The sequence below is a fragment of the Anas platyrhynchos genome, chromosome 3 (genome assembly GCF_047663525.1).
Source record: "Anas platyrhynchos isolate ZD024472 breed Pekin duck chromosome 3, IASCAAS_PekinDuck_T2T, whole genome shotgun sequence".
Lineage (NCBI taxonomy): Eukaryota > Metazoa > Chordata > Aves > Anseriformes > Anatidae > Anas > Anas platyrhynchos.
In genome coordinates, this window is record NC_092589.1 from 50,575,980 (window position 1) to 50,717,335 (window position 141,356).

Sequence of the window (141,356 nt, forward strand, 5' to 3'; positions counted from 1 at the left end):
AGGCTCTGGAGGATAACCACAGGGAGAATCCACCCACACGCACAAACCAGAAAGACATGTTCCAAAGCATGGACCACAGAAACCGAGCATGGTGCCCAGCAGGAGGGTGGGAAGGAAGGGGAGCAGCAGGACAGAAGCACTGCTCCTTGCTGCTGGCCGCCAGCTCCTCTCCCAGACTGCACCAGCCCTCTTGCCTGTATCTGCTGGAAGGGCTGGGTGGGCTTTGTGCTGCTGGGTGTTGTTAGCCTGAAGCAAATTGGAGGGTGAACTTGCAAAAGCTGGAGAAGCGGTGACCTTCAACGAGGAGGAAGTGATGTGTAGGTGAGGCCACCCAGTTTCACCCCAAAGGTCAGCAGTAGCTAACCCCTTCACATCACCTCAGGTTGCTGCCTTCCTCTCCAAATCCTGCTTCTTCTCCCTGCCCCTCTCCACTGCTGAGAAGAGGCAAAGCCAATCTCTCTCCTGCACGCACTGACCCTGGCAGCTGGTGGGAGCCAACAACTGGGAGGAAAGGATGGGACCAGGGTCCTCCTGTATACTTGCTTTTGCCTGCAGTGAGGCATGTGCCCTGGCATGTGTGCCTCCAATTTGTGACCATTGCTGTAGCACAAATACTATTAATAAAAATAGCCCATGGGCAAGCTTGTCCTGCCTGGGAACTGCCTGCAGCAAGGGGATGGAGCAGTGCCTCATGCTGCAGCAGCCCTGCCTCCTGCTCCATGTGGTGTCCCTCATCACAGTGACCCAGCAGCCACCGACAGAAGAGATTTGTTCCTCCAGGTGCCTCTTCCAGAGTGACAGCACTGGAAGCACAAAGGTAAAGAAGACTGGTGACAGGTGCCTATGGGATTAGGGAAGAGCTCCAGCTGCCTCTCTGTCCCCCATCACCACGCTCTTCTGTCGTGCCAAGTCATGGTACATGCAGGATGTTCATCAATGCAAGCTGAGAAGCATGAACATCCCCCCTTCATGGGGATGCCTCCGGCTGCAGACAGCCCCCAGGCACCCCTGGCTCAGCCGCCAGCCCCAGCCCAGCCCCTGGAGCCCAGCACGTCTCCTGTGGCACCAGTTCCCATGACCCAGCAGCCCTATGGAACAATTACATCAAGCTGCTCCGCTACCGCATCCCAGGGGAGGGGGCAAATTTCGAGCACTGCAGGCGGCTGTGGGAGCTTGTGGGTTTGCAAATCCTCTTCTTTGTGTAGGAACAGCCACGCCTGCTGTGTGTGTTATGCACAGGACAGATCAGTTCCGGTGGGTGAGTGAACATAGCCTGTTTGGCTATGCTGGCTGCAAGCAGTTTGTTAAATAACGAGAAATTTTATAGCCAGCACGACCTTTGGTAAGAGAAAACTGGAGGCAAAGCAGAAGTTTCTAGCAGCATCTTTTAGAGAGAACATGCCACAGATGCGTCTAGTATCAGTAGTATCACTTTGTTCCAAGTCTTAGGGAACAAATAAAATATTCTGTATCAGTTCAAAGTACAGAATGAGAGTTGCTGATCATTCTTCCACAGTTTTCACTGCTTAGAAACCCAGACGAACCTCAAGAGTGTTAGTAGGTGGGACCAGGTCCAGACTTAGAATTACTTCAGGATTTCTTCAATTTGTGTACGTCTCGGGTGGTATTAAACAACTTATTTTCATGTTTTAAATAGCCTGTTTGTTTTTTTTTGTTTGTTTGTTTGTTTTTTGTTTTGTTTTGTTTTGTTTTTTTTGTAACCTGGATGTGTTTTGCAGGACATCATGCATTTCTCCTGTATAGTAACCATCACCCATTGTAGATTTTAACCCCATAGATGTTTTAAAAGCAAGCCTTATAACACTGGAATTGATTTGTTTGTTTGTTTGTTTTTACCAACTGAGTTGCTGCTGCTATTTTCTTTTAAAATCTGCCTAGAGAGGACCTTATACAGGTCTCTTTATGATACCTGTATATATACACTCTGGAAATAGCAAGTCCACCATCAAACACTGGTGCTTGAATGGCAGCCAGGGGCATTCCTGCATGTGGTGCTCCTGCCTGAAGGCCAGCAGCTTCTGCCCAGATATCCCTTGGGGTTGGGACTGCTCCACGCTCTGTACCCGAAGGTGAGCCTGAAAGTGCTCACACAGCACTTGGAGTACTGGTTTTGTTAAAACCAGTTTAAACCACAAATCAGAGCAAGGCAGGTTTTGCATCAAGAGAAAACATGCATGAGCTCTGCGAGACACTCAGCATAAGCTCTCCCTCCTCCCCCAGGCATCTCTGCAGTACGATTCTTCACCGCTTTTCGTGGCCTCCTGCCTTGAAACAAAGTCACAGCCCCCACAGAAGAAAATCTTTCTTTCTGTCACCCCTGCCTGCCTGTGCTCTCCTTCCAGGCTTCATCCTTGCTGAGGCCCCTTTCTGCCTGCCTTGGCGTGTGTCCCACAGCCACCCTCATTCACCTTCTGCCCCACCGATCCCCATGTCTCTGGGGCAGCAGGCAGCAGCCTCCCTCCCTCCTCACTGCTCACTCACAGGCATTTTAACTGAATACATAGGGCTCAGACACCCTCACCAGGACAACTCTCTACCAGCACTCACTGGGGACATGTGGCCTAGCCCCGGTTATGGCTCTGACGGCAGCCACCTCTGCTGCCAGATGCTGGAACCCGCCTCAGGACACCTCCAGCTGGCTCAGCGTGACTCAGGAGTAATTACTGTTATTGCAAGGAAAACCAAGAGACACAGAGAGTTGTGCTCTCCCCAGAGTGGCTGGTCTGCTTTCTCCTTCAGACACTTGCCTTACAGGGGACCTGACCTACACATTTCCCTTCCAAGAAGGGAGCGCTCCCTTCTGTCAAGCCCTTTAGTTAAGCAGAACGGATGTTGGAACAAGTATGTCCACAGCATTTGATCCACTGCCCCCTCAATGAGTCTTCTGGAGAATGGAGACTACAGGAGATGGTGGATTATCAGGAAAAAGGAAGATCAAATGAGAAAATCAGAGTCAGACCTAGCACTCCACATGGAGAACACAAACATGTTAACAGAACAGTTGCACAGAATGGTTTTCTCATGTTGTCTGACAAGCCCAAAGGCATACAGAAATTTCCTCAGTTGCTTGATCAGCATACAAAGTTCAGACTCAGCTGTGATGCTGCAGCACAGCCAGAGCACCCCTGACTTGTTGGGCTACGTAGCATCAAGAAGGTGAGTGACACTGGCGCTTAGTATGGTGCTGTTCCTCTTGATTCTTTCAGCAAGGTATCCGTAACCTTGCTCTTCCAATATGCAGCAAGGTTTTCAGCTACGGCGCATTTTGATTGAATGCATAACATTACTGAGAAATATTAATTCACACCACTATGAAACAGAGGGATATATAAAGCTTTCTTCTATATGAGAACTATACATTGACTTTAACCAAGAAGTAAATTCTGCTCTCCTCCAATGCCAGTAACTGGAGTATCACCACTGAAGCCATGAGCAGATTGTTGTTTAAAAAAAAAAATAGTGATAGTTTGGACTCTTACATTTATGGCACCATAGACTTTTTGCATAATTGAACAGTGTTTTGGTGTTTGTTTCTTTTTTTTTCAAAGCTAATGGCAATGATAAAATTCCTCAACAAAGGTCTGGCAGGATGGTATTTCTTTTAATGTGAGGCAGTGCTGTGCTCCTCTGCTGCAGGACTTCTGCTCTGGGTGTTCTGCAGCAGGAGATACCTTGAGAGGTTACCTGGCAGGGGCAGAGAGGTTAACTCAGAAAATAGGCATCTAATCATGAAGATTTAAAAAAAAAAAAGAAAAAAATCAGAAATCAAATTGTTCTTAGAAGTAGATACATTCTGACCTGCAATTCTACACTGCAGGGTAAGATATTTAAGAGGGACCTTTACCGTTGTTTCAGTGAGGGTTGGAATTACTCTTTCCAACCTTACAGGCTGAAGTGCAACTTCCTAACAGTGTTGAGAAGCAGGTGTACAACTGCCGCTGGGGACTTAGCCGTGGTTTTGTCACTGACTTCAGGAGGCAGGTTTGACTTCTGAGCTGCCAGCCCTCAGAGCCACCCAGCAACTTTGGCGCGCACCTCCTCAAGGCTGGAGTTACAAGGCAGGTTGCACCACCTTGAGCTGGTTTCACAAGACTCTGAAGTTCCTCCCCCTCCTTGCAGAAGGCATGTAGGAGTGGGTGTAACCAGAACTACTTTTGATACTTCCAACTTGGATTAGTAACAGTTCCCTAGTCTGGAGCAAAATCAACAGCTGAGGTCAGAATGGCCGCATTGGCATGTTCAGGGAGATGTCGTCTTGATCTAAAGCTGCTCAGAACTTGTAAACCTGTTCCCACAGATAAGAGCTGCTCTGATTTGTCAGACTAGCCCCCAGCTAACCCATTTCACGAGAGCACACATGATTGTTATCTTTAAAATGCTCTCAGAAGCGAGTGACCCTAGGTTATTACACACTGGCAACTTGTGATTGCAAATTCTCCCGAGGAAATCAGAAACCTGCTCATATTTCTTCTTGTATACAATCTGAATGAAAACTTAACTGACTTAAAGGAATATCTAGTAGATCTAGAGCAATTTTACTTATAAGTTCTTTCTCCCAGCATTAATGCAGTAAACCCAAGTCTTGGTTCAGCACAGTATTTGGCTTTGTGAAGTGTGTCTGTGCCTTGGACAAGGAGAAGGCATGGTCAGAGCTACGGGCTGTTCCCAAAAAACGGGTGAAAGGACCTCTGCTTTCTTCCAAAGAGAAGCATATTTCTTTAGAGGATAAACTACTACCATAGTACTGCCATGAGCCAATTCAGTATTTGTCTGTCATTTGGAAAAGAAAATAGAAAGGGAGCAAAAGTTTAAAGGCAGAACAATTCACTTCTTTTTTCCTGAAATCAAAGTGCATGCTCCCTTAAAAACAGCAGTGTTCCTCAAAGGTAACAGCACCTATAATCTCGTGATCCCTAGTTTGTAAAGATTAGATGCAAGGGAGGCTGCATCTCCCCATATTTAGATAGCTGGCCAAATAGGGGGGCCCACAGAACAAGGGTATCATTTCCTAGCTCACATCCCAAGATGTGTTTTTATAGGGAAATGAATGGCACTGCATGTAATTCTTAGTGTAAACTTTCCCCATTCTACACAACACAGACCATCTGCACGTGAGATCTATAGGGATGAAGACAAAAAGAACCTTGCTTACACTGGCGTTTAAAGGAACATTGTGACAGGAAACAAAACCCCATCACTGAAGGGGTTACAAAAAAAACCTCTGCTCCTACACAGACAAATAACTGACTTATCTTATGAAACGAGAGGCACAAACCACAAGCTGTGCAGAACTCACGAACCACATCTGAAGACACAGTGCCCTACAGAGCAGCAACGCAGCTAACTGTTAGCAGCAGGGAGCACGTGATCTTCACGCACACTGCAATCCTGTGCTGTTGCTTTAAGGTCCTCTGCAGCAATTCCCATTTTAGAGTAAAATAAAGGCAGATTCTACATATTATATGACCATGAGCTCCTTTAAATCATATGGTGACTGATGAAATCTACGGACCATGATTTGGAAATCATGGATGGGCAGATTGCTTTTAAGAAGGACATTTGTAAGAAAGATTGCTGAAGACGGTAGTCCCTGGACTGACAAATACTCTAGCTATATTGTAGAAACTGATCTCAGTTTCTCAGAGTGCACGGCTCATCATATTTTCGGATAAAGGAGCCCTCACGTGCTGTGCACTAGAAGCAAACAAATAACATGCCAACTCACCTGACCTGTGCATATTCTACAAACTGCAAGCTGACAAATTCCACTTATCAGCGCCTATCTTCAGCTCCACTACCACTGAACTTCACAACACTCACAGCACTGCAAATTATTTTCCATTCCCCACAATCCTTCATGAGCTTCAAGAGTGGTTTCTCCATCAGCTCTGCCCATTTTTGTTTGGTAAACGGTGACATTTCCCCTGCTTTACAATTGAAGTTAAAAATAATCTCTTTCATTTCATAACTTCCAGAACTTCAGCACAAATGTGTTTTATGCAGCAAGATAAGCACTGAGAACAAACTGAGGTTATGAATAGCTGTGAAGAACCACTAGAACATCAAAGTAAATTAGTCATCAAAAGAACCACCTCTACCTCTTCAGGAGGGGGCTATGCTTTGAACAGATCACAAAATAATACAAACCAGAAACCAACACATCCTCTTCAATAGCTCATTTCCAAGAAATAAATTTAAAACACTTTTTATATATATACTTTATTGAATGAAGGGAAAATGAAACAAAACAGAACAAGCATTCAAAAAAAAAAAAAAATCGGTGTTCCTCATGTCTCAGCTGAAAGAGAGTCGTTTATGATGAACAGCAAGGACGTCCCCCGAGTACAAAGGCCAAGAGAGACCACAGTGCCACAATACCAGACACTCTAAAGGACAAGAATGATAAAACATTGTTAAGGCTACTTATATTCAGGTCTGAATTTTGTTCTTATTAAAAACTGAGATTTTTTTTCTAACTGTGTCAGGCCAGAAATTTACTATTCATTAGCACTGCTGCCTCTCCTTCCAGAGGGATGCATTTTGAATCTGGAATTCTCCCCTGCTACTGAGCTTTCAACTCTGCTCCAGAAAACCCACAGCCCTCCCACACCTGGGAGACTCTGCCCCTCTCTCCTCGAGCTTATTGGAGCTAGCACTGCAGCTCATTAAGGTAATCCTCTGTCTGTTATGATAGCACATGGTTTTGTGCTCCGTGGGGAAATGTTCTTGGGTTAACTTAGATCTGGTTAATCGAGATCTCATTTGAAGTCCTACTGCCCAGGGATGGAAGATCACAAGCAGCAATCCAGCAGTCAGCATGGGAACCTCCTTCTCAACTCCCTGATCTCTAGGACACAGAAAGAGCAGCACTGCTTCTGTGACAGGGCCCCGGCACTATGAACAGGATGCCCTTCCCTCCCTCCTCCCCATTCATGTGATTTTCGTAACTCACTGCAACAAGCAGTTCACACGTGGAGAGTGCCTCCAGTGGCGATAGACAGAGATCTGCAGATGAGGGTGGTGTTTATAATTGCGGAGAACACGCCTGACACTGTAATAAAAGCAGATATCATTAACCATGACTTGCAGGCTGCTTACAGCATCCCACAGATCAGAACAGAAATCTCTTTATCTAAGAGCTGTCATAACAGAGAGAGGAGAATGAAAACTTGGATCAAAGAGGATCAAGGGACAGAAAGGTAGGATTTTCCAGTCACTTACTGCTTAAATTTATTGGAGAGCAAAATGAACTGGTTCTCTGATAGCCTTCTGACATCAAAGCGACAAAGAGCTTTTAACTCCTGGTAAATCTGCCTTTCATTCATCTGTGGCCAGCCTCGGACACGGACAACCAAGGGAGGGGGATGTTGGCTGGGAACATCTTCCCCAGAAAAATTCTGAAAAATATGCAATGTTGAGACATATCTGAGTTCAGGAATAGTACAGAACTATAGAACTACAACAGAATCAGAAAACATGACAAAAATAGGACAGCATACTGCACAACTGTTGGTGCAAAGTTACTTTTCTTTTGTCCCAGTATTTTTCTAAACTGGAGTCATAAAGGCAAACTATTGCCACATAGAAAAACAGAGAAACAGCAAGCTCTTCTACAGAGCACAGCGTTAGGACAGTGTAAAGTGACTAATGCCATCCTGTAAGGTAACAATATTAATACACTAAGGCGGCAAAACTGCTTGTCGGGAAGGGACCTGGGGGTATTGGTTGACAGCCATCTGAACACGAGCCAGCAGTGTGCTCAGGTAGCCAAGAAAGCCAACAGCATCCTGGCTTGTAGCTAGCGTGGGCAGCAGGACTAGGAAAGTGATTGTCCCCCTGTACTCGGCTCTGGTGAGGCCATACCTTGAGTACTGTGTTCAGTTTTGGGTCCCTCGCTACAAGAAGGACATCAAGGAGCACATCCAAAGAAGCACAACAAAGCTGATGTAGGATCCAGAGAACAAAGCTCACAAGGAGCAGCTGATGGAGTTGGGCTTATTTAGCCTACAGAAAAGGAGGCTCAGGGAAACATCACACTCTACAGCTACCTCAAAGTAGCTGTAGCAACATGGGGGTTAGTCTCTTCTCCCAGGCAACAAGTGATAGAATGAGAGGAAGTGGCCTCAAGTTGCACCAGGGAAGGTTTAGGTTTGATATTAGGAAAAATTTCTTCACTGAAAGCATTGTGAGGCACTGGGACAGGCTGCCCAGGGAAGCGGTTGAGTCAGCATCCCTGGAAGTATTTAAAAGACATATAGATGTGGTACTTAGGGACATGGTCCAGTGGCAGACTTGGCAATGCTAGGTTAATGGTTGGACTTGATGATCTTGGAAGTCTTTTCCAACCTAAACAGTTCTATGATTCACTTCAAGAGGCAGAATTTCAACTCATTTGCCATTTTGAAAGGTCATTTGTGTCACTTGCACGGAGACAACTTCTGCCAAGGTGGGCCCAGGCACTGGTGGATTTTTGTCCTCTAATGAAGCCATCAGCTAGGCTACGGACCTACGTACCCCACAGAGTGGTTACAGACCTGCAATTCATACGCACAATGCTTGAGGCACCACCTCGGATGAAATTCACCTTGTTCAGGTACTCAGCTAACGCAGTGAGATACTGAGAGAAAGAAGGATCAGCCTCCACTGTATCACTACATCTGAAAACAAAAAGGAACAATGTTTTGTCTCTCCAGCACTGCAGCGCCACACAAGGTTTCTGGAACACAGAGCCCCCAGACTAGTGAGGGAATAGGTATTCCAAGGCTTGACTTCTGCAGAAGATACCAAAAAGCTGCAAGCAGGGGAAAGGGATTTGAACAGGAACTTAGCTGGCTGAAGTCACTGAATCACACAGTTTTCAAAAATGGAAAGTAATGGAAAATGATTTGACCCTTACCCAAGTGAACTGAACTTGAGAGAGCTTGTTCGAGGATAAAGGATTCACTATGCCATTTCCCAACCTCTGAGCCATCTCATGGCCCCTGATTACATTTTCAAAATGTCAGCTTTGACATAAATCTACTACTTTCAGATTTATAAAATAACAATCTAATTAGAACAATGACATTTTCAATAACACTTTCTCTTATCCAAAAGGAAGGTCAGACTGAAAAACAAGAAGTCAGCCAGAGCAAACTCAGGACTGTTTTCTGTAAGACTCTTCTGTGTAACAAGATTTTTGATAAACATGTAAACACCACTCACTTTGTCACTCTGCGTAGTAGCAAATGAGCTGACTTCAGAAGAACTAGAAGGAGAAACAACCATACTTTAGAACAAAGATATAGAAACATAACTAAATAAATAAAACTATGGAAAGTAAAAAACTCAAAGTGCAGGTAAGGTACTAAGAACAAGACTGTGTATAAACAAATATTACTTAGCATGCAGTAAACAGAGCAGGAAATGAATTGCGAAGCCCCAGTAAAATAGTTCAAGAAGTGTTTGAGAAACATTTTACCTGAACCACAGAGAAATGCATCATAGCCTGCCTCATGAGGGGATTTCTTCTCAGCTGTAAGTGTCCAACAAAATTAAAAAGCAGTAAAAGCCTCCAGCATACTGTGGAAACTGCTTGGCCACAGAATCCTATTTCCCCCACCCCCATCCCTCAGCAGTTTCTCTCCTTCCCTTAAAGCCTTTACACCCAATAGCAGGTCTACAATTCTACAAGGCACTTTAAAACAGTCAACAAAAAGGCAGCAGTTATACCAACAGCTGAAGAGCTCAGTAAGATGCACATAAAAAATAAAATGAACATTCATGAAAACCTAAAAGGAATTGTGTTTTATGCTACTGATGGCATGGGAACTGCTTCAAAACACAGAAGGCCATGGGCTGCAGGACACCAGAAGAGGCAGGAAAGGTCTGTGAGCTACCTAGCTCAGCTGTTTTCTGGGACCTACGTGCCACTAGCTCCCTCTTCTAGGATTGCTACTTCCCACCTCCCCCTGCCCAAGGGCTGCTGACTCTTCACCGCACCGAGTTGGGCTCAGTTCAGCCCATCTGAGTGCAAATGCCATTTATGCCAGCAGCGTGGTGTAAACCTTTGTGTCCTGCCCTGCCTTACCCCCAGCAGCTACCAGGGAGGAGAGGAACATGCAACTTTCTGCAAGCCCAGGCCTTGGGCCAGGACTGACACGCATGAGAAGCCCTGTGTGAATTCAGCAGTCCTACCAACATTCACTCGCGCTTTCCATGTGGACATCCACACAATAAAACAAACCCCTTTAGCTACCCAACTTTGAAGATGTGCTTAAAAACATACCGTATCGTGAACAGTCACTTGTGAGAGTAATCACTGGGCCCGTTGGATCTGTGGGGTTTAGGTTGTTGCTGAAGACAAATGGATGTGTGAGATTTTTGTCCTTCCTCAGTATGTTAGACACAAGACAAGTTATATGCCAGGCTTTCCTGTTCTCTAGTGACCTGTGGCTTCATTTCAGAAAAAACTATTGAACAGTTTAAAAGAAACTTTGGTAGTATCCTATTAAAGGGTGAGACTCTTTGCTGAACGCTAACAGTTTTCCTGAAAACTAACTCCTAAAAACTACCTCAATCTCCTCCCACAGCCAAAATTTCTAAGCAGCAGCCTGCTCTAATTGCAAATAAAAATGTGAATTAAACTAAAAAAAAATAAAAAAAAAATCAATGGACAACTTCAAGGAGAGAGGTGGTTTAGATGACTCTGTTTGAGTGCTATTTGAACGGCAAACAGATTAAATAGATACCTATGGAGTGACTGAAATAAAAGAAAAAAAAAGTACCAAAACTGAGAATCTGCAGTCTGAAAATGCTACAAAACAAGGAACAGTACTGTTTTTATAAGCTCTAATTTGGCATCTACTTCTTGGGAGTAGGGGTGAGGAAAGAAGAAATTTTGTGCGTGTGTATCAAACAGTAGGAAAAGCAAACAATTTATCCAAAGAACAAGTGTAGAAAACCACATCATGGTTAAGCTCGTGAAATAGGGTATCTACTGAGGCTCCACTTGATCACTGTGTTTAATTAGAGCTTTGAGCTCAGTACTAACAGCTCTTTCCTGGGAGCTTGCATTTGAAATTAGGGTATGTTTTCACTGAGAATTTAAACTTATTCATTTCATAGCATGCCATAAGCAACACACAAATGTAAAATTGCGTGTAAGGCTACTGCAAGCTAACCCTGAGACAAATAAAATGAAGGTGGAAAGCTCCTACAAAGCTCTAAAGCCCTGCTTGGTATTCAGGAACGTAGGGGTCACTATAACCACATAATGAACATGAAACATTTCAGTTATACAGTATAGACTAGAATACATTTTATGGACTCTAGGCCCATAAAGCTCTGATGTGAGCAGTGACTTTTAGAACAAATACTTCACTCGACAATAATTTTATAAGAAATATGAGAAAATATTTTGCTCTTAAATTTAGAAAGACAAGTAACCAGCTGGAAAATATCTGGGAGAAGGGAAATAATGAATATAAAAAGTATCTTTCCCAAGAAAATGAAGTGATAGCAGAAGCTTCTATAGCCCACCACTGACCTGCACAGAACCTCATACACCTCCAAAAGAGTAGATACTCGAGGAAACCGATGATTCTGTAAAAGAAGAACATGTTAGAAAACCACATGAGCTCCTTTGCTGGTACTGCTGATTCATTAAATGAGACCTCAGGTCAGAGTGTCTCTTGGCAACACTTAGGACTAGTCACAGCGCTGTAACCACTCAGGAAAGGTCTTTCACCCAGCAGAGAAAATACAAGCTCTAATGCCACACAGAAGCACCATCACATCTTACCCTCCAGATGGATTTTGTTACAGTCTTGGTGTCTATGAGGACAGGGAACAGGTTGTGAATATTCCTTTTAAACTCCTCGTAGCTTTCTGAAAGCAAAGCACATGGATAAAAACGTTATGAAACTGAGGAAAAGCCAACGGTATTTCACCTGAGGAATGATGCCCTGCTCCAGCAGTCGGAGTGCAGAAGAGGCAACTAGCACCAAGCACTGCAGGGCTACCTGCTGGGGTGCCGAATGCCCACTGTGCTCAGCACCCCGTCCCTGCTGCAAAGGCAGCTGCCTGGGGCACAAACAGGGACAGCCGACACGTACAGCATTACCTGGAAGGGGTTTGTAGAACTTGTCATGAAGATGACAGAGGTCCATGAACATGTTATGTCCCACCAGTGGCTGTTGGAAGAACATAACAGCCTGTTGGAGCAGCTTTCTGCACAAGGACTCGGATGTAACCCACCTCAGACCTGCTCAACAGCTGTAATTCTTTCCCCCCATGGACAGCATCCACACGCACTCACACAGAAGTCATTCAGGTTGCAAAGGTCACTGCAGGACTAGTGCTTTCAGGAAATCAGACTTGTGGACTTTCTGAAGAGGGTATTTTTGAATAGTATCCTATTTTGTATAGATCTAAGAAACTATGAGCTAGAATCTCAGTTCAGCTGAACAGCGCTAGCATCTTTCAGCGATCACATTTATAGGCATAACCAGAAGGGGAAGGACAGTTTTCAGGCCTAAACTCTTCTGAAGCTGAAATTCATTCAATGACCGGCATACAGAACATGAGAATTGCCACGTACAATCACATTGACAGCCTACGTGGCCCAGTAAACAGGTCTGCCACATGCTGAAAAGCACAGTATCTTGCCCCAGAGGCAAGAATCTGCCCAGCTTTCTTAGACGGTGACTCATGCTGTGTAACGCAAGGATTTTCAGCATTGCAGACTCTGCTTTTTCTCAAATAGTTTAAAAAACACATTGCAGAATGGCTTCTGACTCACTCTCCTCAGCCTCATTTGGTCTGCAGGATTAACAGAAGCGTAACACAGGGAAATCCAACATTGGATCAATAATGCTGAGCATGCTTTGGGAGAGGAACCTGGTCAGTAAGATCACGTTGTGTTTAACACGCATTTTTTCTAACCATGACTGCAATCTAAGAATTCATCTCAGTTTTCCTGACAGCTAAACGGGGCGATCACACTGAATGAGCTGAGTCACTCAACACTAACTACTTCTTTATCTTTTATCTCTACATCCAGTGTAGTAAATTTAAAAAAAGATGAAAAATTAGAGTAGAGACGGGGGTTTTACCTTTTTAGCTTCAACAAGTATCTGGAAAAGGTTGGTGAAGCCCCGGGCAGACGTGAGAATCAGCTCCTTCCGGCAGTAGTCATAAGAAGAGTTTTCCAGAAGCCGGCGTTGTTGCAGACTCACTTTTTTCACCACTACCTGAAAAGAACAGATGTTGGATACCTCAGCCTCCCACTCCACCTGTATGTGCATTGCTTATTGGGGTTCAGTAACGCTGAGGACTCGTGTTCAGCTTCCAGGCTATGAAGAACAGAAAAAAAGCACATTCCTGGGACCTCAAAACAGCCTCACTTCTCTTCCCTACTAAGATCCAGTAATAATAAAAAAAAAAAAAAAAAGAGTCCTGTTCTAATGGTGTCTCATTAATGCTTCTCTTCTTAACAGGATGGTTCCTACCATAGATATCTTGGACCACAAATAAACATAATTCAATTTAACTTTATGCCAATACTGTAAGCTTGTGGCACTGAAAAACAGAAAAAAAAGAGCAATCACACAAACTGAGTCCTCAAAGGCTGTGCTGCAGGTGAGTGGGATGAGTAAATCTGTCACTCTGCTGACACCTGTTATCAAGCCAAAAGAGTACTAGTGTAAAAAAAAAATAAAAAAATAAAAATTACTTTTGTAATCTATGCCTAAGCAACTGACTGTTAAGACTCGTGCCATGTTTTGAGAAGTCCACAGCCTTAAGTTTAATTCAGAAAATACTGCACTAAATATTAAAAAAAAAAAAAGATGAAAAACACCACTAAAAAAGGCTAAAAACTGCACATTCTTGTGAAAGCATTGAAAGAGCAACCTATTAAAGTCTAAGGACAGGAAGAAAGTCCCTGCAGAACCCCTCCAAGGACAAGCACTTCCACAGCTCAATGTATTTTGTGGCTACAGGTGAAACAGAAACCAAAGTTATTCAATTTTGTAATATGCCATGGAAAGGGATCCAAAATCAGCACTGCCCAGTACATTTTTTTGTTGTTGTTTTGTTTTCTCCTACTGGACTCCTATTATGAGAAGTACAAGCAACATTTTGGTGCCTCTGTGAGAACACCAGTTCTATCTATCTAGATGGAAATTCCCTCTTCAAAAGGTCCAAGTTTCCAGCTCACCTCACCATCTTCAAGAGGCTGTGTCCAAACATTCTGGAGAGCTTGTCTCAGAACCAGCTGAACTTCAAGCATGTGAGAGCCTAAGGCAGAAAAGAAATAGTGACAATTTCAGAGGGGCAGAGAAACCTATTTGGAAAACACTTTTTCTAGACAGAAGGACTGACCAGATTTTTCTCCTCCACTGTACAAAAAATAGGCCTGAATGTATGATTTTGGTACATTCCTATTCACGTCATGACAGCAAAAAAAGTCACAGTGAGAATTTCAGTCAAATAAGCCTTTGTGAGGACATAGAGGAAAGCAAAAGACCAACTGAAAACAAGAAGAGGGAGAAAGGTAACTATGAGCACTCTGAGAAAGACTGGCTGTGTTTGTGAAAGGTGTCAGAGCAACACACTCAGAAGCCGAGCACAGATGAGAGGTGTCTGATAACAAATTAACCTGTTGTTTTATGAACAGCATGCTAAAGGGCACTTTAATCAGTCTCATTGCTTAAATAAATTAAGTTTCATTATCATATCTACTACAGCAAGTGTAGTAAATAGGAAACTGAGCACACTCTCTACCCTCCGTATTTCACACTCTTGGACTGGACTGAGGGGAAGAAAAAAAAGTATCAATAGAGTCCTTCCTAACCTTTTCCTGTGTTTCACCCCGACCTGGAGGATTAAGGTTTGGTCTCCACGAACAAACCTACAAATTAGCCCCTGCTATGATTCCATGTACTTCTTCTCCCCCAAAATAGCACAGACACTTCTCAGCTTGCAAACAAGCCCAAAGTTCTCCTGATTCAGATCACCTACAAATTCTCCACTTACTATTCTGAAGAAGCACAAAATAGAAGCCAATTACTACAAAACAAGCTCTCCTCATCCCAGCACCTCCACCACAGGAAGACCCAACTCCACAATAGCACAGAAAAGCAGAGCTCAGAGATGAATTCCTGACAAGAATGAAGGCACAGGCAGAGGGCTTTAAAGGCAAGATGGGCACGTGTGCTTTCATTCTTAAGAGACTTGTTTAAGAGAACAGGCAGCAAAGGACACCAGCAGCCCCAGATGTTCAGCAGTGATGAAGCCACTCAGAGCCTGTTGGTACCCAAGGGAGGCGCCCTGTTCCGTACCACTCAGATCCTTCAGAGTCATGGTCTCCCCTTCCTCTGCTGCTACGATCCACCTGGTCACTTCATCAATAGCCTTCTTCATCACATTCCTGCCCACAGCACTAAAGCAGGATCAGGGAAAAAAGAGGAAGAGAAATTATATTTGTTTGTTCATTTTATAGCTGAGACTCATGCCTTGCTGTAGGAATGCAGAAGTATTTCCCAAATATCCAGCCAACTCTCCAGATTGTACCCTGTGATATTTTGCATCTAAACATCAGGAAGCGTGTTTCTGTACTGCGTAGGTGACTTCCCTTGGAGATCCTCCAAAGCCACCTGGATGTGAGCCTGAGCAAGCAGCTCTGGGTGGCCCTGCTTGAGGAGGGGGTTGGACCAGGTGGCCTCCAGAAGCCCCTGCTGACCTCAGTGAGCCTGCGGTTCTGTGATCTCAGTCCCCCTCTGGGCAGACCACAGCATGCAGGAAGAACTGGCAGCAAGGCATCCAGAACAACATTTTACTGATTTACAAAACGTGATCTAGGTGAAGGAGAACTGTTAACAGCATCAGTACAGGAGCCACCCCTCTGAATAACGCTCACCTGCAGACTCTCCAGCTGCCCTCTGAGAGACGCTGGCTCAGGCTCTCCTCCTGTACCTCGTTCATGTACGGGATTCCATCTTTCAGGAACTGAAGGGAGAAAAATGGTTAGTTACTCTCTCCTGGACTTTCTTGCACCAAATTAAAGAATAGCAGGTTAGTCAGTTCCAAAACTGACATGTATTTAGGAAGTGCTGGTGATTCTTGTTCTCAAAATATCTTCTCCAAAAACACTAACACTAGGTAATCCAAGATGTATTTGTACATAAAGGAAGACACTTTTTTTTTTTTGCTCTGCTTTTACCTTTCCTTTACTGAGATACTTCAAACGTCAAGATACCAACATATGATGCGACCTATCCAAAATTGCTAAACAGTGCTCTTATTTAACAACAGCCTCAGTTTATGGGAAGCATGGAAATACATAAGGTACAGGTACACTGAGACTCCCCCACCTTCATGGCAAGTTAAAAACGCCCACTGGGCTCTGTTTAGCAACTTCTAAGCTCAAAAGAGTTGTGTTTTCATCTTCAGGGATAGGGGAATTTGTCTTAGGCTGACAAAGATGTGGATATTGCCTCTCAGGCCCTTCAGAAAACCAGTGCTCACTCTCCCTGCTAATGAAGCACACAATGGATTCATACATCAGGAAGAAGCTGCCTACCCCAAGAATGTATCATTTAGAGATATTAATCATAGTTTCTCCTAGAATTGCACAGACCTCCTCTGCTCTAGATTCCTGGCATAGAGACTACATACCTTATTAAAGTCAAAGCCATAATGAGACAGGAATTGAATGCTAGATGCAGAGAGGGTGAATTCAACATCCGTAACTCCCAACGTTGACGGAAAGAGAAAAAAGTTGTATGAATGTACCACATACCTAAAATGAAAAGAAAAAATCTCTAGAAGATGACTACAAGAAATGACACAACCCTTCCCAAGAGATTTCTGAATAAAAGCTCAACCACGCTGCCTTTGTTTTAACAGAAAAGCACAAGTCTACGTGGAAAGGATGCTTTTTACTTACTTGTTTGAATTTTCTTTTGTGAATATTGCCAGCCCTGCAAGAAAGAAAGACCTGAACTGAAATAGTGATGTTGGGCTGATGTCTACAATACCATGAAAATGAAATCAGTGATGTGAGATCCCTGAAGGAGTGTGTTTCTCATTTACTAACACCACACTGCAACCTTTACACAAACTGCCAGGTCACTCCTCAGCTCCCTGACAGCCCTAAAAGCTCTTCAGTGCTCAGTTAAGCAAGAAGTCAGGTCTGGTTAAGCAGTAAATAGACTGAGCAAGGGATGAGAAGAGGGGAGTCAGTGACAAAAGTCTCCAACTACACACACGTAGGCCAGTGGGTCCAGCTACACTACAAAAGCACGTGTAAGGAGCTGGGTATTTAGGTCCTCATTTTCCTATTAATCCTTAAAAAGCACATTAAGATCTTACGTAGATTAAGTGTTTGAAGAATATTTAAAACACTTCCAGAGTTTCACTCCTAGCCTTTAACTGGTTCTTAAGAAAATTTTCAGTAGCCCTCCACCAGTGCTCCCTTCTCTTCTTTTTTTTTTCCTCCATTTTAGAAACATCAGAAATACCACCCTTTGTTTTTCTCTCTCACAGTCCTCTTACACATACATCGCATAAACAGTCGACAGCCTTGAATTGGAGCTGCTATCACTTAGTTCTTGCTTGCACCCTTGTTTTTTATAGCTCTGTATTTGTACCTGGGATATTTAAATATGAATAGCTTTAGACCAGTAAGAAGTATATGGCCCACCTGACTTTAAATTATTTACAGTATTAAAGAGCTGCTAGTAGAAACATCAGAAAAGAAACAAACCAACCAACCTACCATTGCCAACAAATGGCTCTGTGAACAGACTCCAAAGATAGGGCTTCAAGGGCTCAGCAGCCAGCAAGGGGCCCTGGTGGGACTGCTCCCCTGGAGCACTTACCAAGCTGGGTGACTGTGAAGCGCTGCACGCTCTGCCTGACCTTCAGGTACCGCTCGGCAGGGGAATCAAACAGGCTGCCAAAACAAAACCCAAAGCGCAGGGTAAGGGAAGGGGAAGGAAAGTGAGAACTGTGGCAATGCACAGGTTGGCTTTCACAGAGCCTGCACAGCAATTCTTCCTCATGATTCAAGTCCAGCAGCTTTACCTGGGCTGGTTATTTTGTGGGACAGCCGAGTGTAAGCCAGTGAACTCCATATCGAGGCCTGTCAGAAAGAATACCAAAACAAAGCAAAATAAACAAAATACGAGGCATGCATTCTGCCAGCACCCGGCCAAGGATCTCTGAAGGATCTCTCTTCACCCCAACCTCTTTGTTAAACCCAACAGCAGATCCAGAAGAAAAAAAGGGATGAACTGCTGCAAGAGCAAACCCTCTCACTCCCTGGCCGGTTTCTCAAGGTGAGCGAAGGGCAGCACCCTCACCGCCTGCCCGTAACACAGCGAGTGCAGCAGCATCCCGCTTTCTCCCCTTCCCTCGGGGGTCATTACAAAGCAAGGGCTGTTTAAGTGCCTCCCTCTGCATGTCCCCGCTTTCCTTCCAACAGCCCCCAAGGCTCCCATTCCGAAAGCACAAAACCACCCCCACATGCCCGGGGGGGCTCGCTCTCAGCCAGCACCAGCAGCTTGCTGCCCCGAGCAGCCTACAGCTGCGACAGGGGGGCGACAGGGGGGCCCCATGGGGGCACTTTGGGGGCACCCAGCCGGGCCCCGGCGCTCACCCAGGAAGGCAGCGCTGCGGACCCGGTCCCGCAGGCCGGGCAGGAGCCGCCCGAAGCCCGCAGCCCCCACGTCCATCGCCCCCAAGACCCAGGGACACAGCCCCGCTCCGCCCCGCTGCCCCCAGCGCCTGCGCGCCTGCCCCGGGACTGAACGGGAAGGGGGAAATGGGCTGCGATATAAGGGGCGGGTCGCGACACCCGACACAGCTGGGGGACGGGCAGCGGGAATCTTGCACCTACATCGTGCACCTCCGCACTGAGGTAAGGGCTGCAAGAAGGCTAAAAAGATGAGTTAAGGGAATGCAAACTTCTGTGGTTTTTTGTTTTTGTGTGTTTACTGAGTTGATCGTGTAACTGTGACCACAGTAAATGCTCACCTGATGGCCATCTGCTAAATTAGACTGCCAGCATACAGGGGTCAAATACCTTTCCAGTGTTCAGGTTGAAACGACACAAATGAAATACTGAAAACTTGTTGAAAAGTTACTGAATTTCAAAATAAAATCTGGTATTTGAGTGACCAGCAGTAAGGCTGAACCATGAGAACAGGTTAGCCTAGCCTTAGAAGAAAGGTGTTGATAGTTTTAGAATCAAGAATACGACACAAATCCATTTAAAAATGTTTTATTAGTAGATACTGCGGTCCAGCTTTTTCCATTCCTGGACCTTCACTGTGCCTGTATACACCAAAAGAAGTGATTTTTTTTTTTCCTTGGAAAGTTTTCCAGATGATCTCCATCTTACACATAAATTCTTCGTGGCTCTTGCAGAACAACACCGCCCTCTTTCATAGCTTTTTCAAACTCTTGAATCTTGTTGAAAAGAGAGAGAGACATGAATAAATACAGAGAAAAGCAGTCAGCATCAAATACCTGTGGTGGGTCAGAGGCTAACAGCCTCACTGAAGCACAATGCCATGAATTAGAGCTCGTCAGGGTTACCATTTTGACTGTTACAAGACGGGACAGTCAAGCCACAAAAGAAAATTAATAATGAGGAGAGTAAATCAATGCTTAAAAAGGTAAAAAAGGCAAAACAAGTATAAGGAGATGGGTACTTGCCGAGTCACAATGACGTTCCCAGGGAATAAGAGCTTTAAAGTTCACAAAGTTGATTCCTGCTTCCAAGCAGCGCTGTGCCATTACACGGCCGAGGTTCTTGCACGCTGTTACCCCCTTGGGGCTGTACAGGTGTCTCTTTATAGCCCACTCTCGAGTAGAGGCAGACACTACAACATCTCCATTACAGCGCTCAACAAAGGCCTCTACGTAATGCTGCGTCCGCTCCAGCCGTAATCTGGGTGAAGGAAAGAAGCGACATGGGAGGTGACGTCCTTTCCAGGTCTACAAAGAGAACACACTGCAATTCTTAAATTACTTGCTTTGTGAAATAAAATCGGATGCAGTGGAACTACTAATATAATAATAATTTCTTAATATCGCTTTTTTATCTATTTGTTTCTTACTTCATTAAGACATAAACCAGGAATCATGTTACCAGCTGAACTGAGGGAAATTCCAAGAGTGACTCCTGAGCAATTACGTGCACAGCCTGACACTCCTTCACACCACCAGCACTCACACCGAAACCAAGCACTGTGTGCCTGCACAAGGTAGCATTGGTGCTTGTGCAGGCAAACTGCTCCAGTCAAAAAATAACGTTAGGTTTGTCATATAGTCTCTTGAAGTCTAATGCTCTGATATTGAATCCCCAGTTGGAAGTGTAGTTATTTTCAACTGATAAACCAAAAAAGTGCATTTCATAGGGATTTCACACGGTACTTTTTAAAATTATTATCTCTTTTGGAGTCTTTGCTCCTAGTAGCGATCTCGGGCCTCACCTGTGCCAGAACTCCCGCCTGGGCCACGTCGTCTTCCAGCCCCGCTCCTTCCTGGCGAGGGCCAGCTGCTCCAGGTTGCGGGGGTTCCTGTTGGTGAAGGCCGGGGCGACAACATCATTGTCGCTCGTGTCCACCGCGGGCTCTGCTTTGAGACTCGCTGTAGTCGCTGCAGAACGAAAACCTTGGGGAAAATTAAAAAATAAAAACAAAAAAAATAAAGTAGGTGTAGCACAAATAGTAGAATATGATACAAAATGATCAGAGCTCATGTTTTCATGATCAGCCTCATTCTCTGACGTGCGAAGTGGGTTGTAAACTACAAGTTAAAGGCACGTGACGTTTCAGCCGTGTTTTAAGACCCACGCATAGCACAAACCCGAGCACACACACAAGGGGCGCAGAGGGGCCGAGCTTACCCGCCCCACGTGCCGGGAGCCTGCCGGCGGCCAGCAGCAGGCAGCAGCGGCCGCTCAGCGCCATGGGGCCGCGCTGCGCTGCGCTGCCCTCCTTTCCCTTCTCTTCCCCTCCGCTCAGCGGCGCCTGGGTGCCGCCATCTTGGGTGAGGCCGGCACCTGCCCCGGAAGCTCACCGGGAGCACTTCCGCCCGCGCTTGGTGACGTCACGCGGGGCTGCTCCTCCCCCCCCCGGCGGCTGTAACCCTGCCCCTGAGGGGAGGCGCTGCGAGCAGCCAGCGCGCATGCGCGAGCGCCGCGCCCCGCCCCTCACCTTCTAGAAGGTCCTGGAAGCCCCCCCCGCCTCGCCCGCCTCCCGCCGCCTTTGTTCCACCGCGCGGCCCAATCGCGGCTCGAGGCTGCGCCGCGCCGCGCCCTGCGATTGGCCAGGCGGGGCTTGGCCCCGCCCCCCCGCCTGGAGTGCCCGCCGCGGGGGGGGGGTCCCGTGGTGCCCCGCGGCCCGGCGGCCATTCCGCGGCTGGGCGCGCCCGGTGCAGGCTGTGCCCGCTGCAGGCGGCACCGCACGGCGCGGACATGGCGGCCATGGACGGGCCCCTGGCGGTCTTCGGCGAGCGCACTAGTGGCGACAGCATCCGCACGCAGAACGGTAACGGCCGCCGCACGCCCGGTGTGGGGAGCAGAGCGGTGGGGAGCCGCGGGGGGGCGGCCTGGCGCGGCCGCCATGTGCTCCGGCGGGCCCGCAGGGCCTCCATCATCGCCATAGTCATTAAACTCTAATGCCGTGCTCAGGACACTCAAAATTACGCTAATCTATAATTGACGATGGCGATTTTGGCGATACAAGGGTGGTTCCTTTCCAAAGCTATTGCTGCCCTAAAAGGAAAGAAATGCCTGCATCGCCTAAAGTTCAGAGTGAGGGTCTGCGTGCGAGCTCTTCCCATTATACTACCGCTTTGTCAATTTCCAGATGAAGTGGCTATGCTTGTGGGATAGAGAAAAAAATGCCACGGTCTGAAGGAAAAGGTTGATTGTATCTTTTTCCTATATGAAGCTGGCAGAACATCGTTTAAACAAGGCACTACGTTAGCAGGTCATACTTTGGCCACTAAAGATCACTCATTTTTAATGTAAAATATTTAGTTAAAGAGTAACGATTTTGTTTTAGTCACGGACCTAACTGAGGTTAAAAGACTTTTTATTAGTTGTTACATGGCGGTACCATTCGTCTGTGTCTGCCTTGATGCACGCTCCTCTATTTGCATTTAGTACTTCTAACGGCAGGAAGCCATTTTGCAGCTTAGCCAGGCCAAAACAATTCTAAATAAGGCCACTGTAGTTTAAAAAAAAAAAGTTTCTGAAACACAGGTTCTTGGCACATCTGTAAACGTGAATCATCAGACAGATTTTTTTGTTTTCTTTCCCTTGCACAGTTACTGCTGCATCTGCTATCGCCAACATTGTGAAAAGTTCTCTTGGGCCAGTTGGTCTGGATAAGATGCTGGTGGATGATATTGGGGTAAGCGAGCTTTCTTGAATTGTGAAGTGCCAGAATGACTTGTATTATTAAGTGCTTCCAGCTAGTGCGTTTTACCCATCTGATTGATAATGCACGTACCTGTTCAGATTTTGTGCAATGCTGAGAGGGAGTGAGAGCAGAATTTGGGGAGGATTGAGCATGCTTGCTCTCAGGTGTTTCATACTGTGTTGCTTTTGTCATAGCACAATTGTCTCCTTTCCCCATGTAAATTTTTGTCACCACTTAAGCATTGGTTGGAATAAGGGAACAAATAGCACCACTAGTCAGGCCTCACAGTAGTCTTGACTTGTTTATCCTGTTCTCTATGTTGTGAGAAACAACATAAAAATAAATTCAAATAATTGTAGCAATTTTAAAATAATAATAATATAATATATAATAATAATAATAACAAATCAAGGAAATTTTAACTACAGACTGCAGTAATCAACTATGATATTAGAAGCTATTCGTTACTCTACTATTTTTTTATAAATTACTTTAAGGATGGTTGCAAAGAATAATGACTCTTCTTCATATTTACAATGAAAGACATGCACTTTGTATTAACGTTTGCTTTCTGAAAACTAGGATGTGACCATTACTAATGATGGTGCAACCATTCTGAAACTGCTGGAAGTGGAACATCCTGCTGCAAAAGTGCTTTGTGAACTGGCTGACCTACAGGACAAAGAAGTTGGTGATGGGACAACCTCAGTGGTATGTAAGGAGTTTTACAGGCATACACCAAAAGGCAGTGTTTCATGGTGACAGTGCAGCTTTTGATTTACCTGTTATGAATCTTGATGCAATGTGGATTAAGTATGCAGAATGAAGAAATCTGCAGATGTCTGAATAAGAGTTTTCTTGCAGTAGGTTACGTAGTAGATAAGGTGGGGGGGGTGTTTGTGTGGAGAGATACCGGTGTCCATACGTGTCTGGGGCTCTGGAATGGAAGTCACTGCAGTTTTTTCATCCTTTTTTTTTTTTTTTTTTTCTCCATTGAAAGCCAGTGATTCTGCTTTCAAATACAATGAGTAGTTGTTTTGTTAATATGGGATATCCATGTTTGATATTTGTATTTTCAAACAGGTAATCATTGCTGCAGAACTTCTAAAAAATGCAGATGAACTAGTCAAACAGAAAATTCATCCTACCTCCATTATTGGTGGATACAGACTTGCTTGCAAGTAAGAAACTGATACAATTGAAGTATTTTGCCTTTTCAAGGTATAATAACTGCATGCTTTTTGTTTATTTCTGTATTTATGACTGCATTAATATAGATTTCTTAGGTGCCAAGTAGATACGTTTATTGTTTTTGTTGTAGTTTTAATTTGGAACTCATATAGCATTACATAAAACTGTCATATTTAATGTCCTAGAAGGCGAATTTACTTAGTTCCTATCTTCACATTTGGAAGGCTGAGAAATGTGAGACTTTTTTCTTTTGTGGGAGTGGCGTTCTTCACCAGTGTTTGTCTTATTTTATAGGGAAGCAGTTCGCTACATCAATGAAAATCTTACTATTAACACGGACGAACTGGGCAGGGAATGCCTAATTAATGCTGCTAAAACATCAATGTCCTCTAAGATTATAGGAATGTATCCTTAACTTGATTAAGTTACTTAAATGAGAGTGTTTTGTTTTTTTCTTCTAGATCTTGGGCAGCTAGGCTGGTTTGCTTTTGCAGCATCTCTGACAAAATGACAGATGGAATAAGTATTCTCCCATTCATAATGAGGGCGTGAAAAGCATTTCAAAGGTGTTGTTACCTGGCATGGGAAATCTGTTCAGACCTTTACAAATTATCTGGACCTGGATAGGAACACCGTAACTGGTTTATCAGTGTACTAGTTGTTTCTTTACTGCTAATGCATGCTAGTGATACAGGTGAAGGAATTGTGTGAATGGAAGAATGTATTACAGACTAGTAGCCAGGGGAGCGAAGCTATAGGAAAGAAGGTTGCATTTTGGTAACCACAGGAAAAAAAAAAAAGTTCTTTTGTGCTTCTAAGCGTAGCACTACCATAGTGTGTTGTGGTTTGTTTTTTCTCCCTCCTTTCCTTAAGCATAATACTAGTTTTCATCTTCAGTTTTAACCTTAACTTAGCACTACAGCGATGGTGATTTCTTTGCCAATATGGTGGTGGATGCTGCAATGGCAGTTAAATACACAGACCAGAAGGGTCAGGCTCGGTATCCAATCAACTCAGTTAACGTTTTGAAGGCACACGGCCGCAGCCAAAAAGAGAGCATTCTCGTGAATGGCTATGCTCTGAACTGCGTGGTGGGCTCACAGGGTAAGAACATGCTATGTTTTATAAAGCTTTTGTGTGAACTCTCGCCTCTTAGTATTTTTGCATGGATCCTGACTGTGTAAGTTCTAAAACTTTGGGTTGCAAAAACGAAAGCATTAAATTTTGTTCTTTAATGCTAAATTGAGGATCTGCTAACCCGGTTTGACATCCTTTTTGTTGTGTACTCCCTTCTCCTCAGGTATGACCAAGAGAATAGTTAATGCAAAGATCGCGTGCCTTGACTTCAGCCTGCAGAAAGCAAAAATGAAGCTCGGTGTGCAGGTTGTTATCTCAGACCCTGAGAAGCTGGACCAGATCAGACAGAGGTTTGTGGAAGCTTGACTGACTGAGCCAGTGGGGTTTTGTAGGCTTGTTTGGTCTCTTCAGTTGGGGTGGCTTGATGTAATTTTCACTGAAGGCAAGAGGCAAAAACGTTTTAAATGTTAACATCTCCCAAATATACTGAATAGTAATTGTAAAAGTCTTTTCTAACTTCGATAACTTCTGTAACTTCTCTCCTTGCAGAGAATCAGATATTACAAAAGAAAGAATCCAGAAGATTTTGGCCACTGGTGCCAATGTTATTCTCACCACTGGAGGTATTGATGACATGTGTCTGAAATACTTCGTTGATGCTGGTGCTATGGCAGTACGAAGAGTTGTAAAAAAGGATCTTAAGCGGATTGCTAAGGCATCAGGGGGTATGTGTATATGGATTTATTTTTACATAAAAACTGCTGTTAAGGTATTAGGAACTGATTTTGAAAATACAGCTTGTTAACATGCAGGCCATGCAAGTAGAGGATAAGTAGAGCTGAGGCACTCTTGTTAGTTTTTAACTTTACTGTTGCTTTTAAGTGAGCACTCTGTCGGACTATTTGAGTACTGCAGGAGTTGACTGCTGAGAATTTACAGTGGGTGGAAAAAATGTTGCCTGGCACTGGAAAAATTTTCTTCTTCAAGTGGAAACCAGAATCAGTTATTATTTAGAGGTCTTTGTTAAGCATACCTGCAAAAGTAAACTCACTGTTTAGACAGTTATGTTTGTGTTACGTACTTAGCATGGGTAGGAATTCTTCATTTGTCTTAAATATTTTAAATACATACTGAAAATCTGTTCCCACGCAGATGTTATCTGTCAAGCTTGAAATTTGCAAGAAAGCATTTTCATTGTGGTAAAGCACAGGAAGTTGTACTAGTTGTGGAAAACTGGTATGAAAATGGAGTAAAACCAGTAATGTTGATTATAAGCTGGAGAATATTGAATTTGCTAACTGAGAATTAATGAATCTGCGTATTCTGCTTTTTTGTTTGATCGTTTTTCTTACTGTATGTCATTTCTGGGAAGCTTGCAAAGAATGTGTTGGAACTAAATGCTAATTTCACCTTTTTGTTTTGTTAAAGCAACTGTATGTTCAACCCTTGCAAACCTTGAAGGCGAGGAGAGTTTTGAGGCATTAATGCTGGGACAGGCGGAAGAGGTGATTCAAGAGCGAATCTGTGATGATGAGCTGATCTTAATCAAGAAGTAAGGACCCCTTTTAAAATAGTTCTGTGTATGTTTGAGATAAAAATCTCCTTTATTTGCTTCCATGCTAAGTCAGGGGTATGAGTAATTATACGCATAGGAAAGAGCATACAAGTCCACTGCAAATTAGAGGTGAAAGTATGAGTATTTGAACACACCTGCTGAGGCTGGACAACCGTCTTATCAATCATAACGTATCAGACAGATTGCTAGATAGGCTTTACTGAAAATTCTGCTGGTAAATTTAAAAAAACAAAAAACCAAAAAAACACTCTAAAATGTATGCTAAAATCTAATGAAATTACTGGGGACATCACAGCATTCACATCATGCTCCTTTAGCTAACTGTTAGCAGCGTAGTCATGCTGGGTTCCCTTTACAGGCAGTGAAGGGCAGTAGGTACTGGCTGAGTCATTTCATCTAATTAAGGAGGTACAAGCTGAATCTCCTCCTTCATAATGGAAAGCGGTGTTTATTTGCACCGGTTTCATTGATTCAGTCATCCAGGTGGTAGTAGCAAATGGAGTACAGTTAAAAGGCTGTTAGTTAAGTTCTATTGGTAGGAGGAGCAAAAGCTGTTAAAAACTTGAGCAAAATCCTGGTCCATGGGGTATTCTCCCTGCAAGTTTTAGCACGCTGCTGCTGTCAGCTACCAGAAGACTTGAGAATTGTAGTTTCTTTCAGAAGAACATACTTGTGTAATAACTTCTCCACTGCTTCTCGTATCCCTTACATGACTTCTCATGCTGTATCACTCCTGTGCTTTTCCTCCCATTCCGCACCTGTCCTGAGACTGAAGACACTAAATTGATGAAGTTTTATATTTTTCCTGGTATTTAAATATATTCTCCCCCAATATGATGTAAAAGCATCTTCTCTGTCATACTTTTCTCAAGTATCTTTCTCTGAAAGGCTAAAACTCTAATTAGGCTCTTATATTTTAGAATTTAAAATAAATACTGACTTCCTCTGTCACGGTGTATGTATCCTCTGAGGAAGTGTAACATTCTTAAGATACTTCTTTCCAATGTTAGAAATGTGTGGCTCCACTGAAGTTCTCTTAAAAGAGTTTTTAGCAAGAAAAGTTTTAATTCATGTTCTGTTCAACAGAACTGACTTCTGACTCCTTTTTTTCTCATAGTACAAAGGCTCGTACTTCAGCATCAATTATTTTACGAGGTGCTAACGACTTCATGTGTGATGAAATGGAACGGTCTATACATGATGCTCTCTGCGTGGTTAAGAGGGTGTTGGAGTCCAAGTCTGTAGTTCCAGGTGGGGGTGCTGTAGAGGCAGCCCTTTCTATATACCTTGAAAATTACGCAACCAGTATGGTAAGTCGTGCACAGAGAAGGAACAATTTCACTGGGACAGTGTGGATTCCCAAGTGTTTTTCTTCTACCAGAAGTCAGTTTCATGATTTGTGGAAATATAATTATCTTACAGAATTGTAAGATGCTCTTTTTAAGGGGGTGGAGGGGTATGAATTACTCTCTGATAATTGAACTACATCTTTTTTTTTGGCCTAAATATGTTTTGCTTCTGAAACCTCATACATACTACTGAAACCAGTTTTTCTTCATCTAGTGGTGCAGCAGTTGGTTTTTAAACTTCTTTCTCTTTATAGGGATCACGTGAACAACTTGCAATAGCAGAATTTGCAAGATCCCTCTTAATAATTCCAAATACGTTGGCAGTAAATGCTGCTCAAGATGCGACAGATCTTGTGGCGAAGTTAAGAGCATTCCATAATGAGGCTCAAGTTAACCCTGATCGCAAAAACCTGAAATGGCAAGTATCAATCAGAAGGTTTCACAGTGAAATGTGTTGGTGACTTGGGTGTAAAAGTGTTGTGCTAGCTTACTGAGGCCGGATTTGCATCTGAAAAAGGTGTGGGTTAACTCTGAAACCTTCCCCCTCTGTCCTTCAGTACTATGTGTCATTAACACTTAGAATTAAATAAGATGCTCCAAACTTATTTTTACCTGTACTACCTTTCCTTCTAACAATAACTTTTCTTTCTAGGATTGGTCTCGACTTGGTCAATGGGAAACCTCGCGATAACAAACAAGCTGGTGTCTTTGAGCCAACCATGGTTAAAACTAAGAGCCTGAAGTTTGCAACAGAAGCTGCAATTACTATTCTTAGAATTGATGATCTTATCAAACTGCACCCTGAAACCAAAGAAGACAGAGGGTGCTACGAGGATGCAGTTCATTCTGGAGCACTTGAAGAATAACTTAGGTTTTATTTATGTTTGTCTAAATTACACTTCCCACTCTTGTACGTACAATGTTAATAAAACAAGTGGTTGAATGCTGCTATTTTTTTGTGAACAAATTAATTTCCAGCAATAAGAGGGATATTGGTCCTTTTGGGCTCTGTGTTTAAAAAAAAACAAGAGCACCTGTAGTTGCCATTAATACTAAGTGTCAAGGCTATGACATTAATGAGCAGCAGAAAGCAGTTGAGTTAAGTTTCTTTAATTTTTCAGGAAAATTAAAAAAGTGAGCTGCAGGACACATTTATTAGTAAATTCTTTGAAAGCCAGTCAGCACACTACAGCTTATATTCATCTCTCAATGCACATAGCTATTCCCATTCCTCCTCCTATACAGAGAGCAGCAATACCACGCTTTCCACCTGTTCTTTCCAGTGCATGTAGAAGAGTAACAAGGATGCGACAACCCGAGGCACCAAGAGGGTGGCCAAGAGCAATGGCTCCACCTTGGATATTGACCTGAGGGGGTAAGAAAAGACAATACAGAAGATCAAGTCATTTAACTTTGCTGAAATCCAGCTACTGGGTATAGTTTCTGCATGTGAATAAGCCTGAATCCTTTACAAACATTTCAAGGAAATCAGGGTCTGTAAAAGCTGTTAAAAGTAAGTCTTTCCCAAAGGGGCCCATCTCATCATCCACCTTTACTCTCTAGAGCAGTTAAAAGCATGGGCTGAGGTGAATTTAGGAACTGGAGAGTAATGTCTGTTTTTTTTTTTTTTTTGCCATCTATAGAAGAAAAGGGCAAATTCCCTTCCAGGAACAAGTTTAAATAGGCTAATAACTACGCTCAAGCAGTAACCTACATTTGCATAAAAATCTGCTGTAGTAAAGCTATGGCTTGTTCTGCTAAGAAACAATTTGCCTGCTAGCAAAGCTAGCCCACAGCTGAGTAGCTTAAGGAAATGCCTGTTGTGGTTCCCATCATTTCTGCCTACTCTGAATGCGCTCCAGCTGCACAGAACTACCTTAAATACAGTCATTACCTTTTCTGGGTTCACTTTCAATTCTTTTGCTATTGCAACAGATAGTGATGCAAAGGCTTCATTGATTTCAAACAAGTCAACTTGGTCCAGAGTCCATCCAGCTTTGTCAATCTGGTAGAACAAAACAGAGGCTTTTACTACCTTTTAGGTTTTCCTCAGCACCCAAGGCAGCTGTTCACAAGACACATCACATGATACAAACCCACCATTTCTAAGAAGTTAATGGAAAAAAGGATTTTTTCCCATAGCCATGGCTGGTAACTTCTGACAACAAACAATTTTGTGGTGTCTGCAAAAGTACAACATGCTAAAATGTGCTGGCTGCTTTTATAATATCATGGTTAATTTTTTACACCTATTGGTACTGCTAAAATTCCAGGGAGTCAAACTGCACGTGGTGCCCTTAACAAAGTTTTCAAAACTAGGTTTTAACTGATTAAAAGCAAGTACAGGAAGTAGTGAAGTGACCAGTAGTCACAGGTGGAGTGGAATTGCTCCAGCCCCTCCTGCATTCATTTGGAAGCTGTCTTCCGTAGTGTTATTTTAGAAGACAATGTGGCTAATGTTTTCACATGAGAAACTTCCACAATTGCCTGCTTAGGTACAGGCTTCAGCATGTTTGAATTCCACTTAGTTTCTGACAACAATATGAAAAAGTATCTAAGATTTATTATGTCGCAACAGTAAAATGCATGGTCTAGTCAATCTCTCTAGAAACTGTTATGAAATTCTGAAGCAATTGACTGAGGAGGGTGTGAAGTATGTGATAACACGCATACAGAGTTCGTATTAAGTGAACTTTTTCAGAGTACCTATAAAATTTTAGGTAGTGCTAGTTACTGCGTGTTTATTCCACAATTTAAACTACAAGTGTGTGTTTTATGTACAAAAATGAACATTTATGGTACTGATTTAGAAGAGCAGTTTGAGGTTAGATTAGGAAAAGCTTCAGCTTTATGATTCCAGTTTTCACATTAGAAGCCACAGGTTGGGTGACCATGTTTGATTTCTACATTGCCGAGACATTTCAGAGATGAACAAAGGATACAAACAAAGTCTACATGGTACAAATTAAACTATGAAGGAATACTAAAGCAAATCGATCCCTGTCACAAAAGATTTCTTTTCACACAGCTTCATAGCAGTTTCAGCAAATCACCTGGAGCTGCCATGGGCTACTTCTGTATTAGCAAGCAATGTGGCACCATAGGAGCTGCTCAAAATAGTTCCACTCCAGGTATTTTAGTTGGAAATCTTGTCATGTGGACTGGATGCAGTAGATCAGTGCATGCAGTAACAGTATGAGCACAGTGGTTGTGGTTCTGGAGTGCTCCTTGTTTCATCTGAAAGGAATTGAGCTTGTATGCGCCAACTGTTTTGCAGGGCAAACCAAAACACACAGGGCACCGCCACAGATGCTCATGCTGACCCTTCTCACTCTTACATTGCAAATACAATTAGGCAATGATATGAAACTTAACCTCGCCAGACACAGAACTGGAATCAGATGGTGGCAGGACCATCTCCAAATTTGGTTAGTACGCACTTCCACTAAGCTTGATCTTTAGGCCCCTATGTTATTTGAGGCCTTCTATAGATTTGACCAGTGTATTTTCTGAACTCTATTCTTACATCTATAAAACGTTTTTCAAAGAGTAGGTACTGGCCTGGTAGCACAAGAAATCTAATATACTCTCCATTACTTTAAGTCTTGTTTTCACTTACTTCCTTTTTTTCTACTAAGTTTTCCCTATAATCTAGAAAAAAAAAAAAAAGAAAGATATGTCCAGAAAACAAAGGAAGACTACAAAAGTTTTTTTTTTTTTTTTTTTTAAATAATGGATACATAGAAAAACAATTACTTACAGCTTTCCTTATTGCTGAAATGGGCCCTACTCCCATTATGGATGGATCTATGCCTGTCTGAGCCCAGGACACGATCCGAGCCAAAGGCATAAGACCTCTCCTAGCAGCTTCTGATTTCTTCATTAGAATTACAACTGCAGCTCCATCGTTTATACCTGTGGAATGACAAACAACTGCTATGCATTTGCTGGGTAACAGCCATCAAATATTACTGTTATTGTCCAAATACTTGTATTGCTTCACAGAAAGCAAGCAAAGACAAGCAAGCTCCTCCACAGCTATATTTTATGAGTTACACCTGTGTAGTCAGACATGCTGTTCCTTCCTTTAAGGTGTACTCAGTGGAAACATCCAGCTTTTCCATTCTGGTTTTAGCCTGACTGACCCACCTGAAGCATTAGCAGCTGTTACCGTCCCAGTTCCATCTGTCAGAAAACAGGGCTTTAACTTTGCCATTGTTTCCAGGTTGCTCCCATGCCGAGGGTGTTCGTCTGTTTTCACTTCTATGGGACCTGCAAAATGGAGCGTTAAACTCACCAAGTGTCTAACCACACGCTTGTCTAGAACAGCAAGCTGCCACAACCAACCAGCTGATAAGGAATTTATGCCACATTCCTTTTACCAACAAACCATTCTGACTGAGCCCAATCAGTGTGAATTAACACTCCCTCCAGCAGCTTCTAGCAGAACAGACAGCAGGGTTTTTGAAACACTAACAAATACAATACTGTCTAGTTGTACTAAAGCAGATCTTGTTCTTGCTCTCCATAAGAAAACAGCTTCTTGTCTAAGCTGAATGCTATCTTCCAAGTGGTAGTTGTAGGAATGTCGTTGGAATTGGTAGCCAAGTGGCATGAAACCTAAACTGATTTCAGGAAAGCCCTCCACTAGTTCAAAGGCCTAATGCCAGAACTTTTCCCACAGGATCTATTCAATGCGAGCACAGAACAACTGATGCGTGACTTCTTGAAAAATTCAGGTTTTGCATCCATGAGGGCTATTTAAAGAAGAACCACTGGAAATTGAAAAAGAGAGCAACAGGCTACAGACTTACAGAACAGCTTACACAACAGGCTGCATAACTGGGAAAGCACTGATTATAGGAGTCGTAGTAGCAAACAAATTTCTATTTAAAATTGGCGCATTATCCATTCACACCTACCTTTTTTAGAAGGTACAAGAACAGGAACAATTTCTTTTGTAAAATAGCCAGCTTTCTGTGCTGCCTCTGCCCTGTTTTGTGACTGCACAGCAAACTGGTCCTGTTCCCCTCTGCTAATTTGCCACTGATTGGCCACATTTTCAGCTGAAAAGAGAACACAACGCAAGTTAACATAAAAATAACTGCTAAAATTGTAAGTACAAAGGTAGTCATCATGCTGTAGCAAGCAGCTAAGCTCACTGAATAGTTTTCATTCTGATTTCTTGTTTTGTTTGCTCATGATCCTCCAGTAGATTTTGGTTTAAGGGTGAACATTTCTGTGTACGATTTCCTTCCAGATGATATATCAAATTCAATACAAACGTCAACAAGCTTTTCTATTTGCTTTTCTGAATTACGATGCTCAGACCTCCCAACATCTATTTCAGAGGAGAGAACAATTCTGAAATTACTGTTTCATAAGCAGGAACTGAAAATGCAGTTGGGTGCCTGTGTCACTGAGGATGCAATAACCTGAGGTCATGGAACCATGTGCATCCACACTACACTTTATGTAACTCCTTCCCATCATAAATCTGTGAGGCTGAATGCTTCAGTTACAGATGGAATTATTTTGGTTACTTTTCCTGAAATTAATTTAAATTGCTTAGATGCAAGAGATGCAGTGAGACGAGGTACAAAGAGGCCCAGGCCAGGGAGTTCAAAAAACTATTTTTCCAGGCCAACACTTTGTTAGCTCAGTTAGAGGAAGAGGGGAAAAAAAAAAAAAGTAGTTTTACACACAAAGCAGAAAATGCCTTCCACACCTTTCAATATTAGGGTTTACTCTCTTTTTCACGACTACAACTTAAGGATGGCTTGAAACACCTTATTTGACAATTCAGATTTCTGAAATTTACTCACAGTGAGTTCTTCCTCCCTTCACAGTTAACCATGTCATTTTCAGGACTGCCACCACTTACCTGTTATACCCATGTGATACTGATAAAATGCATCTGTGAGGCCATCGTGGATTATACTGTCTTGCAATGAAGCCTCTCCCATTTTCACCCCAGCTCGCATATGAATTACATGAGGAGCCTGCAAGAAGTATTTCACAAGGAGTTAAGTCTTTCATATCCGTGGTACACAATACAGCCAAGACAGCTGCACAGCTAGAGACAGGTCCCCACCCTGGGGCTGCAGGTAGCAACCCCAGATCCCAGCTCAGCTTTCTTTCTTGCAGCCCCACTCACACACATACCCCTCCTGCCCCAAACACCCCAATTCCTTTTTTCACACTGCAGTGCAGAATGAGCATCATGGTAAGGGGAAAATTAGGGTCTTTCCCTCCAGGGTCTGACAGCTGGCATGCTCTTTGGCCTCCGCATTTCCCAGGCAGCAGCTCACCAAGCAGCAAACGTTTTCTCTGCATGGATCGAATCAAATGGTTCTGTGGGGCGATGCAGCCTGTGGGTCCCTCCAAACAGTTCCCACTGCACTACCAGGGAACGCCACCATCACCCTCGGCACTGACAGACAGTAAGCCCTGGCAGAAGATCCCACCCTCGCCAGGCATCAGACCATTTGCTCAGTACCAACCCATGACACAGCCTTGGGCTGAAAACCCTGAAATGGAAGCGCTCTGCTTCATTTCCAAGATCTAATTACCGAACAATTAGTCTGCAAGAGAATAACATTTCCAGTTATTAATTCTTTGGGCCTCTTGCAGCACAAAAGCAACCCTTGCTATTGCCAGCTGTCTCAAGCAAATAATTCATCACTAGAGGGCTAGATGGGAATTAAAATGGAATTTTAAATGTGTGTTTGCAATGGCACCTTTTAAGTAGCTACAGTATCACTAAAAAAAAAAAGCTACAAAAGACCATTTTTGGATGTGTAAATTAATTTCCAAGGGCAGAAACTGCCTCCAAAGCACTAGCCTTGAAACACATGGTTTCAACATAACTTGATTGCTGTTTGTTCCCTGTAAGCCAGAAAGTGAGAGTGCAATCTTTTGCTTTACCTTGCTCATACTTTCCATGCCTCCTGCAACCACAATGCTGGACTCCTCCGTCATTATGGACTGCGCACCCAGACATACCGCTTTCAGGCCGGACCCACAGATCATCTGGCAGCTCCATGCAGGCACGGAGTAAGGGATGCCTGCACCAACACTCGCCTGCCGAACAGGGTTCTGTCCAGCACCTGCAAGAACACACAGCAGTTTTCCTTGTCCACTCTCCGAAAGCAAACGCAGGCCTTGTCACTTTCTGTGACAGGTACCCCAATTCCACCAACATTTAGGGCTTGTTCCTGTTTTTAGTTGGTAGGCAAGGAAGTTCCCAGCAGCTCAGTTACCTCTCTCGTTTATACAGATGGAAGGACCAGTGACTTCAGCCACTTGCTACTTGTAATTTTTTTATTTGCAACTCTGCTTTTGACTGCTGGTGAGATGAAACGGCATTTATTCAATTTCAGATTGGCACTAACCTGTTGCACATGTATAAGATATGAGTTCATTTAAACTGTTGCTAGCTGAAGGGTTTATTTTTGATGTCTTCTGCGCACTGTGAATAGACATCTTTCCCCTTTGGTTCCCCTGGAAACCAAAAGCACATCTGTGCAAATGAAAGCTTCCATTCATTCTCGCTCGCAATCTGCTGCAGAGAGAGAATGGGCGCACTATATTCAAAGGCAAAGTTCTTCATCTACACCTCCCCAGGCCAGAGCAAGGCCAGCTCTTTTGTATGTAAAGGCAGAGATAAGGAGAGCACAGAGCCAGATTCACATAAATCCGAATCAGCTTTAAATATGACAGCGCTTCCTTTACTTTCCTCCTCACTGCTTAGCAGAGGGTCTGCCCTGTGGCTCTGATCAAACATGACCCTGGAAGAAGCACACGGCGGTGTCAAAGCAAACAATTCCCTGCACCCACATTTCCACGAAATCCCTCCATCTGCGTGTAGCGAGCAGCAGGCAGCCCCTACAGAGCTCCCCCCCCCGCCCTGCCCCCAGCCCTACCTGCGGCCAGCACCTGGCCCAGGACCACCTCCGACACCTCCTCGGGGGCCAGCCCTGCCCGCCGCAGCGCCTCGCGGATGGCGGCGGCGCCCAGCTCGTGTGCGGGCAGCGCGGACAGGGCGCCGTTGAAGGAGCCTGGAGGAGACACAGAGAGGGACGGGGGGGAGAAAGAAGGGGAGCGGTCACCGCCCGCACGCAGCCCCGGGCACACCGCGCTGGGGGGCTGGGGGCCGGGGGCCGCTCACCCACGGCGGTCCTGACGGCAGACACGAACACCACGGGGTCCGCGCTCATGGCTGAGCCGAGCCGAGCTGAGCTGAGCTGAGCCGAGCGAGGCCGGGAGAGGAGCCGGAGCCGGAGCCTGCACGGCAGCGGGGCCGGGAGAGGGACCGGGAGCGGGGCCGGGTCCGCCCCTCGCGTGGTGCCGGCGCCGCCCCTCGCGTGGTGCTGGCGGGGCCGGGCCGCGGGCGGGGCGGGAGGCGCTGAGGGGAGAAAGGGGCCCTGAGGGACCCCCCCACAGCCCCGTGCAGCCCTACTTTTAGGGCTTTTAGGAAGAAGCGAGGGCGAATTGCGGCCTCGCATGGCAAGTGCTGTGTGCTGATGGGTGTGCGCCACGGGGTGTGCAGCGCCACTGCGCCTCAGCCCGCTGTGTGGAAACACCGAGTGTAAAACCAAGGCAGCGCCCAGGCTGGACCCGCGTCAGCCTCCAATCTTCCCTTGTAATGTAAAAATCTACGTAGGAAAGGAACACAGCTTTGGAAAGCAAGACCATTAACCTAGGTTTCACCATTACAACAACATCACTGGCATAAGTGAAACAGAAAAAAGACATCTCAGGTGTCTTCAGGAGCAGAAATCTCCGGTTAATCCTGTGGGCAGCCAAATCCTTAGGCAGACTAATCTGGCGGTCGCCTCAGGATGCACTGAACAGCAACAGGCGTGCGCCACAGCTTGTCTTTAACAAGGCTGTGCGGCCAGGGCAGCTGGTAATGCCAAGAGGGACCTCACATTAAACCTGGGTGACAAAACCACGTCTGCAGTCTTTCCAAAAGACTCATCAGTAAGCAATTAGTAGATCTACTGTACAAGCAAAACCCACAAATACGTGATTTTGAGCTATAAAAAGCGGTTGTTTTAGAAGAACATCATACAGTTCCTGGGCAACCCTCTGCGACTGGAAGTGCTCTGCACCACCTCAAAACTCAGCAGAGCCTGACTCACACAGATGTACGGAGGCAGCACCAAGTAACCTAGTTTATCAGCTGTCCCGTATACCAACACGTCATTCTTAATGCAATATTTGACCGATTACAATTTGAAGTCATCAATGCAAATACAAAATCAATAATGTAAGAAGAGCCCAGAATAACATTAAATGTCAGCAGGTGCGCAAAGTCCAAAAATGATAATACCTCTAAAGAAGCTCTTACACACAGGCTTCCCTTTTATTTAAAGCTTTACAAATATCAGCATTAATCTGAGGATTCAGTCCCTTTTCTCTCCACACTTGATCTTTAATCTGCTAACAGATGGAAAGAGTTTGAATTTGAAGAGGGCCTTGTGAATTCATGACAGCTCAGGCCAACGAGCTGACTTGCTGCTATTTTGTTCTCAACCACAAGCAGCTCAACTGTTCTCCAGCTCAAGAGGAGTGAGAGACCAGGCTGTAACGTTGGGCCAGCCCGAAATGACAGAATCAAACAAGTTTTATCCAGGTACTTTTGTCTGACTTTTGTTATACTGTTTAACTCTGCTTGGACAGTGTCCAGGAGGAGATCCAAATGCATAGCAGGAACGTGTAAAGGAACAAAACAACAGCAATTGCACAAGACAAATAATGAGGAAACTTGTATGGTACAGATCAAAGTTAAGTTATTTAAACATACCAGAAAATGACTAAACATTAGTAGGCAGCTGTGCTTTGAATTCTGTGCAGTTAATGAGCAGCATAATAACCAATAGCAAACTACTCCCAATGCTGGTACATTTTTCACATTTCTTGGAAATCTCGGCTCTGGGAAATTCAGTCAGTAAAAATTAGGACATCAGTTTGGAACAATGAACTTCACCCACTATCATTCAAAAAGTAAGGCTATGTTGCACAAAGTTTATGCGTTATCTTCCCATGATCACAATGAAATAGGCTTGTGCCTTCTGTAAAATATTCAAAGATTTGTGCATTTTCATTTGGTAATGGTAGCTCGGTTTTATTAGGAACAGCCTAAAACTTAGAGCAGTCCAGTGTTCACTGATTTACTCTTCTGCTAAAAAATGTTTTCTAACTTCAGCCTGTCCAGATATCAGTGTTGTCACCAACATATGAAACCTTTGCTCTTTCTACCATAAATCTGACATTTGGTTGGTGAATATTTATAGCAATACTTTTGTTGGGTATGTGAGTTAAAAAAAAAAAAAAGCCAGATCTTTGACAAAAAAAAAAATAATAATAAATTCATAAATCTTGACAAGAAGATAGGAAAATCTCATCATACTTGGTAATTTTGGGGTCCATAGTTCTCACCTGAATGCTTTTCAGAGACATTTGCCCTTTGGATGCGTGTTTTCCATGCTTAGTCTGTATTTGAAATTACTTTTATTCTTGCTAGGGAATATGAATTGTTCTTTGGTTGATTTAAGCAAAAAGCAAGGGTTTTGTTCGTTGACAAAAGATTAAGTCATATTTTTTACTCCTTAAAAAGTTAACTCAGGTACCAAAACAAGTTAGCTTGATAATTAGCATCATTTCAAGAAAATTAGAACCTTTTTCATTTGGGGGAGATCTGAGGAAGCTTTTTCTTCTCTCCACATTCTTTAACATTGCGCCAGGATAATACAGGGCATTCAGGCTTGCTGAACCCTTCAAGTCTTTCTCAGGTCTAGGAAGAGCATTCATTTTTTTCCCAGGTTTTCTCACTAGGCTACTGATGCTCAGTTGTCTACAGATAGGTTCACCAGACAAAATACACCTCAAAGAACAGGCTGTTTTCCTAATGAAGATGAGTTTTATGTTATCTAACATTCCTAAACCTCAAATTCCCTCCGGATAAATCGGGTCCTTGGAAATCACATTCCTGATAAGTAAAAAAAAAAATGTTTTTGGCTGTGTTAAGAGCCATCTGTGTTTTCCTCACAACTGTGTTTGTCAGGGAAAGCTCGTAATCTAATCAATACTTAATAATAATAACGTTCCCTTCCTCTGAGACAGAAAAAAACTTTGTGATATTAAAACCATTGTGACTTTTATATGGCTTAAACATAGGTATAGTAGATACCTAGCTTTATATCCTTAGTATCTACATAAAAATAGTGCTCTAAATGCAAGCGTGCAGTATTTACCGAGCATCACAAACCCAAATTTAATTTGAGTCACCATTTGGTTGTAATCGTAGCTTAATTGATTCATTGCCTTTTAGGGGATGTCTTCAGAAAACCATCTGCAATTTACTTACCAGTGTGGTCAGCCCTCCCCCAAATTCTGCCCCAAATCCCTGCATTGTATTTAGGATCTCACAGGTGTGCAGTGGCATCACAAGTGCTGCAGTCCTGGAGACTGTTGCTGTAAAATTGGCTCCATGGACAGTAGAGTTTTAAAATCAGCTGTATAATAATGTACATGCTTTCATGAGATCTTATATGTAAATCATAAAAAAAAATAAAAAAATAATTAAAAGGGAAGGCTCTCTAAAGAAATTCTTCTTACCTCTTGCTATAGAAATGGAAGAAAAATACATTGCAATTCCAGTAAGATCCTTAGAAATCTCTTATCAGGGGACATAAAGGAAGTATTAAGGCTGCATTTTAGGATGCAGAAAGTTTTTGCAAAGGAGGGAGAGTTTGTGGAATTGAAATTCGGGGTTTTTAGCATCTAAATCTCTACCTGCTAATTACCTGAAGTACCTCTCCATATCACTTTTTTTTTTTTTTTTTTCACAGTGCAGCAATCCATGCGTTTTATTTTTCCATCATATCTGTAGGCTTCTGCAACATTTTCTAGTGCCCCTTAAGAGCTCATGCTCTGCTCCTGCAGCAGGCATACCACTGTTTTGCCTTCCTCCATCTTATGTCCTTACAAGTCAAGGACAAACCCTTGAGGAGCTGATTAGCATTCCTTTCATTTGTTATTTTAAGGTTGCTTAAAATGCTAAGAAATGTGTGTAACAGCATTCCAAACTATTTTATTTCTTCCTTTTTTCCCCACCTTTTTCCCCCTCCTATTTCTTAGCTTTGTTGACCTGCAGACTATCACTGCCATCTCTTGCAGTTTATTTAATGAGTCTTTTATACTCAGTGGTGCGATGCAGGAATACTGAAGTGCTCTGCCTTGGTCTCAGATGGGCCAGAGTTGCCCTGCATCTATCTATCTGTCCATCCATCCATCAGTCTATCCATGCAGGGTGCAGCACTGAAGAGACACAAGCATGGGAGAGGGTGAGGAAGCCCAGGTGAAGGCATGCAGAGAACAGATGGAAAACGTAGCCATGAATATGCAACAAATAGCTTCCTTCTAAATTTAGAAGTGTCTTAATTGTTGCTTTGTTCCACCTGGTGCCATTGTCAAAGCAAAAGGTGAAAAATTCAGACCTGAGCAGGTAAAAACAATGACAAGCCTCAAGCTTTCTAGCAGGAAAATAATTAAGTGAATGAACTACATGCTGGCATTCAAGGAACCCAGAATGAAACCAGAGGAGCCAATATGAACAGATTTAAAACAAAAATGGGTTCTGCTTTTATTAATATCCACTGAGCAGGCCTGGTAGGTAAGAATGGGCCAGAAAGAAGGCAGCACGTTATGTGCCAATACAAGGGGGTCAGTTTAATGCCAAATGATGTTCTTGTGCAGTCATTTTTCCTCTTATTTTAACCAACTTTTCCACCAAAGCCAAATGTAGGAGAGTCAGCATTAATTTAAAACACAGTTCAGGTGTGTCATAGACCATAGGGAAGAGATGCAAACACAATATGCTTCATGAAATGGTTAATTTCACCTTAAACATATCCTGCATTTAGTTACAGAAAGCTGTACTGTAGACATTGATATTGGTTCCTATTTAATCTTAACATTATCTATATTGTGCTGCTTTATGAGTTTTGCTTTCTCATTGGTATTTTCATCTGAGGACAAATAATGCTGCTAGGAGTTATCTTGGTACCATAAAAAAAAATTACTCCAGTTACCACACCGTAAATGCAAGCCAGTGCAGGTGTTAGTATGTTTATTCCAGCAGCACTGAACAAAGTCCCAATATGCTTTACATGCATTTTTAGCATTGCAGTGTTTAGATTTGTGTATGAGGACAAGTCAATTCGCTATGTTAATGTTCACGTTAAGGACTATTATAGAACTGTAAGACCTCTTCCAGGCTGCCACATCCTGTGATTGCTTTATCTGTGAATCAGTATCTTAAATGTTTAAAGCAAACACCTGCAAGGGATTTGTGGAGGAAACCGGGGGCAGAAGCAGAAAACCCCGAAGAACAATCACGGTTTATATTTCCTCAGTTTAAACAATGAAATAAGGCTTTGAAAGAATTAACTCAAGCCTTCTGTTCTTGTGGTCACTATTCACATGATCTGTACTTTTTTTTTTTTTTTTTTGAGTAGCTATGACAAATCTCTTTATGTGTGCCTTGGTTTTCAAGATGTTTCGGTTGTTCACTGAAAAAAATACATTTCTATAGATGTAAACGTGGGGGATATGAATGCTGGAATCTTTTCTGTGGTGATTATATTGCTTTTGCTACCAGTAGCCCAGCCAAGAGGGCTGATTCTGAGAGCATTTTCACAGAAAATCAGTGAGTTATAACCAGCCACACCTGTGTGACCCAGCTGGCAGCCTCACTTCAGAGTACAGCAGCCGTAACACTTTGCTGGCAGCGAGGGAACGTGTTTACTTGGTGTAAGGGCACTGCGGATCAGAACCATGAATTCCGCTTTAAAGCAGTGGCTCCGTGCTACTAAGGGGAACAAGGTGCCTTTATTATCCCCCTGTAACCCTACAATTTTATTTCTGTGGAGGCAGGGCCGCTCAGTTTGCTGTTTTTTGCAGCACACCGAGGACAGCAGCGAGCTGTGCGAGCAGCGCGGCGCCTCGCCTCCCGCGGCTCCCTCATCCCAGAGGGCGCCGCTCCCGCCGCCCGTATCCTTCCGCCCGGCCCATGCTGCCAGGCGGCCGTTTAACCGTCAGTTTTCAAACCAACGCCCCAACGGGCGAAGAAACGCCAGCAGCGGCCGGGGGTGCGGGGGGCTCCCCGGTGACCGCCCCACAGCACCGAGGCCGCGGGGCCCTGGCCGTGAGGCGCGGTGCGGTGCCGGGTGCGCGCGCAGCCGCCGCGCGGGGCGGTGTGGGGCGGGGCGGGCGGGCGCTCATTTCCTCCGCGGCCGCCATTTTGTAGCGCAGAGCCCCCGCGAAGAAAGAGCGGGCGGGAGCGGCGCGCGGGGCCGCGCGGCCGGCAGGAGCACGGGGAGGGGGGCGCGGGGCGGCGGCGACCACCACAACAACCACAGCCACCACCACCAGTACCGGCAGCAGCAGCAGCAACGGCGGCGGCCACCCCCGGCCTCCGGAGCCCCGCTGGAGCCGGCAGCGCGGCGCGGCGGCGTTTCGCCCTCGATGTGACGGGCGCGGCCCGTGCAGCTGCCGTGCCGGGAGAGCGGCGCCTCCGCACCGCGGGCCGCAGGTGAGTGCCCGGCCCCGCCGCTCTGCTCCCCCCCCGGGGTGGGCTCCGAGCCCTACGGCTCCGTCCCTCGCCTGGCCGGGGGGAGGAGCGGCAGGGCCGTAGAGCCATTTTGTGCCAGGCCCCGCCGCCTCGCCGCGGCCTCCTGCCGCCGGGCCCGGCCGCGGCCTTCCCCGGGGAGAGGGGAGCGGGGGCGGCCCGCGAGGGGCCGGGACCGGGAGTGGGGCTGGGGGCGGCGGGGCCCGGCCGAGGCCTGCGGCTGCGCCTGGCGCGGGGCCGGGGCGCAGAAGGCGAAGGCGGGGCCGGGCCGCAGCGCGGCTGCTGGGGGTGCAGTCAGCACGGGCCGGGGGGTCGGGGCGGGGTGGGGCCGCCCTGTGCGTGTGTTTTTATTTTTTTAGGAGCAGTTGGTTCAGGTGTAACTAGTAAACCAACACTTCGCATACACCTAATATTTAAATACTTAAATTCTTACCTCTTCCTATTTATATCCTGTGTTTCCCAAACACCCTACCGAAAGGCATACCCGCTACCAGAGCTTACAAAACTACAATGCGCTTTCTCTATTTAGTCTCCGTATTTGAATTGCAATAAAAACCCACGACTTGATGAAATTCTGCAAAAGATCTGTTAGTACCCATGACAACGTCAGGCACGGCATACAGTTTCGTGTTGTTCGTTGCTAGGAGCAGATGTAGGAGTGGTGTGTAACAGCTTACATTTCTCAAAAATCAGGTGCTTAATGAGGGTAGTACGGTTAAGCTGTTCATTATATAAATCATGGAAAAGCAGGCTGTGTGGGAACAGTGTTTTCATCGGTTCCTGTTCCTGTAGAAAAGAGCACTTTGTCATGTTCTTGCAAAATCTGAACTGCATAGCAGACGGATCATCGCTCTTTCAGGGGGCAGATGAATGATGAAAAGCATCTCGCTGCACAGCGCTTGAAAAGTTACGATATTAAATTCAAAGAGCGAACACTTTAGTTGTCATGTTATTGTCTGTAGTTTCTAAATGTATCTGCTAAAGAACAGAAAGAACTAAGGCAAATCACTGACAACTGAGTGATATAATCCGCCTGATGCTCGTAATGCTGCCAGAGAACACTGAGTTCAATGGTGGAAACAACCTAGAGCAATAATAGATCCCGAAGCTTTTTGGAAGTTTCTGTATGTCCTCAAACTGTTGCACAGGAGTAGGGATGTGAAATTCACACATACGGAAAGAATACTATTATTTATCCATACACGTGATCAGCCTAAATTTTCTAAAGTAACTTGTTGAATACACGTACTTACAGTAAGCTTTTTAGTGGCGGTATTTTTTTTTTCTAGTTCTATTGCTACAAGGGAAAAGAAATGACAGTAAGACTAACTTCTGTAATACTGTGGCCTGTAACTTCTGTCTTCATCACTTCTGTTAAAGGATCTTATCTGAAAGCAAGAGAGAGCGTTTGTAAAGAGGTTTGTGTAGCCTGGTCTGATGCTGTTGTGGAGGATTAAGTGCTGGAATTGTGTGCTGGGTATGGAGATGCAAGGTAGCCCAGCCTTAGATGGAGCATCAGACTTAATTTTTTTTTAGTCACAATTGTGGCAATGCTCAAGTGTTCATAGTTATATGCTGCAGCAGGGTTCATGAGCCAAGCGATTGGGCAAACTCACCTTTTTTGGTATTTGTGTGCTTCTGTTCCTTTTTGAAGGAACATGCAAATAATGGCATCAGCTATGCATGATTTAATTGATGCTAACTGTAGTTCTGGGAAACGTACAAAAATAATGTTTGTTGCCCTGAAGGACCTGATTCCAACTGAAGTCTTCAAGGCTGCTTCCAAACACTTAAAAAAAATTTTAGAATCTTTACTCCTTAAGAAAAGTATAATGGGTGAGGTAGGCAACCTAAATATAGGGGACTCCAGCATTCTCCTTCTTGAGCTATTCTGTCTTAGTGTGAATGACTGAGTTCAGCACAAGCAAGTTTGTGTTACTAGCCTCTTGTGCGTACAGGAGGTGAAACAGGAGCTGCAGCCAGAAGTTAAAGCAAAATGACTGAGCAACTACTGTGGGAGGAGAGGACTTTTTGCACTGGGGAAGCAATTCAGTGTCTGTGCTGAAGTACAGGAACAGGAAGCTGCCACTCATCAGCGAGATGCTTCTGCTGCATGCTTTTAGAAACTTCCCCACGTATTCTGATGTCAGCTTTTATTTTATGGAGGGCTTGGAATCTGTTTCAGCTGTGTACTGTATGTGGTGTGTTGTTTTTTTTTTAATGATATTCTTACTTGGTGGAATACTGTGTATTTGACAATGGTTAGCATAGGTTGAAGGGAGTATGCTTCATTTGGCATGTATTTGTCTTATGGGCAGTGGCAGGGCTCTTAGCACTTGCACTAAGTATCTTAGGTGCACTAAAAAAGGCACCCAATGAATCGATTTAACTTTTGCAAGTCTTTGAGAAAAGTTTTTTTTGTTTTTTTTTGACTAAATTGTTTGTTCATTTTTTTTTCTTTTGTGAAGCTAAGTGTTGGCTACCAAGGAGTTGGCCATGCCCCTTTTCTGGTACATATCTATTGCAACAATTTTACAAGTCTGTCAAATCCTCAATATTTGCAATTTTTTGTTGGCATATTGCAAAGGTGCATGCCTCTAGTAAGCTTGACTTCACTGTGAAATATGTGCTTGTGATGCTGTGTGTTTATGATCTTTTTGGGCTTAATATTTTATGTTATCAGTGATACAAAGTATGTATCCATTAGAGGTAAGGAAGTATGTCCAGTAAGTCAAGGAAGCGTGAACAGTTAGCATAACACAATACAATCCTGTTATAGTGCATACACACAAGAGGAGTTGAATTTGATGATGTACCCAAGTCATTTATTTGACACACTACCCTTACTGAGAAGGTAAAGGGTTTTAAGTTAACTGCTTAATGCTTCCTATTTGTCAGAATCTTAAAAATGAGTGTTTAAAAAGAACTTGTTACTTTGGTATAGTCCAAATATTAGTGGTAGTGTTCTCAAATCATTAGCTTTATTCCAAAGAAGTATTAAAGTAGCAGCATAATTTGCTTTTATCACTTCTGTGTTATGCTCTGCCTTGTAAAAGGCAATGGCAAATAGTTATGGGCACATAGGAAATGCCAGTTCGTTGATCTAAACAAATATGGGCAAAGTTGGGTAGTTCACCCTTAATTAAATAGGAAAAATTGATTACTGATAGGCTTTTTAGACACTAAAGAAAGTCGTCTTGGTTAACTTTTAGGGAAAAAAATAGTCTGACTTTATGTCTAGATTACAGCGGTATAGTTGTCATAGTACTGTATTGTACGCTGACTGTGCGTTGTGGGGAACCAGTATTTTACTAGTCTGATATCCCAAACAGATGAAATTAAGACTGGAAATGCAAATGTGTTACTTGCTGAGTATTTCACATCCAGTAGTAACTACACTAAATGAAACTCCTTTTCTTTCCCTCCCTTCAGAGTTCACAATGACGAATGAAGAACCTCTCCCGAAGAAGGTATGTTTAAAAATACTTCTGTGACACTCCTTTCCCCCCACCCCCCATTTTTATGACAGCTTGATAAATTGTGCTTCTCCTTTTGCTCCACAGGTTCGCCTTAGTGAAGCAGATTTTAAGGTTTTGCCTAGAGATGAGCTTATCCTAAGGTATAGTGACAGAGTTCTTCTTTTGCAATGCTTTAGCAAACTCTTGAAGATGTCACCTCCCACTGCCATTGTTTTTAACGCTCTTGTTCTGGAGACCCACTTAGCCTTCTTGTGATACATTTTCTGTAAGATTTTCATAGTCTGAAATGTTTTCATTTATAGTTTGGGGGGAAGCACTTTCTGTAGGAAGAAAATTCTGAGCAGTATTTTCTAATCCATGAGTAGGAGTTACTTTTTCTTTATTTGTGACTTTAAAAGACAAGGTTGCTTACATTCCTTGCTAGATAGCAAGTTACTTTTAAACATCACAAAAATGTCAACTGCTTACTCCTACTGTGTTTTCGGTTATCTTGGTGCATTTAGTTGTCTTTTCAGCCTGTTCAGATGCTAACAATAAAACGTTAAAAATGAGATTTTCCCCTAGAGCTTGCTTAAAGAAGAGCCTGGTTATATTTTTCTTTACCTTACAGAAAGTCAAGGGCCACCAGGGAAAATGAAATAGGTGATTCTGTGATAAAGACCGCTTGCTTTTTTAAAAAAAAAAACAAAAAAAAACAGGGAGAGAGACCAAAGTTTGTTTTACAGGATTTATATACCTGAATTTCCTGATTGATAAAGAAGGAACTAAGTAAAGTAGGCATCTGCAGGTCATTTGTTTATCTGCTTACAATAGTTTGTGCATTTGAGTAAACTTTAGATCTTGGCTCTTTGTACATTGTAAATTATTTGCATTTAACAGTCTCTCCAGTTGGTTAAATACTGTCATCTCATAAATGAGTTAGACTTAAACTGTAGAAACGTGAGGATACAAGAAGTATAACACTTTGTTTGATCAGCTAGTCCCTCTTTTGGGGAAACTCCTAGCTACTACTGGAGTGACTTTTTTTTTCCAGTGGGATCAATATAGTCATTCTTCATATGTTTCTAACTGGCCTCAGGCTTCATCTGCTCAAATACCTGCTTTTTGGGTAGTAAAGAATAAGGTTTTCAAATAGTAGGAAAATGCTTCTTTGATGTTAGGTGATTTCGGTCTTAGGAACCTTTTACAGAAGTTTTCATACTTAGTTTTCATACTCAAGATTGTCTTAGGGGAGTAGCAGACTTGAAAGTCTCCAAAGCTATGCTCAAAATTTCTATCAAAGCATAGCTTCTGTGTGGTTTGAATCCTGATTGTATGAAGAAAAAAAAATGTTTTCCAACTGTAACCAGTTTGTGTATTGCAATGGTTACTTTCTGCCCTAGAAGAGATTGATTTCTAGGGTTTAATAAAGGGAGAATGCGGCAGAATCTGCCCGAGGAGGTAAAGTCTGACAGCAGCTAAACTGAGTTAATGAAGAGAAAGGAGGGAATTTGCTGGTGACAGCTGTGTTGCTATTGTCTTCCTCTTAGAGTAAACAAAGCAACTTCTGTTCTTAAAAAGGTCTCCTTATTGGTTTAAGGACAGTAGCTGTCTGTACTTACATGCCACTTTGGCCATGTTTCATTTGTTAGTACTCAGCAGTGTTAAGAACACTTCTTTCTCTTTCATTTGAGTACATAACTAAAGGATGTATACTATGTTTGCTTTTCTTTATGACTTCACGTGAAACTGGTAATTAACTATAACTGCTAACTTCTTGTGTAGGTTGGAATAAGATGTTACATCATAGTGTATATTATTTTAATCAAAAGCACCTCTACTACTTTCAGACATAGAAAGAAAAACCTGTGTTGACCACCAGTATATCATCTTAAAATAAGAGTTGGAATTTGTCTTTGGTCAGTGTGTTGGCAGGACAAATCCTTCTAAGATACTGGTGTATGTCATCCGTGGTTTTGGTATTATATGCATCATCACCCCTGTGCAATTTGCACTGGTAGAATACTTACATGTGCAAGGTGCTGTTTCTGTCAGTTCCTGTGCATTGAGTCAGAACTTAATTGTTCTTTTCCACAAAGCACGTAGCAAAAGTGAACAAACTTCCATTGACAAAGTGAGCAGGACAAACAGGAAACCTTTCAGTCTAGCCTTCTGGGGATTTCTTTGTCTTATTTGTGGCGATGGGCTCATCTGCTCTTTTCTCCTTCTCTTTAATGCAGTAGGTAGCTAGAAGCCACGCTGTCATTTTGTGGAGGAGGAGTTGCCAAGGACCTATAGCTAAAAAACTGTTTCAGTGTTCCCCTGATGGTTTATCCAAGTCGTTAGTATGTAAAATATTGAAGTACTTCTATTTACACAAGCGGTTCTGATGAAATACAGTGCTTTTACTGACTTCCAACCAGCATGGACATAAAGCCAATCACTTCTGGAATGGCTGAGGTGCAATGCTGCCTTCAGAAATGTTCTCAAGAAACTGTCTTGTCAATATATTTTGTAAATATTTTGAGTTAAAAAAAAAAAAAAAAAAATCTTGGTGATTACCGAGATGAATATACATCAGATATTTCTGTAGTCAAAATTACAACTACAAGTTGGGTTGAAAGGGAATCGGTCCCCCTTCACTAAGGGCCTATCTATGTATCTGCTTATGTTTTGGAGCTTAAGTTACTTGTAGGAATGATCTATCTGATTTATATGGATGTTTTTAAAATTCATTTTTTGTTTTGATGCTTTTAGCTTCATAGATTGTTTTAATGGTTTTTAAAAAACGTAGCATGAAACAAGCCTACTTCTGATTTTTGTCTTTGTTGCTAGCTGTTTTGCCTGCAGTGAGTCAAAAACATTGCTAGAAGAGAAAATTATTCCTGAGATCTTTTGTAGTTGTACCAAAATTATTGAGACCATGCTTGTGTATGAATTTGAAGCTGCTGTGATAAGAAAAACTTCAATTTTTAAGATTTGTGGCTTGATTGTTGGAAGACTTCTCAGTGCCAGTATGGTGCTCAGAAGTTTGTTCTGTACAGTTTCTTAAATGTGAAAACTGTAGCAGTTCATTTCCAAGCACAAGGTTTTGTGCATTTTTACAAAACAAGATAAGTAATCTTGTCTGAGGTGTCACCTTTCTAGAGGAGTAGGTAGGCACATGACTTGTAAATCCATGACATGGTCTAATGAGCTCTGTGTTTTCTCTTCCAGGATTTCAGCCCTTGCTTAAATACTAAGGCTCACTGAGAGGTGACCTAGAGTTATTAGAGTTATTACCTCTGACTTACTTGGTCACCACAGGCCACATGTTTTCTTTCTGATGGTGGTCTGTTCCATCTGCATAACTTGTGTTTCAGTTCACTCACTCTTTGTATAGCTTCTGTTACCAATCAAGAGGTCGCAGTTCTCAGAGAACTATTATTTTCAGGCTGGGGGACATAACTCAGAAGTTAATCGTTCAGCTGTATTTGAAGACCAGCTTTTTTACTCTCTTATGTAATTCTTTCAAGACAAATACAGGTTCTTTTCAGATTTGCTATTTAGTAGACTGTTTCAGTTGCACTTTTTGAGGGTTGACATAGTTAATGTTGAACTTTTAGTGGTCAAATTATGAAACCTTTGTTTCTAACTATATTTGTTTTCAGAGCAGAGAGATGCTGAATTTAAGGATTAAGTGGGAACACTGGTGCTCTCCTACAGAGCTTTGAAAGAGTTAATTCATGCTGATTTCTTCTTCAGCTGAAGAGAGAAAATTTTCTTGTTGCCAGAAGGAAGAGACCATGTGCTTGCTTTTGTTTTTCACACTGATGTGATCTCACTTGCTGTTATAGACCAGATGTTTTGCAGGCCCTTTACTGGGCTGCTTGAGTTCACTGTAACATCAAAAATAATGTAGGTATTACAGTTTTGTTTGAGGTGGTATTGTTTTAGGTTAGGGAGGTTAAAGTAGAGTGGTTACGATGGGTCTGGCACAGAATAGGTGTGGAGGGAAAGAGTAAGTTGAGAGGGAGGGAATAGAAACCATTCCTTTCTGTAGTCTCTAATAACTAAATTATTAGATCAATTTATTTCATGTTCTGGTATTGTACTGTAGCGAGGTATACACAATTAGGAGTACTTCTTGTAGAACACCATCTCCAAAATAGGAAAACCCTAATGAATACCAACCACCATCACCACCTCCCCTCTCCCCCCCCCCCCCCCAAAAAAAAAAAACCCACCCACAATCCATCCTGTGAACTTTGTTGGCAAGGCATGTAATGGTTAGCTTTACTCAGGACTTTATTTGCTACTGATTTGATGGTTTGTACTAAATGCAATGCTGTTTTTAAGTGTGAGGTTTTTCTGGATGGATCATTTAAATAGCATGCCTTAAAAGAGTTATTAAACGGATAGCAGGGCAATAAATATTACCAGCGTGGTCTTGGTTTAAATGAGCTGGAGTAACTAACAGACTGCAAGTTACACTGTTGTAATATGCTTCTGCTTGCATTGCTGCTCGCCTGGTAACAGATGTGTTGTCCTTGTGTTATGGTTTCTGTTAGAGTTTTGTTTTGGTCTGCTTTGAGAACGAGAGGCATCTTAGGTACTTAGCACAGATAACTAAGTCTTGGATTCTAATATTAGATATATTACAAGAATTTTTTAAGGTGTAAATTTTAGGTGGTAATGGACAGCTGTATTTTTATCCTTTTGAGTTGCAAAGTGGATTTTTTTCTGTAAAACTTTTTACCAAGTTACGTATCTCTTAATGTTTTCTGATTGTGATACAAATATACTCTGTTTAGGAATGAAATGTCTTGATTTAATAAACTAATCTTCAGGAAAATCTTTTTCTTTCTGCGATAGGTGGAAACAGTATGAAGCATACGTGCAAGCTTTGGAGGGCAAGTACACAGATCTTAATTGTAAGTTTGTAAAGTTTCAAAATGGTATTATTTACCCGAATGATTGTATAAAGCAGAGTGGTCAAGTAGTGTTTATAATTTCTGACAGTTCTAGAAAGATACTCTATTGTCACATTATTATTAAAAATAACAGTAATATTTCCTTAGGAATAGACAGTTGTGGTATTTGTCAGAAAAATCCCTGTTCCTCCTGGTGTAAGCTTTGCAGTTTTCTGAGCCATTTATTTTCTTTGCAGATCTTGCATGGCTTCTAAATTCTTTTACTGAATCTATGGGACCATCTGTACCTGGACTGCTAGGAAAAAAAAAAGACCCAGAACACAACCCCACAAATATATGTATTTTCAGGATTTGTGCAATAGGAAGGAAAAGTTTTTGTCTACCAAAATACTTAGAATGTTTGTCCTTTCAGTATTTCCACAGGATTGTAAATCATGTGGGAGGGGAGATGGTGTTTGTAGAGTTAAAGGTGTAAAATTAATATCCAAGTGATTTTTATCTCATTTGGGAAGTTGAATTAGCTATTTGAATGTCAGTTTTAGGTAGTCTTAAAACTTTGGTCTACTTCAGTATTTCAAAAAGAGAGAATATGAGAAAACATCAGCATACTCTTAAATAAGAGTCTGAATACATTCTGGAAGTGACTGGATCACCAGTCCTAAGTCATGCAAAAGTAGCATCAGCAGCTAGAAGCTCTCCTGATTTCTATTCACCTTGTCAGTCAAAATACCCAGAGTCTTGGTGGCAGTGATAGCGCTGCTTTTGAAGGTTTTTTCTGCCAGTCCAGGCAGATGTTCCTTGTTACCTCTGTTACATCCTTCATCTATTGCCGTCTCTCATCTGAGTTTTGGAGAGACTAAAGTAAAGCAAATGTAAGCAGTTGATTTCATCTCAGGGAAAAATGTCCTAATGTAGATAGATTTTTTTTTTAATGTCCCCAGTTTCTCAATTTTAGAAACTCTAATGCGTAACCAGCATTAGTTATCAGTATTATTGAATTATCTGCAACAAAAAATAGAAGTAATTGTCCTGAAGTGAGTTGTGATGTTCTTAGTTCATACTTGAAGTACATAATTCTTGAGTAGTTGGGGGGGGGGAAAAAACCACACAAACACAACCTCACAACATAATTATTCCAACTTTCTATTTTATTTCTGATAGAGTGAATGTATTGTTTGTACCAGGCTGTTCGCACGTTCCCAGTAGAATAATTTGGCCTTCTCTAATATTTCATATATAAACTTTTATAAATGTTCATGGATCAGAACTCTTATAGCTGTGACGAAACTGCCATTTCTGAAGTTTTCCAGTGTCATTCCTACTGTTTACTCTGAGTGCTGAGATCGCTTTGAGAATTGACTGCTAATAGCACTGTTTTATGCACTGTGAATGTGTTGTAGATAACAAGACATTTCCATCTTACCTCAATTTCAGACTGCAAGTAGTAGTGGTAAAGGACAGAGTGGTTGGTTAAATAAGCACTTTAAAAATTAATTCTTGTATAAGCATAGAAACTTTCAGAAGTTTAGTTTTAAGTCTTAAGGAAGGATTAGAAAGACATATTCAAAATCAAGCTTTGTCAAGCTTTTCTAACACTTGATCTTCTTAATCTGTGCTAATTACAGTCATACTTACTTAGCTCTCCTGTTTTTGAATTTGGTTTTTATATTTTTTTAGCTGTCTTTAGGCTTAAACTGTTCATGGGAGGATGCTATCAAATGTACTTTGTTTTATTAATTCTATTAGCTAATGATGTGACGGGATTGAGAGAATCTGAAGAGAAGTTGAAACAGCAACAGCAAGAATCTGCCCGAAGAGAAAATATTCTGGTCATGAGGCTGGCAACTAAAGAACAGGAGATGCAAGAGTGTACTGTAAGTATTTAGAGAGGATAAGGGTTAGCTTAGACTGTTACAGGAATATCTGCCCTTAAGAGTAACCATGTGCTACATTTTTCATACATCTACAGCATTCCAGTTCCTGTGCTTTAAAAATGGTAGGACACTTAAGCTTTCACTCAATCAGTGAAGATAATTTCTTAAAATTTTTTTTAATATTGGTTATTTTGGTTGATTTTTCAGCAGCAGCTGTCCTTGGAAAGGTATTGCAATGCTTGCTCTATAGCATTTAGGAGCTGTGCTTCTTTACCAGAAATGTTACTTCTAACTATCACCGAGTGCAGGAACATACTGAAACCTTAGGATAAGATGTGGTATACTGAATTTTATTTAAGAGTTTTTATACTGGTCTGTATGCTGTATTTGGATAGCTAGCTTCTGCATCCTTTTGGTTAGGTAGGGGAAAAAAGCTACTGACATGATAGGAAAAGAGTTGCTGACTTTTTTGGAGGGAATCCTTTTGAACTTTGTCAGCCTGCTTTGTAGGGTTTCTGATGTTCTTTGCCCTGAATGTCTTTGTTTCTCTCTCCTTTATTTCCGTGGTTTTCTGAGGCTTTCTGTTCAGTTTTGATTCCTTGAAACAGCCTGTTGCCAATCTGGGGCTTCTAACTTTTTGGATCACCTTTTTAACATCGTTTCCACCTGCTTCTTTAACTGGCAGTTTCTGAGAGAAGATTGTAGTAAGTTTCTTACTGATGGTTTGTGAAACATATTCTTGAGAGCTTCTCTTATGAAGATTATAGGCTCTGTGCAACAGCAGTAATAAGTTTTGTTGCTTTTTGTTATTGTCCTCTTCTAGCTTTTCTTCCTTTTTTGCTGTAGGTGTCCAGAACTGTCAGGTATAGCAGTGTAAGGCTTAAATCTGTACGCATTATTTTCACTGCTCCTAAGACTACCGTAAGATGACATTAGTCCGTAGTAAGTACTGGTATGAAAAGAAAACTTGCTTTGCAGTGGTTTAAAAATAAAAATCACAACCACTGAGGTTGGAAGGGACTTGCAGATATTGTCTAGACCAAGCTACCTGCTCAGAGCAGGGTCAGCTGGAGTAGGTTACAGAGGGCTGCCCAGCCATGTTTGCAGTGTCTCCTAGAATGGAGACTACAGTCTCTCTGGGCAACCTGTGCCATTGTTCAACCACCCTCACAGTATAAAGCGTTTTCTTATGTTTAAATGGAATTTCTTGTATTTCAATTTGTGCCCATTGCCTTCTGTCCTTTCAGTGGGCACCACTGAGAAGAGCCTGGCTCCGCCTTCTTTACCCCCCCCATCAGGTATTTATGCACATTGGTAAGATCCCCCTCAGCCTTTCCTTCTCCAGGTTGAACAGTCCCAGCTCTGTCAGCCTCTGCTGCTTTGTCAGATGCTCTAAACCCTTAATTGCTTTCATGACCCTTCTTCATTGGCCTCACCCTAATATGTCCATGTCTCTCTTGTACTGGGGAGCCCAGAATTGGACCCAGCACTCCAGGTGTGTCTCACCAATGCTGAGTAGAGAGGAAGGATCACCTCCCTCCACCTGCTATCAGCATTCTTAATGCAGCCCAGGGGTGAACATCACCCAGTTCAAAGACATTTTGGAGGACTTCTTGGCTTGTATTGTTCCAATGAAAGAACAGCAGAAAAATAAATCCTATTGTGTGAACTGCAAAGCTAAACTAAAAGTTGTTAAATGATTTCATAAATGAACAAAAACTAGTCACCATATGATAAATCTGATATATCAAATAACATGTCCATAAGATAACGTAATTTTAGCATAGTTAACCATGTTTTAAGATCAGTGTTTACATGTTAGATATACCAGTGACACTGAGTTATTTACATAAGCCTTGTTTTCTATCACATCTTAATTGAAAAGGCAGCTTTTATGGTGTCAAGTTGCTTAAAAATGCATATAATAAAATACATATAATACTTTAAAATACATTTTGCATTATTCTTAATGCATTAGTGGGACACGAATGTGACAAGCTTGTAAGTATAAAACAAGCCTTGTGAATTTTAAATGGATGAAAATGCAAAAATACAATACCATATTCAAATAACAGTAGTTGACAGATGCAAGTGCTTTTGCTGATTACCAGTGTGTAAAACAATTCACTAGTTAAAATATACTAGTCCTGTTTTAAATAGGGTGTAATGGACTGTCTTGGTTGCTGTTCTAATTTGTGCCCTTCTTTTTAAAAGACAAAACACAGCAAAATCCACTTAACTCATAAAAGTTACCAGTCTTCTTGTTCTTAAAGATCTGAAGGTATGTATGTCAGAGTAGTTCTGGTTCTGTTCCATTCTTTTGTAGGAACAAGATGGTAGTTGAGTACATACTTGCATCCTCTATTGGGCTCTGCTCAATCTAGCTGCAGAGTACCTGGGTTTCTTTTGAGCTAGGAGCTTACAGAGTCCGGTGTTGCAAACTTCCTTTGCATAGCTCATGGCTAGCTAAAGGGCTCATTTGCAGTTTGAGTTTAACTCGAGTGCCCCATCGTCAGCAACAGCCTTATTCTACCTTCCCCATAGCAAGAACAACTTCCCCTCTGGTCCTCTCCCCCAAACCCCACCCAAGAGAGGCTGCTGTCCTTAAGGATGCACAGGCAAGGTGTTGACTGCTGTCTCTACATGGAGCTTTACTTCTAGCAGGGGTGGTGGTTGCTACTTCAAGGACAGGCTTTGACCCCCACTCTGAAGCTACTGCTTAGCTACTGTAGTGGACAGGTATTTGGAAATACTTGATCCTCAGAGTTTTTCCATGGAACTGGGACCAATAATGTACGGAAGCTTCCCGTGGATGCATTTGGACTGTGGTACTGAGATAGTAATTACTCTCCATAACTTCTTGTGGTTTAGGTTACAACTCTTGTTTTTCTTCATTATTGAGTTTCTTCCTTTCTACTCCTACTCCTTTCTAATCCTTTCTTATAAGAAGGATTTAAATCTGTGCTTATTTAGATTGCTTGCACTTCTTAAGCATCTGTTTTCTGTTTGAGTTCTTGATATCAGACGGTCTGTTCTGTGTCAATATCTTTGGACAACCTTGGCTGAAAGGCGTCAGCTGTTCTCAAGACCGTGAGAAGCAGAGGTGTTGAAAGCAGTTGCCTGTCTTAACAACAAAAAATCCACCCAAACAAAAACCTGCACAGCGTGCTGTCCTATCTAGAATACTTCATTACTTTCTTGCCTTGGGTTTAGAGCAAACAAAGATAATACAAAGGTTACAGGCTTTTGAAAAGTATAAGGAAGTGTCTGCTTTTATGTTTGGAAACATGAACAGCCGATAGGTGTTTTGAGTGTTAGAACAAGAGTGTCTTGGAGTCTGGCAATGGTCATGACTATGCCTGTGTATGTAGCTCTAGCCCGAGGTTGAGCTGCTGGGCCTGTCTGTATGAGCGCAGATCACTGATAAACCAGGGGTTTCACTCTCTGCTAGTGCTAGCCCTCACAAAGAACAGCAGGCTGTTGAAATACTTCTGTTAGTGCAAACATCAGAAACTTCAGTGGGTATAACAGTAAATTAAATAAATAACTTCTTACTCAATGAGTATCACTTTGTACATTTGTTGAGATGAAAATCCTGTAGGGATAAAATGCTATCCAAGAAATGTTAGGATAATCTTACTTCGGGCTTCTGTTTTTTAAGTAATACTTGTGTGGGTGGGTTCTTGAGTGCTGTATTTCTTGAAAGCATTTTTTACATAGTGCTTTGCTCCCTTTCTGTTTCTTTCTGGACACAGACTACTATGTTTAAAGTTACATTGAAAAAATGCGATGATTGTTTCAAATATATTTCAGTAATACTAAATGAATGTGAAGTAAATTTGAAATATATTAGACATTTCAATAACTTTGAAGATCACATATTTGAAATAAAATTCAAGAATTGTTGCTATTTGTTAAATACATTAACGTGAGCTCTTCCTAAATCATTAAGTGGCTGAGATTGCTACTGCACATTTTTTAAATAAATAAAGATGTTTGTACTTATATTTTCACTATTGCTGTGTGAAAGATTTGATAAACAGTAGCTATATATACAGTGAAATGGTTAAACTGACTGCTTTTGACTGTGCTGCTTGTTTGAAGTAAAGCAAAGTGCTGGGGGAGACTTTTCCCTTAGTTTTGCTGGTGATGGCTTGTACTATTCATCAAATTTGTTGCTGTCAGTCTGGTCACAAGATTTGTTGGCAGCAGAAGGCAAAACCCTTGACCTTGAATTAATGTTTCTTTTTTCATCTTGTGTAACTTTGTTTACTTCTTGGTGACAAATGTGTAATAAAAGGAGCATAATAAATTGAATTTCAGAATGAACACTGTCAGTGCAGGCTGTTGTGATTTTTACTTATTAGCTGGGTTCGAAACATGCACTAGTAGTCTAGTCTGTGCACTGCTGTGTAGTAGTCAGTTTTAAGATTGCCTGTTGTGATGAGATAAAAATTTGAGGTGCTTTCAAAAAAATTAATCCTGTTCAAGTATATTGAAAATTTTACTAATGAATGCTGGTTTTAAAAGACAATCTCGTAGTTACTCCTGAAACTTCTATGACTATTTGCAAGATTTTTCTTATTGCAAGTGAATCAAATCAACTAAAATGTGGTTAATTGATGTATTAATGTTTTTAAGAAAAAAAAAAAAGCAAACTTGCATTATAAGCAATTCCTTTTTTTTTTTTTTTGGAAATGTGGTAAAAACTTTTTTTTTATAGCTGCTTAAAAATGCTATCAACAGTAACTTTAATGTTTCAGAATAAATTTTCATTAAAGTTATATGGGAATTAGTCATCTGTTTTAAGCAGACAATTCTTTGTATATTTTTTCCTCAAAAGACTGCAGGCAGTTTTAAAAGGGAGGGCAAATTACAATGTTCCAGTCATTTTTTGGGTGAAGGTAAACTTACGTGTACAAAACAAGTCAGAAGATTTACTTAAAAAAAAAAAAAAAAAAATAAACTGCCTTGAAAGTAGCCTTGGCAGGGAGGTTGTGCGAACATGCATATTGATAGAGCCCAGATGGGCAAAAGTGATTTTTATCCTCCCCTTTTCAAGTTAGGACATGTTCTTACAACGTTCTTCATGTCACCTTCAGAATAAGTACTTGGAATTGTATCTGAATGACTATAAAATTGTATTGAATGATATACAAATAAATATTTTTTCTTATTTTGTACAGAATCAGATTCAGTACCTCAAGCAAGTCCAGCAGCCTAGTGTTGCCCAACTGCGATCAACAATGGTGGACCCAGCCATCAACTTGTTTTTCCTAAAAATGAAAGGTGAACTGGAACAGACTAAAGACAAACTGGAACAAGCCCAAAATGAACTGAGTGCCTGGAAATTTACGCCTGATAGGTAAACAAAACAAATACTCCCCAGTCAAGACTTCCCTGACAGTCCCACTACGAGAATGCTATGGTGGGACAGCCAAGTACTCGTTTCCACACCAAGACTCAGACGTTTTGAGGCAAAAGCCACATTCTTATACTGTCCAGCTTGTAATGCTTAATGTAAAACTTACCAGATGAACCTTGTGTTTCAGCTTTTTTCTCCCCCTTTGCTTCAGAGGCCTGACGGCGTCGGACTATTCTGAAGAAATGGCCATCTCCGAAAAAAAATCTTTTCTAGAACATGTAGACATTTGCAAAATTGTTCTATTTGAAGAAAATAGAGGGAAAAACAGAAGTCTTAAGTCTGTGGCACACTGTGTCTACAGACAGTTTGGAGGAGAGAGAACCTAGAGATTATAAATCATGAATTGAACATGTAAAATTCCCGTAAAATGTAGAAATGGAATATGCTTCGCTCTTAACCTTGAGCCTAGTGACTTATAGACACTGTAAGTCAGTTTTGCCAATAAGACTGTGGACTTCCTGCTTGTTCACTGAACTGCTGGGTCAAAACTCAATGAGGTGAATTTTGCATTAAAGAGTTTACTTGCTAAACAGCTCTGAATAGCCATGAGCGCTATTTGATATCACGTCAGTGGTAGTGTATACATTTGACTGTTAAGCATCTGGGCTCCGCAGCACTTGACGGAGCCTTAAGTCAATGTTGCTAAACAATAAACTGTTCTCTGGATGGTTGGTAATGCTGTGGACGCCTCAAAATTAGGACTGTACAAGAATGTACGTTCTATCTAATTGCAGGTTTAAAGTTGTTGGAAGCAGTATATATTTGATCACAACTAGCGTGTATAAGAAAAACTAGTTGTGATAAGTATTTCACTGCATGTTTTCATGCAGAAATGAGACTTTTTTCGATCTTATATATTAAGAACTGATCTCAAGTGCTCAATACAGAAGGCACACAATGGCAACTGTTTTCAGTGTTGGTGGGGTGTTTTTATTCCTTTGTACACCTGTTTTTTTTTGTATTGCACTTCTATATAAAATGTGCCTTGAAATAGTTGTAATATATAGTTCAAGGAACACTACTGGTTATACTGTTGTATTGTGAAACTCCTGGGATGAACGAGAATCGAACAGATTGTTATTTCTGCATTGTCTCGTTCTCTGAAGAAAAAAAGACACTATTTTAACAAGCCACAAAAACTTAAATGCATGCATTTTCCTTGGTGGAATCAGTGAAGGAACCTTTGCTACTCTATTGATGCCTCTGTTCTTTTGTCCCAAGTTACTTGTAAGAGTAGCAATTGGGGACAGCTGGGAGTGCATGTCTGAGGTGTGTAAAGTGAAATGCAGATTTGGTATAGCATTTGTGTATTTTTTTTATCTTAGCAAATTGAGTTCTAGTAAACTAAGGTTTTGGTTTTTCTAATCAGTTGGGCAATATTTTATGACTCCGTCTAATTCTAGAAAATTCAGTTTTAAATGAAAAAGATCCAGCTGTCACAGAAGGTGATGTATTCTGTTTGAATGATTTCTACTAAAATGGCACTACATATTTTTAACTTAGAAGTATCTCAACTGTTTGTGCTTTAGATGATTAACATGGGATTGAAGAGTAGTGTACTTATGCAGATTTATTTTTTTGCATGAGTAACGATTTAACAGCAAAAGAAAAGCCTTCAGAAAAACTTTCTTTTAAAAAGTGATACATCTGGAATGATTTTGCTATAGCAGTATCTAAGGTTTTAATGATCTAGCATCAAAACAGAGGTAAGACTTGCATTAATGAATTGTTAATTGTGTTGCCAAGCCATTTGTAAAGCTCACTATAATGTGCGGATAGAGGCATGCCATGCAGATTGCTTGTTTAACTTGGAGTTCAAAAATTATTTAAATATCTCTAGATAGAGGCTGGTTGGTTTCCTCAAGTTCTCAGGCTTTAATCGTGTGTGTGCAACTGAGACACAAGTTACTACCAATTTCCTTCAAGCAAAAGTATTAAAAGGACTTCGTCACTTCCATAGCTACAATATACTTCCATATGCATCATATAATTTGAAGTCACACTGGTGTGAATGTGGAGAATTCATACATGCAGTAGCTGGAGTAGAGAAAATTAAGTTTTATTTCCTGGTAAAGAATTGAGGCTATTTTCATAACTGGTTCTGATTTTTACTTTTTCTGGAAAGGTAAAGATATGATGATGTGAAGTGTTTATAGTATTTTCATTCTTTGCCCTCCTTAGCCCCACGCTTTGTTTTAATTGTCCATCCTTATATGCAACTAGTCTTGTTTCATGTCACCTGGCCTAGTTCTTGAAAGAGCTGATGCTCCTATTCAAATCCCTCACTGATGTTCTTGAGGTAACATGTTGACTGCACCCTTAACCAGTGTTAATTCTGGACCTTACCCATAGGTAAGGGTGTGCAATATAATTGCCAAATGCGTGGAGGGAGAAATAAAAGGGTATATAATCAAAGGAATGGCTGTACCAAGCCATTTTAACCACTTTTATACGTACAATATATGTTTGGATTAAGAATTAGTAGAAATGCCATTTGCAAAAAGTCTAGTTGTCTTCTGAAACCTAACCATTTAATTCTTACAGGTTTTGCTGCATGTATGTTCAAATGGATTTGTGAAAACTATGCCAAACTTAGTTTTAAAGTTAATAGGGATTACTTTAATAGCTACTGGATTTGATATTCTTGCATGTGTTGTATTTTATGTAAATTGCAAGGGGAGTTTATTTGGTGCAACACTAGTTTAGAACATCTGGAAAAGTGATGGAAAGAAACAGCATTATAGGTAACTATGCAAATTTATATACAGGTAATAAATATTTTACATTTTGGCAGGAGCTAACGTGAAGGAATTAATGGGATTTTAAAATCGTCCCATTTCCAAGTACCTGGTACTTCATAATTCTGCAATTGACACTGTTTTTTGAAGGAGAGAAATGTTACGTGTCTTCAGCACTTTGAACTTACTTAACTTGTAGTGATGAATATAGTTACAGGAGTCTGCAAATGCCTGGAAATCATTGCATGTCTGCCTAAAAGCTTTTGGATTATGTCACATTGGTCAGTCTCCAAAGCGGTCCTGTTTTACACAGAATGAACATCTGTCAGAAAACTTGCATCTTAAGTGTGTTACTTGGATTGTATTAGATCAACACAATTTAAACTTCAAGGACCTGGCATTGGACATCACATCAAGAAAGAAAACAGGTTGCTGCCTTTAGCAGAGTTACAGGCTTCCAGGACTTTACACAGCCAGATTCCTTCTGGAGCAGCCCATCTGAAAGATTTGGGAGAGCCAATTGGAAAATGCTTACTGAGGCAGTCTTGGCAGAGCTTAAAAAATTGTTTAAGGCTTGAATGCTTAAAAGGTAGTCAATAAGGGAAATTACGATTTCAAATTCTTTACGTTGCTTGGGTGTATTGGTTGCAGGAGAGAACCATGGCTGTGAATCACAGTAGCAGAAATTTCCTACTCTACGTTCTTAATCCTCAATTTCTGTCTATTTTTTGTCACTTAAAAATTAAATGACTACCTTAAAAAAAAAAAAAAATGCAAGTCCTGCCATTGAATTCACAACAAACCTGTTTAAGTTCTTGTTTTTTTTTTTTTTTTGACAGAGCCTACGCTTCTGTAGAAAGACAGCTTCATTATGTTGCTCAGCCTTATAAAAGAACTGTTTGTGGTTGCTATTCTGACTTTGGCAGACAGTCATGAAGGACTTGAATTCTTAACCATATTATGGAGTCAGCCATATTGCCTATATATTAATTTGCATATTACTTCCTATAATGCTTCAAAATGCAAATTTATTCATGAAGATTAAAGATGTGATGTTACCTATTTAGTAGAAAAATCTTGCCAGTTCAAAACACTTTTTTCAGCCCATTTGTTTCAGGAACTGGATATTCTAAAACATTACCCATGATCTGAATCTGTCATCCTGAATAGAGTATCACGTATTCCTTAATTTCCTGCCAATTTACTTTGTCTCCATGATGCAAGATGTGCTTAGCGAAAGCTGACTAGAGGAATCTTGAAACGAACTCTGTGCACTGCTGTCAAATACATAAATGGAGTTGAAAACTATGCATCTCATTCTTTAAACAAGAGCACCTGGACAACATTCAAATGAATGTCTTAGCCTCACAAAGAAGAAACGGATGTCACTATAAAAAATGAACGTAAGGTTTATATTTTCCCCCAAACAACCTTCTTCTATTAGTAAGTTCTGCTAGTATGATAAAGGAAGAAGGTTTTTGTTCATAATTAGATTTACAAGTTTTTATGCAGTACTTAATCTTTTCAATTACAAGGCACATCTTTAATCAAATATTTAACTCCATTAAGAAATAGCACATGCAAGATTTTGCAACTGATAATCCAGATGTTGGTATCAAAAAAAGAACATATGCTTATTCGTATTTGCAGTAATAAAACTTGCCTTCCACTTTATGGGACAGCGACAGAAGATCAGCTGACATTGGAACAGCATGTGGTAACTATAGGGAGACTTTCTGCTATGACAATTATGTTGAGGCATAATGTTCCTTGAATTGTGACATGCAGAAATTGCATCTCCTTCTTGTCTGTAATTGTGATTGAGGAAGATTACTGAAGGTTTTGTATTCATTTTGTGATAGATGGCTCTTTCCTTTGCAGCCAAACAGGCAAAAAGTTAATGGCGAAGTGTCGAATGCTTATCCAGGAGAATCAAGAGCTTGGAAGGCAGCTGTCCCAAGGACGTATTGCACAGCTTGAGGCAGAGTTGGCTTTACAGAAGAAATATAGTGAGGAACTTAAAAGCAGTCAGGATGGTAAGGGATTTTTTTAAGAAAATGGAAGTTGCCTTGCACTTCTGCTAGCTTAATGTTCTAATGATATGGGTACTGTAAAATTTTTGCCAGAATTAAAGGGCAGTATCAAGTAAAATATGAGCATCGTAAGTCTTCACTGGTAGCCGTAATTTAAAAAAAAAAAAAAAAAAAAAAAGACAATATAAACCTAACTTTGGGGTGCTGGTGGGATTTGCAGCTCCAGTAATTCAGGGTTTGAGTATGGAGCTGCTGGGTTTTGTGCTTTAGGTCTTGCTGTTTAATAGGGAATGTTAAGGTAAGCATGCAATGAAAACAATGCTTCTTTTTAACTCTGACACATTTTGGAATTATGTGAAGAAGGAAAAAAACACTTTAACAAACACTTTAATATGTGAGAATAATAGAAATGCACTTTTTGATGAGGTAACCGGATGAACTAAAATGTCCCATTGTGTTCACTGTCCAAATTCTACAGCATTATGAACTTAAATTGAAATTATCTATAAACTCTGACCTCATGCGTAACTTAAATGGAGGGGAAAATGCAAATTAAAACTTCAGTTGAGAGTTCAGCATAGAATCAGTGTTCTTTGAGGTGCCTGATGGAAATACATGCTTTTTTGGTTGAAGGTTACACAACACGTTATCTGATTATTACACTAAATCTTGAGACAAGCTATTTAGATGTTACAGTGTTAACCTGGAGATATTTGTTTCACGACTGATGCCTCAAATAGCATTGACTTGATTTGGCATTTGTCTGAGTAACATTCTGTATGTTTAAGGATAAATATTTTCCTGTAGATCATATTTTTGTGAGAAAATAACAGGATGAAGTGATACATAGTAAGGAAAATTCTTAAGGTAAATGATTCTGTAATTATGTTGGAGTAGTTAACCTCTTGCTTTTCAACTACTCTTTAGATAATAGTTATTTTAACGCACCAAGATGATCAAATTCATAACTGGAACAAATACAGGCATTCTTTAAGGATTTTTGCTCTTGAGTGTAGCTTAGTAAAGTAAGCTTCAGAATTGAAATATGTTCTTAGCCTCTAGTGCTTCTTCTCTATATGAATGAAGGCTATGGCAATCTTACAGTACAACTTTTCCTAGCTATTTTTTTGCCCATAGCAGTGAGAACACTTCAGGTTTCTAATTTTTTACATTAATCAATTTGCGTGTTATTTGCTCTGTTGTGTCAGTGATGCAATTGAATTCAAGACTCAGTGTTCCTTTTTCAGGACAAATGTGTTCTGCTCCAACATGCACTCCCAATTGTGGAAGATTTTTCTTTGTACATAAGAATTCCACAGGGTGTTTGTGTTTTTGTTGATAGAAGTGTCAACAGAAGTCTACCCTATTTGTGTCCCATTAAATAGAAGTGGTAAGAGTTGAAGATTCTTAGAAATGTGACTACAATCTTTTTTTATTGTATAGGCTTTTGTCATCATTCAGACCTATCAGATAGTGATTTAGTTTGTGGTCACTTTTACAGTATTTCTGCTAAGATTTTACACTTCAGGTAAGTAGGTATGTTAGAATTCAGTTGCAAAGCATTAATTGTTGGAATTGAGCTGCTTTCCAGATATCCTCTTTTCTTGTCCAGAAATCAATTTCTTCTCATACATTCTAAGTTGTAGTATGAAAAGTATGTAGGTGCCAGTTCCGCATTTCCTCCTTCAGAGGCAGAGTATCAAAAATGATGCATATCTGACGGCTGAAAAAGTTGAAAAACTTCAGCATAACGTGTTGTTACTGTGTTGTGATTGTCTTGATGATTCAAGCTGCATAACGGTTATTAAGTATTTGCAACAAATGTGTTTTCTTTATATAGAGTTGAATGACTTCATCATCCAGCTTGATGAGGAGGTAGAGGGTATGCAGAGTACCATTCTAGTTCTTCAGCAGCAGTTGAAGGAGACTCGCCAGCAGTTGGCGCAGTACCAGCAGCAGCAGTCCCAGGCCTCCAACCCAGGTACCAGCAGGACTCCATCTTCTGAGCCTACAGACCAGGGAGAGGCTGTGGGTAAAGACTGCAGCCGCCTGGCTAACGGACCAAGCAATGGTAGCTCCTCCCATCAGCGGACGTCTGGGCCTGGATTTTATAGGGAGGGTAGCAGCACAGAAGATGACTTCCCGGCTTCTCCAGGGAATGGTAATAAGCTGTCCAACCACTCTGAAGATAGAACTGGTAGAGGAGGTGGTAGCTACATAAACCAACTCAGTACTGGGTATGAAAGTGTAGACTCTCCCACTGGCAGTGAAAACTCTCTCACTCACCACTCAAATGACACAGACTCCAATCATGATCCTCAAGAGGAGAAAACGGTGAGCATGAAAGGTAACAGAACTGTGGGTTCTCGTCATGTCCAGAATGGTTTGGACTCCAGTGTAAATGTGCAGGGTTCAGTTTTGTAACATTTTTCTGCAACATTTTTATACAGTGTCATTTAAATTGGGAGAGGATACTGTCCAGAAGCCGTTTAAATTAGTGCATACTTGTCACAAATTTTGCCTTTTTGTGGGTTTCTTTTTGCTTCAATACCTCTGCCACTTTGGAAATTTTAACAGTTAATTACGTTGAATGTTGCTAAAAAGACGTTTGTGTAGCTCAAGTTATTTTTATATGAGTTAATGTGAAGTTGAAATGGAAATTATTTCCATAAAGTATAACATAAATGATGTCTGTACAAATCTGTGTATATCTAGAACCTGTGCTGTGTAAGGGCATTCTTACTCATACTGTTATACTCACACCACCTTCGAGATTTGTCATAATAGCTGTGGGTTTATGACTGCCAAGTTTGCCCAGTACAGTAGTTTTATCACTAAAAGATGGACTTACTGAAGGAGTCCCGTAGTAGTTTCAGTGTTAATTACAGTTTTTCCCACCATACATCTGTGCATTTTCTCCTTAGGTGACCGAATGTTTATGGATTGTGTGCATAGTTACTCAGTTTTTAAGAACTGTTGTATCCTGTTTATGCATATTGCTCTGTGACTCCAATATTATCTTACCTGTACTGACCAAACCTAAATAAAAACTTTTAATAATGTAATTTCCTCATGGTTCTGCATTGGCTTACCTGACTTATTTGTATGGAGTGTGTTTACAGTACTTGCTTCTCATTGACTCTGTTCCTATGCCAACACCAGTTGATACAGTTTATACCAAGTACCTGTGGTTATAGGTGTGTATGCTATAGTGTTTCAGGCCAGCCTTTTAGTGCTTATTCTACAGGTTTTCTTATTTACAGATTTTAAAAAAAAAAAAGTTAATAAAAGCGAATCTTGGAGTTGGAACCTGGCTCTTAAAAAAAAAAAAAAAAAGACTAGGAGGTATCCTACAGGTAAATACACAAATTATGACACTTTAAGAAGGCAGTAATTCAGCATTTTTTAAAAAGACAACTCCTTTTTTTAAATGGCTTATGTGAGGGAAAGTTCAGTGAGCTGACTTAAGTTCAGAAATTTAAATATATACTTTTATTGTTGTTCAGTAGCAGTGAATTATGAAATGCTTGGAACCTGACCTTCAGGTGATTTTTGTCTGCCAGTTTTGTGATGGTAACAATAAGAAGCAAGGGAAAAGTCCTGGCTTTTAGCACTGTTAAAGGGAAAATAGAAGTATTCAGCAGCATACTTTTAGGCAGACTTAACTCAGTTTCAACATTTTCCTACCTGAGAATCTTGCCATTACCAAACGACTAATGCAATCCTTTCACATATAATCACTAGAATAATAGTAAATAGCTTATAGCTTTGCAATTCACTGTGGGAACAGCAAAACTTGACTGAAAGTAGTTTATCTTCAAAGTTATAGGAGATACTTGGAAATGTTATCACTGTAGTTTAAAGTAAAAAAATTCCTAGGTTGTAGAAGGGTTCCCATGCTATATGAGAATTAGCACCAGCGATACTGCGGTCCAAGATAAATGGTTATAATTAAAATACTGTTGTTAGTCGCTGTCACATGTGTTGGAAACAAATTAGTCTAGGTACTGCTGCTACTTTAAATTCATAGGGCTCAGTTAAAGATGCTGAAATAACAGTCTCACTGGAAGCATAAAGTCCATTTGCAATATGAGGTGGTTTTGGGGAACATTACTTCAGCTCTTATTGCCTGAAAAATAGTACTTATTGGGCAGTTGGGCATGTAGAAGAGAAGTGACAACATCTATCCAAAAAAAAAAAAAGAAAACCAAACAAAACCTACTAGCATCTGGTGCCCAAAGTAATTTCTGGTTTAAAAAAAAAAAATCCTATATTTTTAGTTGCTGGTGATTTTAGTGCTTTATCACTTGAGTATCTGTAGTGCATGTGTATATATTCCAGTTACTTGTGGTGGAGTATAATTCTTTTAAAACTTTTTTTAACTTCAAAATGATGGTAATGGACAATAACAATGACTTTATCTGATAATACGAATGGTAAAAAGCCTTATGGTGAAATCAGTGGTGGTGGTTCAAATCTGAAGCGTGAAAGCAACTCATTTTAAGAAGATGGCATCTAGTGTAACAGATTAGAAAGATGCAAAATGCTTGGAGTTGCACTAACTGCTATTAGTTGTGCTGTTAAGGTTTTTATTAAAAGTATGTCTTTCAGGCAAAGACAACTTGCCACTTAATGCTGTCTAAAGAGCATGTCTCAAAACCTCATGAAGATTTGAATTTTCTCAAGGGTGAGTGATTTTTAAATAGTTAAAAATGAAGTTTAGCTAAATAGCTTAAAAACACAAAACGGGTACAGACTAAAAGTTTACTTAACTTTTAGGAAAATAATTTTAAGGTAAGATAAGCTATTTGTCATTCTCTACTTAGAGAGTATCTGCTAAATAAGTAGGCTGGGGTGTTTGAATTTTTTTCTAAATGAAAGCAACCCAGCAATTACTTCAGTTAATAACAAAATGCATCTTATAATTGGCTTGCTTTCTTGCAGTACTCGCTGCAAAGCAGTAGTGAAATACAGTATAATAATGCACATAGAAATGCTAAACCACAGTAATCTTCATGTTCTCGGCTGTCAGTAAATTCATACAGCCTCTATTAAGGCATTTAATCATCTTGGAGGTGATAGTTCATGGATTTACTTCAATATTCAGGAAAGTTTTGTTTACGAATCTGTAGACTTCAAACAATTCATCTTTTATCTGTTGATAGTTATTTTTTCTGCTCAGATATCCAGAGTACAGCTGGCTGATAGGTTAAAAAGAGGAAACTTGCATGGTTTTCTTAAGGTCCTTTAAAAGGGTGTGGAGGGGCAACTACTGTACTTTGCGTCACAATATTTGGATTCACAATATGTATCTCTGTGGATTTACTGGCTAATTCCAAGATGAGGTAAGTTACTTTAACCAAGGTTGTTCACGCTTAACCCCACTGATTTTTTTTTATGCCAGTAAATTTGGGTTCTTTAAGATCTTCGGATACGTGCGCTTTTTTAAAAAGACAAAACTCAAAAGACTGAGGGCTTTGTGGTAGCAAAGATATTTTCCCATATAGTTTACATTTAATCTAGTATTTGTCTTTATCTTGTAGAATGCTTCATAATGAAGAGCTTTCCTCACTGGCCTTATAGGAGAACTAATTTTTCATGTTTCTTTGAACTCTTTAACTATTCAGTACTGATTATTTTATCTGATGGAGTTAAGGTACACAAATGAAGCATTCTGATGTGTGTTAAGAGCCGCTGAACTGACGCTGGGAGAAACAGGTGTTGGGAAACAAGAAACTCAGAAAAGTGAGAAAAAAATGGAACAGATCAAAAAAGTAAGTAGATGAAATAGTTGAAAAGGTGTTTTTAAATGCCCTCCTTGTTCCCAGAGGTTGGGATGGGTAGATCCTAATGGCAACCAGCCTTTCATGGGAGTGTGGTGCTGCTTGCAAACTCTGGTACAGGCTGTTGCCCTGCCTCTGCTTGCAGTACTGAGGCCTGGGGTTTTAAGGTGTTAATGTCCTCCACTGTACGCATAGACATCGCTGGGATCAAGTGACAAATGAAGAAAAATACTTTAAATAAATACTTTGAGGAAATACTTTGTCTCACCTCCATGGGTTTCCTTTAAAAGCACAGAGGGCGTGTCTGTTTAACAGGTACTTCTTTAGCCCGCCTTCGCTGAATTATGCGGCACTAAGAATACCTGACTCTGCATGTGTCAAATTGTCAGAGATTTACGCAGTTTCCAAGGTGGACAAAATGTGATTATAAATGGGGAAAATGCATGTAGACTCCTGAGGTCAGAAGAAACTGCAGTGTAGTCTGATCCCATGTATTCAGTGGGCTTGTTGTGCTGCTGAGCCGTATTCCCAGATGGTTCTTCAAGGCTTAGCTGCCTGTTGGTTTCTCCCAGACAGTACTGCGTGCATCACAGCTCTTCTCCACAAGTAAGGGTTACACACAGTCAGTGTTCAGGCTCTTTTTTTAAAGAGGAGGAGGTCAGCTCTCCAGACTTATTTTATGGAACCTTTTTTCACTCATTTCTAGAACTTCTGCTTCCTAGTGGAGCACTGCGCCGAGTGGTCTCACCAGTGTTGTTTGGGAAGGTGATCTTGCTTTCCTATTCCTGCTTAAAATTAACATTTGAAACTTCTAGTGACTGATCTACTTATTTTACTGTGTTCACATTGACATATTACATAAATGTTTTTTCCCCCTCAAGAATCAGTTTGAAGCACGCTGTGCATAAAAGGTAATATGCGAACAATTTATCTCGATCAGTCTTAATGGTTTTCAACTGATCACCAGTGCAACTGAGAAGTATTGTTTTTAATGTCCTGTTAGTCTTTGTTAACCGCTGACTTCAGAAATAAAAGTCCTAAGGTTACGGCTACCAATTTTTAACTGCAAAAACCACCGGGCGGGTTTGCCTAGGACCAGGTGCTGCTGAGCCCTCAGGCCCAGCCCCTCCGCCGCCTCCCCGGGCGCCTCCCCCGGCCGTGAGGCGGTGCCAGTCGCGCTGCTGCCCGCCCGCCGCCATGTTGTGCCGCCTCGCCTGGCCGGGCCGGTGAGAGCCGTGGGGGGGAGGCAGCGCCGTGCCGGCCGCTGGGCTGCGGCGCTGGGGGCGGCCGGGCAGCCCCCGGCTGCCGTGGCCGAGTCGCGGGAGGGCGGGGAGGAGGCGGCGGAGGGCTCGTCCCCTGCGCTCCGCTCTCCCCCCGCCATTTCGGGGGGCTGCTGGCGGTGGTGCCGCCGTGCCGGGGGCTGCGTCGCCCGGCTCGGGGCTGCCGGCTCGGCATGGCGCTGCCCCTGGCCGCGGCCGCGGGGCTTTGTCCCTTGTGCACGCCAAGGTCAAGGCGGAGGGGCCCCGCGGCCGCCCTGCCTCCCGGCCCTGCGCGCTGCCTGCCGCGGGGGCAGCGCTTCCCCGTGTCTCGTTACAGCGCGGGGTGCTTTAATCTGCAAAACGGGAGCTCAGCTGCTTTATCGAAGGCAGCACCTTGCGTGTTACAGCAGCTGATCACAACGGTCACTTCAGCCTGCTGAAGCGCTAAAACACCGAGTAACGCTGCTTCCTTCTGCCTTTTCTCTTCCAGAAGCGGGGCCAAGCTGGTAGCCCCCCTGGGGTGCCTGGTGCCCAGGCAGAAGCACACCCTCCCGGACCTGCCCTACGACTATGGCGCTCTGGAGCCCCACATCAACGCCGAGATCATGCAGCTGCACCACAGCAAGCACCACGCCGCATATGTCAACAACCTGAACGTGGCGGAGGAGAAGTACAAGGAGGCGCTGGCAAAAGGTTTGTGTATCCACAGCCAGCAGATGAGATGGGAGCTAGCTTAAGTTGATGATATGAGGAAAAAAAAAAAGACAACTTTCTTCTACAGGAAATAGTTTCTTTACATTTTTTTTGGATTGTGTATTTCAACCTTGCCTTTTTCCTTTTATTTTGTAATAAAGTAAAATGTTACTAAGAGCAGGTTTGTGGTAGGCTTCAGTGTTGCTAGGGTTAGCCAAAAGCCCAAGTTCTGCTCTCTGTACTACTGTAAAATATGGGGATTCTGTGATTCTGTAATTGGATTTAGTCCACGTTTACACTAGTAACTGGAACCAAAGCGCCAATAGGAAGTTGCAATCATTTTACTGAATAAATATTTTACAATGAAAGGTTAGCAATAAAATTATATAAAATATATAGAACGTGTGCACTTTGATGGTTCTCACATCAGATGCTTTGCTGATTGTTGTGAAGTAATCTTAGTCCCATACAAATGGATGTAAGGCAAATGTCCATGTGATACCCAGTGAGGAGAGATGGAATTTGTTGTCAGTATGCCACTGGGCCAAATTAAAGGGTCATGTAGCTCATGCCAGTGTGAGGAACTGAAATACATAGCATGATGTAATGAATTTTTGTGTGTTAATGTTTCAAATTGAATCTTGAGATACACCGGGTTTTCTGAAAACTTTACAGTTGTTTTAGCCAAACTACAGTGAAAACGTATGAATTGATTTTTAAAGACTCATTGCAGTCTTTAAGTTGGACTGATGAGAACGTGTGAAATACATGTATATATCTTTTTAAGGAGGCGGAATATATTTTTTTCTGTAGTAATGATCTTTCTAAAAAGCTTCAGTTTATGTCTAAAAGGTGATTAATTTACAGACTCACTTATGCCTTGTTGCTGAGTGGCTCTACAGTGTAATTTTGTTTGGGCTTGGATGAAAATGTGAAAATTGTCCATGTCTGAGTAATCTTGAGCCCTGTACCCCTGAGAAGTACCAATGTGCTTGAATATAGGATGTTAATTACTTGTGAAAGTTTAGAGATTTTCAAGTGGCTACGTAAGACTTGTGCCATTTACATTCTAATGATATTTGATTAAGAATCATGCAATCAAGATTGCTGCTTTGTCCTGCCAGTGATGGATCCAGGAAAATTGTCTAGCAGAGATTAATTAGTGCAACTGAGGAGGGAAACAAAACTACAAGAAATCAGTATATCTACTGCTGATGTTGCTTGTGCTGTATAATGACTAAGGCTTCAGCCACTAGTGAAGGCAGAATTTCTGGTTGGCAGAAACATCTGCAGTGTCCTGGATCCTCTAAGGTATTTAAAAATAAAAATAAAATACTATCAGTTGATAGGCTCTCATCACTTGGTCTTGGTGATAGTGTTTCTAGAGGTAGAATTTAATCTTTCCGTAACAATTTTGCTGCCTGTATTTTGCAATGTATTATGGTTGTCATGCACATCAAAGCCAGACAAATATTTGCTTACACTGTTTGTGTGTGTGTGTTTGGGGTTGGCTTTTTTACTTCAGTGATAGCACAGTATGCAGTGTGTGGGATTTTGACCCTCATTAGAAAGACTAGGAAGACCAGGCTTTAGGAAAGGGCAGAGTCTGAACTGCCACTTATTTCTGTCAGTACTGTCCTTCTTTTCCCATACTTAAAAATTGAGCCTGGCCAAAACTTTCTGCACAGCATTTCACTGTTAGGTTAGACATAACACATTTATTCACTATATCACATCTATTTGCTATCTCTTCTGGATAACGGAACCTTGACAATGGCTTCTGTTCAGCAATAGGAGATGAAATAATCTTTTTAGATCATCTTTAACATGTTGTTAACCTATCTATATCTGTTTAGACAACTCAAAAGCTTTCTTGAGTGGATTCCATTTGCTTGTGTTGTCAGTTCTTCTGAAAATGAGTATGCACCTCTGTGACAGGATCCAGCACGGGAAGTAATAACTTTATTCCAGAAAGCTTTCAGCATAATCTGGTTCTGATTACTGGTCCATCAAAACATGCAGGATTTTGCCAATTGAAGGATATAACCTTGAAACTTATTTTCATTGAAAACTTGTGCCTACCAGAATTTCCCATTCTTTTCTGATGGTTGACCTATGGTGCTTTACTTGGCTTCTGTATGAAGGAAAGGAGTGACTCTTAGCAGACTGAGAAACTGAGCTGACAAGTCTCTTGAGCACCACCTCTGAGCTGTCTTGCTTTACTGAATTGTCCTGTGGTTTACTGAGTTGTCCTCAACAACTTCTGGGTTGAGGAGTGCAATAGGCTGGAGAGGGCCCTGTATACAAGTAGGTTTCAAGATAAGTTGCAGTAACATACAGGCAAGTTACTTTTGTCCATCATCTTTTCCAGTGCCAAGTTCAGCAGGACGGTTTTGACAGCACCCTAAACACTGTGTTTTAGGGGCAGCAATCAAATGCTGTCTCAGCTTCATAGTGGTCATGCTTCTGCTAGGGCATGGTATCATAAACAATAATGGTGTTTAAAATGTCCTCGGTTATTTTTGGATTCCTGGCTTGTGATATTGTGGATATGTTTCTGAATTAACTTAAAGGCATGCAGATTTCAAGGAAAATGTCTTGAAGATGTTGTTTGACTGGATATGAGAGACGCCGCATCCTTCATTTGATACCTGAATGCAGAAATAGTGTTTGTACTGGCTGCGTTGGATACTTTATTCCATTCCTGCCCCTGTCTGGTTTTGTTGCTCTGGGTATGGTTATAACTGGAGATGCAGATGCCATGTGTTAGTTACACTTTTTTTTTTTTTAACTTGCAGATATTTTTCTGAATAAGAGAAAAATCTATATTGCACTTGAAAGTGAATTCCTGCAGGAACAAATTATTCTTAAGAAAAGTTTACAGGAAACTGTTTAGTTTTTTGCATCTTAAGGAAAGTCTTTACAATAACAGTGATCATTTCCAGCAAAAATTAAGCCGAAGGTGTGTGGTTGAGCATTACTGTAATCTATTGTAACAGATTGAATTCTGTATTTTGGGGATATTTGTGAGACATCATGGAACTGAGCAGCTTCATCCAGATACTTTATTTCTATGAGACTTACCAAGGTCATTGTGGTTTCTTAAGGGTATGGAACTTGGAATCCTAAATTCAAACCTTAGTGACAGGTGTGCTGCTGCTTTGTGATTTGCCTTCACGTCTGTCCTAGGATGACTCAGAAGGACTTACACCACTTGTTCTTGAAAGTGAGGGAGGGAAACAGCTGCCTGCACTGGTGCCTGATTTGAGAATGTACTGGAATGGTGGAAAAAGCTTCAAAAACTTTTGCAATGTTTCAGTTATTTTAAAAAGCAAAATAACATTCAAAACACTCACGTTAAAGTGGTGCAACACGATTCTAAAACGTAAGGCACTAGTGAATGCTTTAAGGAATATGACATGTTTTGGAGGGGGAGGAGGGATGGACAAAGTTGTCTGACCTTGGGTGGTATGAGCGTTATGTGCAGGGCTGGAAACGAGGGTTAGCATTACATGGGCACTGCTTAGATGTGCCGTGGATGCTTCTAGATGGACTTCTGGTCTTTGTTTTTCTCTTGAAATTAAAGCCTGGACTGGGGAGTTCACCTATATTAGACAGTGGTATTTGGAGGACAGGTTTCAGATTAACAATTCTTCATGTTGAATAAAATGTCCTGGGTCATCACATCTCTTCCAAAAACAATCAATCAAAACAGCCTCCACCCCCCAAAAAAAAAAGAAATGAAAAATTGGAGGGAGGGGAACATTTTGGTTTATGTGCTGACTGTACTCATCAGCTTTTTCTGGAGCACGAACTGTTCACCCTATTCAAGGTGTTTAAGAAGTTTAAAAATTCACAGTGGGCAAATCAATGACTTAAAGGGTGAATAGTGCTCTTTTCTAGAACTGGTGGTACTGAGCAATTTACAAGTATGAAGTCCTTAACACATTCTGGCTCTACTGGTTGCTTTATTTAGCTGTAGAATGGCAGTAGATACTTCAGTACTGTACGTGTAACATGAGCTGCCTGAGAGGTGCAATATTGGCAGGTCACACATAGTTACAGGACAAGCAAAAGATGAGAAATACTTAATGCAGTTTGTCGGTGGCTATCTAAAATATGAGTAGCAGTCACAACCCCCCTTACTTTTTTTGTAGATGTGCTACAGGCTAGTAAGAGTTGAAAGATGTTGGGTATCAGTGGAGGCCTAGTGGCAATTTAGGGTCTACTGTGGTGGTGATGTTTTTAGTTGTCTACTTACTTACTTTTATCTTCTGCATCCTTAGGTGATGTTACAGCTCAGGTGTCACTTCAGCCTGCACTGAAGTTCAATGGTGGGGGTCATATCAATCACACCATCTTCTGGACAAATCTTTCGCCTAATGGAGGAGGAGAGCCTAAAGGTTAGTGCTTGTTGTGGTGGTTTATTGAGTCAGTTTTAAATGACCAGCAGAACCGATGGTCTTTTGTCTCTTTGGAATAGTCTATATCTTTATTTTTTTCTGAATTTGCCTTTCTATGCGACAATTACCACAGTTCTGAGGAAGTCAGGGCCTTTTCAAAGCAAGGTAAAAATTCAAAAAGCTAGTTCTGTGCTAAGTGTATTTAATTTCTAAAACTGATCACATGTACATTGCAAAATACTTGGCTATTGCTGTATATGTCCTTTCTATCTTCATAAGAGAAAATAGCTATCCAGAGCCGTGGTAATGAAGTTCATGTACATGTACTCAGCTTTCACAGAAAGAGAAGAAATGTGCTACAGACCACCCAGCCTAGTGACTGGATTTATGCTCCATTTTCAAGTAGGGATAGTTTAACAGTTAAAACCTCAGGGAAGAAATCCCTTTGGGAGGATAGAGGAATGATAATCTCCAAGTGACCTGCAATTAAAGGTAATGGCCCTATAATAAAGATCTCACAAAAGCTGTTGTGGTAGACTTGAAAGTTTTTGAATGAAGTGTTTATGCCCGTCTGTAGACGGGTGGGATTCAGGTGCATAAGATTTTGAAGCTGAAATTTCCGCTAGTAGCTCAGCAGTTCTGTCCGTTTCTGATGGAGCTTTTTTCAGGTGGCATTCTCAGGAAAAATGCTTTAAAGCTTTGCCTTTGTCTATTTCTGTCTGCTTGCTCTCTTAAGCAGGTTGGGACAGAATTGTTAACTAACAATGCATCTATTTTGTCTAGACAATTCCTTTCCTCAGAGCCGAACTGCTGCTGCCTCTTTCCTTCTGTTTTCAGGCAATATATGGAAGTTAAGAAGTACCTGACATACTGTGATGTTTCTGTGTTTTTCTTTTTTAAAGGAGAACTGATGGAAGCCATCAAGCGTGACTTTGGTTCCTTTGCAAACTTCAAGGAGAAGCTAACAGCTGTATCAGTTGGTGTTCAAGGATCAGGCTGGGGGTGGCTTGGCTATAACAAAGAGCAAGGGCGCCTGCAGATAGCAGCTTGTGCAAATCAAGACCCTTTGCAAGGAACAACAGGTCAGGTTTTTTTCTTTCCCCTCCACTTTTTGTAGATTTCAGAGGCAAGTGTGTGAGATGGGAGAGGGATTTTTTGGACATGAAGAAAAACAGCTGGATAAATCAATTCACTTCTAGCAGAAGTGAAAAACAGTTGCAGTGTATAAAACAGCATTTGTAAACCAGGACTTAGAAATTCTGTGGAGAGCAATAGGGCTTACAGTCTGTCTAATCAAAAGGGAAATAGATGGCGCATACTGTGAAAGTGCTGTCTCACACAGTAATTTCAGTTCAGGCTCCTTTGGACTGTTTCTGAGTAATTGGAGTCGCTTGCCTGTAAGAGTATTGGGAAAAACAATTCTGTTACGTTTAGATTGTTTTCTCTGACAGGAACTATTTACAGAACCCTGGGTATAGGCCAAGCAACAGGAGAGGGGAAGATGCATGTAACACCTCTTGTCTTGAAACAGGCTACTAGATTTAAGATGGAAGGCTTATAGTGTGCTTCCTTACTATTGGTAGATAGTGATGAATGTCAATTAAATAAGTTGTTATTATAGTAATAATAATTATTATAATAAAATAACACTTAAAATGGTCTGTGCACTGCTTATCAGTGGTAAAAAAAAAAAAAGTATTAGTGTTGAGACAAACAGCGGTAAAGTGGGTAAATATCGCCCCTCCCCTCAATGAAAACTCCCCACTAAAAACCTCAACTAGAAAAATGTTTTAGTACAAAAGCAAGGAAAGTAATGAAACAGTAACTTGTGATTAAAACAGTGGAAACAAATATTGGTATGGCAGGAGATTCTTTTGTGGTGGTGTATTTCAGGAAGATACTTGTGTTCTTATACATGTAACAAAAAACCTGTAAACTTCTTAAAAAAAAAAAAAAATTACCTCAGCTGGTTTCAATTCTGTCTTTATACAGTTGAAGAACTTGGGTAATAGCAAAATAAAACTTTTCATGTGAAGCATTTTTTCGTAGACTTAAAAAAGTTTTTATCTGTCTTTTCTACAGGTCTTATTCCTTTGCTAGGAATCGATGTATGGGAACATGCCTATTACCTTCAGTATAAAAATGTTCGACCTGATTATTTGAAAGCCATCTGGAATGTGATCAACTGGGAGAATGTATCTTCAAGATATGCATCATGCAAAAAGTAGAGTGGAATTCTTGCACAGACTACTGAAATGGCACCACTTCTACTTCAGTATCACTCTGGTAGTAGTATCTGTGGCTTACAAATGAATAGCTCTACTGCAGAAAACACTTAGCTCATCCGACAAAAACATTTCATAATCAAGCAAAGTGTCTGCTTGTCTAATCCTGTGGAAGGTATTCCTTAGATTTTTGAAGCTTTAAATTGTTGTGCAACAAAGGGAGACACTTGAAATAATCTTTTCCATTGCATATAAAAACATAGCTCGCCTTGCTGAAGCTTAATGAAGTAATGGATTTCTTTGTTGCACTTAAATACCTAAGTGGAAGCACACACTTTATGTTACTATGAACAAATAAAAGAATCTTCTGTAATTGTGTGTAGCAGACTCATTTTTGGTAGCAGCTGGTCCAGTTACTTGCTTTGAAAAGGGCTGGGGAAGAGAAGCGCCTTCTGTAATTTATTGTATTAGAGGCTCTGCAACTTTCTGAGAGATCAGGAAGACAGGTGAAACAAAACAGGCATCGCTGTGCCTGCCTGACTTGACGGTCTTCAGTTATCCCTGCCTTTCCTGGATTTCTTGTCTGAGATCTTCATGTGTTGTAGCAATGTATTAGCTTTTGAAGTGTTACCTTGGGCAGAAGATGGCAGTACTGGGACAGAAGAATTGTAGTTCTTACCGGAATGACAGCATGTGGCACTCATTTCATACTGGTTAAGTGTATTCTGTATACTCATCCTTTAGCTTTAGGGTCTGATTATGTGCCTCTGTCAAGTCTAAACTGCCCACAGCTGTGTTCCTGAAGCAGTAGTAACAGGTTGAACTTCAGGCTTGAGACAGGAATGAAGTGCTGCCTGGTATACGGGAGCATGCCCGAGAGGTCCTGAGAGGCACGAGGAAGGGTTAGTGGGTTTTGGTTGCTCTGCTAGTTCTGTTGCACGTCCTTCAGACAGGATGCTGCTGGATGTATGAAGTACCTTGTGCATAAGTTTTCTTTGAGGGTTTCCAGAGAGCTCCTTTAAGTTCAGGATGGATTCTCAGAGAAACAAGGAAGAGGCTTGCATTGGCATGCTGCTAGGCTGCTATTTTGAAGTATCAAGTGGGATTAAGGGGAGAAGTGTTTTTAAAAAAGAAATGCCGTTTATTAGGTGATGGAGGGGGATAAATTACCACTACCATAGGAACAGTCTTTAACCAAAACTATGACTAGTCAGATACTGTGTGTTTTTACAGGATGGCTTATTTTACATTTAAAATATATATTTTTTTCTTTTCATACTTGGGGATCTTCTGTAGACCTAATTATCATCTCAGATATGCAACTTGAGCTGCTGCTGCTTAACTCTGGGTTGCCTTATATCTTGTTTAAAACATACACTGACATAGCTCTTGTTATCTTGCTATCATGGTTTACTTTTGATAATGTGTGAGGAGTGATGAAGAAAAGTACCTCTACTGATAATCAGGCTGGCAGCTTTGACTTCAGTTAAAAGAAAAAAAAAAAAAGACTACCAGAGGGTTCATGCTCTTGCTGTCCCAAATCCGAAAGTCTGGATAGCTGGTGTGGAAGTCTATCATGAGGTACGCTCAGCTTTTCCTATGAAACCTTGGTCTTCAGGAGTAAAGACTAGCATCAAATGCGTTTTTCCTCCAGTAGGCCTTTCTGGCAGAAGGAATTGTACTTCTCAGGGGACACTTCTAATTAAGCAAAGCAAAATCTTTGCTGTAATTATTTACTGGGCTGAGAAGTTTATTTTGAGATCTGTCTTGCTACTTGAATGGTGCAGCTTCTTTGTTTCTGTCTAAGCATTTCAGAATGCTTAAAATCTTGACAAAATGCATCATGTAGCCCATAGTATTCCTGATGTAAGACCACTGAAGCAAATCCTTTTTAAGGACTTAATTAGTTATGGAATTGACTAATATTGCTGACAATTATTAGGGGGAGAAAGGAATGGTATTTACAGTACCTTTTAAGTCCTGTGTAGGCGTAAATCAGTAGCTAGCTACAGATAAAAAGCTTAATTAGGCAAGTTCATTGCTGAATGCATTGGTACATAAAATTTATGCTCATGCTGTTCTATTTGTGGTTGTATTTTTTTTTATTCTGCTGTTGGGTTGGCATCTGGATTAGTAAAGGCTAATACTTTGATTTCAGTTGTTGGGTTCAGTTTATTGAGGCCCAGCTTCACAGAATTTGTCGGGTCAAGCTTATTGATAAGGTGGATTGAGTGGGGTAGAGAGAGAAGCAGAGGCATTTAGATTTCTAGAGGAGGAACAGGGACTTAGATAAGAAGAGAATCCTTTCTTTCTCACTTCCCAGAAGTACCTTCAAAGTATATAGGAGGCATATTGTGTTTGCCATGGAGTCTGCCTGAAGATGGCAGAAACAGCAGATTATTTTATTCTTTCCTTATATGAGACTACACGATGTGCTGAAACACCACGTAGCAAAGAGATCCTCTTTAAAGACAAGTGAATGCTGAGGCAAGGCTTTGTTGAGTGCCGTAGCGCGTGTCTTGGGCATCATCTCAGTACTGCTTGCTCTTAAAAAACAGAGATGGATGCGGTCTGGGAGGGAATGTTTAAGCCGAGGAGGAAGTCTACATTAACTTCAGACCATGAGGAGGCAAACCATGGAGATCTCAAGCAGGCCCAGCTCTTGCTCAAGCTTTGAAGCCCAGCGCAAGGCTTGGTTTCTGCTGTGCAACAAGTGAAGAAGCTTTGCTAGCTTTCAGTCAGCTGGTGAGCTTGTCCTGATGCCTTCAAGTCTGAAAGTAGAAAGTCCAAATGGAAGATGAAAGTTTACAAAACGTTGAGGCAAATGTTAAAAACACTGAAGCAATGAAAAGGATTCAATGCATATTTCACTAGACAGTTAAGAAGTACTTTTTTTTGTTCATTTGGGGTGTGTGTGTCTTTTGAAAGAGGAAAGGGCTTGGTTAAGCTATCTTAACTCCAAGCTTCTGTGAAATCTGGAAGAAATCTTGGTGTTTATGCCACTAGACCTAAAGTACATGCTTGTAATTTCTGAGTCTGCCAGCAAGGCTGGTGACTGTCAGGGCAGTAGAAGTGCAGAAACCTCGTACTGATCTGTCGGTGTTCAGACCCAGCAGTTTGCATTGCAGAAATTGCTTCGGAGGTAGGCAGGTCTGTCTCTCCCCACATGGGCTAAGAAGCAGGTAAACGATTACAGCTGACCTCAAATGCCATGTCTGAGCGGACAAGTCCAAGACACGTTACCCAAAATGTAACCTATCTGCAGTTTGTTCTACCTGGAGCTTTCTGGCCCTAACCATGAAAACAGTGTCTGTGTGTAAAGTTAGCTCTCGCATGAACTCTGCAGGATCTCTCTCACCGGTGAGCATGACATACATTATTTACAGACTTTATCTGTAGTTCAGTTAGCACTGAAATTAGGAGTCTTTACCTGGGCCAGACAGAGGAATTGCAAAACTGTATGCCCACAGTCCCTCTGAGCCTCGCTGTTGTTGGTCCTTGTTTACCTGTGCTCCTTATGAAGGTGCTGTGTATGTATACACGGTGAAATTGTGTTTAGGTCACAGTATGTTAAAAGAAGAACTTGGAAACGTAAAGCAGGAAAAATATTGCAGCACCTAACCCAAACCCTCTTGGAAATGCTTATGTACTATGAGTAGAAGGACAAAGTGCGTCAGGGTGATGTGAAAGAAAGTGCTTATAGGTGGCAAAGCTGCTGCTCTGGAAGCTTGGTTTGCAGACTAGGAATGGATTTCAGTGACTGAACTTTTCAGCAATGGGTGCAATGGGATCTCAAAGGGCAGTACACTGCTGGGACATGCAAGTGAACACTTTATATTTTTCTTAGAAGAAAAAATATATAAAAACTTAATATATATATTTTTCTTTTATTTTTTTTTTCTTGTAAGAAGGCACCTAATGCTGGTTGCAAAGCACGTGCTTATCCCTGAACTAGAAAAGGCTAGGGCAGGTTAAGGCCAGCCGAACCAGGCTCTTGCAGTCCCTTTGCTGCTTCTCCCCGAGGCGGGCAGTGCGCGCTGATGCTGTTGGCAGTCCTGGAGATCCCGGCGGGCGGTGCCTTCATCCTGCCCTTGGGACAAGAGGGATCTGCACATGTCATTGCTGAGCAGTACAGCGTGAAAATAGATAAAAGGTGTTTTATTTTTTTCTCCCCCAGATTCTACTTTCCACCTCACGTTTATTTCACCTTCATCTAGAGCAAGTATTTTTTCAAACAAAGAAAGGTAAATGCCAATCCACTCCTGAAAACGCCACCTGTGACTCAGCCTGCGAGCTGGTAGGCTCCTACAATAGACATAGTAAAAACTACGTACAGAAGACTCAGTTGTCTTTTTGTTTTGCATTCAAGATTTTTTTCTCTATTATAGCAAAACAGGGTTAAAACGCGGCCATGCCTTCCTGCTAACATTTTACATTCCTACTGCCGTGACCTCTCAGAAGTTAATCATTACGCTAGCACAAAGCAGAAGACTTCTGGTTGTATTCATGCCTAATGCTCAGCAGACAAAATACTGGTAAGTTTATAGGCTTAGGCTGCCATTTCCTTGAAATGCTTTCTGCTTAATGTTGAAAAGTAATGCCTTTAGATTTCATCACAGCTTCTATTGCCCCTTTGATTTGAAAAACCAAGCTGCTTTGGGCATCCATGGTAGGTGTGCAGGGCTGGAGCCACTCCTGTCCCGGAGAACCAGAGCTGTGCTTTTCCCACTAGAGGGGGGTATGCATCTGCTCTATTGTCAGTAGGATTTCTGAGCTGAATTTCCAAGAGGCAGGTGAAGAAGCAGTTCTTGTGCTCAGGCTGCGCAGGAAGGTAACTATTTGGGCTGCTGCTTCCACTTTCTAAATAATTGGGGTAACCTCTGTCACTGAAGCTACCTGTCAGCAGTATGTGGGAGGAGACAATGCTGTAGAGAAGACAACTTATTTTGATAAATATAGACAGATATGTGTCTTGCTGTAAGTAAGGCATCCAGAGGCTAGAGGAAGGTACTCCTAGTTAAAATAAAGATGTTCTGGCAGCCTCATCAGGCTCTAGCTATGTCTGTGTAGGGACATGAATTGTCCACAGCATCCCGAATAGTCTAAAACCCAGACATTTAGCAGCAGGTGACAAAGTCTTTTACATTGCTATAATTAAGACGAGGCTGCAAAGGGTACCCCACAGACTACCTGAGGCACTGAGGTTAGAGTTGTGCTACCTTGTAGGGCAATTGCTGGCCTGAAGAAACTCCAGATTTTCACTGGATCATCTTACCTGAAGAGATGGATGAACAAATTAGCACAGGGGCAAGTGAGCACACCTGCTGCCTAGGTGTCTTGGGACCTGCCAGAGCTGCTGGTGTCCCCACGTAGCCTTGCAGTAGCATTGGAGCAGGGCTCGGACAGACCTGTCCTGCTGCAGCATTTTCAAGCATCCCTCTGGATTGGTAGCAAGTCCCTGCCAGGCAGAGCTCCCTGCAGCACAGCACTTGGGAGCCTTGTCACAGGGGCTATGTGAAATTACAGTGAAATGACTTAGTGGTGGACTCCTCTTGCACATAAACTTCCAGAAGAAATGACAGCTTCCTCAGGTTGGATCTGAAGGCTTTAATTTCTCTAAAACACCAGGGAAAACAGCAAAAATTACTGGTTATTGCACTAGGCAATTGCAGACAGGTTGGAGGCTGCCAGGAACTGACTTCCTCTGAGTGGATTAGGAAAAGTGGACACTTTGAAAAGCCCGGGTCTGTTTCTGTTGAACTACAGTTCCTTTTTTTTTTTTTTTTTTTTTTTTAATGTTAATTAATTAATTAATTTGTGGGGAGGAGCCAAGCCTCTACCTTCCTGGCTTCTCCTGACCTCAGCTGAGCCCTTGTTGAGCACTGCCTCCTTTAGGGTGAGCTCTGTGGTGCTTCTGTGCCTCGTAGCTGTGCTCGTTCCCACCTGCTGCTCCATAGCACGTGTGTGTTAAAGGCTTGTCCCTTAAGGCTACTGGAAACAGGCTGTAGCTATAAAGAGTCTGAACTAGAAGCAAGTAGCATGGTAACTGAGTCCACAGAATTCACAGGATTTAACAGAAATCATAGGATTCATAGGATCCTAGAAGCACAGAATGGTTTGGGTTGGAAGGGACCTTAAAGACCGCTTAATTTCAACCCCACTGCCATGGGCAGGGACACCTCCTGCTTGACCAGGTTGCTCAAAGCCCCATCCAGCCTGGCCAGTTACTTTCATCAGTGAGTTTGCAACACTGGCAGTCGTGGAAGACAGTATTGCACAGGAATTCCAGTTTTCTGTTTGTATGTTTGATTGGTTTGTTTGTTTTTAGAGAAAGTTAAAAGTTTTCACATTATGACCACAGAGCTTGTCATTGGGACTGTGGAACGCAGACATGTCTTGGAGGTCTGGAAACCAGAAGGTACGGAGAAGAACCAGCTGTTAATTTCATTGTCGTGGTTCTGAAGGTAATCCCGCAGTTCTGAGAAAGGCTAATTTGTCCCATCCCAGCACTTGGCCTTGGCGGGAACGGGTAACACTGCAACCTCTGCTACGCCTCTAGAAATTCTGACTTGAGGCAGGGAAAAGTAAGGGCTTCCAGTCTGCAGGAATTTTGAGATTTGGCTGTGGTCAGTACTGGCCAGAACCAGAAAGTTGTCAGTGTTTCCAGGAACCCAGGAGCTCCCCAGGCCCCGCAGCTGCAGAGGAAGGCTGCCGTTCCTGCCTGTCGCAGCAGCTGGGGTGGGCTTCGAGCCTCAGCCTTCTCCAAGGGTCATCCAAGCAGAACAAAGTGTCTGGGGCTCACCAAGGTGGCGACTAGGAAAGCTCTCCCTCTCCCACTGTATCTATGTGCATCTGTGTTTGACTAAATGCTTCACTGGGGTATTTCCAGCCACGCTCAGCCCTCATGCAGAATTCTGTCGAGTGAGAGCTGTAGGGAGGAGGGGAAATGCAGCCTTTCAAAGGGTGCATCACTGGGCTTCATCCTCCCATAAGAGAGGCACACAGATGGCCAGCCTGCCCCTATGGTTAAGCAGTGCGTGCTACTTGGGTCCTGTGAGTGTTTTAGTTCATTTCCCAAGCTGCTGAGAGGAACTTGAGGTACATCAGACACAGCATAGTCTTCTTCCATCTGGGTTCCCCTGCCTCTACTTCAGGATTTCAGACTATTCCAAAAGACCTTGGATTTGACTGCAGTAAGTCATGTCGTTGTTTTCAAGGAAGAAATGCTCATCAGTTCATGCCTATTTACTGTTCTGATGAAAGAATAGGGATCACAAAACTGAAACTCTCACCTGGATTGTTTGGGGGGATGGAGGAGTATTATTCTGGAGAGCTAAGTGTGGGCTTGGTGTCTGTTTGCATAACTAAATGAGATAGGAACCGTAAACTGGAATTAGCCTGTCTGAGTGTAAAAAGCTCCAGCAGGAATTTTTCCCTTGTCTTCATGGGATCCAGGTCAGTTAAAAGCAGTTCAAAGCCAGAAGTGCTGCTTTTCTGTATTAGCTAGCTGGGAATTGGAGTTCTTCCTGGATTTTATCTTCAGTGTAAGTTGCAGCAGTTCAGTGATTGTTGTTGTCCATCTGCTGGTACTCGCTGCTGGTCCAACTGCGTTCTCTCCAGCTGTTGTGAGACTGTGGATGTACAGTGTGTGTGGCTGGCGAAGCCATGCTTTTCATGGGACAAAGTACAGATTATTAATTGGAATTAAATGTTTTTGTTCCAAATATGGTTGTCTGGCATAGGCACTGTGGGACAGATAGAGGCGTGGGCTGGTGATGAGGCTTTGGTCCCGAATCTGGTCCATGAAAGTAACATCTGCATCTACTCGTCCTGGGGCTGACTTGTCCCAGTGAGCTGGATTTTGATCCAGTGAGCTCTGATGTCAGCCTTGTTAGAAAGAAGTGTGCTTCCGTGGCCGTGGTGAGGTATCCCAGGAGCTAGCTCGTGTTGGGATGTGGGAGCATCCCATCATAGCCCGCTTTCCTTTGCCTGAGCCCTTTGCATCAGCAGCTGGCGTGTCACAACAGTACAGTGATCTCCCCGGTGTATGTGTTATTCCAAACCACGCGGGGCTCACTGTAGGTTTTGAGAGCAAAGCTCTCCTTGGCCAGCTGGGAATCTGACCCCGAGTCCTTGGAGCCAGCTGCAGGGAGATGCCGTGGGCTGGATCCCAGCGCAGGTCCCAGCGTGGAGGCAACAATGCAGAGAAGTGCTCGTCTGGCTGCTGCTCGCCTGGAACTTCTTCCAGGCTCTGATCTGGACCCGACATCCAAAAATCCCAGCCATCCCGTCCAATTATGGATCCTCGGGGATTACAGATTTGAAGGGGCTGACATGTGTTTGTGCCTAAATATGCAAATGTGATCATGAGCTTATCTCTGTGTGTGCTGTTCTGTTAACCTCTTCTGGGTGTTTGGGGGAAAAATGGCAGAAATATCAGCTGATTACGCTCAGTCAGGGAACCCAACATTTGGCTGCCAGCCTCAGGAGGCTGTGTAATCCCTGCTCATGTGCTTTCCATGCTTTGGTTCCCTGCTGTGACTGAGCGCTGGAGTGGATCTCACCCCTTGCGGCAGAGCGTGAGCTGATGTGTTGGAAGGACAGAAGGTGTCCACCGCTGGGCCTTGTTTACATGTAAGTGCTGCCAGATTAATCCAAATGGCAGTGTGTGTGTACAGTTCTTGTATGGCTTCATCGCTCAAGCCTTGGCCTTAGGAAGCTGTTGCTTGGGTTGGAACTGCTCTGAGAATTACCCATGTGTGTTGTGTATTGCTGGGCCTGCACTGTCAATATCACAAAAAACAAAGGCCAGTGGGTATATTACAGGGCAGGACAAGCAAGATCTCCACCCTTGACTTGAGGCATTTTCAGCTGGTGCTCTGGTTATAAATAATTTTCTGTTAGCCACTAAACTGATTTCAGAAAAAAAAAAAAAAGTGTTTTGTTTTCCTCCTTCCTCAGTGAAATGAGACTTTGTGCCTTCTCCCCATGAGTTATTCCGGGATGAATGAAGAAGGGTGAGATGACAGCACCATTCATGCAAGAAGGGAGGAGGTGGGTGCTCCAGCTTTGTCTCTGTTCTCTGGGTAGGCAGTTAGGATGGTCCTCAAAAAATGCAGGAGAGAAGCACTGAATTCTTCCTCTGCTGAAGTGGGCCTGAACGTCCATCTCCCACCAGAGACTCCTGCCTGGCCATTCCAAGAACATTTTGAAGGTGATGAATTCTTAGTTTCCATGGACAAAATTATTGCAATGTGCATTAACAGAGGCAGTAACACAGATGTGACCCTCTCCAGCCCATGCCTGAGCTACTCACTGAAAAAGGAGGCTCTGGATTTCCAAAAAACATGGCAGGCAGTATCCTGACTGCTTGAGGGGAGCCACCTGCCCACACACACCATGGTTTCATTCCACTATTGTAACTTCGTGTCTCCTTTCTAGCTCCAATCGCTTGGTGACACTGGATGAATTGGCAAGACGTTTTGAATCAGTCAACACCCAGTATTCAGTAAATAAGTTATTTGCTTCCCCAAGTCTTGCCCAGAGCTTTTTCCAGCTCCATGAAACTATTTTCTATTGGCTTGAAAGAGGAGCAGGAATCAAGTTCGTTTGTTGATTCAGTCAGAGAATGTTTAGCAGCAGCTAAACAAGAACTCTGGTTTACTGATTTTCATCATGATCAAATTTAGACTTCATCTACAGATATTTAGGCTTCAGAGTGGATTTTTTTTCTTTCCTCTCTCCCAAATAATTTACAATGAATTAATTCATCTCATGTCAGAATGACCTATATTGGTGGCAGTTGGCAGTGACATTAGGTTTATGCTAACTTGAGCGCAAAGTTATACATAGCACTGAGTAGGAATCAGCAATGTGAAAAATAAGAGAAAAAGAAGAAGAAATTCCCTGTAACACTTCAGATCAAAAAAGAAAGAACTATTGGAAGGTCACAGTATCCGTATTCGGTGTTAATTTTTGCGGGGAAAAACAAGGACTATAGGCCAAAAATTGAAATAAGTTTTTGTTTGTTTGTTCGCTTTTTTTTCTTTAAAGCAACATAAACTCATCTTCTCTTGGAGAAATGACTGAGGTTTGTCCTTCACCTGGACCAGGAAAACAAATGCAGTGGAAGAGGCAGAGAGAGGCGAGATCTTTTTTTTTGGCCTTTTGTACTAATTAGTATGTTATTCTTGACAGCGATGAAAAACTTGTAGAAACTTACTGGAAATAAACAACAACAACAATCCAAGAAATCAGATAAAAAGGATATTACTGGGAAACTACAAAAGAAAATAAGTGCTTGTAGAAAGACAACTGTTTGGTCATCTATTAGTAATAATTTTTGGCGGTAGATTCAAAGCTGCCCACAGAAGTTAGTATCGCCATCATCCACCCAAAACAACCCATCCACCTCCACCACCAACCATCCCATTGATATTGTATCAGTCAACTTTTCAGCTTACAGTCAAGAATTATCCAGAATGCCTCGGCCTTACTACTGGCATTAATCTCCAAAAAAGACACAGCAAATAAAGTCACACCAATGCCTTCCCATAGGAAGGGTGCAGGATGGCTGCAACCATTTTGGTGAAGCCTTGCAGATACAGCAGAGCTGCCCTTCCATGGCAGCTTTCAGGGTTGAAGGGTTGAGTTCATCGCATGGGGTGATTCATCACCATCAATCAGGTGGAGCAAAGCAGCTGGATGATTCTACTAAGCCAATGGCTATTAAGATAATTTCTACATAGGGAGAAGCACTTGCAGCAGAAGATAGTATTTATTTCTATAAGAACAAAATCATCCTTTTTATGTCGATTTCTTGCCCATGTGGCAGAACAGAGAAGGGAACAGACAGTGGTAATCCCTGGGTACTTCTTGCACTCTCTAGAACTGTGTGGATGATGCTGTGCAAGTTCAAAAAGTTTTGAACAAAAATTTTTTTTCATCTTTTTCCCCAGGAACTCATTATTATTGTTCATGGTGTGCTGTCAACTCAAATACATGGAAAAAGCGAGTGCTGTCAACCTTAGGGTTGCCTAGAAAGGTTGTATAATCCTTGGAGATCTTCAGAAGCCATCTGGACATGGTTCTGGGCAGCCTGCTCCAGGTGTCCCTGCTTGAGCACCAGATGACCTCCAGAGGCCCTTGCAACCTCAGCCACTCTGCAATTTCACAATACCATGCTTCATCCATCATTCAAGGTGGCCAAAAATAGAGACAAAGTTGACTGTAAAAGTGTTCTTGTCAGCAGGACAAGGTCTGTCACTGGAAGTATCCCAACCTGGTACAGAACGGAAGTGGTGCCTGATACAGCTGGCAAATAATCACATGGTACAGGTGAAAAAACAGTGTGATGTAGGAAACAATGAGAAGATTGCCCTAAAATGTATATTCTGCTATATGAAACCATTGCTTCATATGTCGTCTTTTCTTTGCAAAATTTTTTGTTTTGCTGAGAGCCATGTGATATTTTTCTTCAAATTTGTCACGTCACCTTTGTTCTCTGAACTTGGTTTTGAGTTTCAAGCTTTGTGTGGATCCCGTTTATAATGAACAATCAATAAACTTTGGTTTCGAACTAATCCGAGCAACACATTTCTAGTTTTGCCTGCTTACAGTTCAAAAATAAGCTGGCCAAGAAAATTTCCTGAAGCAAGAGGAGTTTTTGATGAAACATTCAGGAAACAAGTGAATTTGGGATGTCAGTTTGTAGGGATCTAAATTCTGAATGAGTACTTTTGAAAAATATGTCTGATCTATATATAGTGGAGAAAGCATAAACATCTTGAGAAATGTTTTGTATTTTTGCATTGGGATTTGAAAGAGACCTTGGGGGCCCCAACCAACATGACTCCAGTCCGTGAATGTCTGATGGGTAATGCTGGATTAGAACAGCTATGAGCAGATGGGCTATGTGCTCTTCTTGTACTAGAATTTAACAGATTATCGTTAAGAAAGTTTCTGGAAAAAAAAAAAAAAAAGCCTAAACAATTACTGCTGGGGCTATGGTGGTGTCTAGAAGGTCGCTGCCAGAACCGTTGGCCTAAGATGAAATTTATATCAAAATAAGACTCTGTATAAGTAGGGCCCAGAGACCATTGGCTTTGCGTAGGACAGACAAGTCTGTCTGCTTGCGTTCCCTAAGGCGCAGCCATAAATATCACTGTAGTAATGAGAGCTCACAGAAAAATCTGAGACAGTTCTTGCTCCGAGGGATGTTGCTGCAGAAGAAGTTTGAATAGCACTGTGTTCTCTGTTAATGAGATGTTGTGCATCTTACTCTTTTGAGATTGCCTAGCTAGTATATTGGCTACGTCTGAGATATTTTTGCACATATGGACTAAAATTCAGAGCCAGTGCCTAGAAAGTTGTGTATGGATATATTTCCAAGAGGTGAATGGGTGATGCTGGCAAAATACTGCTATACTGCATGCAAGTAAATACTCTTATTCTGAAGATATCTGTAATTACAGCTGTAGAAAAACTAACCGTGTGTTTGGATGTAATCAATCATGCCATGGCCAGGTTTATGCAGGAATTAATATGAAATGGATGATCACCATGTCTCTTTGTGTTTAAAACCAGTAAATTTCATATATTTTCATTTCCTTTCTTAATTCCCACTTCATTGGCTTTACACTTTTTGTCTTTTTTCCCTGATGAGAATTTTTCTCTCTCCCTTCTGAAGCTGAGGGCTTTGATCCAGTCCTTGCCTCCCTCTTATTAATTTGTGTAATCCCACAGAGCAGTAGGATGCCTGTGGCTCGTCGGAGCCTCTGTGCCGAGGTGGATGGAACAACTAGATTTTGCAAGATCAGCTAATCCCATATGATACACGACCTCCTCAAAGAGTAGACACAAGCTCTGTTCTCAAAACAGCAAAAACTAATCCTCATTTAAATCACACTGATGTAATATATATTTTTTTCCAGTTGGATAAGACATTTGGACATGAAACTCTCATGGGAAAACGAAAGAGCTGTGGTATAATGTGGGCAGGGGATTCAGGTTGCCAAGAAGATGGTGTATATTTGGTGAGCAGTGATTTTTTCTGGGAAAAAAAATAATTCAGGTGTTCCACATGCCAGTTTCATGTTCCCATGCTTTAGTTTATTTAACTGAGCTGCCAAAGGCATGTCCTGTATGGTCTCTTACACATTGCATGGACATGAACACCAACCAAGGATGAGATTTTTCTTGATGCTGATCTATGAACCCACTCCAGTTTTCAGATATGTCTTTGTGGTCATCAGCCCAGTACTTTGGGCTCTCCTTGTCCTGCCTTCCCTGGTACTCTGTGCAGAGGGTGAAAGCATCCACTAGTGTTGCTTCATACTCCCCTGTTTACCTACCACAGCATCCCATCAGCTCTCCAAAGAATCTCAGGCTGTTTTCTGGAGAAAGGAGGTTAAGAATAGGGAGAGAATGGAAGTGGTTCTTTGTGATCATGGCATAACTTCAGAAAAGTCTGCAATGAGAAGCCTGATGTGGAAAGCTGACCGTTTGAAACTACAGACATAACACCTAGGAAAAAAAAAACCCACAGCAGCAGAGGGACGGGTGGCATGTTTTTTCTTCTCTTTGGTGAGTTAAGTGCATTGCTGCTCAGAGAGGAGGCGTATCCCATGAAAACACGGCCCTCCTTTCACTGCAGAGCATGGAGCCTGCTCTGCAAGGAGGCAGGACTGGGCTCTTGTCGTGTGCTGTACAGGTCTTAAGCCAAGCCTTTTCTTTGGGCCTATAGGGAAGTCAGAGGTGCTGCTGTTCCAGCTGATGACTGAATATAAGTCTGTGGAGGAGAAGCATCCTGTTCTTGTGCAAGGTGGGCTCCCTCCTGAGAGACCTTCTGCAGACCTTAGAGGGCGTCCTTGCAGCAGGTGATTTTTCGCACCGGTCCCTGGGAGTAAATCTGCCCTCTTACATGTGGCCATGCCATCCATTTTATAGCCTTTCAGGCTACTTTCTCCCCCATCTTCTGTTGACTTGGTAATCATCAAATCAGGATAGCCCTGGCCAACTATGTCCTTTGAGGACAATACTTGTTGTTAAATTGTCTTTTTGGCCAACATTTTCTCAGGGACTACACATCTTTCCTTTGATAAACAGGAAAAAAATGCAAAAATCAAAGAAATGAATCAAAATGGAAAGCCAGCAAGTGTAAAACTAAATCTCTGCAAAGACATGGTTTTCACTAACAAGCATTGTGTGAAGAGCTGAAATTCCTTTTTTTTTTTTTTTTATAGTAACAAGAAAGTCAACTGATGAATCCAAACTGAAAAGGAAATAAAATCACACTCCCATCCGAATTGCCAAGTGAGCGCACAATAGCTGCATTTATTTTATTAGCCTTCTGACCTTTCCCTTCTCTGGTGAGGTTTCTTTTTCCTATTAGCATTATTAGGATGTCTACTGAGATGGCAACAAAACAAACACTGTTATTGTTGGCTAATTCCCCTCCTCTCGTTGCGCAGGGAGCGCAGACACAGCGGCCGTGAGCAGACACTGGCCTTGCACCTCCCGCTCGCACCCCACGTCCGTGACACCAGGTACCAGCAGGAGCACCACGTGGAGGACACCGCATCTGTTCTCTCAAGGCACCTCAAGTCATGCCTGACTTGGAGCCTGGGGCTCAACTTCTTTGCCTCCAGCAGAGGAGTGTTATTTGGTTTGATACCCTTCATGTATTTTTTGCACAGATAAGGTCTTTTTTTTTGCAGCTGCCCCACAACACCGCTTTCTCTGGAGATGATTAACTCTAGACCTTGTGGGGATGGCTTGATATTTCCTGTTCCCATTATTCCTGGGGAAGGCTGGTCTGCTACAAAGCGCTGCGGCTACTGGAGAGATGGTGTGATGATTGTGGCAGCACTTGCCCAAAGCCCTGTGCGGGTTGCGTGTCCTTAATTTACCGATCAGCGTAACAGACTGCTCGGCATCAGTGGAGCTGGGTGTTTCTAAGCTCTTTACCAAGAAGTAGGGGCCGGCTGTCACACTGCCATGGAGCAGGACTAGGGAATTTTTGGACTTATATGGAAGTCTGAGGAAACTTCAGAAATAATTCTGGAATGTGCCCAGCAGACTGCATGGTAACAGAGGAGCTGGCTGAGGAATTTATAGCTGTGGAGAGAAAATAATCATATTTTTCTAAAGAAATTTTGGTCCAGGGAAGGGAAAAAACAACTCAGAAGGCTAGCAGAGAATCTGTTGATTATTTTTGCCTTGGTGGGTAACTTATCTGAGACCTATGTCCATAAATCACAGTAATAACACAGGCACAGATGAAACTACCAACAGCATTTAAGCTGAATTTGGGGTGAGGATCTCACCAGCTTTCCAGAATGCCAGGGCTGCAGTGCCATGTTGTTCTAGTATCAATTACTTCCAGGAGATAAGCTTGCATATAACCCGCAATCTGCGGTTTCAGGAGGGCCAAGCCATTTAGGAATGGCTAAATTGCTAGTTTTCGAGCTTAAGTGGCAAGACGATAAATATGACCTGTTTGCTGTTAACTTCGGGAAAGTGCAGCCAATTTTTCTTCAGTTTAAACTAAGGGAAAAACACATTAAATCTTCTCATGCTGGCATTCCAAGTCTGTGCAGAACAGTGACACACCATTTCAGAATTTAAGGGGGTGGCTGAATCAGTTGCTCCTATACGTTTACTCTGTGTAGTTACTTTGTTCTATTAATTAATTTGCCTATATTATTTTACCACTCAGAAACCTCAGATACTTGCCATGATCCACAGTACTAGACACTCTTAAACTCATACCACCATCAAAGAAACACACCTAACTCTCTTTCTATGGTTAGCTGGGTGCTGGGAAAATTGTTTGCAGCAGCTGTGCATGTTGCAGCACAGGAGGTGCCTTTCAGGTGTTGTGTCCACCTGGCAAAGAGGTGGCTGAAAGCACCCACGACACCCAGGTGTGTGCTGTACTTGTCTTTAGAAAGGCAGTGGGAAGTTAGTCTCTTGGGGGAATGGATGCTCTGCCCACCTTCTGCTTGAGATGTGCAGAACTGCAGAGGCCACATAGCTCCTCTGGACCTGTGGCACATAAGGGTTAAGCCAGGACTCAGGTGGGAATGAACTTCTTGGAGTTTGTGTTGAGAGGTGCTTTAGGATTGCCTCTCCAGAGCTATTGCTCAGAGGGACACAATGGTTAAGAAATGATGAAGAACATGTTCAGCTGTTTTTCCTTTCTTTTTCATACCCCTGAAGGAGGTGCTCAGTGCAGCCTGCCAAGGGGGTGGTTTCCAGGCTCTGCATTTGTCCCACATCTGTGTAGTGCCAGCAGGGCTGGAGTCCTGGCTCATTATCGAGGCACACCTCAGTACAAAAATATAGGTGTGAACAAGTAAATATCATCTTCTACTTAAGCCTCCTAAGTGTTACTTCCACAATACTAGGAGCCGTGCTTTTCCGTGCACAGATGTTCTTGCAACATCCCAGTTAAAGGACAGAGAAAATTAATGGGACAGATGTTGACCTGTTTCCAACGCCTAGGTTAGACCCAGGCAATAACTTTAGTTACACTGATTTGATCGATTTTATCCACGGAGCATGCCAAGAATGTATGTACTATTATGCATTGAGGAGATGCGTGCTCCATAAGCTCTGAAGCCTTGATTGGCTGCCCTAGAAATATTTCTAAATGAGTGTTGCAAAACATTGTGTGATTTTTAAAGTGACCATTGTCCTCTTACTATTTTTTGAGCAGGAAGAGTCAGGAGAATAACAGAGTCAAAGAAATTCCAACCCGATGGATTCATGGCAGCATGTTTAATAACAGTGAAGCAAATAGTGCAAATTATCCTAATGAACCCTTCCAGTTTAATAGCTGGGCTACCTCTGTATTTTTCAAATAACTGAGGTTATAAAGTTTTCTGCTGCTTAACAAGATTGTTTTTTGTTGTCAGTTTATGTTACGTTTTATTGAGTCAATGTGGTGGTTTCCTGCCAGTTGCATTTCATGTTTTACAGACAAGTCATCTCTATAGGGTACTGTTATAAAATATTTTATAACGTCTCATGTCTATTTGCAAACCACAAACAGCCTCTCTGGTAAAACAAAATGCATTCAATTATCTTAGCTTTTACTAATTTCACTTTTCCCTGAAAAGCCCCTTCAGTTGTGGAGAGCGCAGCTGCAGAGGAGGAAGCCAAGAGCAGCCCAGAGAGAAAACATTGGTGCTGGCAGGGGCTGATGGAGAGAGCCATGCTGGTCCCAAAATCTCTGCCTGTGGGGCAGGAGGAGAACGGGACTCGTGGCCCTGGGAGAGCTCTGGCTGTGGCCAAGCCTGTCCCACAGCACTGGGGGTCCAGGGTGGGCAAAGCTGTCCCACCCTCAGGTGACAAGGGCACGTGTGGAGGGTGACAGTAGCACCTTGGCTTGCTCTTTGGGATCTGCCCAGAAGGCTTTTAGAGCTCTCCTTTCTTGAGGACAAGGGTGGAAGGCAGGGGGTGGCCTTGTCCTCAGGGTATGTAGTGCTTGTAGGGTCGGGAGGCTGCTGAATATCAAACCATGGACAGGGTTGTCTTCAGTCTGGAGCTCCATTTGTGATACCATCGGTCTTTACCAACTTCTGTACTCTTCTTTAATAGAAGCCAGCTGTTCTAATAATGTGTTTTGAAGGCTCGAAATCCCCAGTATGTTCTTCGCAATATGTTTTCCATATGATTTTGTTTTAAATCCTGACTACAGCCTTGTGGCCAAAAGGCTTTCTCATCTCTGCAAGCATGTGGATGTAAAATAAACCCTGCAAGGTAAAAGCTCTGAGTTGTGCACAAGGTTGAATCATTATGTTGGAAGCAGGGACAGACAAATGGAAAGAACAATTTCGAGCACATTCTGTCACTGAAAGGTGCAAAGTATGTGCGGGGTACAGTTCCTATTTATACTTGTATCCCAAAACAGTCCAAAATCCAAGCTAAAGCTTGCTCTTCTCAGTGCAGTGGAACAAAGTGGTCATCCCACACTGGGCCCGGGTGCCTCGAAGGCTTCTACTTACTCCAGCAGACTTTCCAGGGATGAGCTGACTCTTCCCCTTCTCTGAAGTGTGGATCTGAGGCATTGGTGCTGAGCGTCAATGCTACGGTATTTGGCCCCCAAAGACAAGAGAGGTGCTTGCTGTCACCCTGGTGGCACATAGGGTCTAGCAATACACTGCCTCTGTATATTTTTCTCAAAAAATAATTGTAATTGCTGTCCACAGCAGCAGCAGCTTCATGGTGATGAGTAAAACATCTCCAAGGAGCTGCAAGGAAGGCCTGTTTTGCATGCCAAATGCCAGGGATTGCTTAACACCCTGTATTTTAGCTGGTGTAACTGGAGATTGCAGGTGTAGGCTGCTGTGGGTTGAGCACTGATTTTTTTTAAATCTGTTGAAAAGAAAAATTGATTTAAGCAAAGCTAAAATAAAGTATTTCAATTTTTTTTTTTTTTTGGTGTGTGTGCAAAAACTCCAGTTGGCTCCACCTTTTTTTTTGTCTTTTTCTTTTGTTTTTTCTTCCCCTAGAGGCTGTACCACTCACTCTTTCATTCCTGTCTCCTCTATGTCTGCTGCAATGAACTGGGTCATGTTTATTCCCTGGGCCCTGGCTGTGTTTAACGCCGATGGCTGCGGATGCTGTACAAGGGGGCAGGGTACCGGGAAGTCCTGGTGGGCTGGAGGCAGCCTGTGTGGTTGTTGCTCCTCCTTTCTCTCTCCTTTCAGATGGTGGGGTGGCTTTGTGCAGCCTGAACTCCCCGTTAGCTTGATTGGTGTGTTTTGCTTTGGCTGAGTGCTGCTGTATTTTGAAAAGACACATACATGGAAAACAGAAAAGGCAGTGATTGGTGAGACGATACCAACAAATAGCCACAGTGGCTGAGCTTGCTACAAAATTCACCTACAGGAAGATAAGAGCCACTGAGCGGGGCAGAAGAGAAGTTCACCCAGCCCAGCTGATACTGGAAGCTGGGGAATGCTGCAAGACTGGGGCACATGTGAAGGGATGCTTTCCCCTCTTCCTGCAACTGTGTCTGGGGCAGGAGTGCCTTTGTTTTTATTAGCTCTTGATGTGTTTCTGGTTCATGATCTTGTAGAGTTGTCCCTCAAACCCAAGTAGACTTTCACACCTGCAGCATCTTGTGCCAAGCATATATGGGGTGCAAAGATGCTAATGCTGGGTTCCTCATGACATGAACAGCAATAGAGCAGTGAGACCCTGAGAGCCATTCAGTCTTCTTGCAGAGATTTTTTATAACAAGATGTTCCAAATGACCTGAGATGAAATATTTAGTATTGTAGATATAATATATGCCAGGCCTCTGATACACTATGTCTGCAGCTATGTCTGCCTCCTAAGGTCCAAGTATACCCAAAGAGCCAAAGCTCCTGTTGTAGTGATTCACAGCGTGTTTCTGTGTGGTGATTTTCCCATCTGGCCTCCTTTATTCGCAGCAGCAGCTCTTCTCTTCCAAGATTCTGTTTCTTTTTGCTTTGTTCTTTTTCCTTTGAGATTTCTCACCACTTTGGGGAAGATGAATGGACACGTAGATGGTGTTGCACAGCGTGAGAGTGAGCGCACACCTTCAGAGCAAGCAATCACTGTCATCAGGTTTTCTGATTTCACCAGGGCTCCAGTACGTGTCCTCAGCTGCCTTCAGGCAGTGAAAAACCCAAGGAAGGGCAGGACCCAGTGCTCACCACTCGTGGGGCAGGTGCCATGCCAGCAGCGATGCTGTACTGTGCTGTCATGCTGTTACTCAGGATAGGAAGTGCCCAGGCACTGAAGGCAAAAAAACTTAGTCTGCTTTTGTAAGTAGACTTCAGCTAGCTGCTGCCACTGTCTGCCTACAGCTCATAAATTAAGGACAATTAAATGCACAAGTGATAAATTAAGGACAATTAAATGCACACAACACTGTGAGTCATTGCTTCTTGCTGGCCTGCCTTTTCCCTCTTGCCTTGTGCACTGGAGCTGTGAGGTAGCAGTTTCTATGGGGAAAAACACAGAAGGACAAAAACCCAAACTCCAGCTTCCCAAAAGAGAAAGAATAAAACAAAGCAGAAGGGAAGGAAGCTGAAACACAGGAAGAAAGGTGTTGTGACCCATTAAGTCTTTTGTTTGCAATAAAAATCTCTCTGTTATAAATTGAGGATATGATTGGACTCTGCTTATGAGAGAGGAGAGGAGAGGCAAAAATAGTGAAGATGCTCACAGTGCAATGAAGGAAAGAGAGACAAGCTAGAGGATGTTGTTGGACTTCAGAATCTTGGAAATTAAAAAGCCATCACCATTTTTTGAAGGGAGCTTTTGAAGAATTATGACTAATTTCACAGCATGTGTAAGAACGTGCAAAAAAATACAGAGCTTTAAAAGCCAAGATGGAGCATGTGCCAGCAGATGGGGCACAACTGATGCCTCTCAAAAGGGAGGCTGTCTCCTGACTCCCATCATCACTCTAGGAGCATGCCATAAGTCCTCTCTGGGTAAAGTGGACAGAACCATCCACTGAGAATCCACTGCTGGTGAGGGTGCTGTCCAACACCCAAGTTGGAGGGGACCTTTGCAGGTCACCTATTCCAGCCCCACTCTTAATGCAGTGTTAACATTAACTGAAATCTCCCAAATCACCGTGTGCAGTTGTCCACTTTTATATCACCCGGCACCACTGGGATCAGCATCACCATCTGCATAGCTCCATACTTCTTCTTAGCCCTCCGCTTTCTGCTGATGCTTTCTGTGGTTTATGTCAGCACCCAGGATCACCCAGTGGTCATAAAGGTAATGCTGGGGTGCTGGTGGGGCCACACGGCCACCTGGATTTGTCATTCTCCCCACTGCTGGGCCAGGTGACCTGCTTAAGCTAGATGTCTAAGTTACAGGCAGTAAAACTGGATGAAGTGGCACCCATGCCTTGCCAGGCTTTTAAAACCGTGTGGGTTAGAATCACAAGGCTTTTATATGAAATGAAAGTTGAGATTTTTCATCTAATCCAGATGCTTTCAGGAGTGGGGACTACATTAAAAACGTTAGTATCAGCAACTCATGATACAATTGCAAAAGTTGGCAGTGCTAAATTTCTGTTTGCCAGCATTTTTAGAAGCCAGATTGTACAGTGAACAGTGGCAACAATTGCAAAATTCTCCCCATTTTAGAAATGGTTGTAACTCCCTGTAATATCCATGGGACCCACCTGCTGACATCCTTTGGTAACGTTTTCTGTCGGATTATTTTATACAAGCACTTAACAGCTCTCTCTGGGTGAGTTCTATTTTACTAATGACAAATTCAGAGCAGAAAACAGATACCAGTGCCCACAAAAGAAAAACAAAAGCCAAATTGTATGCAATTTAAAATAAGATGATATATTTAGCTCTGTTTAACATATGTTAGTGATGAGGGCAGTGGTGCTATATTTAATTGGATCCAGAAAAATGATGAGTATTAGTCCCTCTGGAGTTATTCCTGGTGAATCTCCAGGAAGATTCACAACTGTTTTAATAAATTAAAGACAAATGGGAGGGGGAAAAATGAAGAAAAAAATAATCAAATTTCTTCTTTTTATCACACAGATTCCAGTTTCAGCCCTTATTGCCCCACAGGTAGTTCTCTCTGATACTGCATTCAAGCAGCATCTCCTCTGCCCCACACCAGCTCTGCCCAGCCCACAGCCTCCTTCTGAGGTTGATGAAGGGAGGCAAGGCACCCTGCTTCTCATTCAAAGCCAAAAAGCTCCTCGAAGCCAGGGGCTGGGGGGACGACAGCCATGGCTCTGGGGCTGGGGGGAGCCATGTGGAAGGGCTGTGTGCAGGGAACTGGAGGAGAGCCTGGGAGATATGCTCTGCCATGGCAAGTCCAGCTTCTGCACAGACTTTTGGAAAAGAGGTTGGGTTTCTATATACTAGCAGCCTGCAGCCAGAATATTAACATAGCAGTGGTATATGCAGAGGCTCTGGCTGACATGGCAGGAGCTCAGGGATGCTGGGTCACCACCTGCAAAGTGCCCTGAGAGTGTGAAGTGCTAGAAACAAACTATCTCCTGTGCTTACCTTTAATAGTTAAAGGACCTGCACAGAAGTGCAGAAGAAAGCAAAGAAGTAAAATCCATTGCAAAGTAACTCTGGAGGCATATACTACATCATCCACATGCTGGCTTTAAACATGACCACTGTGCCATGTACCACAGACAGCTGACCTCCACTTACAACTGTTTCAGTTCTGCCTTCCAGTCAAGTGGATCTAACAAACGACAAATTTTGTCTGAAAATGTGTTATACAGAAGGAGAAAGAAATCTCCATACAAGAATCTCATGAAGGTTTTGGAGAGCAGAGGTGCATTGGGAGTCTAACTGGAAAAGTCAGAAAAGAAAAAAAAAAAAAAAGTGTCTTCTTTTCTGGGAAAGAAGAGCTTCTTGTAGATCCTGCTCTTGGTGAAAAGAGGCACTTTTGGCTTGGACTGACTGAGCCAAAGGATGTTGAAAAGAGGCAAAATAAGTGGAGACAGCACATGGGGAGGTGTCATTCAAAAGGATCAGCAAAATAGTGTGGCATATGCCCTGCGGAAAAGGAGTTAAAGAAAGGTGACAAAAGGGAGGAGCGATCAGTGAAGGTTCAGTAGGGGATATTTCTGGGTGTTTGGTGCAGGCAGGCTTTGGGGCAGAGGAGAAAATGGCTTGTTAGGATTCAAGAACCTAGAGACCATAAGCCTGGAGATGGGCTGGTGCAGGGAGAGGTGGGGTGGGGTTCTGCTTTCAGACACTCTACAAATGCCAAGAAGCAGAGTGCCTTCAGCATCCCAGGGAAGAGGCATTTCTCTGTTAAAGCAGAGGCGTTTCTCTGCTACAGACTGAATAAACCACTGGATCAAAACATGATACACAATGCTGTGTTATGAGGAGCAAAGGAACAAACATCCCTCCTCAAGATCCTTGCTAAGAAAGGGGAGGTCACTGGGGGGCCAGGCAGTGGTGATGGGATCAAGGAAGAGGTTTTAAGAAGGAGCAGATGGTGACATATTTTAAAGAGGTTATAAAAGGGGGAATCCTTGGGGCAGATGTTTTCTCAAAAACACCGGAACAAAGCACTGGCAATGACAAAAAACTATGCAGAAAATGTGCGTCTGTTAGGAGATGGCAGCAGCCACATGGTTCGGATTAACTTGGCAATAGCTGCAAGATGAAGTGCAGCAGCAGGTGGGTCAGGCCTCAGCAGAGCTGCAGCTGTGCAGCAAGCTCTGGGCCTTCCGTCCTCTTTACAACCGTGGAAACATCTGGAAAGGGGAGGTCAGACCTCACACTCTTCACCTTATGTGTTAAATACTACACTAAGCTCTGCTTTGATCCCTTAAGATAAACTCCAGCCTGTCTGCAAGAGGACCTGGCTCTGGCTGCAGGAGAAAGAGAAGAGGAACTTGCAGTTGACTTGGCTCGTGGTAGCAGATGCACCTCGGCAGCTTTGACATTTGCCACCCTGTAGAAAGAGCAGGAAAACGTAAGCTTGCCAGAGGCCAGACAAGGGCTGGGACATACACAATGAAGTGTTTCAGTGGAGCATCTGAGACCGGGCAGATGACTGAGATCATCCAGCCACCGGGAGAGCAGACGTGGGCTCTGCAGAGGAAGCCAGGAAGGAAGGTGCAGACTCGCTGGAGGGGTTGGGAAGAGGCTAAGCTTGAGGATGTATTTTTTTGTTTGAAGGGACATGAAGGCACAGAAAGAAGGCACAATAGACAAGGGAAGAAACTGGCCAGAGAACGTACATTAGCGATTTTAGAAACAAAGGATATCGGCCTGTAGATGTGTAGATGTGGTGTTCTGCAGAAAAAGCTGTGCAGTGGGGACAGCCCCTGGCCCCGTCACAGAAAAGACAGTGGTGCTGGCTACCAAGAGTTTCTGAAGGGATGAAGCCCTTGGGATCACCAGGCTGTCCATGTAAGCATTTGGGTTTTGCTGAGCCCAGCACCGCCCTGTGGTTTGGGCAGCAGGAGATGGAGCAGGTTCCCGAAGAGTGTTAGACACGTTTAGCTTGGCTCTTCTCAGCAAAATCTGTTTTATTAGTTTTCCTCTTGGTACAGTGCAATTTTATGGTTCGTTTTTACTGTATAGGAACTATCTGCACATTTTGGAGAGAATGCTTGCCAAAAAAAATTATGTCTGTTACTTAAAAACATAAGAGCCTTAAAAAAGCCTAAGAAGTTTCTTAGCTCTAATGCTGAAAACGTGGCACTTCTGAATAGATGATGTCCTCTCCAGAGACACAGTAGTGGTGTGGGGATATGAACACTTCAACAAGCAACTTTCAGGGCTTTCTCATTGCAATGCAGTGAGCAGGTCCTGCTTTGTCTGAAACATTCTCTATTAACAGAATGTGATTTGCCATTAACATTTGGCCAGTAACTTTTTTTTTTTTTTTTTTTTTTTTTTTTTTTTTTTTATAGGGTTGTCAGAAGCCTGGCTAAAAGTTCAGGCAATCACTGGACTTATGAATGTGTTTCTAGGAAAATATATTATTACAGATCTTTAAAAGTGGTCACACTTCAACCTTGGTTTGAGGGTTAAAAAAAAATTGTAAAAAGAATTGTAAATAAAACATTTGAAAACAAATGTATATCAGTTGCACAACAAGCTTGTTTATAGCTTAGTGCCAAAATGTTGGGATGAGACATATATTTTGACTTACAAGTAACCTCAGTGGCTGAAGTGGGAATTCAAAAGCATCAGCATGAACACGAAGAAATCCTGACACAGAAACTCTGAGGCCCTGTTATGAGCCTGTTCCACCTGCCTCCTCTCAGAAAAAAGTGCCCATGTGGCTCTTCAAAGTGTAGGCTTTTCAACCACTGCCCACCCTGTATTCAACACGTGCCTTTATTGTACATCTGCTGAATCCAAACTATGTTCTCTATATTCGTCTGTATTTATGGCCATGCCTACTAGTGCTTTATAAGGCCCTTTCTGGTAAAATCTCACAGGGAGTTCATTGGTTCCCTGCAAGTTTTTTCAACTTATTTTTCCTCTACCTTCTTAGCTGCTTAGAAATTTATGCTGCGGTGGCCACCAGGGTGTTTTCATGTCTCCATCCAGCACCTGCAGATACCATGTCGATAAATGTTTTATAGAGGGAATTTTGTTCCCACCTTTTACCAGAGTGATGTCTGAAGATTTGGAATATAAAGTATGGAACAGGTTAAAACCATTGCTGGTGAACTGGTCTGTACCTTCACCAATTACCTAAGACAGCATGTGAGTTTGTTATGTTTCACTGTTACCAACAACAACCTTTTCCCTGGCTCTCAGAGAAAGCACAAAAGGAGAGAAAGCATTCTGCTGGTTGGTTAGCTGCAGGGAACGGATAACTTAATCAGAAAAACTGAGGTCAGTGCACAGCAATTGGGGCATTCGGGACCACGGCTGGAAGTCTCTGCCTGTTGTATAATTCAAAGAGTTGGCTGCCATCTAATACCCACTGAGCGTATGGTAGCCTGCAAGAAGAGGCAAAAGCTCTGTTAGTGTGACACGGAGGAGCTGAGACCCCGGGGAAGGGAAAACATGAACTCAAAGTGATGGCTTCCAAAATGTTTCTCCATTTTTACCTCTGGCAGGTTTGTGCTCGCTGAAAGTAAACCAAAACAGCTATCAGCTTTTGGCTGGGTTTTGTGCTTGTCACTTGGGCTCCTTTGAGGACACATCAAACTCCTGCCCTTGCTGGGCTCTCCAAGCAGCCCTTCCACAGGAGGAGGTAGAGGCATGACACCTCTTACAGATATTTCTGTTTATTCCATTAGTGAAAAATTCACCTCGAGACAAATGTGTTTTCAGGCTGAAGCTATGGTAATGACTAAGGAAGTTAATGGAATTGGCATATTTATACTGCATGTGGGACCTCTGGATAGTTCAGTATTCTTCCACTGAAGGAGGGAAACCCAGCCAGTCACCTCAACCTACAGGCTGGAAAAATAATGTTCAACGTCTTTATAGATAATGTGATCCCAGCCAAGGTCTTTGCATGCTCATCCTTAAACAACATCCCACGGGAGGCAGCAAGTGCTTTAAGAATAAGGACTGCTCACTGATGGGTTTGCCATATAGAGATGTTTTCTGTATACATGTGGATATGGTTCTGTTTATGTTTTTATATATGCATACAATTCCCGCATAATGAAAGGTATCTGCCCCAAAAGACCACGCTCTAAAAGCACACGGCCACAGTTTTGGGTCTATGACAAAGGTTTCCAGTGGCTCACCTCCATGGCAGTCACACATCTGTGATGTTCTTGAGGGCTCTGGGCAGGTGCTGGTCATTTGCTGTGGCTTTCCACCAGCCACCAGATGGCAAAGCTGATGGCTGGGTCCCTGAGCAGGACGGTACTTGTGTGGTGATTGCAGAGGGGGACACATTGCTGACCCGTGAAGGAAACCAGCTCGTTTTCTGGGCTGTTGGGACAGAATTAACTTCCTAATGACAGAGGTTTGTGTCATCAGTAGTGATTGCCTCAGCCAAGGCATTTGCCCCACTGTCCACATGCATCAGAGCCACTGGTTGTCTTGCTCTTTGTTAGTGATTGCATGTCTTCTACCACATCCACAGGCACTTCAACCCTGGGTCATGCTTTACTGAGGGGGGATTTCTTGTCTACCCAGGTGCTCAGGCCTAGGGAGAGGAGTCTGGTTACAGCCACGGGAATTGCTATTGCCATTTGTGAGCTGCCTCCATTTGTGCACAGGCTACAGGGTCCATCACTCATGGACAGGTCCTGCAGACACCCACCTCATCCACTCCCCTTGAGAGAATCAAAGCAAAAGCAGAACCACCACAGAGAAAATGTTTGAAAATGCCATTTTAGGACACTGTCAGGTGGTGTTACAGCTAAGGACATGCTTCCTACTGCAAGAGAAACTATTTAGTCCATCTTGACAGCATCACTTGAAAAATGATGTTCCTAGCAGCCTTGTGACACAGTACGTTTTTCAGACATCTTATAGCACCACCAGCAAGCTCTTATTGCTTTACAAGATTTAACATAAGGTTTTACCTTGTACCAAAATTTGACCCACTAGTGTATTAATTGAATTACCACCTAGGAATTCCCTCCAGAAATTGAAAGCAGTCTTCTGGGTTAGTGGGAGGTAAAGCTGGAAGAGACATTATGGCTTGAACTGCAGAACAATGGCCATTAATGTTAAATGTGAAACAGCTCTAGGCACCACTGCCTGAACAAAGCTGGTTAGTTCAGGGAATGGTATTTCCTTGTGCTAGTATCCAATACTCACATCCTCAGAGCACGGTGGCAAAGGTTTGTTTACGGGGACCTGCAAAGGAGACAAGACTAGGTTCAGAAGGAAGAAAAGAGCATTTACAACCATCAGATAGGCAGTCTGGAGGGTTGCTGGCCATTAGAAAAGCAGTTTTCCTGAGCAAGCAGTCTGAAACAAGCGAAGAAGCAAGAAATGAACCCACTACCCCAGCCTATTTCCAAATGCCAGACACACAAACCAAGAGGAAGGAGTTTTTCCTCAGTAATTCTGATGATTGCAAAGATGACACAGTTGCCCAGGAGGTCTTTGTAGTAACCTTACTGCAAAACTTGGTAGATCTCAACCGATGCCCTGAACATCACCCAAAACCTGCCAGGCAGCCAGGCCAGGCCAGCAGGAGAACCTGCTCTCAGCAGCCTCACCCCCATATTCTGCATTTCTGTTTTATGACCATGTTTTTTTTTTTCTGAGTTTCAGTTGTGTTTTGGGGAACCTATGGCAGCCAATAGCCAAGGCCCACCAGCCTCCAAACAGTCCCTGAAGACCAGAACAGTAGAGACAGATCATTCATCTTGGCATCTCTAAACCTCCCAGTACCTGTAATCTAACCAGCTGAGAAATACCTCTACCTAGCCCAGATATGCTTGGAAGCAGTCCAGAAGAGGTAATGGGAATTACAGTTTCAGTGGCTTAAATTCCAAATTGGCCTGCCTTTTTTCTTTTCATTTTGTTTGGGTGCTATAGCACTGTTGTGTTCAGCTTGTAACATCCAGGGTTATTTATTTAGTTATTTGATTGATTAGTTGGTCAGTTGCTGTTGTTTATTGGGTGTTTGTGGGGCTTTTGTTTTGTTGGTTGATTTTTGCACAGCTTGGCTATTTATCTTGTATAATGAAAACTGGTCCCAAGTGGATATGGCACAGGAGATCATGAGGAGTTTGGGACACATACACCTGAATAATGGTGCTATGTGTTCCTGTGAGATGTAAACTCTTCCTTCACCACTGCATCAGGCAAACCATCCTCTTAGTTAGACATTGCTATCTTCCAACTGTATGAGGAAAAGCAGTCTGTTGATGAGGTTAAATGCCAAGCTCTGAGGTGTATAAACCTTAGATGCAGGATGTCTATTGAGATGTAGGAAACTTAACAACTACTAGCAAGATCCTCCTCATTTTAGGCAGCATATCAGTTCTGTCTTGATCTGTGGCACATCTGGAAAGAGACCGTCTTGCAAGTTGTTCCTCCAGATCTGTTTCCTCCTCATTGTCTCATCCCAGGTGCCCTTAAAATGGCTGACACAATACAAACCTTTGTCCCTGAATTAAAGATGAGAATCCCATCTAGTTCAAGACAAGGAGCATTTGGAACAGCACTTCACATAGGTATGGGCACCAGAACAGACTGAGTCCACTCTTGTCCAGTGGACACCAGCTGTGGTGCCTCAACTGCTGCTGGCTGGCTGTGCTTCACTTGGTTCTTCATATGGCTGTGTCAAGCCTAATCATTTAAACAGCTAGGTGAAGGGAAAAAGCTGGTTGGCTTTGGATTGAATTAAAAAGGTAAAAAGAAAGAGGTTTAACTTCTCTTTCAGTGAAGAAGAACCAAACTAAGTCCGCTCAGGAAGCATTCTTTATGACTCTAGATTAAATGTTTCATTTCAGGCACTTAGAAGAAAAGTGAGGGAAACAAGCAGCAGAAAACAAAACACTGGAGAGGAAGGCAATGAACACCCACTTTTTCCCAGTCTTTGGGGTGTGAGAGATCCGGATTCATGACCATGTCTGTCCCCAGAGCCTCCAGGTTCATCGTCTAAGAGAGTGCCCAGGTGAGAGACATTTTGCACCTGGAATGCTGCTACACTCTTCTCTGGCAGTGTTCACTGTATATAAATGTCTTCGTTAAAACCCATCAGCTCCAGCTGCCTCCAGAAATACTGCAGAAAGAAGAATTTGGCCTCAGATGTCCAGATTGATGATCTTACAGTATGTTTAAATATTACTCATAGCTGTAGGTGAGTGGAAAGATTTTTCAAATAAATCATTACTGTATCATTTTTTCCTGATATTTAGGAAGAGGGAACAATGTCATCATTTTGAAGAAGCTCTATTAACATTTGAGACCCTTTGGGAGGGGAAGCAATAATAATGGAAAACTAAGACAGAATAGAAGTTAGATTTTTACTCTGAAAGAGCAGCTAATGTGTACACATGGACAGAAATGCACATTTACATCTCTGTACTCATGGATGAGGGATGAGGGTTGGGTTGTTTCCTTTTATTTTTTTTTTTTTTTTTTTTTAAGTGAAGAAATGTTACAGGTATTGTGTTCTTTCTAGTACATTTAGCTTTCTTGATTAAAATGAATGAGCTGAAAAGTGGGTGCAAGATATCTTATTCATCCCAGTTTAGGAAGGAAGGAAGGAAGGAAGGAAGGAAGAAAGGAAGACAGGCTACATTTTTCAGAGCATCTACATTAATAAGTAACACGACTACATTCCTCTGAGAGTTTTGCATGCCACAGTCATCCCAGTGTGGCATGCTGTTTATATAGAATATGCTAGGTCAAACTCTCTGGTGCAGGCCAGGAGCAACTCCCAAGTGCTGGGGTTGGGATCTGTGTGTGGATCTGAGCTTTCCCTGGTGTTGGTGTCTGCGACATGGCACACTTTTTCTGAGCATGGAGTTCTAGCCAGGAAAGAAAGATGAAAATGTGCTGTCACTCTTGCATAGGCAGAAATTGCCATGCAGATGTCCAGCAAAGGCATCCAAGTGGGCATTCACCCTGGACCTGGAAAAGTGAGGAGGTTGTTCATGATGGTGAGGTGGGGATCAAGGACAAGTTTAGCAGCCTGTTCTGACCCAACACAATGATTCTTTGGTTTAACTCTGCTGTTGCTTTGTTCAAAATTATCTTCGCAACCTCTAGCGAATCAAACACAGCAACTCTCACGGCAAAATTTTGTGATACAGAGAGGTTGTTTTGTTATGCTCCATATGTGTCTGTTCTTCTCTTTTGCTTTGATCATGGACTTGAAAGGGGATGGAGAATCATTCTATGTTTGTATAACACCTTACCAAGCTGAGCATTGGTCTGTGCCTAGAATTTCTAGGCACTTCCTTGATATAAATAAATACTAGTAATCTATATTTCTGAAAAAGGCCACAAGCCAGTAAGTTTGACACTCGTATAAACAACCTAAGAAACAACAGAGCTCCAGTCCTCACATCTGCGGGAATATCAGATGTACTAATCAAGAATCACCAACAATGACAGCAAAAGCAACTACAGATTCTGCGACCCAGATTTTGAACACTCCACTGCTTACTAAGAACATTGTTTTGGAAATCCGCTGACACCAGGTTGGATAAGGGGTGAGATACAGGGGAAGACGCTGCAGTAACAAAATGTGGACAGCTAAGCAACATCAGCATCTTGCTCTGCACTGACCCATGCTCACATGCAGCCCTTACATTGGTGCTGCGTTTACTCCAGCATGACCTGGTGGTGGCTCCTCAGCACAAGGAGAGGCTTTCTCTTATTCCACATCCACAAGACCTTTGTATCATACTCCCTGAGATCTAAACAGCTTCACTGTACATGTATGTTCACGGTGGCACAGTGTTGTGGCTCTTCCTCCACAGAACAGCCTCCTTTAAAAACACTTTACACATACTGGTGGCCAAAACCTCTGCAGGTTCCACTTTTTTTTTTTTTTCTTAGAACCAGGTACTCTGGGATGCAGATGACTAAATGAATGTGCTGAGCTACATAATGCAAGCTGAGATCTACATAAGGTAAATTCCACCCAAGCAGAAAGGCTCAGGTGTCTCTGAGGAGGCTTGGAGGGCACCCTGAGGGGCTGAGCAGGAACTTGCCAAGGACTGGTCGCTGGCAGGAAACACAAGGCAGGAAGACTCCAGTTGATCACAGGATGCTTGGATTTGGTCTTCAGTGTTTTCCCTGTAGCAGAGAGCTGGAGTGTGTCTTATCACATGATACAGGCAGCTCCTGCTCTGTCCTTGCTACCAGAGAAGGATGGTTGATACCCACTTGATGTTGAAGATTCAGTTGTCTATGCTATGTTGCTTTCCAAAGGTAAGCCTACTTTTAGTATTCAGGAGACAGAACTGCCACAATCACGTGGGGAACTGGAGAATGATCTTTTCCTTCAATATACTGAAAAAAATGTTCAGCGGCTTTCCAGAAAACAAACAAACAATCAAAAACACCAAATTCCTTTCCTGCAAAACCTGGATGTGTACTGTAGATTTTCATGCTTATTTTAAAAATAATGGATGGGGAGGAAGACCCCTTTCCTAAGCAGAACTGAGGAGATGAAGGAAATGTAGTTTTGCTAATGCACTTCACATCTTGTTGCTAGTCTATACCAATGTACAGGTCTCTTTGTTCAAGGCACAGTCTTTCACGTGTATAAGAGTCCAGTTCAGCATGGATGTGTTCAAGCCAGCAAAAGCAAAATGATAAATCTGTTCTTTCTTCTTGTCTCTCCAGTGCTCCTGTCACTTTGCCAGTTTTGCAGGAGATGGAAAACAGGTTATCCGCTGAGCCTGGTGAGGGTAACAGGCCAGGATGAAGCTACAGAATGAGGTGGACAATGCTTAGAGGATTTAGCTCTGGCAGCCAGTTCTGCTGCAAAGTCACCTTTCTTTCATGCAAGTGTAATTTATCTTGTTGGTAAGCACATAAGCCATAGCTCTGGCAGCACCTTAGAAGAAATAGTTTTGTAAGGATGAGGAGTTATTCAACAACTTCTTAAACACAAGTACATCTTCAGGCTCAGGTACTTTGTATGGTATCTTTATCCATGGCTCAGTTAGCACACATTGTGAGTAAGGACAGTAAAACAGAATTTATTTTGCTGGAGAGTGCAGGCATGGAAGTGACGGGGTGAGCTCAGTCCCACAGGGCCAGCAGCAGGGACTGGGCTTATGTCCAGAAAGGGCTGCGGGACATTTGTTCCTCTTGCCCCACACTTGACATTCATTGACACTACATTGGCCTCATGCCCACCACTACCTCCTGGACTCCCCAGTGGCTCCTAGCAAACTCCAGACACGTGGTAGATGTCCAACAGTCACCACCACAAGGTACCAAGGCAGGGAGGTAGGGCACTGGCAGTGGGTCCCCAAAGTGGAGGGTGGCTCCAGTTACAAGTCCCACATTGTGCTAGGTGATTTTTCTTTCAGACTCTCTTGTTGCTGGTCTTGAAGCGTCCCTGTCTCAAAAGGTGTTTGAAAGATGGCTTCTCCCCATGTTGATATAAGTAAATGTTTTCCTCAAACCATCCCCATAAATGTTACAGCCTGAGTCCCGCCAGGGCCAAAACTGTGACCCAGTGGGAGCTCCTGTCCTCTTAAGTTAAATGCCAGTTGCATTTTTTGGTTTTATCTAAGTATAAATGCACACTCAACATCATACACAACAAAAAGCCATGCTTCCTTCCCTGAGAATTCATTATCTCTTAGGCTCACACAAAGTCTGTAAGGCTTCTTGGGATTTCATTCTTGGCTGAGCATACTGTCCATATTTTAATATATGGTGATCTCAGGACCTTTTGAGATGTTTACATGGAAGGTTGATTTATACATTAACCTTTCCAAGACTGTTACAGTTCTCTGCCAAATCAGAGAAATGGCTGTTGCATGAAGTCCACACTGTCGGTCACAGAAGAGAGTAACAGTGTGCACCATGTGCACGCAGACTCTAAGTGGAGGTCTGACCTTGAGCACACACAAGGCTGGAGAAAAAATTAATGCTTCACTTCATTTAATACCTGTATGAGCTCCAACAAGCACGGATCTCTAGCTGTAGTTACTGACTACAGACTTGTTTCTCACACCCCATTGGTACCCTCTCAAAATCCTACTATCACCATTGCTTTCCAATGTAGGATTACGAGGCACTTGGCTCCTCTGTGCTTTTCCATGTTGAAAATCCTGCTGCTTCCAGAGGGTGCGGGACCCGGCCAGTCCTTCCTGATTAAAACACAGCTGTGCTTCTGACTGTACTCCTCACCTCAGGCTCCCCTTCCGCTGCATTTTCCCTGGGGGAGACAAAGATGCTGCGTGTCCCTGCCCCAGTGCCTGTGGTCCTGGCTGCACCACAACATGGAGAGGTTGTCACATGGCTTGTGTGCTGCCTTGCACACCACAGCCTGTGGAGCTAGAAATGAATTTGCCTCTGGACAGGCATTTCTCTAGCATGGCCTGAGTGTACCAGGAAGGATTTGTCAATTTAGCTGGAGTTTGGGCTTACAAAGCAGCTTTTGAGGCTGCTTAATGAACACTTGTGACAGCGAGGACAGTGAGCAGTGTTAGCAGCTCTGCCTTGCAGGCACCGTTATCTCTTCCTAAGCTGACAAAGACCCACAGGAGATATCATATCCTGTAGGAGGGAACGATAGAGGGCTGTCCTGTTCGTCCCTTTAATATTACCATAAGCCAGGATCTATGAATACTGGGCCATTTCCAAATCATATGGAGGCTGGAATCTTGTAATATATTGTATCAGAGAACCTGAGAGCAAGCCAAGAAGTACCTCAGCAAGCTACAAGGAGCTGTGCGCACACTGGAAGGCTTGGGAGCCCTGGCATTTCCTGGAGAAGTTTTCTATGATGAGTACATTGGGCAGGAGATTAAGCAGGGCTCCTTGGCTGGTTTGCTTCAGACCCTCCAGAGACTCCTCTTTGGCGCTTGGCAGGGATCCGCAGACAGTAGAGATGGATTTGGGCATGGCTCTGCTATCAATTCCAAGTCTGAAAGCACCCATTGATTTTTTTTTTCCTGCAGAAAGGTATTTGTGGAATGCTAGAGCCTGTAGGTCCGGGCTGTGCCTTGGATAAGTGCTCGTCTCTCCCTGGGACAGTGCTTTTGACAGGGTGGGTGGTTCATGACAGGAACTTTCAGGCCTCTAAACTCACCATTTTTGCAGTTATGTTAGAAGTAGTAGATTTAATATAACTCTCTAGTCAAAATGAGTGAATGCATTGCAAGAGAGAAGAATGTGGTTTTGAGTGTACTTTTCAAAGCAATGGTCAAATGGTCTTTGACTTTGTCCAGACTTGGATTTTTCTGTCCTGTGGAATTTAGGTACTTAAATACAAGCTACCTACTTTTAGACACATCTTATCTTTTTTCTCCTACATGTCTCCTGCATCATTCTGTCCTGATTTGCTCTGTAATGCTGTATTTTTGTGAAACCAGCCCTAAAATTCAAGGCCGGCACAGTGGATACTTGCTTGTCTGCTGAATTTAGCAGAGCTAAAGCTCAGTTCTTTAGTGACCTTATTTATATGAAGGAAAAGAGATGTTCCATGGCACGGGTTTCTCACAACTTGCAAGTGCTGTCCCTTCAGGGCAAAGTTATTTTTCTTAGAGCAAATGTAATGGAGCTGCAGGGAAGGTATATTCCAAACCCCATGTTAAGTCTTACAAGTTTTATAGATTTAGATAAACAATGTTTAATATCCTTTATGGTGACCTGCAGGTTACTTCATACGAAATAACAGAGGGCTCCCATTCTTTCTCTAGCAAAGTTTGATCCAGCTTATCATAGAGTTGGCTGGGAGTACGGAAAGCTGGAGATTTACGGATGATAAAAAAAATGACATCATGTATCTGGCCCTAATCTCTCACTTGTTGCTGCCTGCAAAAGAAGTGTGTTTTAGGCAGGGCTGAGCTTCTGCACATTTCAGCGCCCTTGCCTGCATGCAAGGAGAGGTTGGATCATGACCAAGCCATAGCCCTGGGCCACCCTATTCCCCTCGTGTGTGACTCTTCCCTCTGTGCTGGCAGGGGAAGATCACAGAGGAGATGCTGGGGATGCCCCCCCCTCCAACTGTAAGGTAGCACTGTGTTTGGGAAGGGATCGGATGTCAAAGCTTACCTGAGACAGCTGTTGCACAGCACTTGACAAGTTCAGGTGAACCTTCCTACAGCTGGGCCTTGCTGGTGTGATCAGTGAGATAAGGAAGAATACTTATGGATGTGTTGGGTGGCACTGGTCTGGAATGCGGGACATGTCTGAACGGGATTGCATGTTTGCCTTTGTCCAGCTGAGGGGCCTGAGGTGACTGAGGTGGAAGTAGAAGACCCTTCTGCTTCTCTTGGACCACAAAGCTTCATAGGCAGAATCTCCACCGCAATGCAAGCAAGGCAGGATAAGACCTATTGTCCCCAAGGGGAGCACCAGCTTAGTGGCCCACATTGTGCAGGAAACAAGACACTGACTTACACTGTTATGTTCATTTAGCAGTTTTTTGCTGGTAAATCTCACTAACTCTTCCATTAACCACAGGTACCTGGGTACTAAGTTTTACAAAATGACCAGTTTTAAAAAATGATTCAGGAGCACAAGTCAAGCAAAAAGTCACTTCAGAGTGCCACTGTTCAGTACCAGGCCTGCTGGTATGTAAGACAGGGAAGGTCCAAGAGTTGTTTTTGATCTAAATAACTCCAAGTGCTGGACTTACAACAGGGGGCACTCACTGGTTTTGGTCATGGAAAACTCTTCCTGTGGTTGTTGGTATTGTCAGAAATTGTCAAAATTGTCAGTACCATCAGAAACACCATGTCTGTTCCTCTGACACAGAGAATTTTTTGGGTGTAAGTAGGAGTGTTATGCCTTATGAAGCCTTGAAGTCAAGGGTAGCTGATGATCTCTAGAATTTTCAGGTTCCAACAAAAAATTGGCACTTCACTCCCACGAACCCTCTCTTCTAAATGAATGACTTATTTGTGTAGACTTCTTGAGTATCTCAGCCTTTGGGAAATTATGACACCATTACCTCACCCTTCTATAGTCCATTCTGATACTTCTCCTCTCCTAGTGTTTTTTTCCTACTGTAATGCTTGCTTTAAAAAATTTATGGTAGCAAAAAAATAAAATCTCTCATGGGAAACACATTTAGAAGCTGAGATTTCACATATATCAAATTCAGACAATTAAACCCTTGGAATGCAGGACTCCCTAGGAAAAAATGCAGCCTGAGCTATGGAAAATGAGTTTTCTTCCAGCTTTCATAAGGTCTGCAGCAACCTCTGGAAATCTTCAGGCTGCTCAGTGGATGACCAGCTAACTGCAGAAAGTCCCAGGAAGACTTGCAGTAGAAATTCCAGGCATTTCTGAAAGAACTGAATAAAAAGCATCTGTCTGAGCTAGTGCATAATCTCTTTTGATCTGAGTTCAGATATGAGGTTTTATAGCAGTTTATGTCAATTGGGGTATGAGACTATCATAAAATGTGACAGCAGATAATACTAAATTTATTACATCAAAGTCAATAGCGCATAATGACTTTACTCCATGGGACTGCATCAAGAGCTACCCAAATATTTTTAGCACGTATTAGGGAAACAGACTTCAGGGTGGATCCTTCCTTTGCTACGTATTTATGTCTGCTTTTATATTTTTGAGGCAAAAGTGATGAACTTTGTCCTCTTGCAGAACAATTATAATACCAATAGCACTATACAAGAAGGCTTAAGTTGGATATCATTGTAACAGTGCGAGATAAATAGCCTCAAATATCAACACCAGTCTTGAAAAGCACATGCAGATTTTGTCTTGTAAAATTTTTGTTCTCTCTGCATCTGAGCTGCTCTGGAGATGAAACAAGGGTGCTGGTCTCTCAGGAGCTACAAATTAGCATTGCTCTACCAGCTTCGCAGAGTCCCTGGTGCCCTACAGGGATGTCAGGTGGTGAGCTGTACCATAGCTCTGATGACAGTTGGTCAGCTCTTTCTCCTAGAGATGAATTATGTCATATTATTGACATTTTTTTGCTGAGAATTAACTGTCATACATAAATCCTCCCTCGGTTCCTGTCTCTGTCCCTGTGGTGGTGCTACTTGCACAGAACTCCCCACAGGAGTGGCTGTGCTCCTAGCCCCATGGGGGCATTCCCACCCAGCCAGCATCCCAGGAAATGGTCTGAGTTCATTAGAGATGAAGTTGGTTGAAGTCAGTGTGAGAGGGTAAGACCAGGACAAAACACCTCCCACCCCACCCGTGTTACAGCCTTCTCTGTAGAGAAAGGCTGGCCTGGGCTGGCTCCAGGCCTCAGTGAGCTCAGACTTGCTGAGAAATAGGGCATAATGTGTGGAGAATGGCCCTGTCCAAACAGTGTCGCCCACCTAGATGTGGAGGCTTGGTCACAGGCAAGAGCAAAGGAAAATAGCAGCTGATGGATGTCTAAAGGTTCAGTGGCTTCATCCCACGTATTAATTTTGCCCACAGAACAGAAGCTGCTGTGTAATCTGGTATCCTTCCTTCAGGCAGACCCAAAGCAGAACAGGCAGAGCTGTTTATTGATGTGTCCATCTGTAAAGTGGGTTATGCTTAAACTACGCTGATGCACATTGCAGAAGGGCCTTGAAACAGCCTACGCTGCTGCAGCTTCTTTTCATAGTGTTAGCTCAGGGCAAAAATTGAAGAGTCAATGCTATCAATTGTATTTCAGGGTAAACAACTTACAACATTTCCTTCAGGAGGTACAAATTTTTAGCCTAATTTATCTGGTACTTGTAAAAATTTAATTTGTTTTTCTATTGTTTACAAGATTTCTTGTTAAGAAGGAAAAGGTTGTTATACACACATTCACTTATTTGATTGAATGCCAAGGGAATGCACAAGGAATTTATAAGCAACTGTGATACAGTATAATTTTAATGAGCTGCAGGTCTTTCCAACAGACAATAAAAACCCCTGTGAAGACCAGCAAATTAAATAGATACTGGATGCAAAGCTGTATGCTTCAGGGGGGTAGGAAAAGAAGAAGCAAGTTGCATTATAGAAAGTTAATTTTCTGAGGGGTCCTGAAGTTAGCTTACGTTTTAGGAAAGGGCATGTAATTGTCCATTTCCAAAGATTATATAAAATTCAGGTTTTCAAATGATGCAGCATGTGGGCTGGGAAATATGTATTCTGGGAACACTGCTTTGTGTGTGACTCCTTTGGCAGCCGAATTCCTTTCTTCCTCCAGCAGGAGCCTCCCTTGCAGGTGACTGTAGCAGCAATGTTTTCTGACTGCAGATATGCATGAAAGGTATTGCACTTGGCTAGATGTGATCATAGCACAATTGTGGTGGTAGATTCAGAGGTGTCCAACAGAGACTGCCCTTTATTGACCTGGCTGCAAATGAATATCTGATCACTTGAGCAGAGGGCTAATTGAGATAGGTACACAGATTGTTTTGTTTGATTGATTGCTTTTTCTCTCCCTGTCTCTCTGCATACACACTAGGTATTACTTGCAGATACTTCTGTAAATTTATTTTGAAAGAAATGCCCCAGGGCTTTGAACCAATTCCCTCTGCCTAAAATCCTGTTCTGACTGGTACGGAGAATGTGACAAGACTAAATGTGAAGCTCAGGCTTCTTTGACACTGAGGACCTTTGCCAACATAGCCATGTTGGGGGATTTTGACGAAGGAGCATGCCCTGTAGCAATAATTTTAGGCAGGCAGAGCCCCATTGCAGACTGCACCAGCAGAGCACCCACCTGGCAGCACAGCACTCCATTCTAGGAACAAGGTCCTGCTGTCCCAGCAACACGGCTCCTTTGCTGTGTCTCTATGGAAGGACCTGCTGGGATTGCTCAGCCCCAGTGGGGAAGTCTTCGAGACCAAGAATTGGCTCCACTACCTCTTGTCTGTATTTGGGGATCAAAGTCTGATGAAGCTGGTAAGGGTGGGATTCCCCTCCACCTAGTGTTGGCCTTTCAAAATGTATATACTTTACCTGAGTGATTTATGACTCATTTTTCTGTTCTTCAGGCTCTGTTGTCTCAGCCAAATGAGCCCCAGCTATCTGAGCAAAAGGCAGTTTCCACACAGACTGCTGCTTGCCCTCACCCCAGGGCAGTGCAGCCACTGAGGGGGCAGTCACCCTGCTAAGGGCACTCGCAAGGTATGTCATGGTCTCTGAGACTGGTCACTGATCTCCTTTATTGCTTCTGAGGAGGAGGTGTGACACACCTGGCAGCCAATGGCCAGGCCTTCACTTGCCCATGCGCTGAGAGAATCTAAAATGGCTGCATCGATGTGACAGCTTTGGCCAGCTTTGGAGGATCTGTAGAGTGCAGCTTTTTTTTTTTTGTGTATTACTCGTGGGTGTGCCAGTTTTATTGGTATGGCTATATTTGTTAAAACATCACTTCATATCCTTATATTGGTGAGTGTTCCCAGAGGAAGCCTGTTCTGAACTGGCATTTCTTCATGCTGCTGGAATCACCTGGGACTGGATAGCTGGTAAACTCTGATGAGGACAAGTACATGCCTCCTCTGCATGTTCTCCTCTTTCCATTTGCTGTACTTCCATTGCTGAATAAGACCTAGACAAACTAGAAGAAACACATCTCTATGATGAAGATGCCAACAAAATGCAGAGGGCAGTTACCATGGCTAGTGTGAATTGAGACCCACTTAGAGACTAACACATCCAGGAGCAGCTTCCATTATCAATGTGTACAGTTCGTGCTGGTGTTGTGGTGTTACATAAAATCTAGAACTTCTCATATACATGGTGTTTATTTTACATTCTTCTTCCTCTGCAACACTGTGGGGAATAGATTATTCCTGTTTTAATTTTGGCTTGTTCTGAACAAGCAGAATGTTTTAGGTTTGGAAGGAATACTTTATCTTCTGTTTTCTTTAATCGTGAACATTAAAATTAAGTCTCCAAGCAGGCTGTTCTTCATTAACCCCAGCCCTTCCTTCCTTGTCTTTCATGTGTGCTGGTGACTCACCCAGAGCAGAGGCACAGTGAAGGTGAGTTGCAGGGTTATTTGTGAAGCAAATTGGAGGATTCCTAAACACATCCAAACTTTTCCTTCCATTTGCAAATGATCAGCTGAAATGTAGAGCTATTCCTAATGAAATGAAATGAAATGAAATGAAATGAAATAAAATATAAAATAAATCCCAGACGAGTTTTCAACTTCATTTCTCTCCAAGAAAATCCTTTGAAGAGATACGGTATTCAGGGCTGCCTATGCTATTTGTGTCAGGCATAGTTACAGCTTGACTTTTTGATGCACGTTGGCTCGCCTCACGTTTTTGCCATTGATTTTCAGGTATGACTAGACATTTCTGTATCTTTCTTATGCCATCCCTTAGATGCCCCTATACCTCCCCTCCAACCAGCCAGGCATGTACATCGCTCTTCTCCCACCCTCCCTGTTCCTTCCAAGCATTCTTTTCAGGCAGTCTTCTGATCTTTGCTCCAGCCAAAAACAAAGTCACAAGTTTTGGGCTTGGTTTGCAAAACTCCAACACAGCTGTCTTGGGTGGGGTTGGAAGCCAGTGACCTTCACAGTGAAATAAGAGCTGCAGTTCAGAGGTAACATTTTCTGCTGCATGTTAATTGTTCAACCCAAGCAACTCTGTGCTTAAGTTCAAACAGTACAGGCAGGATGTTTCTCTCCTCTCTCCTCTCCTTTTTATTTTTATTTTTATTTTTATTTTTATTTTTATTTTTATTTTTATTTTTATTTTTATTTTTATTTTTATTTTTATTTTTATTTTTATTTTTATTTTTTTTATTTTTATTTTTTTATTTTTTATTTTTATTTTTATTTTTATTTTTTTATTTTTTATTTTTATTTTTATTTTTATTTTTATTTTTTTATTTTTTATTTTTATTTTTATTTTTATTTTTATTTTTATTTTTATTTTTATTTTTATTTTTATTTTTATTTTTATTTTTTTAAAGGTGACCAGAATTGTGCACAGCATTGCAGATGAGGTGCCATAAGAATTTTATGTAATCTCCTTTGTTCATTACTTTTTGTATGTGAAAAATTTGATTCATATTATTATATCATACCTACCTTTCTTATAGATGTATCACATTTGTGGCTTGATAAATAATATTTTCAAGTCTTTATTCTCAGCTGTTTCACACAAATGACCTCCTGTGCTATAACTCTTAGCCTTCTTTTTAAGCCCCAAATATATGTCCCTGTACTTCTAGTTTGTTCCATTTCTACTGCTTCAGATTTCCAGGTCATCCAGGTTTCCCCAAATTATATTGCATTCCTCCTCTCCTGGCAGTTCCTTTCTGTGCTGTGTCAGTAGCAAATTTCATTAACATATGAAAAACTGTAGTAAGTCATACAGGTCATTCCTAGAAGTGTTACCATTAGATCCAATACTTTCCACTGGATGAGCACCACTAATAACCTACCTTCAGCACAAACATACCCTTTTTGTGCAGCCTGTTCTCTGCTTTTAGCCAGTGTGATGTCACTTGTAATAATTTCCCTAAGTATTACAGTAGAAAATGCTCTACTCAAGGCCAAAGGAATAGGTCTACCACGCTTTCCTCTTGCAAAAATCTCATATCCCCAAATCATATCAACCCTCCTATACATATTTTAGGTTTTATTGTCTTTTCCTCTTGTCACATGTCCTCGTTTCATCTAAGACAGAGTTAGTTTTCTTCCTAGTGGCTGGTATGGTGCTGTGTTTTGGATTTTGGATGAGAATAATGCTGACAACACACGGATGTTTCAGCTGTTACAGAGCCGTGCTCACACAGAGCCCAGGACTCTTCTGCTCCTGGCACTGCCTGGCCAGCGAGGAGGCTGGGGGTGCACCAGGAGCTGCAGGGACACAGCCAGGAGAGTCCAGGCTGGTCAGAGGGATGTCCCTCACCACAGGGCATTGTGCTGAACAATAAATACGTGGGAAGGTGGCCGGAGGGGTGCCACTGCTTGAGGTCTGGCTGGGCATCAGTCAGTGGGTGTTGAGTAATTGCATCGTGCATCATTTGCTTTGTGTATTCTATTATTATTATTTTATCAATTCTTTGTCTGTTCTATTGAACTGTTTTTATCTCTACCCATGAGTTTTTTATTCTTTTTTTTTTTTTTTTAAATTCTCTCCCCCATCCTGATGGCTGGGAGGAGTGAGCAAAGGGCTGTGTGTGCTTAGCTGCTGGCCGGGTTAAACCAGAACACACAGTACCTTTATTTGAGTTCATCACTTTCCAGGTCCAAATGCTATTTTTTCCAGAATTCTGGGAGAAGAAATGTATGTTCCATCTATATTTCATACATTATCTTCTTTCAAATTTCCCTACGCTGTGGTTTAAGGCAACAGCTCTTTCCATCTAACACTCTTATTAGCCATTGCAACTTTGTTCCTATGTTCAAGATAACCATCTTTATTTAAAGCTCAGATTTTGGTCCTTGTCTAGATTACTCTTCGTTTCAACCTTCTCCACACAGCCCATCAGGCTCACATTTCAGTCCTTCTGCTTTTTCTATATGTGATAGAAAACCTTTCTTCTTTTCTTTCTAAATCCTTGCCTTTTTAATTTCTATACCCATATATCCTGAAATCTTAATCAGAAGCTTCTTTATTGACCAGTTCTTCTCTCCCATTCCCTCCATACTCTGCTTGCTCATAATGCCTTTTTGGGGGGGGAACACTACCTTTTGTGCTAGCATTTAATTCAGTTAAATAGATACGCAGTCCTTGTGTGTAAGATTTTTTCATTATTTGAAACACAGGCTGCAGATAGCTGTTCTACCTCTTACAAAATCTCTTTAAACAAATACCTATAGTAATTTGCATTTGACTTAATTTTGCAAAAGCAAAGCTTCAGCCCCTTTTTGGTTCCTGTTCACGCTGGACTTGTTTCTTAGAGTAACATTGATAAGAAAGCGCAATAAATACCAGTTAAGTATAGCTTATTTGAACTGATCTGCTGGCCATGGATAAATAATGTAACAAGATAAATTTGATTTTATAGAAGGCAATAAGGGTGCTGTAAGCATGCAGGTTTCAGCTCACAGTCCTTTGCTAGAGAGAGGCAAAACAGTGCAAGTATTTTGGCAAACACTGTTATTTTTGCTTATTAAAATGATCTAATCCTGAAGTCAGACTGTCTTTGCAAAGTGTTGCATGTGTCTGTTTAGTTTCTGCACAGCTTCTTTCTTAGTGCGGTATTTTTTTCTTCTCCTAGGGAAAGCTTATTAAAAATAAAGTCGTTCTGAACTGCACGGCCATGCCAAGTCTGGCAGCCACCTTTGGTGTCCAGCATGAGTGGAGGCAGAGCCCTCTTTGGCATGTCCCCAGGATGTTATCAGAGCTGGCAGCTTCCTCATCCCCAGGGGGTTTGCCAAGAGCTGGGCTGGCACCAGGAGCGTGCAGTGGGAACACCTGGATGGGACCTCCACCAGCAGATGGCATTCAGGGTGGCTGAGTGCCTCACTGAAGTCACAGGACATCTGGGGACACAGAGGACCCCTCCTTGTCTCTGGGGGGCTGCAGCAGCTTTCCTGGTGGTGGCTTTCGTGTGTATCTCCCATCACTGTGTTTCAGTCTCTGATTTATTTTGCGCATGGCAAGGGAAAAGCAGAAATGTCTGCCAGGCAACTGTGTTACCACAAGGATGGGAGTTCTGTAAGGAAAAAGCTCAAAATGATCTTGATTTCAGCATATTTACTTCAGGTAATGTATGCACACTTTTTCTTTTAAGTCCTCTAACATATGGTACCTTTTAATTTACTTTAGGTCACACAGGGGACAGCGTGCTTTGAAACACAGGCTGAGTAATACAAAAATAAAGCAATGGGCTCAGAATAAGAGAACTGCAGGATCCAAAGGCCACAGGAGTGTTTTCACTGAGCTGCAGGATGTCCCGTCAGCTTCTGCTGCTGTGGCTCTCAAAGACTTAAAGGTGTAGAAGTGCACCTGAAAGACACTGCAGAGCCAAGCAGATGTTTGATATAAATACATGTACATTGATACCAGCCCATAAGACTAAACCTAAGCACAAATTTCCCCTTCCAGGCAGAAGAAGCCCATGAAAGGAGAGAGAGATCCAGTGAAATTCTGGCCCTGTTGAAGTGGATGGGAATTTTGCCACTGATTGTTCAACACAGGAGCCTTCCCTACAGACCTGTAAGGAATTTAGTAACCGGATTGTAATTTATGCTGGGGAAGATGATAATACAACAGGGAAAATTTGGTGCTTGGATAAATGAACCATTGATACTGCATCTGCTTACATATTTTCCACCAAAGCCACATCAGGTCATCTCTCCTGCAAGGACAGAGAAGCCTGTGAAAGAAAGGAGCAGAAAAAGCCCTTTTTCTGCCCATATGCTCATATGCTCATATGTGTCATATGCTGAGCGGGTCTGAACCCTGCATGAGTGTTTATGGTTACTCTTCAAAGGCTCTGCTTCAGTTCGGACAATCACAGATGATGAGGACTGCCACTGACGTGCACTTTTGTTTTCTAACATAGCCTCTTTGGAAACTATGATGTTACAATACTGGCTAGTCAGTCAGTCTGTAATTCTTGGTTGGCCTCTCCTGTTGTAACACAATTATACTTTTTTTTTTTTTTTTTTTTTTTTTTTTTTTTTTTTAATTTTCCTTCAGCTCTCAGAGAGATCAGGCTACAAAACACTGACTTCCTCCTGAACCTTTGGATCCCATTGGTATCTCCTCTCTGCTGGGCCTATCTATCCCACATTTCAAGTTTATTTCCAGGCAGTTCTCAGCATCCTCTTCAGAGCTGTATCCTTGGTTTATTGATAAGCTTTACAGACTGGGAGAAGAACTCACTGAGGACTCATTGAACTCATTGACAGAGGAGTGGCCAGCAGGCAAAGGTGGTGATGGTACCCCTCTGCTCTGCCCTTGTGAGGCCCCACCTGGAGTGCTGCATCCAGGGCTGGGGCCCCCAGCACAAGAAGGATGTGGGGCTATTAGAGCAGGTCCAGAGGAGGACCACAGTGAAGATCAGAGGCTGGAGCACCTCTCTTGTGAAGAAAGGCTGAGAGAGCTGGGGATGTTCAGCCTAGAGAAGAGAAGGCTCTGAGGAAATGTCATTGAGTCCTTTCAATACTTAAAGAGATCTTACAAAAAAGATGGAGAAGGACACTTTACTCAGGTAGATAGCAATAGGACAAGGGAGAATGGTCTTAGACTAAAAGAGGATAGATTTATAGTAGACAGTAGGAGGAAATTCTTCATTCAGAAGGTGGTGAGGCACTGGCACAGGTTGCCCTCAGAAGCTGTAGATGCCTCATCCCTGGAGGTGTTCAAGGCCAGGCTGGATGGGGCTTTGGGCAACCTGGTCTGGTGGGAGGTGTCCCTGCCCATGGCAGGGGTGTTGAACTAGATGATCTTTGAGGTTCTTTCCAACCTCAGCCATTCTCTGATTCTATGATTTCAGCCTTTGCTGAATATCTGACTTCCTCACAGATATAAACAGAGTCATTTCACAATAACCCTGTTAGACAAGGAAGACTGATCACCTTGACTTAGACCAGAAACATGGGGGCTTTCACAGTGATCACAAACATGCGGTAGCCAAAGACGAAATGATTTTTCAGTGGAGAATACATTGTGTTCTCACCCAGAGGAGCTGAATCTTTCCTGAGTGGGGTGAAGATTTCTCCACTGACACGGGCTGCGGCTGAGGGGTGTTGAGGAGCCATCCCTGGAGAAGTGCAGTCAGTAATTATGGTGATTGACTAGAAAGGACATTCCCCAAGTTTTGGCCAGCAAGTGTAGGGTTAGTTTAATACATTGCAAGGATTTTTATTTATTTATTTTCTTTTAATTAAAAGAAGGAAGGGGTGTGCTCAGTTTGTAAACACAAATGCAAACACATTTGGTAACTAAGCAGTTTGGCTGGTGTTCTGCTTATAAAGGATGAAGTTTGCTGTTAGGCTTTGGAATAATAGCATATGGCAGTACACTGAATATTTGTCATGAAGTGATTTCATCTTCTACATTAAAGTAGTCTACCAAGTGTGGAGACTGATGTTTTTAAAAGTCAGATGTGACAGAGGAAAAAGTTAATCCCTTAGAGAAAGAATAACATACTGATTGGATTCGTTATTTAGGGCTATATAGATATGCATTTAGATCATGCTGGTTTTAATATTTCAAGACCTGGATGCAGTTCTTCATGAATATCAGCTCCTAAGAATGTTAAAAATGCTTTTATTTTTAAAGAAAATAAACATTTTCTGTGCTTTTATGACTAACTGCTTTTAATATTATAATTCAAAGATAAAAAACACTGAAATAATTTATGGAAGTTGATACTGTAAGTTTACATACTACATTCTTTTTTAGTTTAGATACTGATAATAGATTAGGTGATTATTGACTTTATTTCTAGAAAATGTCAGCATCAGATTCCTATTAACACATTGTTACAGCATTGGACAGCTGTATCTAAAATCAGACTATCCCTCTGAGTTGTAGAACTGAAGGGACACCATCACAGTTTAAAGTATGAAATTGCCTCACAGATGTAGAGTGAGGACACCCTGAAACAGGAGGAAGAAACCCAGAAATAAGAGAAAGCTTTTTGTATTTTTTTTTCTTAACACAACGCTGTTACACTGACATTGTGCTTCTTTTAGTTGCCTATGTGTCGAGGTAAGAGGATGTTTTTGCATTTGATGCAATTAAAATATTTTCCCCTCGCTTTTTCATACCTTCAAATCCTCCCTTTACTACTCTAAAAAAAATGAATCCCATTGATTGCTAAATGTTTAAAAGAATTTAATTAAGAAGCTACTTTGGTTACCAAATGTCTTTACTTAGTCAAGTCTAATTCGTATGCTATTTACACTTCCCTGTGTTTCTGTTTCTGGGAAAGATTCAAATGGTGCTTTAAACCAAGACTCTCAAAAGGACTTAATGCTTCAGAAACATTCTTTATATAGTAAATCTCTTAATTGCTTGATACTGTGTCTTTTCATTAATGGCATATCCTGAAGAGCCTGACTTTGTGGTTCCTGCATAGCACTTAACAACGACATTTCCACAGAGTAGGCATGCAAAGAGAGGGCACCAGGGTCAAAGCCTCATATTGTGTAAATGCCCTTAGCTCTTATAAGGCTTCTTCAAAAGTGGCTATACTTGATATCTGCATGGGCATATTGGCTCACAGCAGCTGCAAGTCTTTCCTATATACTAGAACTTGAGGCTGAACAACTGCTAACATAATGGCCACAGAATTTCCACCAAGGGTGTTTCCAATGCTTATGTCAGGCCCAAACATTTTTGCTATGCAGCAACTGACTCCTTGGCATTTTCTGGAGGCATCAAGGAGCTAGCTTCTGCTCCCAGTTAAGCTTCCACAGTGCCGCACCAGTGATGCTGAATCCAGGGTCCCATCTCATATCTCCTCTCTTGGGTCTTCACTGCCTGCTTACCAAGTACAGGTGAGTGTAATTTGGTGAGAAGTTTTTGATCTGTGGTGGCACTTTAAGACACATCCAAGCAACACAGGAACCCACACTTTACTAGAAGCAAGAAGCACTTCTAAATCACTTGGGAATTTTGGGAAAATCTTACCCTTGGTCTTGAAGATTTATCAAATCTCCTTCCAAAAACCTATGTATTTAGCTACTCCAAACACAGAGAACAGAAGCTTCAAAAGCAATAGAAGAGCTCCAGCATTTTCTAATCTAATGAGTCTCATATGTGCCAGCAATCATGTGCTTCAGCAGCGTAATTGACCTCACAGGGACAAATACACCATTGCTGTGAACTCCCTTAGAAAACTTCCCTGCAACCTCCTCCCACATGTGGTATTGCATGGAGGTAACTCAGTCAGAATTAGCTTGGTTGCATGTGTGCTCAGAAGATTATAAAGAGGACAAAGTGGGTTTTACTCATTTCCTCTAATTTAACATTTACTGTATCGGCATTGCTTTCATTTAGTATTGCTTAAATTGGTAAAATGTGGGCTTTCACTGAAGGATTTACTTCTCAGCAATGAAAAAACTGATATAAACCAGAGTTCAAGTAGTCTTTTATTTTGCAACAGACTAGCTTTAAATCTAGTTTAATAAGCACACTGGAAGAGAACACTGATTATTTCTATATGTAGCATAGATTTGGCCCCATTTTCACAGGGAGCATGAGGGCAGAAAGCTTTTCTGTTGTTGTGTTGTAAACTCCCTTTTATCCTCATCTGCCCACCCTGTGCACGTGCAGTGAGGAGGACATGGGCACATGAGCACACAACCACTGAACAAGCTGAGTACGAACATGCAACAGATCAGCTTTCTGATAAGGGATTTAATGATCCTTTCAAGCTTAACAAGAGATTTTCTCTCTGATTCTGTTGGGTTAACTCCCTCAGAGGCTATTCTGGTGCCTTTACTCCTGCCTATGACACATGACTGCCCCAGTCCCACAGAAAGGGCAGCATCTGCTACCTCATGTCCAAGCTATCTACAGTGTCAAAGGGCTTTCTGTTGTAATGTGTATCTTCAGGGTAGGGACTGTCTCTGCTATTGTTGTTTCATTCAATATTTTTTCCCTCATTTTTTTGTTGTTTTACACCTTTTATCCACTCTTTTTTTCCCCCTTCTTCTATCTGCTCATAATCTCATTTTCTCTCTCTATTTTTTTTCTGCCTGTTTTCACTATTGTATTTTTTTTTTTCTCCACCTTTCTCCTCCAGTGCCTTCTCTCTGATTTTTTTTCTTTGGTCTCTATTCTGTTCTTTCTGCCTAGCTCTTCCTACTCATCAATCACATTACGACAGCAGGGAGCAGGGAACAGAAGCAGGACCAGCTGGGATACATCCCAGTAAGAGCACATGCTGTTGAGGACAGGACCCAGAACACAGAGCAGAGATGCCTTGAGACTGTTTTGGTTTTGAGCACATGATACAGATAGGGAGAGACAGGGGTATTTTTCACTATCCCTGTTCAATTTGCGCACCCCTGTGCAAATGGGCACAGCCAGGGAACGTAGCAGCAGGAGGACAAGCTTTGAATGCATGGAGAAAGGAAATCCAGAGAGGAGGTATGGCTCTTCAGTGACAGGCAGCAAGCCAAGTAGAAGTCTTTGAAAGGAAGAGCTCTGTGATGTGCATGGCAGGTCCAGCATGATGAGGCTTTTATATAGGGGAAGGAAGCAGATGCTGAGCATGGCTCCACTCCCAACCAAACCCTCCATGCTGGGTGTGTTTTCCAGGAGAAGGGTTCCTGGCTTGCTCCTCACCGTGCTTCTGTCAGGGACCTCTCAGGTTGGACAGGGATCAGACATCCACTGGACGCATGCAGAAGCACTGAGCCACGTGCATGAGTTTCAGCAAAGAATCGCAAGTAAAGAAAAATGCATAGAGGTGGAGCTGGGGGCTGAGTTAAAGGACGGTGTTAATGGAGTCGTTCACCAGTGCAAGGCTTGTCTGAATCAACATCAACAGCAGTTGTGATAGGCACTGCTGACTTTGGCTGTTTCTGGGTGTCCGCAAGCCAACAGCAATATGATGTGTTTTGTGTGCCGCTGGGGTACTTGTATGTGTTCAGAAACTCCTGCTCCAACTTTCTTCTTCCTCTTATAGATCAGTGATGTGGAAGAGCCTGTAACATCTTGGGGTGAAGAGGGGCAGCCTGAGGTGTTTGCATGTTAGGTTACTTGGTGTGGGAAGGGGACAAGGGATGCCGGGAGTTGGCTCCTGGCTGCTATTGAGCAGGATGGAGCAGTGCAGGGAGGCAGCTGGCAGGAGGCCACTGACAATGCTGCACTCCAGGGAGAGTTTTAGTATGTGTGAGTAAGGGAGAGCGTGGGGATGTCCAGAGATCTGCTGTGCAATGGCATGTTTAGGCTAATCCCATGTTGCTAAGAAGCCCTACACATGTTTGGCATTGGCTCTGGTTGCTCTGCAGTCCTTCCTCAGGTGGCCTCCCCCTCCTCCCAGCTAAGTCCATCTGTTTGGCCACGAACCCTACGACTTTTGGCTCTGAAGGACACGGCATGTCACGAAACCCCTAAATATGCCTTTTGCAGCCTCGGAGCCCAGCACTCCAGTACTGCTGAGCGTCTCCAGCTGTTCCTTGACAGACGGCTCATGTGTGAGTCAGAGCCCTTTGCCGGCTCTGCCCCATGGGGCACACTGCCCATGGGCAGGGAGACGTCTTGGGCTGTGAGCTTGTTCTCTGGGGAAGAGCTTTCTGAGATGGCTATAACAGCTCTCTAGGAGGGAAAAAGGAGCTTTGTGCTGAGGAGGCACCGGACTGGTGAACACCACAGTCAGCCAGCACTAGTGAGTACCCTTAGTGAGTAGCCAGCGCTACTGAGTACCCCTATGCCACGGGCTGTGAGGCTACTCCAGCCTGGGGAAAACCCTCTGGGAATCTGGGCTGAGGGACAACATGGCTTTGCCCCCAGGGAGGCTCAGAGGAAGGAGTGCGGGTGAAGCACCCAGGGCCCGAGCCTAGCTGTGGGCTGTGCACGTGCTGCAGTGCAGAGACATGGTTTCCTTTCTTCATGGGCAGGCTCGGAGCACTCCTGGCCAGGCACTTGTGTTTCCTCATCAGAGCCAGGGTAAACTGCAACACCTCCCAGGGACATGGCCTGCAGAGGTGGCAGACCATGTGCCTCCATGCAGCTGTTAGGTCTCAGGAACAGCAGCTGCAGGTCCTGCACCTCCTCTTCAGCCTTGAAACAGCAGTGCCCAGCAAGGATGGGTCCCAGGCTCACAGGCACAAGTGTCTTTGAGCGGAGCATCTCAGCCTCTCAGCTCCATTTCCTTTCATTATGCAAGAGTTATCCTAGTTAGTTGCCGAAATTTCAGATGAGACCAACTGTCTTCACAACATGTAAATCTCAGCTGAAGGCTTTAAAGATTGGGAAGCTTCTGAGTAGCTGTAAGAGGCTCTTACGATGGAGAGTGTCAAGAAAATATGATACATGTACGGCACAGCTACTGGCTTAGTTGGCGATAACTCAATGCAAAGACTTCTTTAGATCACAAGGGCTGTTGATGAGGGTCTCAGAAAAGTGAAGGTATTTCTTACTTAATTCAATGTTTTAATTATTTCTTTCTGGGGATATGAACCCACAGGATGTCACAGCAACAGGTCTGTGATTTTCATGAGGCAGAATTGCTTTCCAGGTTTTTACCTCTTGCTGGCACAGTAAGTTTTTGTGGACATGCCACAAGATGTGTAATGCTGCAATGTTTTCAGGTGAAGTCACAGACAGCAAATAGAAAGCACTGGGTTATGATCATACCATGCCACAGCCTGCCCTCCAGGGCGAGGGAGATTGGTTGGTCAGAAGTTGCACAGACGACTTTAAAATATTGCAGAATGAGTATTATTTGGAACAACACTGAACACCTCTTCTGGCTTTTTGGACAACTGGAAATCTTGGCTCCAAGCTTCATTTATCAGCCAAAAAGATGTAATAAGAACATAGGAGAGGCTGGAACTTCAGGCAACATTTAGAAACCATGTTTATAATCTTAACTAGACCAAATAAGCAAAGCTACTTTTTATGATTGTATGCCATCCCTTTATACTAACGAAGGAAGAAACAAGCTGTGAGGCAGCTCCCTTATATACTTTCAACTCAGTTTTCTGAAGTTCTTATAATCACAATTCCTGTGTAGTTGTGATGACATCTTTGATCTGAGTAAGCAAGTTTTATCCAGTATGTGTAGTACTGACTGAAAACAAAGAAAAAGAAAATTCAGTATTACTTTGGCCAGAGTGATGCAAAATAAATTTGGTGAGACATGCCAGCTCAGGAAATTAATTGTTATTTGGACAGATTCATTATTGGTAGGGATGATTTTCCTTTGATTGGCAGAATGACCATCTCCACTTATGCGAATTATTATAGATGTGGAGGAGAGCTGAAGAGATAACATTCTTCATACCTGGCTAGCAGCTTGGTGACATGAGTGGGATGCTCAGACAAGCCATTACATAAAAAACAGCAGGCTTTAGTTTCTAGCAAAACTTATCATTTCTGAGGGAAATGCTCAGAGAAAACAGATACTGTCTTCCAGGCATATTCAGATCTGGGCCAGCTTAGGGTAAAATCTTGTTGAGATCTTCCAGGTTTCCTGCTTTCTGAGCCAAACCTTACCACAGCAGATATGACTGTAGGTTAGACAGACCCACTGAGTTTTAATGATTCAGTTCAGAACCAAAACCTGAGGGAAATCTGGGGTTTAAACCTGAATGTGCATCCCAGAGAAACAGGTATTTTTCGTTTGGTTTTGGCTCAGCATCTATGCTGCTGGCATTTTCGAAGACCACATATGAAGCAGACCAAATCAGTCAGATTAATCACCATGCTGTTTTTTGTTGTTGTTGACATATCAGCAGAGGAAAGCACTGATCGTGTTTCATGTACTTGTCTTTTGAAAGTTTCCCACAATACAGGTAAGTGTTTTATACTTCATATCCTGTATTGTTTAGCGACAGCCTCAGGAGATGTCTTTTCAGGAGTATATGTCTTTGGTCTACCTCGGAGGTCTCTCACGTGGGTCTTCAACATTTTCTGCCTCCATTCTTCTCAGCTACTTAAAGCTTTCCTGACAGGAGCTTGGAGGAAGAAACACGCAACAGGAAACACTCAGGACATGATGGTTCAAAGGAAAACAATCCCCTGCTGTTTATCTCCAGTTTCTTGAGTCTCTGATATACCTGCCTGTACCTTCTTCCTTGCACACCCTCTCTGCCTGTGGTCCTTGATCACCTCCTAGCCACTCTTCTCCTTCCCACCAGTCAGAGCTCTCTTCTGCTTCTCCTCCACCAGCTTCCCATCACCTGCTGAAAAGACCGAGGCTTCCTTCAAATTTGCTATGCATTTTTGAAGCTAATTTTATCTCTTGGGATTATGCCATGTCCTTTGGGAGAAAAGCCCCTATGTACCTAGCAAAGACAAGTTTTTCTCCCACATGACAGCTCTTCTTTGTCTCCTGTGAGCACCAGAGAGCTGCTTGCACCTCCTTCTGTCTCCTGATCACACCGACTCTCCCTCCCACAGCCCAGTCCAAAAGCAAACTCCCTGGCAGCATGTGAGGGACTGAGCTGGCCACCGAGGCATCTCTGAAACGTTCCTAGTGCTGGAACAGCTCAGGCTCTGTTGGCCTGTCGGTAGCGGTCCTCGCATGTGTCATTACACAACCCGTATAATGTTGCTCGTTAAATCATTTGTTGACATGAATTTGATTTTCAGCTCATTTAGGTTACTAGCAGTGTTGAAAGAAGATTTGATTTAATTATTACTGTAAGTTCTTACCACAAAATATTATGCATTATTTTGAAATGCCTGGCTGTAGATGTTACTTTAACATTTTGGTAAGTCTTCAGTGAAACAGTGTTAGATGTTCCTTATCCTTAGTTTCCATTGTCAAACAAGTCAAATGAACACGTCTCTGTAAATTTTAAAGAACTTTCCCATCAAACTTTTGCATAAAGTTTATAATACCCTTACAGTAAGACTAAGTTGATTTATTTTTTGAGTTCATAGGCACAACATGTTTTTATTGTACATCAGGATGTGCCAAAAGTGATGAGAGTCAAATGGCTCGGGCAGGTCCCATTTCATTCCTACTCTTGCTGCAGTGTTGGAATCTGGGACCTGTTATCAAACACATCTACAAAATCTGGCAAACATGGGACGTCTTCCCAGGGGGATGCAGCTGGACACACGCTCCTCATCAGCTTGTGTTCCCAGCTGAGAGGATCTGGAAGCTGTCTGACCACACGAGCAGCGTGCCCGAGGCTGTATCCCAAAACACAGCAGAAACAGGGATCCTTGGTCAGCTTCTGACCATGCAGCCATTGCTCTAGGGGCAAATTTCTTAGACCAGCATAGTAAAATGTGAGAGAAGTGGGTTCCTTGCCTGTCTCTCCCTGGCTGTGCAAACACGAGCAGGTTCACACAGCTCCTGTGCATGCCTGTTTCTCAGTCCTATGTCTGAATGGCTGGGTTGTTCAACTTCACCTGCACTGTAAGCACAGGAGAATAAGCAGGAACAGGTGACGGATGCTGCCTGTGCTGTGTGTCCCCAGACAGAGCTCAGGCTCTGCCCTGGGCAAGTCAGCACTGCCTGTGCTCACCACAGCCACCCCAGAGGGGCTCTGCCTGCAACAAGAGGAGAGGGAATGCCAGTGCCCCTGCATCACATACTCTGCATTTTTGCAATACAATAATCTCACACCTCCACAGCACTGTTTCACCTCGAATTAATGATCTCAAGTTCCTGTATGGCAGACCCATTGCTGCAGACCCTAAGCACCTGTGGTCATTAATTTTTTTTTTTTTACCCTGCTACTATGGTTGGGAGATCTGTTTCTCCCTTTTCATTAAAACAGAGGAGGTGGGCTTTCTGTGGTAGAAATTGTTCTTCCTAGATACCTTGGCTATTGCTACATCTGTAAAAGAGAAATGCAAGGTCCCTCACTTCTCTAGAAGGCTCCATCACTACTTCTATGGGAGGGGTAGTGGCAGAGCAGATTAACCCCTGTATCTGTATGGGCTTTCTACATTAGCAGTGAAAAAAACCTTGTTCTGTGCCTGCTCTGGGTTGAGAAAAAGCTGTGCAAATACCATCCTTACTAGCAGACAATTGCTAAAGAGCTACTAACCTCTTTGAAATGACAATTTGCTCTTTGTTTTGTATGTTTTCCAGATGTTACCTGCTGGCTGCAGGCAGAGGGGAAAAAATAATGTGAAGAAACTATTTCAGTAATTTGCCTGGAAAGCCAGGTGCCTCTCCAAGCATCTTGAATCACTTTTAAAAACTTGAGTAGAAAGGGAGCTGGGATTTCACCATGGGCAACTGTAAAACAGCAACCAGCTACCAGGCTGTTGTGGGAGGAGGGACTGTTTTGCCCTCAGGGAGAAGCCGAAGCAAGCTGCTCTCCTCTCTGCCCATCAGCTGCCTGCAAGACCAAAGCACTCCAGCTCAGGTCAGCCCTCCTTGTTAGTGGCACTAGGTGCGTGCAGGAGGCCACCAAGCAGGCTTCTTTCTGTCCTTGCTTTTGCCTCACACTCAGGTGACCCCAATTTCCTGCTGAGCAGGAATAATATGGTGCAAACTGGATATTGTGGTTGGGTGATAAGGCACTGTTCTCTGCATATTAACTGCCCTCTGGTTTAAGCCCTCTAGAGAAAGCAGAGGCTGCTTGTTCATCCCTTAAGGGCTGATGACTTTAAGAAGGCAGTTGTGACCTCTGAGTTCACTTTAATGCAACATCTTAGAGCCTGTCGATACTACTTCTTCCCTGTGTTTGATCTCTGTCTCTCTTCGCCCAAGCCAAACCAGTTTTGCCATAATCTAGGAGCTCTTTGTCAATGAAACTGAGTGGGAAAAATACAATATATTTTAATACAGTCAATGTAACAAGCTTTTTATGAGGATGTAACAGATAAAAGGCTTATTGAGTAGAAGAGGGAAAAGCACTTAATTAACATTAAATAAAAATATACCTTTAAATAGCCTGAAACCTTTATAAAACATTGAAATAACACATCCAAATAATGTGCAGTAGTGTCATGATTTCCTCTATTAACACATTAAAACAGAACAAAATGATTGCACTACATTTTTGTGTCTGCTTTTAGGAAGGTGAGCCTCATGCTGCCTGATGAGAGGTTGCTAAGCATCCTCTTATATTCATTAGCTAAGTAAACAAGGATGTAAAATAGCCCCTTTCTTGCTGGTGCCTAAAGAAACAGAACTTGGTTCCTGGCAACTATAAATTAATCCCACTGCTTTCTGGAAGTCTCTCAGACTGATGGGATTTTTTTTTTTTCTCTCTTTTGAGTGGGAAAATATGCTATTTTCAGAGAAGAATATCCTTGAGTTCTTGGCTCCCTTTTCATCTGGCCTGGAGCGCAGAGATTCAAGGCAGGTTTAGGTATTTTTGAGTAAATGCAAGAAAGATTGAAGGGGATATTTTCCTCCTGGGATTAAGGTACATTCACTCCCATCCTGTCCCCAGGCACTACTGTATTAAACCGTCTTACCGTGGTGCATGAGTTTTAGTGAGAAACCACTGTAAATATGAACTACTAATGCATGTGTTTTTACATCTCTTTGGTTACCTCTTCAAGAAGTACTGCATGAAGCCAATTAATTTTTTAAATGGAAAAAAATACTCTGTTTTCTCAGTGTAAATTAGTCCTTTTCTTGAAATCTGTGTTCAGTTCTTCCAAAGAAACAGCCGTATGAAAAACGTAGCTTTAGTTCATTTGAATTTCATCAGACAAGGCCTTTTCTTCTGGTTTTGCCCTTTCTCTCCACCCCTGGATAAAGACCTAACCACCTTCTGGTTTTGCCCTTTCTCTCCATCCCCTCCAGAACTTTTTTTTTTTTTTTTTTCCTCCTCGCCAACAGAGAGAGAAAGAAAAGGTGGAAAAACAGCAAAATGGGAACCATTCTGAAAATTAAAATGTACGGATACAGGTTTTAAGTCACGGTACATGTTAAATGATCTGCAGGACTTCAGAAAACAAAGAACAACAACTGGCCCTCCAGGACAGCCAGTCCTATTCTTTTCCAAGACCACATACAAAAAAAAATAAATAAATAAAATAAAAACTTCACTATGGATTCACTTTGGATGATTCATTCCACCTATTTTTCATTTGATCTCATAGCTGTCCCTGCTCCTCACTCCTTGGTATCTGGCACTGCTGCTGAGGTATTTGGTGCAGGCAGCACATTGCATGACAAACCACGGGCAGGTTGTTCTGGCTCACTATATGGGGTGTTACAGTGCAGCTGGCACAACATTTGTCAAAAGGTGGATAAAACCCTGCTTCCTTCCCAGCACAGAGGCATCAACAACCATCAATATGAACCTGATATAGCAACCAGTAGCATGTAGGAGCCAGTAGCATGTAGGAACCTGATCTTTTATCCAGGGGAAAATCCCAACAAAGTAAGGCTGGATAACACCAGCAGAGCCAAGGGCAGTTCAGACTCCACTTGAGCATGCATTTCTCTGTGCAGTTTTGCCACCATGGCCAATTCTCAGCACACAGTTAGAGCTGATGAAGAAATTAGACTGAGTTTGGGCTTAGATGTTGTGCATAACCAGCCCAGGAACACAAACTGATCATCTGCTACTAAACCTACTAAATTCACTGCATGCATGACTATTTTCAGTTTCAGACCTAGACTATGATCTAGTTCTGTACATAAGCCCTGGAAAAAAATCACAGTCTTTGGCAATTTAACCTTTTGTTTCAGTTCAATAAATATCTCCTTTCAGCACACTGTAGATTTGCAAACACTGATTCACATCCTCTTGCCAGCAATGAGTAATCTGGCAGGCAGCTCTGCTCCTGCCCTTCCTCCCTGACAAAGCAGACCTTAAGCAAAACACTGAAGTGCTGGGCAGAGATCATTTAGAGATTCTTTATCAACCAGTGATTACTTTTTCCCGTGAAGTCAAAGCTACATTCTGAGCTATTTTGTAGGGTTTTCAGGAAGCTTGTTATCCAAGTGGAACAAATTCAGTCTGACCCATTATGTTTTCCTGGAGATTTTTGAAATTTTTGTAAACTGAAAAAAAAAAAAAAAAGAAAAGAAAAAAGGTCAAGTTTAATAAATTCAGTATTGTTTCTTTTATACTTTTTCTGGAATTTATTTCCTTTGCAATTTGTAGTCACTCTCTGGTCCTTTGCACAAGACGCTTAGGGACATTTTGTAACTTAGTGTAGCATAATGCTCTGTTTCCTCCTCACAGAGATAATGAACTGCAGCTGAGTGTGCTGAGGGACGATTGCTACCTCCAGGAAGGAGGTGATGCTGGGCTCTGGTACTGCCACAAAGGCTCTGCACTACACAGCAAGGAGAGGGCAGAGCACACACTTGCCACGATGTGAACTGGCACAGGCAGGGTCACTTCTATTCCTATGTCATTAAGGGAGCCAGAAGGAAGTGGTACCTTCAGTTGTCTTATTAGATATCAGAGAAGCAGGGAGACTTCTTGTTCTCACTGCACCTCTATGAAGAGCCCTTCACCACAGGGCTCCTCTAGCACTGAGAAACAAGCTTGTGATTCCCAAAGTAAGGGTAGCCATGGCCAGTTTACAATTTGAACGCTGTACTTTGGCTCAAGCTGTTCTTTTCCCCCTCTCTGTTTTTTACCCTACTACATTTACAGACAAGAGTCATATTTATTCTCAGCCTTGCTTTGTTTGTTTTTTTTTTTTTGTTTGTTTGTTTGGAAAGCCACATTTACCTAATCCAATGTCTTTAGATGGCCTCCCCATAACCCTGGGATCAGTACTTGCTTCCACTTAGTGTATCTATCAATGCAAATATGGCCAAGGAAAGCTGTATGCCACAAAACTGTGAGGTCACCCCAGGGATGTCTGTGCAGTGGGAGCTCTCCTTTCTGTGTCTTTATTGCAAAGCCCTCTCCTTGCATGTCCTGGGGTTGCCTTTTCCCCTCTCTTCTCCTTCCCAAGAGTTCTGGGTCATCCCTTGACCTGCACTGACAGGTCTTTTCCCAGACACATTTTCAGACAGCAGGATTCCTGACAGTTGTGAAAGTTTGGGTAACTTATCACCATGCACTAGAGGTTGGATTTTGTACGTTATTAATCTTTGTTCTGACCTCTTGGTCATTGGGCTTAACCCATATGGCATCACAGCATGCTGGTAATGCCCGCAGCTTTTTGACATCAATAAATCATACTAGGCATTCCCATTTTCTCTGCCAGTGATCACACTGAACTGATATTTAACCTCATTCCTGAGAAAACTGCCCCAGCTCATTAGACTTCTTTGCAGGAGAACTCCTTGTCATCAACTCAGGCATGTCGTCATCTCCTAACCATTTCTGTGCTGATTTCCATTTTCACAGTTTCAGTTAATAATTCCCATGTGACACTATACAGATGTCCAGACAGATTTGGCTGACTGTTATTACTCTGTCTGAAAGATAACCATCTTATCAGAATGATATCATGCTATTCACACGCATCCCTGCTGCTTTTTATCCCACTTTCCAGTTATCTTCCTAGCTGAAATAGTCCTCTCTTTTACAAAGACTTTCACAAATCACTTCCCCACTCTCCCCCATCACACGGTAAACTTGCTTGTTATTTCAGATGCCTGTTCCTGGGATTCTGTGTTTAGCAGGAGTCTTTGCAGTGCCACTTCCCTGTTCCCTCATAGGGTTGCTTGATTCCCCCAAATATGAATCTCTGAGTTGTGTCTTTCTATGCCAACCCCTTCCTTTCAGCAAGGCCATGAAAGACTGTTGTTGTGTGGAAGAGCCTCCTCTCTTGCAAAGGCTGTGCTGGCATTGCCAGGCTGGCATGCAAAGGTTGTGCAAGGCTGGGCCTCCTTGCACACCAGTGTGATGCTGAAAGAAGCCACGTTGAGGGACTGGACTCAGAAGAACAGCCACTGCAGACAGCATTTGTGTAGCTCTTAGGGTGCCTAAGAGGATGTTAGGTGAAATAAAAGCAGCAGTCCTTCACTGCATCGAGACGCTTAGCTATGGTGTTTGCTAAGTTGGTGAGAGGTTTCCCAGTGACTATTCTGAACTTTGGGTGAGATCTCATAGCATTCTTGCAAGAGCAAAGAAGATACAGATCTCCACTGAGGGACATGTATCTAAATATCTGAAGTGTAAACATGAAACATCTTAGAGTTGCATTGAAAGAGGCTGTCTGAGCTATTGGACTCAGTATTTGCTTTTCTGGGAAACTCTTTTGCAGGTTTTTGGTCTGCTGAATCTTCTCACAATTTATCTATACATCTTCAAGCTACAACCCGAGTAAGTATAGTGATATAAATGCCAGAATTCATTGACAAGCCTGTAAAAGCAATCTAACATGTTATGCAGACAACACACTGAGGTAAACATGTCAGTGTGAGAGTGTCACTTATATGATACGTGCTTTGAGGAGTAACATAAAACAGGCTTTACAGAGTGATAGCCAGACACATAAGATGTCATTAGGCTGTTTTCTTTTATATTAAAACTTTACAGTAAAGTAAGACTTTAAACATAGTTTTGACCTCTGTTTTAGTGGAGCTATGCTTGCTTCTGACCATGGTGTCCTACCTCATCTGTTCACATTTCAGGGGTGATGATTTTCAGTTAAGGGCTGAGTTCAAAAGAGAATTTCAGAGCTTAAAGCACAAGTCTTGTTGCACATCCTGACTGCTGAAAAGTGATGTTAGAGCTCAGCTTAGGTTTGGGGGGATTTGTTTTGGAGTCAGCTACACTCCCTGATGCAATACATGCAAACAGTCCCAGGCTGAGCAAGAGCTGATTCTTGGTCTCCCATTTCCCAATTTAACCATGAGGTCTATTAGTGCTCCGTTGGCTGCCTCTGAAAAGGAAGCAACAGCTGCAAGTGTGTGCTACAGGAACGTAGGCCAGCTGGGGTGTATTTGGGAACCTCTTGGAGAATGGTGGACTGAGCGCCTTGAAGAAACAGAGCAGGGAAGTACCTGAGATCTGAGATGTTCTGGAGTGAGATGACACTACCATCACGGGGGTGATGAGTGCATTGGGTTTCACATTGCAAATACTCTTCACGATAAGGTTGGAAAGAAGCCATCTTCCTGGTCAATTCACAAGGGCCATTGAGTAGGAATGAAAGAAACCAGTGACAGAGCAGCTGCGTAGGGACAGTAGCCTGAATGAACTATCTAGAAGCATGGAAGGAAAGCATTAATTTTTTAACCTGAAGTTTCCTAATTCACAAAGTTTTCTGATGCATAGAGGTTTCATGAAAATTATTTTTTCTGTGATCTTCATAACAAAAAAACATTGGAATGGAAGAACTATATTTAACAGAAAGCATATGTTTTGGCATCTTTTGATTGCAACAATGTGTAGTGGGAAAATGCAGTTTGAAAACAGTAATCTGACATGTAAATGGGTCAAACATGAATATTTTTACTTTTAATTTTTGCCTTACTGTTTGTAGAAGGTCCATAAGTCAAAATACTCTTTGCCTTTCCCGGTTGTCAATTTAATTGCAAGTAGGGATAAAAAGCTGACAGGAATGGAAAAATGTTAACAAACAACATCTATGGGGAACACACCCTTTCAAATATGTACTCAGAGAAATATGCTCTTCATAAACTACACAAAACAGAAAGCTAGGTTGTGCAGATTAAACAAAGTATTTAATGCCGGGGTGACTAGGTTAAACTTGTACATGACCCCAAAACTTCTCTACCTGGGAGAAATTCAGTGGCTAAACAGGCTGATCACAGCATTATTTCTTTCTTAAGGATAGTCAATATAATCACAGAATCCTTAAGGCTGAAAGAGACCTCCAAGACCATCTGGTCCAACCAGCCCCCTACCACCAAGGTCACCCACCAAACCATGTCCCCAAGCACCACGTCCAATCTCTCCTTGAACACCCCCAGGGACGGTGACTCCACCACCTCCCTGGGCAACCCGTCCCAGTGCCTGACTGCTCTTTCTGAGCAGAAATGTCTCCTCATTGCCAACCTGAACCTCCCCTGGTGCAACTTGAGGCCATTCCCTCTGGTCCTATCACTGGTTACCTGTGAGAAGAGGCTGACCCCCCAGCTCCCCACAGCTTCCTTTCAGGCAGTTGCAGAGAGCAATGAGGTCTGCCCTGAGCCTCCTCTTCTCCAGACCAAACACCCCCAGCTCCCTCAGCCTCTCCTCACAGGACTTGTGTCCCAGGCCCTTCACCAGCTTCGTAGCCCTGCTCTGGGCATGCTCCAGGGCCTCTATGTCCTTCTTGTACTGAGGGGCCCAAAGCTGAACACAGTAGTTGAGGTGCAGTCTCACTAGAGCTGAGTACAGGGGGATGATCACCTCCCTGCTCCTGCTGGCAAATGAACTGGCACTGAGTCCAATTTGTCTGTTATTATTGATGACAGATCTCCCTGGATGAAAAATGAAGTTCAGATGAACTTCTTATTTCTCTGGATATTGCTTCAATCTTTCACTATACTGGTGCCAGATGAAGGTATCACAATATCACCAGGTACCATAAAACTCTTAAAGATTTTGGACAAGGGATCAACAGCACCCAAGAGCCTGATAGAAGCCAGTGGGATGGTGTCTCTCCATTAACCCCTGATTTCCAAATCTGACCTGATTATGGACCTGGGACAGCTTGTGGAGGATGCTGAGGGCAGGGATACTTCTTCTCAAACCTCTTAGTCTTCAACCTCCTCATCCAGTAAAATCCCCTTCTTGGGATCTTCATGTGCAGCAGCCTCACTGAGGAAGAGCAGCCACACATTTAGCACTATCCTAGCTCTAGTAAAAGGGAGATGAGATAGACGTGGGGGTACTATGAGAACAGATGTTGCAAAGTACAACAAAACTGAATTGCAAAAGGTGGTATCAACACTGTGCAGATTAATCTTATTATCATAGATACCATGTAAGTACCACGAGCAACCAATTTCAGTACTGTGTGCGTGTAGGATCACTGTTCTGTGGTGGCACAAATAGATTGCCCTATATGACTACAGCTGTAACAACACTTCCTTGTGAGAATAGGCTTGTAAATGACTATTGCTCTCTTGCCTAGCATTCCCCTGGAAACTAACAAATTCCACAAACAAACTAAAAGTAAATAAAATGCAAGGGGATGGATTTGTGTCTTCAGCCAAAAAAAAAAAAAAAAAAAAAAAAAGTGAGGAAACACTGACTCTTCGTCTCTTTTTAATAGAGAACAAAGCCAAACTCCCACTAGCTCCAAGGGAATTAGATGTCTTTCATGTAAGTCACAGTAATAAATGAGGGAGTGTATTAGATTCAATATGTGGTGAAGCTTCATGACATGGTCTTTAGACTGATAGGGTCAAGGTTTTCCATGGCTAGAGGGAAGGCAGCTGTAAGTGACTTAATGAGACAGACACAGTAAAAGGCAGCACTTAGCAGAGACTCCAGCTGTGTGTGGAGCTGGGTGAGGACTATATACTGCAGAAGTCCTGAAAGCCTACCATTGACTTCTCTGGGTCTTAAATCAGAGCTTACCTGCATCATTCATCCTATTTCCCAGAGATACTACATCTACACCTTTTCCAGCACAAGCAAATGATATTACTGATGTGCTCACATTTATTTATTTTTTACACACACACATATATATTTAATTTTAAAGAAAATAACCCTTGTCTGGGTTAGTCTACTTTCATGACCTCTTTCAGTACTTCCTCTTGGTAGGTAGTTGCAGACTTCTGCTATGGTAGTGGGCAAATCTAATAGACATTATAAATTATTTTGTTTGGATTTTTACAAAGTGTCTTAGTGTTGATCAGTAGTTACTTGGGGAGGAATATTGTCTCAGTAGAGGTGAACCATTCTGCTGTGGCTTTGCTATCAGAGAAACTCCCCAAATACTTGTGTCTCTGCTATGATTTATGATGCTGAACTTTCCAGCCCACAAATGGCAGGTGAGAAAGGTTATCCCAGCTACTAGAAACAAATCCACCCTGCAACAGATGTGAGGTGTTTGCTTAGCAATCACACGGGTTTTCAGATTAAATCCACATTCTGCACAGGAACAAGAATGCCAGCTTTTGTTCTCTGGATGGAATTTCATGAGTGAATTTCATGAATATCTGTGATGTGATTGCCAAGGCTGTCTCTGAACAAAGAAAGAATTTGACAAAGAATCCAAAGCCAAAATTTGTCAAAAAAGAAAAAGGCATCCATTTCTGTCTTTTACTATCAGTGTGTTGGAGCTATCCAAATGTGTCTTCCAACTTGCATTACTTGTAAGCAGGGATTCAGACCAGCCGCCTACTTCTATTCACATCTCATCTCAGCAAACAAGGGTTCATCTGATATAACCCAACCTGGATAATAACAGCTGTGGCTTTTTTTGTGTAGCAGGGCAAACTGTCCTGCAAAAGGAAGCAGATGAGAAATGATAAATCTGTATGTTTCGCTGTCTGAAATCCTTTCCAGCTTTGCAGCAGTGAAAGGCTGGAAGAGGCAAGACCCTCAGCCAAAGGCATGAACCGTATTTAGTATTTGTGGATGCCAAGACAATACTGCCACATTAGCCATATGGAGGATGCAGAATAGTGGATGGGTCCAGGTGAAACCTGCAGCCTGTGTGAGTCCACTGAGATATTTAACACTCTTAAACTGGAGAGCATCTTCTAGTCCTCTGACCTTTGGCATTGGTCACATCTACTAGTCCTGTAGTTTGATGCTTCTGAGCCAACTACATTCTTGCTGTGGGGAGTGCAAATATCAGACTTCGGGGGGGCTTTTG

At 42.5% G+C, this 141,356-nt stretch overlaps 6 protein-coding genes, 1 long non-coding RNA gene and 1 other non-coding gene across 12 annotated transcripts; 5 read left to right on the forward strand and 3 right to left on the reverse strand.

Moving 5' to 3' along the window:
• Nucleotides 1-6,222: 6,222 nt before the first annotated feature.
• Nucleotides 6,223-18,831, reverse strand: PNLDC1 (PARN like ribonuclease domain containing exonuclease 1). 4 transcript variants are annotated; one of them, XM_072035887.1, is made up of 19 exons: nt 18,369-18,579; nt 18,091-18,148; nt 17,886-17,959; nt 16,952-16,985; nt 16,681-16,804; nt 15,923-16,011; nt 15,345-15,445; nt 14,222-14,301; nt 13,116-13,253; nt 12,125-12,194; nt 11,804-11,889; nt 11,549-11,604; nt 10,289-10,356; nt 9,482-9,535; nt 9,226-9,268; nt 8,606-8,678; nt 7,243-7,418; nt 6,974-7,072; nt 6,223-6,407 (listed from the first exon to the last, which is right to left on the reverse strand). In XM_072035887.1, exons 1-19 carry the CDS (start codon nt 18,466-18,468, stop codon nt 6,335-6,337), a joined length of 1,596 nt encoding a protein of 531 aa, XP_071891988.1. In that variant the 5' UTR covers nt 18,469-18,579; the 3' UTR covers nt 6,223-6,334. The 4 variants fall into 4 exon arrangements, 3 of the variants coding, with proteins under 3 accessions (XP_071891988.1, XP_012951605.4, XP_027310079.3); XM_013096151.5 differs by having other exon boundaries at nt 6,225-6,407; nt 8,573-8,678; nt 18,369-18,566; XM_027454278.3 differs by lacking the exon at nt 18,369-18,579 and adding an exon at nt 18,665-18,831 and having other exon boundaries at nt 6,226-6,407; nt 8,573-8,678.
• Nucleotides 18,832-19,272: 441 nt separating this feature from the next.
• Nucleotides 19,273-21,124, reverse strand: MRPL18 (mitochondrial ribosomal protein L18). The gene is made up of 4 exons (XM_027454285.3): nt 20,921-21,124; nt 20,505-20,685; nt 19,726-19,960; nt 19,273-19,476 (listed from the first exon to the last, which is right to left on the reverse strand). The coding sequence occupies exons 1-4, from the start codon at nt 20,982-20,984 to the stop codon at nt 19,405-19,407; spliced, it is 552 nt and encodes a 183-aa protein (XP_027310086.2). The 5' UTR covers nt 20,985-21,124; the 3' UTR covers nt 19,273-19,404.
• A 268-nt stretch (nt 21,125-21,392) lies between these two features.
• TCP1 (t-complex 1) lies at nt 21,393-28,586 on the forward strand. Its single transcript, XM_027454279.3, has 12 exons — nt 21,393-21,563; nt 22,348-22,433; nt 23,025-23,153; nt 23,526-23,623; nt 23,928-24,038; nt 24,556-24,737; nt 24,934-25,060; nt 25,260-25,435; nt 26,139-26,262; nt 27,404-27,596; nt 27,890-28,053; nt 28,288-28,586. Exons 1-12 carry the CDS (start codon nt 21,491-21,493, stop codon nt 28,499-28,501), a joined length of 1,677 nt encoding a protein of 558 aa, XP_027310080.1. The 5' UTR covers nt 21,393-21,490; the 3' UTR covers nt 28,502-28,586.
• LOC113843399 (small nucleolar RNA SNORA29) lies at nt 21,851-21,986 on the forward strand. Its single transcript, XR_003496681.1, has one exon. It is a non-coding gene; the product is annotated as a small nucleolar RNA SNORA29 (small nucleolar RNA).
• Nucleotides 28,587-28,729: 143 nt separating the features above from the next.
• Nucleotides 28,730-35,978, reverse strand: ACAT2 (acetyl-CoA acetyltransferase 2). The gene is made up of 9 exons (XM_027454282.3): nt 35,806-35,978; nt 35,561-35,695; nt 34,563-34,744; nt 33,520-33,637; nt 32,558-32,701; nt 31,785-31,907; nt 31,396-31,550; nt 29,530-29,640; nt 28,730-29,002 (listed from the first exon to the last, which is right to left on the reverse strand). The coding sequence occupies exons 1-9, from the start codon at nt 35,852-35,854 to the stop codon at nt 28,835-28,837; spliced, it is 1,185 nt and encodes a 394-aa protein (XP_027310083.1). The 5' UTR covers nt 35,855-35,978; the 3' UTR covers nt 28,730-28,834.
• Nucleotides 35,979-41,918: 5,940 nt separating this feature from the next.
• WTAP (WT1 associated protein) lies at nt 41,919-65,779 on the forward strand. 2 transcript variants are annotated; one of them, XM_027454287.3, is made up of 9 exons: nt 41,919-42,237; nt 45,706-45,743; nt 45,837-45,892; nt 50,586-50,644; nt 52,391-52,518; nt 53,766-53,816; nt 57,705-57,883; nt 62,563-62,717; nt 64,555-65,779. In XM_027454287.3, the coding sequence occupies exons 2-9, from the start codon at nt 45,714-45,716 to the stop codon at nt 65,136-65,138; spliced, it is 1,242 nt and encodes a 413-aa protein (XP_027310088.1). In that variant the 5' UTR covers nt 41,919-42,237; nt 45,706-45,713; the 3' UTR covers nt 65,139-65,779. The 2 variants fall into 2 exon arrangements, with proteins under 2 accessions (XP_027310088.1, XP_027310089.1); XM_027454288.3 differs by lacking the exon at nt 53,766-53,816 and having other exon boundaries at nt 41,923-42,237.
• Nucleotides 65,780-69,567: 3,788 nt separating this feature from the next.
• SOD2 (superoxide dismutase 2) lies at nt 69,568-77,450 on the forward strand. Its single transcript, XM_027454289.2, has 5 exons — nt 69,568-69,723; nt 70,247-70,449; nt 74,736-74,852; nt 75,755-75,934; nt 76,935-77,450. Exons 1-5 carry the CDS (start codon nt 69,695-69,697, stop codon nt 77,078-77,080), a joined length of 675 nt encoding a protein of 224 aa, XP_027310090.1. The 5' UTR covers nt 69,568-69,694; the 3' UTR covers nt 77,081-77,450.
• Nucleotides 77,451-83,664: 6,214 nt separating this feature from the next.
• LOC110352031 (uncharacterized) lies at nt 83,665-91,285 on the forward strand. Its single transcript, XR_002400348.4, has 3 exons — nt 83,665-84,270; nt 86,039-86,131; nt 88,036-91,285. It is a non-coding gene; the product is annotated as an uncharacterized lncRNA (long non-coding RNA).
• Nucleotides 91,286-141,356: the final 50,071 nt, after the last annotated feature.

Excerpts from the sequence above, each read along its gene's own strand:
- PNLDC1 (XM_013096151.5), bottom strand. The coding sequence starts at position 18,468 with ATGCAGAGGGAGGCACTTAAACAGCCCTTGCTTTGTAATGACCCCCGA. Across the intron at positions 11,890-12,124 it reads GTTCTACAAACCCCTTCCAG|AAAGCTACGAGGAGTTTAAA; the intron begins GTAATGCTGTAC and ends CTTTGCTTTCAG. Across the intron at positions 9,536-10,288 it reads AAGTGACTGTTCACGATACG|CTGAGAAGAAATCCCCTCAT; the intron begins GTATGTTTTTAA and ends GGACACTTACAG.
- MRPL18 (XM_027454285.3), bottom strand. The coding sequence starts at position 20,984 with ATGGCGCTGAGCGGCCGCTGCTGCCTGCTGCTGGCCGCCGGCAGGCTC. Across the intron at positions 20,686-20,920 it reads GCTCCCGGCACGTGGGGCGG|GTTTTCGTTCTGCAGCGACT; the intron begins GTAAGCTCGGCC and ends ATTTTCCCCAAG. Across the intron at positions 19,961-20,504 it reads AGGCGGGAGTTCTGGCACAG|ATTACGGCTGGAGCGGACGC; the intron begins GTGAGGCCCGAG and ends TCCTTCACCCAG.
- TCP1 (XM_027454279.3), top strand. The coding sequence starts at position 21,491 with ATGGCGGCCATGGACGGGCCCCTGGCGGTCTTCGGCGAGCGCACTAGT. Across the intron at positions 25,436-26,138 it reads GATTGCTAAGGCATCAGGGG|CAACTGTATGTTCAACCCTT; the intron begins GTATGTGTATAT and ends GTTTTGTTAAAG. Across the intron at positions 27,597-27,889 it reads AAAATTACGCAACCAGTATG|GGATCACGTGAACAACTTGC; the intron begins GTAAGTCGTGCA and ends TTCTCTTTATAG.
- ACAT2 (XM_027454282.3), bottom strand. The coding sequence starts at position 35,854 with ATGAGCGCGGACCCCGTGGTGTTCGTGTCTGCCGTCAGGACCGCCGTG. Across the intron at positions 31,908-32,557 it reads TCTTGTACCTTCTAAAAAAG|GTCCCATAGAAGTGAAAACA; the intron begins GTAGGTGTGAAT and ends TCCATTTTGCAG. Across the intron at positions 29,003-29,529 it reads TGAAAGTGAACCCAGAAAAG|GTCAATATCCAAGGTGGAGC; the intron begins GTAATGACTGTA and ends TTACCCCCTCAG.
- WTAP (XM_027454287.3), top strand. The coding sequence starts at position 45,714 with ATGACGAATGAAGAACCTCTCCCGAAGAAG. Across the intron at positions 45,893-50,585 it reads AGAGATGAGCTTATCCTAAG|GTGGAAACAGTATGAAGCAT; the intron begins GTATAGTGACAG and ends TTTCTGCGATAG. Across the intron at positions 50,645-52,390 it reads CAAGTACACAGATCTTAATT|CTAATGATGTGACGGGATTG; the intron begins GTAAGTTTGTAA and ends TAATTCTATTAG.
- SOD2 (XM_027454289.2), top strand. The coding sequence starts at position 69,695 with ATGTTGTGCCGCCTCGCCTGGCCGGGCCG. Across the intron at positions 69,724-70,246 it reads CGCCTCGCCTGGCCGGGCCG|AAGCGGGGCCAAGCTGGTAG; the intron begins GTGAGAGCCGTG and ends TTTCTCTTCCAG. Across the intron at positions 75,935-76,934 it reads CCCTTTGCAAGGAACAACAG|GTCTTATTCCTTTGCTAGGA; the intron begins GTCAGGTTTTTT and ends TCTTTTCTACAG.